The 111,893-nt window shown below is 36.8% G+C and overlaps 7 protein-coding genes across 17 annotated transcripts; 4 read left to right on the forward strand and 3 right to left on the reverse strand.

Moving 5' to 3' along the window:
• Positions 1-2,205: 2,205 nt before the first annotated feature.
• On the reverse strand, positions 2,206-10,596 carry LOC148829259 (uncharacterized). 4 transcript variants are annotated; one of them, XM_088923684.1, is made up of 6 exons: positions 9,194-9,255; positions 7,653-7,688; positions 7,076-7,233; positions 6,547-6,648; positions 3,701-3,826; positions 2,206-3,067 (listed from the first exon to the last, which is right to left on the reverse strand). In XM_088923684.1, exons 3-6 carry the CDS (start codon positions 7,229-7,231, stop codon positions 2,930-2,932), a joined length of 522 nt encoding a protein of 173 aa, XP_088779810.1. In that variant the 5' UTR covers positions 7,232-7,233; positions 7,653-7,688; positions 9,194-9,255; the 3' UTR covers positions 2,206-2,929. The 4 variants fall into 4 exon arrangements, with proteins under 4 accessions (XP_088779810.1, XP_088779811.1, XP_088779809.1 ...); XM_088923685.1 differs by lacking the exon at positions 9,194-9,255 and adding an exon at positions 8,360-8,415; XM_088923683.1 differs by lacking the exons at positions 7,653-7,688; positions 9,194-9,255 and adding an exon at positions 10,546-10,596.
• chkb (choline kinase beta) lies at positions 8,681-25,784 on the forward strand. Its single transcript, XM_088923682.1, has 11 exons — positions 8,681-9,561; positions 10,985-11,093; positions 12,895-13,008; positions 13,703-13,836; positions 15,492-15,596; positions 17,533-17,591; positions 18,664-18,751; positions 19,008-19,116; positions 21,408-21,514; positions 21,793-21,874; positions 22,407-25,784. The coding sequence occupies exons 1-11, from the start codon at positions 9,080-9,082 to the stop codon at positions 22,461-22,463; spliced, it is 1,446 nt and encodes a 481-aa protein (XP_088779808.1). The 5' UTR covers positions 8,681-9,079; the 3' UTR covers positions 22,464-25,784.
• Positions 25,785-27,981: 2,197 nt separating this feature from the next.
• LOC148829261 (kelch repeat and BTB domain-containing protein 13) lies at positions 27,982-33,887 on the forward strand. The gene is made up of 4 exons (XM_088922906.1): positions 27,982-28,233; positions 29,372-30,097; positions 31,661-31,961; positions 33,001-33,887. Exons 1-4 carry the CDS (start codon positions 27,982-27,984, stop codon positions 33,345-33,347), a joined length of 1,626 nt encoding a protein of 541 aa, XP_088779032.1. The 3' UTR covers positions 33,348-33,887.
• cpt1b (carnitine palmitoyltransferase 1B (muscle)) lies at positions 33,880-53,286 on the forward strand. 4 transcript variants are annotated; one of them, XM_088922902.1, is made up of 19 exons: positions 33,880-34,341; positions 38,485-38,645; positions 38,775-38,923; positions 41,041-41,212; positions 41,310-41,411; positions 41,888-42,025; positions 42,331-42,408; positions 42,812-42,919; positions 44,846-44,930; positions 45,289-45,484; positions 45,878-46,063; positions 46,390-46,495; positions 46,714-46,830; positions 47,211-47,375; positions 48,592-48,726; positions 49,114-49,266; positions 50,617-50,734; positions 51,678-51,766; positions 53,091-53,286. In XM_088922902.1, exons 2-19 carry the CDS (start codon positions 38,505-38,507, stop codon positions 53,172-53,174), a joined length of 2,322 nt encoding a protein of 773 aa, XP_088779028.1. In that variant the 5' UTR covers positions 33,880-34,341; positions 38,485-38,504; the 3' UTR covers positions 53,175-53,286. The 4 variants fall into 4 exon arrangements, with proteins under 4 accessions (XP_088779028.1, XP_088779030.1, XP_088779031.1 ...); XM_088922904.1 differs by having other exon boundaries at positions 38,775-38,914; XM_088922905.1 differs by having other exon boundaries at positions 34,161-34,341; positions 38,488-38,645; positions 38,775-38,914.
• Positions 53,287-54,876: 1,590 nt separating this feature from the next.
• Positions 54,877-67,967, reverse strand: sephs1 (selenophosphate synthetase 1). Of its 2 annotated transcripts, none has more exons than XM_088922907.1 (9): positions 67,660-67,967; positions 65,741-65,996; positions 64,467-64,570; positions 63,020-63,127; positions 61,033-61,187; positions 60,738-60,828; positions 59,595-59,694; positions 57,798-58,010; positions 54,877-56,704 (listed from the first exon to the last, which is right to left on the reverse strand). In XM_088922907.1, exons 2-9 carry the CDS (start codon positions 65,931-65,933, stop codon positions 56,490-56,492), a joined length of 1,179 nt encoding a protein of 392 aa, XP_088779033.1. In that variant the 5' UTR covers positions 65,934-65,996; positions 67,660-67,967; the 3' UTR covers positions 54,877-56,489. The 2 variants fall into 2 exon arrangements, with proteins under 2 accessions (XP_088779033.1, XP_088779034.1); XM_088922908.1 differs by lacking the exon at positions 67,660-67,967 and adding an exon at positions 67,451-67,546.
• A 10,869-nt stretch (positions 67,968-78,836) lies between these two features.
• bend7 (BEN domain containing 7) lies at positions 78,837-101,357 on the reverse strand. Of its 2 annotated transcripts, none has more exons than XM_088923249.1 (10): positions 101,212-101,357; positions 99,957-100,034; positions 95,992-96,312; positions 95,129-95,254; positions 92,437-92,708; positions 90,085-90,310; positions 86,497-86,619; positions 85,382-85,435; positions 83,681-83,725; positions 78,837-82,344 (listed from the first exon to the last, which is right to left on the reverse strand). In XM_088923249.1, the coding sequence occupies exons 1-10, from the start codon at positions 101,339-101,341 to the stop codon at positions 82,280-82,282; spliced, it is 1,440 nt and encodes a 479-aa protein (XP_088779375.1). In that variant the 5' UTR covers positions 101,342-101,357; the 3' UTR covers positions 78,837-82,279. The 2 variants fall into 2 exon arrangements, with proteins under 2 accessions (XP_088779375.1, XP_088779376.1); XM_088923250.1 differs by having other exon boundaries at positions 80,483-82,344; positions 85,382-85,432.
• Positions 101,358-102,201: 844 nt separating this feature from the next.
• On the forward strand, positions 102,202-111,670 carry prpf18 (PRP18 pre-mRNA processing factor 18 homolog (yeast)). Of its 3 annotated transcripts, XM_088923599.1 has the most exons (11): positions 102,203-102,322; positions 102,723-102,800; positions 104,009-104,035; positions 105,489-105,593; positions 106,653-106,766; positions 107,479-107,625; positions 108,319-108,387; positions 108,851-108,991; positions 109,583-109,654; positions 110,070-110,225; positions 110,666-111,670. In XM_088923599.1, the coding sequence occupies exons 1-11, from the start codon at positions 102,257-102,259 to the stop codon at positions 110,744-110,746; spliced, it is 1,056 nt and encodes a 351-aa protein (XP_088779725.1). In that variant the 5' UTR covers positions 102,203-102,256; the 3' UTR covers positions 110,747-111,670. The 3 variants fall into 3 exon arrangements, with proteins under 3 accessions (XP_088779726.1, XP_088779725.1, XP_088779727.1); XM_088923600.1 differs by lacking the exon at positions 104,009-104,035 and having other exon boundaries at positions 102,202-102,322; XM_088923601.1 differs by lacking the exon at positions 104,009-104,035 and having other exon boundaries at positions 105,495-105,593.
• The last annotated feature ends 223 nt before the right edge of the window (positions 111,671-111,893 follow it).

Below are 111,893 nucleotides of genomic sequence, written 5' to 3' on the forward strand. Positions count from 1 at the left end.
ACTGAGGATTCTGTCAAAGTTATACCAGATACAGCAACCATCATGTACTGTACGATTCTGTTGATATTGTATGTCTACATTTATAGGAGTGGAAAGAAAATTAAACGATTGGTCAGGCTCAACAATGAATCACAAATCAGAGGATATAAGTAACAGTCCTTTAGAGCGCATTTAAAACTGAAAACGGGAGTTGTTGGAGTCTGTAACAACTTCTATCCTTTCAAGAAGCAGCTGGGTGAGTTAATTAAGCGCGCGTTGTATTACAGTATGTAGCCATGTACGGTTTTTTTTTAGAAATCCCAGACATTTTAGAAAAAACACTACATTCTTAAGCATTCGTTATGATAGTATTCGAAGTAAAGTGTTAAAACAGTACTTGACGTGGTCATGGCAGATTAGCACTTGGCAGTATTGAAGAATTGACAAACACTTCAAAACCATGGAAATAACCGACTTCAAAAGCATGGAGGTAATACTCGAGTTTAAGTTTCTCAATATTTTGTATTTGAATACAGAAGAGTATTTACAGTTTTAATGTGGGAACATGGTCCGCAATCTTGATTTAGTGAGGCCAGCGCTATTTCTTGTAGGAATATAAACCATACTGACCTTAAATGAAAGCGTTAACAAGTGCACCCCGGTGACGAGTCTTGACTAACACTAACAAGTTTACAAAGATACATCCAAGCATCCGTTTTCAATAACCAACCACTCCTTTACAGAACACCGAAGTCCAAAGGAAGGGCAGACACATCAATGAATTCAAAAAGATGCATTTTAAATAAGCATACTAAAACTACTGCGCAGTGGCACAAAACCTGTTGTTAAGAACAAGTAAAGGTTTATTCCATGCAGAAAAGAGAAAAGAAACATATCGTTTCGGATGTGGAGGCTCCGAAAAGCTGATTCTTTTCTTCCCTTTTCTGCATGGAATAAACCTTTACTTGTTCCTTTGCAGCCTACGCAGTACCTACTTTTAAAATCTGTTGTATGCGTCGAAGCATAGAGCTGTTCTATCGCCTTTGGTGCTGAAATTGTGTAGGAATTTGAGAGCCACCTATGGAGAAATAAGGTATTACAACACTTAACTATAATCTTAATTGTGTACTACCTCAATTCAAACTCCATCCATCACCGAATGGCTTATTTCTAGTGTCACGGTGACCCAGAGCATGTCAGGACCATAAGACGCATAGGTAGGTTATTACCCCCTAGAAAAGAGAACCTGTCCATTACTGCGCACACACTGTCAGTTTAGAGACTCTTATTCACGTAATGTAACTTCTGCACAAAGCTAAGTGCTGTCACTCCTATAAAAATAACACAGCTAAAAGTATTCCATACAAAGATCTTTTACTCAAGTTCAATGTCTTCCTCATAATGTCTTCGATCTATAATCTTTAGAAATAAAAATATGCAATTATTCAAACATTATTTGAGACTTCATTGTTGTAGATCTTTGCATTAAAAATACACATAGAATAAGAAGAAATTAGCAATTCTACTTTCCAAATAAAAGAGGCGCTTGTAAGAATACAGAATGGGATAGTTTATATATACTATACAAACACAAAGATCTTGCTTCTTTAAAAGCTATTTTAGAAGCAATAAAGCAGATAATATTTACTAGGAAACAAAGCGAAAAATAATAAGCATTAATTTGTCCTTTAGTGTGACGCTAGATGAAATTTGAATAATTAGGATAAAAAGACCCATTCCTGTGAACAAAATATAATCAAATCACTGTAAGTAACTTAGTTTTTATTTTGAAGGTGGTTTTATAGACAATTTTCACCAAATCACAATAGATTTGAGATTTAAAATGTCAAATTTATCCTTTGTCAGTAGATTATAAATTCAGCAATCGATTTTCAACAGCTTTCTTTTTATAGAACACCAAGATGCATTTGAAGGTATGGTCTGATATACACTAACACAGCACTTGTAATTATTTTCAGGACTTTCATGTAACAAAATGAGGCTCAGATCACTCATTACTAAACACTTCTTCAAAGTTTGAGCTGTATCTTTTGGATATCCTAAGGAAAGGTCACATAATTTTATTAACCTATTGCAGAACAGGTGTGTTTATCTCATGTTTTCATGAGGTTGAATCATTCATAACTCATCTCATACCAGGACTGGCAAGCCAATCAGAGATATTTCTTATAAGAAGTAAAGTGTACACTGAAATGTGCTCATTCCGTTCAAAGTTCTTTATTTCTTGAAAGTATTTCACTAATCCTATCATCAGGCTTAACAAACATCTAGAACATAAATATTACAGCACAGAATGAAATGATAGAATGCAAAAATAAACGTTACAGAGTACTAAAACTCTGATGTTACACTTGAAATATATAAAAATCTCCAATACATTTCCCAACACCCAATTATAGGCACAGCATCATGTTGATTAAAAATAATATGTACTGTACTGAACTAAGGAAGTTTTAACTGCAGGGTTAGGGTGAATAGAAGTCAAGCACATTTTTGGTGAAGGTAGTGAAGATATAAAATGCAGTGGAGCAATATTATTCTATGCTTTGATTTGATTAAAAAAAAGTAGTTTTGCCTTTCAGTCATCCTGTGTAAGGAGCTTCTTGTTGATGAAGGTGAAATGTCTTAACTGTGGGTGTGCAAGCAGCTTGAAACTTTGTAACCTTCTGGTTGTCTCAGTCAGCCACTGTGATTTTAGTGGAAATCAGTTCTCTATGAATTACTAAACTTGGTACTGGCTTATGCTTGAGTCAGAAGTATATAAAGCCTGATACTGTCAAACCTATGGTTCAACAGATGTATTAATAACGACAGTAGTCAGCCACTATAACAAAAAAGTGCTAGATAGATGTATTTTCATCTATTTATTATGCTTATAAAAGCATTACAAAATGAACTGCATTAATTTATCCCTTACTAATTTTCATATTTAACACTTCTCATCGGCTAATAAAAGATCCATGTATGCTCCAACAATGAGGTCCTCCTTTTTAACTCCCAGTTCATCCATAAGCTTGTGGGCAATAGCTTCTCCTTCTTCTTCAGTTTGTCCATCATTCAGCACCACCTGTGGTTGATACATAAATCCATAATACTGGAAATACTGTTTAAGAACTAAAATCTCTGACTTGATATACAAACTTTAAGTTGCTGTTTTTATATAACTCTGCATTGATCCCCTCTAAAATGTGAAATTTAAAACAGGAATGCAATCAAACAAATTATTTTTAATCAAGATATAAGAATACATAACTACGTGCTAATTTAATATTTCCTTCACTGTCATTTTATTTGAGAGTCCGATCTTCATCTTATCAGAGATCAAAATCAGTATCACATGGTTTGTGAAGAAAAGTCCCACATCTTAGCATTTTTTAGTGATTTTTAAAATGACTAAAATGAAGTGCAATATAATGGAAAAAAAATAACTTTTTTTAACTATTTCATAGTGTGCATGATTTCAGATCAAATTAAAGAACTCTAAGGACACACAACATGGCATAGTTCTCTTAAGGAAATTATTAATTAGGTTGATGGATGCAACTTGAATAATGCATCATCTGGATTCAATACACACCACAAATACTCTGCAAGAATATCATATATACAGAACATTAAACAGCCACAACACTCAACACAGGCCTCCACTTCTCCCTAGAATCAGTGTGAACACTAAAGCTGGGACTGTTAGCGAACTTACCTCCAGCTCCATGAAGTGCCCCAGGCCTTCAACTGCATCTACATGGACTCTAGTTTGCCCCACCATATACAGATGCCGTTCTTTTTTCACGGTTCCCTTCACACCCAGAGCATCCGAAAGGACTTTCTAAAAAAAACCAACAACATTTATTTAATACTCACGCTCTCACAGTTTCTCTCTCCCTCCCACAGAGCACAACAGCATTCGATTTTCCTTTTTCTTGTGGGGTCAGTCTGATTATTATGACTCACTTTGCTGAATACAGAGAGTGCGCTTAAGTTTTCCCATCAGTGAGACTTGGAGGCATGTGAAAACACGATAAATGTCAGCAGAAGAAAGTTCTTAAAATGGCATCCAAGATAACAGGCTGTGATTTACCAGCTCTTGACATACTGTCTACTCCAGTGGTTCTCATCGCTGGTCTTGAGGGACCCCTGTGTCTTCTGGCTTTTAAGGACATGAGAACATAAGAAAGGTTACAAATGAGACAAGGCCATTTGGCCCGTCTAGACTGTTGGGTAGTAAGCAGCTGGACCTTATCCAGACCTTTCTTGAAGGTAAAAGCTTTAACCACATGGATGGATAGCTCATTCCATACTCCCTTAACCCTTTGGGGAAGAGGCCTCTTGTTCTTGGGTTTTAAAAGCACTTCCTCATAGTTTCCACTTGTGTCCTGTATTTTGTATTTCGTTGTTCATTCTGAAGAACTTCATTGGGCTGGCAATGCCTTTAGAGGGTTTTAAATATCAGGTCCTCTTGTAATTCTTTTATATTCAAGGGTAAAAATCAACAACCGAATCTAAAAAGGTTAGGTTATTTTAGCCTGTCATTGTGGGACATTTCTTTATGTCCTAGAATGGATCTGGTTTCTCTTCTCTAGACTGATTCCAGAACACCAATATCTTTTTTGTAATGTGGTAACCAAAACTGTCCATGATATTAGAAATAAAGTATAACTAGTGCATTCTACAGTTTTAACATGACACCCACTGATTTAAATTCTACGCTTTTGACAATGTAGCCTAACATTTTGTTTATCTTCATTATTGCTTCTCCATACAGTCTGAAAGCTGTAATCTTCCTTCAACATGAACACCCGAGTCTTTTTCATAAGTAGCCTCTTCTAGCGCTCTTTCAAGTTTGCTCCAGCCGAGTTCTTAATCAGAGACTTATTGTTTTTCTCTTTGATACCTTTTTTTAATTCGATCTTAGTTCTTAAAAAAGTTAAATCACATTTGTAATTGGTATAAACCTTGTATTAATTAGCGAGTTTCAAAAATATACTCCTTCAGGTATGGAAAACAGGGTTTGACTTATCCATTGTCATTCCCACATGTCTGTTCATCATAAACTGGTCACCTGTTAAAAGCTTTTTAGTCAGAAATAAGGAATCCAATTTTTAACCACAGTCTCAATGCAGAAAAAAAAATCTAACCAAGGAAGCATATCAATTACCGGCCCAGTTAGAATGAAAACTAGCAGAGGCAGACCAGGAATAAGAACTACTGTTCTACTGGACAGACCACCAGGAAGGCTGAGTGTCACACAACTGCAGCACTTAGTCATAAATGCCAATCATATATGGTTATCTGTTCTTTTAACTTTCTTGAACAAAAAAGCGCACAGAGACATGCATTTGCAGTACAGCTACAGCAAAATACGTAGTAGTGCAAATTGGAAAATTTGATTCACAGTCTTTCTTGTAGATGTACCTGCTCCAATATACTGTTTGCAAAATGCACTGATACAGCAAAACAGAATCTTGCTGCCTCTTAAGCAGAGTAGAAGAATCTTTGTTACAATATTGAATCAGTTTGTTTAGTGCTCACAATGAAAAAACAATAACAGATAAAAAAATAAATCATACAATGGTGCAATCTGTGTGTCGCTTTCTAATACGTATAGGTTGCCAGGACAGTTCTGAAATTGGCCTGCTAGATGAGTGCTACATTTAATAAACAGAACTACACTGTATGTGAGTTCTGATTCAAGTGCAATACTCTGCCTTGTTAACCCTCTCCATTGTGTCAGCTATTGTTCCAAACCCTTCCATTCTTTGCACAAACCATATGAAACACTTCTTTTCCAAATACAGTACTAGAACTATTGAAAAGGTCCACCACAGTACATACTACAGAGCACCACCACATTCACTTGTTCTTAGCATGCAGAGGGATAATGATAATATCCTTCTTAATATAATAATAAGTATAATGGAATGACCTTACTCAGACTCTACGAGAGATAGCTTCTTTGACTCTCTTCAAATCCAAATTCAAAACTTTCCTTTTTACCAAGCTCTATAACTAATTGCCTTACATCTGTAAAAACCTGTATGCTCTTGTTTATTTTTTGGTCTTTTCCTTTATTCACAACTTACAATGTCCTTGGGTTCAGAAAGGAGCTTTATAAATAAAATTCTTATTATTATTAAACAAGCAACTGGATGTTTGTTTTTAATGGTGTTTCACAATACAATTTACTTGTACGGTACATAAACTAGGAGACAGGCGATAGCAGTATAGTGAGGTGTATATGGGAGGCTGAAAACATACAGTATATAAGGATGACAAACCCGAATCTCTTTTATGAGACTATTTTCTCATCAATTTATTACCTTCTTATCAAGATGAGACAGTTGGGTGTTCCAGGGAGCAAATATATTAGTGATTCAGGCATGAAAGTAAATGAAGAGCCTCTAATATTGTCCCCTCTCTGTACTTGATGCTTACAATGTTTTTCAACAGACAAAGTAGAGTCAGTGTTCAGAGAAGCCAATTTAATCTTTTAATTTTCTTAAAACATGCATAAAGAGGAGATAAATGCATTTTTAATTCCACACTTACTTTGAGGCCATCTGGGTCGTTTGTAACAGAGATGGAATAATTTGACAGTTTTGGTCCAACCACGTCAGGCCTTTCATAGAATATTAACTGGCCAGTCCCATTCTGTTTGGGAAAACAAGATGGTTTGTTAGTCCTATACGCATTCTAACAAAGATATACAGTATGTTAGGGAAACATGACACTCCGAGTTCTTTTTACTTTTTTATTCGCTTATAGAGTTGAAGCTACTTGCACAGATAACATTGAACCTGTAGGTTGTAAAACGTGAAATGTAGCAAACTGCTCAACAGTATGAGTCGTATTGGTTTCCCAGTAAATCCAGTTTAAAGAATAATACAAACATTATTCATATGAGCTTCGTGATCTTGTTCATCATCTCAGTCTATACTTTTGAGCTTACGTACTTGTATTTTAAACCATTTTAAGAGGGGATATTTTCACCACCTCATAGTTCATCATTATCTTGTTGATTTTAGAAAAAATATTTTATAATAACCACACAAAATTCGTGAAAAACGTTGTACTGTACCATTAAGTTCCTGAGCTTTAAGCGACCTTTTGGTACACTAAAAAAAGTGTCTTGTTGCAGAATGGTGGTCCCTTCCGAATTGCTGAGCAGTTTTGCCTTTTGTATCAGCTGCTCAAGGTCGTGAACGGCGGCTTTTATTTCCACATTGGATGGCATTCCTGTACAGAATAACAATTTTAAAAATCTTACAAGGCTTGTGAACATTTGTTAACGTAAAAAACTTCATCAACCTATTCTTTGTTATGAAAGTAGGCCTGTATTTCACCGCTGCAGTAGTTCAGCACATGCATTTGTACAAAAACAAACTGTACTCCACAAAATGCCCGATTTACAAGTCCTCCTCTCCTTTTCATATTCCCCGGTTCCTCCAGGGCGTGCAGAGGGGGAAACGTGTTACCACTGTAAATAAACTTAATTAGGCTCTGAATTTAACGCTTAGTTTAGGCTGTTTTACCCGAACAGTTTTACTTTTTTAACTTGCACAACCCGTGGTGCAGGATTTTGATTTCTGCACAATTCGCGAATGCGTTCATAATTAAAAAGCAATCATGATTATTTGAAGAGAAACAAGCTTTACCTTCCACGTTTCGGCGCCTTTATTGAACATATGAGGCTGTGGAGACACACATAATCTCATTGGTTCCCGAAATCGTTGTTAAAACCAATCCCGCCCACAAAACCCCACTGGCCCACCTCTCCCTATTCTGTTCACACTACCTCTGCCAATTTAAGGAGTTAAATTAAAACAAAATAAAAATTAAAATAATTGCAAAAAAATGCTGTTAGAAAAGATATAATATTAATCGGAACCTCAGACTATTCATAGTTACAAGTGGGTCTTTAAAGCAAGTCCTGTCAACTGGTAAAAATATCGATTTTACACACTTCTGTTTTAGGGTGAAAGATTTTTTTCTGGTTCTGGTGACCTGCCAGAAAATCTTTGGAAGCCCCCCTTTTTTCCTAGGGCTGATCTTTTTTTTTCTAAAGTTTTGAAGATCATTGTTTTTTTAGCAATTTCCTGGATCACGCTGGTAAGAAGCTGCAAGATGTACCAGCGAAACAGAAACTGGTTGTAAGTGGCCTCTGTCTAAATTAGGGAGCGTTTAGTGTAATGTAAGTAAACAGGCACCGCATGAAATGCTGCTGGTCCATTCTAGTCATAAGACATGCATGCTACCCGAAGACATGTAAAGGTTCAGTACAAGCCACAGAAAGCCTTGGTCGCCTGTCCGCCATATCGCAATCGAGAAAACCGAATAATTTAACCGAATAAGTGTTTTTGACCTAAAGGATGCCTGTATAGCAAGCAGAAACTTTCAGAGCCCTGGATGTTCACTGGAATAATCAGCCATTATCTCCCGAGTATCTGAAACAGGAGACGAGCATCAGTAATCAATTAATATAATTCAACTATTTAATTTAACTAATTTTAAAAACTATGACTAATACGACACCACGTTATGGCGATGTGAAACGTAATTAAACTCAGTGTACCATAATCCTTCGCAAGGCTGCGCCGTCTGATACTGTTGGAAAGACACTCCCTGGATTTTATTAACCAATGGCTGTCTGTCTTCATTGCATGAAACTACACCAACGTGTACCGAAAGAAGGAAATTCATAATTGGCTAGAGGAAGCGTAGCCGTTTTTTTATTTGCAACATTTACAAATCGATTCAGCTGAGAGGGAATTGTCGTGTTGCAGGCGTGGGTTTAGGTACAAATTAAACGGGTAGTTAAAAAACTGATGCTGTCGGGGGTTGAAAGTGCCGTGACTAGGAGTCGCAGCTCGCAGTCACAATAAATTAAAATAGTATAATAATCAGCAGTTACCTAGAAAGCAAATTGTATAATTTAAACCAGTGATTGTATTTGACAGTAGCAAACGCATCTGAGCAACAAATCGCGAACGGTTTTTTTGATAAGCCCCTGGGCAATTTTTATATAGTGCAGTGAAACATTTCTACTACTTCATTGTATTCATATTGCTTTGGATTATAATTAATGATTTTTCTTCGACATTTTGTACAAAAACTTTCCTACGTAGTTAATCAGAACATCTACTCGTCAGCACAACACTGGAACTATCAAGGTTTAACAAGAGCGAGTAGTTCATACCGTAAGGTTTTAGGAAGAATGCAGTCAGGACATCATTTGTTTGAGAGTGCAAGCGATGGGAGTCTTTCCAACTCTGCTGCAGCTGCTTGCGGAAACAGAACTGCACTTACAGCCAAGGCCACCGATGCCTTTGAGGGCAAGACAGGAGACTCTTCACGATGTCAAACGGCACATCTAGATTATTTAAAGGCTCCGAGTCCTAAAGGAGGCAACGGAGAGGACGACTCCGAAGCGGAATCGTACAAGGATGGGCGAACAGAAGAAGTTGACAGGATGACGAAGGTCAGGGCATACGCCTGGTGCAGAGAATACCTGTCTGGATCCTGGAAACTCGTCTCCGAACATGATTTTCAAATTAGCGTTATCAGGTAAGATAAGGTCTAATTATTTTTATTCATTCTTCTTTCAGCATGCGCATAATTTACATGGGGGTTTGCATAGTTCTTCAAACATTATTTCTGTGAAGCGGGTGAAAGGCTGAGAGAATGGCGCAGTGATACAGGGCAGGTGTGGCAGCACAATGCCCTTAATACAACCACAGAACTGTGACTAGCAGCAAGGAAACGGTGGATAGAAATGTTCCCCTGACAGATGGTAGTAACATAAACTGAAGACACCTTTATACATTAGTGATGACTGCAAAGAAAAAGTTGCACCGTTGGCACAGTATCAACCCCCGAAGAAGGCTCCACAGCCGAAACGTTCTTTTCCTATCTTTTCAGCATGGAATAAACCTTTACTTGTTCAACTGGCTCAGTATTATGCCTTGGGTTAAAGAGTTGTATTACTCTTAATTTTTATATTTCTGTTTAAACCTTTAAAACCTTTCAATAAACCTCTGTAGCTCAGTAGACCACTGTCTTTTTGATTTTCTGTGCATGGTGAAAGTGTATCTCACAAGGCTTGATAAGATCCAGGTTGTACAGAGCAGTCACTAGAATGCCAGAGAACCAAGTCACCAGGAATATACAGTATATACTGTATGTATGCATGTCACCAGGATACAAATCTCTGCCCTTTACTGTGTGTATAAGCATCTTTGGGCCAAATTTTACTGTTCACATTAAAGAAAGTACAACACTTCTAATAGACTTTGCTTTTATTAAGATTCGGTGGGTATTATCCCAGGATTATTTCCTCAGCTGATGCATTCCTCCACTTGCGCTGTAGAGCAGTGGTTACCAGCTCTGGTCATGGAGGTGTACTATGTCTGCTAGTTTTTGTTCTAGCTGAGCTCTTTATCACCAGTGTCTGTTGCATTCAGTCCTGGGTTTCTGAAATACCCTACTCAGAAATAGCATTTTGTTTCCAACAGCTTCAAGATGCAAAACTCTTAGCAGCCAATTGCTTACCCTTATTGTGCATGGAAAACTGCAGGTCTGCTTATCATTTTCTGAATTGTTTTGCAGAATCTCAAAGGTCATGGGACACATCCAAAGCAACATGCTGGATTGTAACCTTTGTTCCAGTTTGGTGTGATCTGTCTGATGTGGACTGCTAATCTGAACTTTAATACTCATTGTATGACGCTTATTCCACTGTTTTCTTATTCTTAAGAAGAAGGTGGTCAACTGTGAAAAAAGCCTTATCGCAGGCTTATCACATTTCCTGTGTCAGTTATATGTAGTAGAGTGCAAGTTTAAAAAGGCATGACTTATTTGTGCTTATCTGAAAATAAAATTTGAATTTTGTAATGACAAAACTTTATTGAGTGAATACAAAATAATGTTGCCCTTTACAAATTATCTGAATCTTTAACATTCTCATCTTGTATTTGTCTCTTTTATTTAGTGGTGGGCTCAGTAACCTGCTGTACCTTTGCTCCCTGCCTGACCACGTACAAAGTGTTGGAGATGAACCACGTCAAGTGCTGCTTAGAATATATGGAGCAATTTTGCAGGTTCGTTTTTACTGCATTTTGTGTTGCCTAGATATGTTTGTCTAAATGGTAATACCTCTGTGGTAGAGTCCGAAATACACCCCATGTGATTAAAGAGTAAGCAGTGGACTACTAAAATATAGAACAGTTGTTTAAGCATCATTTCATTGATCACTTCATCTTGGAGACTTTAAGTTGTAAGTTCAAAATATTCTCTTTCAAGGTATTTATTCACATTCAGTTGATCAAAGTGTCTATGAAGGCAATATTTCTGTCAATGTCAATTACAGAAATTGAAAAATGTCGATTACAGACTTTATTTTGGGTCAAAAATGTGTAAATTGGTAAAAATGCACTAATTAGAATGGTTAAATACACTAATTAGAATTACAACAGTATTAATTTGGAACAGTGACAGTATACACAGCGTACTGTAGATGTACATTTCCTAGGTTTTTTCCAGGTGGTAATTGGGCAGCAAGGATATGCCCTGCTTCACACTTTATCCATTTTGCAGTACTGCAGGACCTGAAGAAGCTCCACAAAGTTCAGCAATAGGCTCTGGACTTGGACGTCTGAGGAAGTATGTGATTGGAAGGAAAATATTTGCCTTATATGCAAGTTGTAATTGTGAACAGTGGGTTAATTGTTTTGTATCCTGAAACCAACAAAAAATATTTGCCTGAATGTGTTTATTATAAGTTTTAAGATCTTTAGAGCCTATTTAGGATTGCAATTTATAAAAAAAGATATTTTTCCATGCAGAAGGAGCAACATTTACATGGATCATTAATTCCATGTGCAGTTAGTTATCTAATTGCTACAGCAAATACTTGTAAAAATCAAAATTACAACAGTGCTAATTCTAAATGGAACACATGCAAATATTTATAATGAAAAAGTATTACGGGTGTGTTTTGAATAACATGTTTCTGACCCAAATAGTCATAACAAGGATGAGAGGAATGTATTTTTCCCCATCTTTGTGTCCAACAGGCAGCAGGCCTAAGAATGTACCCCCAGTCTGCAAATGCAAAGTGACATTTTGAAAATTTTAACAACTTGTGTAATAGGTTGTTAGGCCACTGACAGTGAACAGAGAAGTACATCCCAATTGTGTTTCACAACGCAATGCTGTATATAAGAGTGTGGCTGCATGCTTTGTAAGTTTATGGTAACATCCATTTAGAAATTTTAGGTAATGTGGCAAGGTTAATCATAGCTGAAAATAGCCACTCTTTCAACTGTTTGTACTCTTGTGTACAAAGCTTCCCATATGTGATCTAGTAGCCAGAAATTAAAGTCTAAACATTTAAACATTCAAATTCAAAGGTCATTTTGGTATTCCTGCTATGACTGACAGAAAATTATTTTGGTTTCTAGCTTCACTTAAATTATGCCAGTGATTGTCATTCATGACCTGCCTCCATACTACATTCATGTTCTAAAGCTACCAAGCTTTTATTCCAGAACAAAGTTAAGTAAATAAGTAATAGGTTATCATGCCTAGAGCCATGTACTGAACAACACGTACTGAAGTGTTCTTTAATTATTCAAATAAATATACAGTAGCCACTTGACCTACACACAATTTTAACATAACAAGAAAGCATAAGGATAGAAAGTGACATACTGTTAAATTAAATGATCAAATGCACAGTATCCTAGTTTATAGTGCTTTTGTCTTTCAGAATAGTCTTAGTTCCATTAAAAATCTTACCAAGAAGTCCATAAAATGAAGGAACCCCCATTGTTTTGTGTGTTTTAACTTCTTTGGGTTGGGAGGAGAAATTGACACACCTGCTCTCCTTCTGCCCGTCAGGGTGTGGATTCTGTCGTACTGGAGAGCGTTATGTTCGCAATACTGGCAGAGCGAGCGCTGGGACCCCGACTCTTCGGCATCTTCCCCGAAGGACGGTTAGAGCAATACCTTCCGGTGAGTCGTAGTCCTCGAAGAGCTTCATCTGTCGTTTACTCTCAGAAGCTGTGCACTACTATAATAATAATAATTCCTTAAACTTGTATAGCGCTTTTCTGCACACTCCACTCAAAGTGCTTTATAGGTAATGGGGACTTCCCCTCCACCACCAGCAATGTGTACCCCCACCTGGATGATGCGACAGCAGCCATAGTGCGCCATAACACTCACCACACACCAGCTATCAGTGGGGAGGAGAACAGAGTAATGAAGCCAATTCAGAGATGGGGATTATTAGGAGGCCATGATTGGTAAAGGCCAAGGGGAAATTCAGCTAGGATGCCGGGGTTACACCCCTTCTCTTCAGGAAACGCCCTGTAGTGTCCATGTTAGGACCCACATAGATCACTGGGTGGGCACCCCCTAGTAGCCCCACTAACACCACTTCCAGCAGCAACCTTAGTTTTTCCCAGGAGGTCTCCTGTCCAGGTACTGGTCAGACTGGTTAGATTGGGTGGGTTGTCAGTTTTGAGCTGCAGGGTGATATGGCTGCTGGCTACCCTGTTACCCTAAAAGTACCCCCACTCTATAAAATCCCCTTTTGCATGTGGTCACTGCCACCCTTCCTAAATTGTTTGGGAACATGCAGTGCACAGCCCAGTGGAACATGTTTTGTGTGACTTTTTTAGCACTGGGTTTGCTGCCTTTCCAGAGTAATCGGCTGCTGACCGAACAATTGCGCATTCCTGATATCTCTGCGGAGATTGCAGTGAAAATGTCTCGCTTTCATGGGATGAGCATGCCTTTCAACAAGGAGCCCAAATGGCTCTTTGGGACAATTGAAAGGTAAGAGATGCAATCTCCTTATTTCGCAAATGCTTTTCAGTGTAGTTCAGTGTGCTAGCAGACACTAAAAGGTGCAGTGTCAAAAATGTTGTCATTTAACTAATTGTAAATCCTGTTTCTGTTACATCTTGAGACACTAGCTGTGTAGTATCCTTGTGTTTTCATGTTTTTGTTACATCTTAGCACTTGGTTGCTTACATTTGTAAGCTCTTTAATTGAACCACTACTTGATTAAATGTTTTTTTCCCCATTTTCAAATAAATTATTAAATGGCTGGTCTTGGTTATTATTTACATCTGAGCTTTTTCAGAGATCCTGTCATCTGGGTATATGCTTGTATTACTAGTTTGGTGGGATTTGGGAAAACAAATAATTAAAGAATTAAACCCATAAATAATTCAAACTGCTAATTACAATACAGCTTGTTACAGTATCTTTCTCCCGTTTGTCAGTACATTATTAACTGGCATGTCTGTGGAGAGATACATGAGGTCTGTAGAGGGTAGCTTGAACACAGTTGTCTAAATTGTTTTGGAAACGCTGCATATTTATTCAACTTCCATGGTTATATAAAACGGAACTGTGTATCTTGTCCAGTTTAATTTCTAATTAGATTTTATATTGTATTAATGCAATAACAATGTGCTCAAACATGATTTTCTAAGTCTGAAAGAGCATGTATAGAGCATCCTGTGGCCGGCAGAGGAATCCGACTCCGTTGGGCCCCTGAGCAAGGCCCTTAACCCCAGCTGCTCCAGGGGTACCATATAAATGGCTGACCCTGTGCTCTGACCCCAAGCTTCTCTCCCTGTCTGTGTGTGTCATGGAGAGCAAGCTGCGAAAAGACAAATTCCTAATGCAAGAAATTGTATATGGCTAATTAAAGATCTTATCTTATCTTAAAGGGAGGAAGTATATTCACATTTTCATCTTTGTGTCACCCCATTACTCTTTCAATGACAATATGAGCATCTCACGTTAATGCCTCTTTGGAGCAATTAGAAGTATCATGTAATATAAGCTTTTATTTTTTTAATTGAGTTGGTAATTGAAGTTGTATTGAAGTGCTCACTCATAAATAACAGTACTATTATTGAAAGTATTGGTCAGTGCAGCCTTGTGTGCAAATTTTTTCTCAGAAAATTACAGTTTTGTTATGTCTTCTGTAACTGTTTTAATTTAGTTCAGGTGGGTATCTGCGTCGGCATGCGTCGGCTGCAATGGAACAAATAATAGGTTTATTCCATGTTGAAAAGAGAAGAAAGAAAACGCAACATTTCAGCTGTGGAGCCTTCTTCGGGTGTAAGCTAACGTTTATACCTGAAGAAGGCTCCACAGCCAAAACGTTGGGTTTTCTTTCTTCTCTTTTCAGCAAGGAATAAACCTATTACTATTCTAATTTGCTTTGTTACTGCCTTAATGAGCACATAGTTTCACAACTTTGTTCCACTGGAGAGTGATTGTGCTGGTATTGCAATCTTAACCATCTATCCAGTTGTTCATACCTGAACTGAAGCAACCCCTTCCCAGAAAAACCCAAGAAATCCAGCCGCAGCATTTGTGTTACTCCCTGAAGTTGGGAAATGTTTTTTTTTTTAAATAACAGCTTGCCATGAAAACATTTTAACCTGTTTAATGTGCTTTGACTTTCTAAGGTACATGCAGCAGATTTTGAAACTGAAGTTCACAAGAGAGGCTCATGTGAAAAAGTTCAACAGGTTGATGAACTATAACCTGCCTGAAGAGCTGAAGAGCCTCAGGTGAGTGTGGCCGATACGGGGAGAATAGTGGGATTTCCTTAAGGCCCATGAGAAGCCACACATTATTTTTTTCGGAAGTCTGACGCATGGGGCTTCTGGCTTCTAGATTTGGAGATTTCATGTGAAAAGTAAAGCTCAGTGATTGGCATTACTCTGGGGAGGTAATTGAGGAAAATGTTTCATAGCATTTCCCTTTCATTTTCTCTTACAAGTAAGAAAATACCTGTCAACAGGCGTTTCATTTTACATTTTGTGGGGAAAAAATGCAGTATATTGTATTCCCTTAATGACTTAGTCCCCAGTATTTGCTTAAGAAATGATGACTCACTTTCATTAGATTTTCCTTAAATCCTAATATGTGCCAGAGTGAAATTAATTTAAAGGTCTTGGTTAATACATGTACATAACAGCACACCAGGTAATATCAAGCAGTCTGAGAGTTCCATTTAGCATGTTGTTTTGTTTTCAGTCTACATAGTAGCTCTATTTTACATTATTTATAATGTAAATAACACTTGTATTTACATTATAAACGTTCCGCACCTTAAAAACCAACTACCTTGCCTTCATCTTAAGGGTTGGAGAGTTTAAAAAATAAGAAGAAATTAAGAATTCTTAGATCTTCGAATACTCCTGGACAGTTTTTTGCATTGACAGATGGATAATCTGCAGTAAACAAACAAGTGAAGTGTCTTTATTAATATCTTTTTTGGTGTCTTTGCTGCTTGATAGCAAACAGTCATGCAAATCAGGGCCACAATACTTAAAGCCTCTAGAGCTTTAGTGTAAGCTCTTGACTTCACATTAAACAAGGTCATATTATTTTTTAAACTAAATTGTCTAAATAAGGTGTCAGAAGCCATGATTCTGAAAAGCTACAATTTTGCTGGTTTTAAGCGTAGCCCTGAGAAGTCAATTAGTGCTTGGAAAATGTGTTACTTATACAAATTAATGAACAATTTGATGTGTTCGTGACATTTAGAGTGTGACTAGAATCAAAAGCTGAAGGCATTGTAGCATTGGAGGACCACAATTGCAGAATTGTTGAAATTATCTGATTCTGACTGTGCATTATTTAGGTGTTTTCAACGCTTAGTAACTAAATCTTCTTGTTTTTCTGTTCATTACCTCATAGCCTAAATCATTCACACGTCACAGATATAATGTAAATGCTCTGTATTTCAGTTAAAGAAAGTTTCAACATGCTGTTCTTGAAAAATACATGAATAAACCATTCTGTTCCTTGGTGTGGTATTTGTTGATGACACAGAAACAGTGAATGCAAAGAGAAGAGGGAAAAAAAGCCATGTGAAAGAATAAAAGAATGTGCTCGGGGGATGATGGGAAGATGGGGTGTTATTCTGGAAAGGGGGGTGTTAAGAACTTCAAAGAGGCTGACAGCCCAAACATTGTGATAACTGATTGTTCCTTTTTTTGACATTTTGTTTTTGTGTGAAAGCATTTAAGCTAAATCGGAATTCTTCATGAAACAAGATGTGTTTATGAAAGAAAGGAGTTCCCAGGAGCTTGTGTGATAGGAATTATAATTACGCCATTATCTATTAAATTCGTAGGTTTTTAAGTGCAGATTGTTGCAGAAAACTGTCAGCTTTGTGATTTTGTTTTTCTATGAAGAGGAAGAATAATGACTGTTTTTAGTAAATGTGTTTTGCTGTAAATTAAAGTTCTGCTGCATCATTTGCAGTCCTGGCAGCCCTTATAGAGATGCGGCTGAAGTATCACCACTTGACTCAACAAGATCTAATTTTTTGGTGAATGTGTTTCAGAGATACAAAAATGCATAATGTATTGTGTAAAAACACTAAAATCAGATGTGAAATTTATTAAGTAATAATCTGTATTGCTGTATTGTTACTTACACTAAATTCTGCCTTTGTTAGGCTGCTGATATTTTTTTTTTGTTCTGCCACCATAGGAAACTTCTTGAATCAACACCCTCTCCAGTAGTTTTCTGTCATAATGATGTGCAAGAAGGTAAGAAAGTAAAAGGGAACAGGATGTTATCTAATTTATTTTACCTTTTTCTGTATGTCATTGTTATAGCATCCCGTAGCAGTCCTGTGTTAGTGTAGTACTTTATTTCAGCAGTAATCTGTGTGTTAGTTTTAGATGATAAACAAGCTCTGTATAAAGCTAAGCTAGATACATGTTATCGATAATTAATATTTTCTGAAACCCAGAAATGTGTATTTCCAGATAGAACCGATTTACAGTATGGTTTACAATAATGCAAAATACTTAAATATTTGAGTCCCTGTTGTTGTATACAAAAGGAGAGTAACTGGGGAAAAAATGTCAGTATACCCAGAGTTTGCCACTCATTAAAATTGTTAAATTTATAAACCCTTACATCATGGAGACTGACTAATCCTTTTATTGCTAATTGATTTATTAGAAGTATTCTTGAAAATTTGCGTACTTTGACAATACCTTTAATTTGCAATTAATTAGTAACATTTGTTTAGTGAATATAAATAGCTTGTGAATTCAGTGGGCTTCAGTTTGTACAGTTGTTCAGTTGAGTTTTGCATTGTGTATTTGTAGGATTCAATCCCTTATGTTTTGACAAACTCTCTTACACTCCCTAGAAGAAATTAAAGTATGCGGATAGCTTCACTTTCTAGGTTTAATAAATTAGAGCTCATATTTTAATGTGAGCAATTTAAAAATCAACAAAACACCTTTAAAAAGAACAGCAAAGGTGTTCAATTTTAACTGGTTTCAAGTTGATCCCTGCAATAGCAATATTGTTTCCATGTGATTTAATCATACTGTATGTAATAACTGGCTCTATTTCTCATATTACATATTTGTTTTGCACATTTCTGTACCTCATGTGATGTTGCATTATATTGAAAGTATGCTTGTCTTAGCTGTCTAATCAATTGGGATCTGGGTTTTAAGGAACAGTCCTGGGAGCCCTTATACACCACAGGCCAGACCAGTCAATCCAACACTCAATCATTCATCTGTTTTTCTCTCATTAACAGAAATGCCTTAACTACATAAGCATTTTGGTGTGATCTTTCTTTTTTTGTTGTTCTAGGCAACATTCTCATGTTGGAAGATAGAGATCCCTCTTCAAAAGACAAATTGATGCTCATAGATTTTGAATACAGCAGCTACAATTACAGGTGCTTTTAAAAGAATGCTTTTAACTTTGATTATAACATTTCACTTATAAGATGGAGATAAACTGGATCAAAAATATTTTCATGGTTCACTGTTTTTTTCTGTACTGTACTAGAAGGAAAAAAAGCTTTTGTCTTGTATAAATGTAGTATTTCATGCAGAAGCTGTTATACTGTATCTCCTACTTTGTAAGCCTAAACGTATAACATCCTTATTTTTTACCTTTTATCTACAACAAATCTGTCATTGTTTTTTTAGGGGTTTTGATATTGGAAATCATTTCTGTGAATGGGCATTTGACTACACCTATAACCAGTGGCCTTTTTTCAAGGCGAATCTAGAGAACTATCCAAACAGACAGCAGCAAGTAAGTGACTTCACTCGAATATGCAGTTATATTATGAAGAATTTTTTATTTTACTATCAATAACACACTAAAAATCTGATTAAAATCAGATCTGATTTTCCTGAATTGTGTCCTCTAGTGATTAATGTTAAGGTATGGGCTTCAAGGTTAAATTGTCAACTATTAGACAGGTGTCCAAACTGTGTAATAGACACCAGTGTCAGATCTGGAGGAGACGTTCTGGTGTATGTACAGTATATGCATCGTGGGTCTGCTAGAGGCCACTGAATGTGATGACAGTTGGTTTATTGAAAAAAAGTTTTAAATTTGACACATTGAAATCACTCACTTCCATTGGCATTGACAATTAATTTTTAAGCAGAATCTGGCCCCATTCGCTCGACTGGGGTGTCTCTGCTGAGTTATACTGGATTATAGCACAGCAACTGCCCCACAGAGACACCTTTGGAGAAGTGAGGAGATGACAGAGATGCTGGCATTCAGTCTTTCCTGTTCTATACTATGATGCTTAATGTCCTCCTTGCTGGCAGACCTTGAAGGAGGGGTTCATTGCATCCAAAGGGAATGCCTTGCCAGTTTGGATAGATTAGGAACATGGTTTTCTTTCTCTCAGGGAGGTTGTATATGTGAATAAAATTGGACCAAGGCCTTCTAGGGGAGGGGTGGTGGTATCCTTTTAAGGGTATAATTTCTGTTGCTGTAGTTGTCTTCATTATTGCTTACCAGCTACTGTCTATACCTTTTCTATTCAAGACCTTTATTTCTCTTTGACACCTGATGTTCGGCACCTATTACTGATATTTGTATTAAACAGATAGTTTGGTCACGAAGAACAACAATAGATGCCACGATACAGGAGTCTTGTTTGAAATGCCAAGATGTTTGGAAAATGGCCACTAAGTATTTCTATGTAGCTGCCTTCTCTTTTGCAGCAAGCAAAACAAAAGGCTTAGGGGTGTTGTAAAGGATTTTTCAGATTTCTACGTGGTGTGAAAAAGTAGTGAGATTTTGACATTTGTAAACTAATACTGCAGGCAAAATACATTTTTGTTTGATTTTATTCCGCTAGGAACTTCAAACCTTCCAACGTTTTTTTTTTCATGTTCAAGCCAAATACTTGCTGGAAATCTCAGAGTCTGGTATTTTGGAGGCAAATATAAATACTGTCAAGAATGTTATATTTAATGGATCATAATCAAAGGAGACAAGTGGGAAATCTCAGATATCTACAGCTTTAAGTAATTGTGTGTCAGGCTTGGGTGAGGCAGATTTATGGTATGTACTGTATATACTGTAATACCTGAGTCTTAAGAATTTACTTTCCTTAGCTAGACAAAAATATTACACCAGAAGTGACTGTCTTTGGCTCTCAAGCCTTTTTCCTTGCACAATGCGGAGGTGCTACACGTGTCACATCACTTTCACCCTGCTATCAGGGTATTACTATTAGGCCCCACCCTGCTAGCATTTTAATACCATGCTATTTCAGATGCAGTTTCAAGCCAAATTGGAGTGGTTTCTTGAGTTTAACATGGCTAGGTTGGTGACCCCTGTGTTCTCTGGGACACTGTTTTGCTTGGAATAGGGACTTCAGTGGTAACGATGAAGCAAATTTCGGGAGACTACATTCGGGGAAAAATTGTCTTTTAAAGATTCTCACCTAAAAATTTATCATTCCAAGGCAACAATTGCTGTTCTGTAAACAGTTTATCAGGCTAAATGATGACTCTGAGCTCTTACAGAAATAGATTTAGCTACAGTATCTGCCTTAGCTAAACACCTTGTTGCTTCTTCCTTGGGTACCTCTGTGTTCTCCCCCATGGCACCACTGCATCCTGTCCAGTATTAATATTTAAATGAAACTTACATCCATCGTAGAATCTTGGAGTGCTGCCGTGTTTTTCTAGAGCAAATTTTATATTGTTCAGATATAGAGGAACAGAGTTTAGATGTATCCAAGTCACGTTATAAACGCAGGACCAGTGAGAAAGTGTAGCACCATAACTGTTACATAGAGGACCTACTTCATTAGCATTATTATTATTATGAAGTAGTACTTCATAAACACATGCTGTTTTTTTATCAAGCAAATCTATTTTTAGATGTCTTAGTACAAAACTTTATTTTGGTTTTATAAAGTTCTGTTATATGCAGTGTACATTCGGTGTTAATAGATATGCTTGTATGGTGTAACTTCATTTACCTGTTTCAAGATTTAACTGTAAGGAGCTCCCTGTTTTTTGAAGGACTAATTCTGAATTGTATTACTATGTCATGATTTTGTTTTGTAGCTTCATTTTATCCGTCATTACTCGTCCGAGACCAATGGAAATGCAGGAAATTCTTCACAGGAAGACCAATCCAAAATTGAGGAGGAGATGATCATGGAAACGAACCGGTATGAACAGAATCTCTGTTCTGAAAATGTTTTAGCCCTTTCTTTAAAAATGTGCTCTCGCCAAGAGATTATTATAATAGTTCAAACACTTCATCACATCATATGTATTTGTTACATAAATTTCTCCAGACTTTGAAAACTCATGGAAAAACGCAGCATTTTTGCTGAATAACTTAACCTTTGAGCATCTGAAAAGTCAAAACCTGATTATCATCTTAATGCCTTAGGCCCAAACCTTGATGCAACCATAGGAATATTATTTTTATTTTATTTTATAGATTTGCATTGGCATCTCACTTCCTCTGGGGATTGTGGTCCATTGTACAGGCTAAATTATCCACAATAGAGTTTGGGTATATGGTAAGTACAATATGTTAGTGGAATTTTCCTTGTTTGGTAAGGTGTATAATTTGACAGGTATTTAAGTTTGTCCAGTAACCACAGGTGACTTGAGCCAGCGCCAGCAGGATTACACCCGCTGCACTAAAGCAAACAGACATCTAGGACTGATAAGAGAAGAAAATAAATTAGCTTTCTTTTCAGCATATGAACAAGAAGGTAAAAACTGGACAACTTAACCAAAACATATATCATTGTAGGGGCAGCACAGTGGTGCAGTGGTTAGCATTGCTGCTTCACAGTGCTGGGGCCCTGGGTTCAATTCTGACCTGGGGTGCTATCTGTGTGAAGTTAGTATGTTTTCCCCATGTTAGGTGGGTTTCCTCTAGGTGCTCCGGTTCCCTTCCACAGTCCAAAAGCATACTAGTACTGTAGGTTACTTGATGTCTGGTAAAATTGGTCCTGTGTGAGTTTTTTTTCAGTACATTTTTGTCTGTTTTATGTATCGGTTCAATAATCATTTCAATGTCCTAATATTTATTTTGTATTTCAGGATTATGCCCAGTGTCGATTTGATGCATACTTCAAGCAAAAAAAGGAGTTTGCTTAACCTTTTTTTTTATTCAAGCCCAATGTGAAATTAATCCACAGCCAATGGAACTTTCAGTTCTGTTGATAGAATCTCCTAAGAGCAGCTAATTCTGTTGATAATTCTTTTACTTGGTTATTATACTTGGTTATCACTCATGTGAAATCAACTTAATTAAAACAAAACACATAAATCCACTGCTAGCGTATAGGGGAAACTAAGAAATAACAAATATTATAGTAAAATAACCTTATGAAGCTTTGAACCAGTTAATACAACAAGTCATTCACAGAGAAGCCAGTACTTCTCAAAATAAGCCACACACATCTCGGAACAAGCTAAATATCCTCATCTTATGAGAAACATGTTTCTAGTTAATTTCATCCTCTGTAATAATGATCTTTCACAAAAAATACACCCTAGACAAGAGACATGCAAGCAAGGGAACATTATTTTGTATTCACTGAAAACCGAGTATGTCTGTTATTGCTACTGTAAACGCCTGAAGCAAAATCTCATGATTTATCCTTTATACTGTAGTAATGTATTCCTTCTGTCATACAAAGAAATTCTTAGTGTAGATTTCCAAATTATCTATCAAGCATTCTACTTTTTTATCTTAATATTGATGCATATCACACAATACTTATTGTAGTTACCCAAAAACACACTAGGTACTGTATCTCATTATCCTAACTTCTTTTTGTAAATTCTGTTAATTACTTCATTCCCCTAGTACTATTCTACAGTTCCAAACAGTGGGTCCAATTTTGGTTCTTTATTCTTATGGGTAATTTGGGTTTTTATATATCAAGATGTTGACTGTTTTACTTATAGTTTCCTGCCTTTACCTCATTACTTGTGCAGAAATGTGCAGTGATCAGAATGCAATGTGCAGTCATTATAGGCATGCTCTCCACTGGAACACACTAGGAATCTTCATTCTGTGAACGCAAATATTAATGGAAAGGACATTATCAATATGTAGAGTGAGTGATAATGTTAATTCACTGTGTATAGGAGCATATGAGCAATGAGATTCATAGTTGATTTCTTTTATTTCAGTAAATTCTTATTTCTAACAGTGGCAACATCATTACAGCCATAGGAAATTAAGTAGTATGTGGATGTTTCTATTGTGACTTTAAAATACCAGTAATTTGGTAAAAAAAAAAGTCTCCTTGACTTTTAATGCATTTTTGTCAATGCAGTTTCTCATTTAACTTGATAGAGAGCCAATGTTCTCGGTCGAGTTCAGCTTCTTTTGCTTCATATTAGATGATGTTTTATAGCTCTCTTGATGCACAGCGTGAGGCTCAAGACTCTGGTGTTAGTTGCATCTGTTTTGACATTTTTCAGGACCTTGACACAAAAGGTGAATTTAGGAGTTTTCAGTCTTGATGTAATCATGTTCATTTCTAGGTTTTGTTTGACAGAAATCGCCACAACAGGTGTACAGTACATAAGTAGGTAAATCCCAAACGCATAACCCGTTACAGCAGACTTTGTTATGCAGTAAATATGTCTGTCTTGGGTTTCCAAACTTTCAACAGTGCCTGTGTTCAGTCTAGTTTAACTGCCACCATTTAAAAATATTTCAGCTTTACATTACTAATGAATTTTTCATGGCTTCAGCCACTGTAGAAGACATAGGATTTTGATGCTTATCAGAAATATAATAATGCTTAGAGTCATAAGTGCTCAAAAACTAAATAATTGAGCAATAACGGTTTTGGGATCCATGGGACCTGTGAAGTTCTAGAGTATTTGTTTATCATAGGTGGTCTGTATGAGCTGCTTTCTCATTTTTGTTTTGCCAGAAGGGATGGGGGGGATGATGTTTACCTTAAAATTAGAGCTGGGACCACAACAAGCTGCAAAATTATCAACAGCATAATTACACAGTGTCCAATTCACAGAGTAATGGCTAGATAAGGCTTAGCCAATTGGTTTAACAAACGTCTCCCTGCAGCATTCAATTTTATCACAAACTAAGAACAAATACAACAGATAGTATTGAAAATCTAAAAAATCCTTCAACTCCTTTTGCTGTTGACAGATGTCACTGTGTTAGATGGGGAGTTTAGGTGGACTTAAGGAAACATAAACAGCTGTAGAGGAAGGCAGACTCCTTTTTGACTCCTCAAAAATGAAAAACTGCAAATGTAAAAGATGCATATATTTTTAGGTTGAAGTAACTTATTTTTGCTTAAGTGAATATTGTGGTTATCAACTGTATTGTTTATTAATTTCTGACCATTGGAAGCTGAGTTGTTTTGGCTCCATTGTTTGCTAAATACATTGGGCATACTGTGTTCACATCGGACCTTATTTTAGTATTTCATTAGCTACTTACCAGAAAGTAGTTGATACAAAATGACACTATATACATATTTTGTTCTTATTTGTACAAAATATGCCATTTCCCTTCTAGACAGCTACACCAACAGACTATATTCTGTAAATACAGAAGTATTTGACATCTGAGTAAATTATTCTGGACATCAATATCACTTTCCAATGCAGCTAATAAAAGTAAAGTCTGGAAAGTATAAAATGTTTATTTATCTGGGAGGCCCATTTATTAGTTTATTATTTTATTTATTATTTATGTTTACATAAACCACTGTAGTTTACAGTAAACCACTGTAGACGTACATCCTGAAATGGATAAATCGAAACTCATTGATTTGTACAAGTTTCATTTTTGACTTGTTTATATTACTGTCCTTGTGTATTGCTTTTTTTCTGACAGTCCAGAATAGTGTACAAATAGAAGACTTCTAATTGAAGTGGTTCAATTTAACATTTGCTGCTTAAAGTGTACAATTAATTTTACTATTCATGTTAAAAGGGTTAGGTGTACAGGTATGAAACAAAAGTATGATGTTAACATGACTGAAGTAAAAACCCTGTATACTGTATGTTTTGCAAGAAATTGTGACTATCATGATTAGAAAATAAATTCTCTGGAGATGGTATCTAATACTTTAGGAATCTAGTTCCAATATTTTAAAGATGCATAAATATACTTATTACAGTATATTCAATTTTTCCCACTACAGAAAAATTACATTCTCAGAATATGTTAGACTAATGAAAGTACAGTAACTTGGGGAAGTGTGTGTTTGCATATGGAAAGAAATAAATTTGAGAATTAAATATCAAAAGTTTAGTAAGTGCACATGTGAGATTTGTACTATTATACAACTCCAGAAGGTGAGACATGCTTGGTTTTATTTTACAATTCTGCTCAATTTTCACTTTTTTTTTTGCTGCTGCAGCTTCATGTGATGTAACTGAAAAACTAACTTAATAAACTTACTGTAATTGTTAATAAAATACTGAAGATGTCCTGTTTTCTCTTCACACGTTAAAGCTTTGTTTACCAGTATTAAATAAATAGTAATTTGCTTATCTGTCCATGGTTAAAGCAACCAATCCCAGTAAAACACTAACATTCTGTGTAAAGGTTTTGCATTTTTTCAAGTCAGGCAGCAATGGGCCACCGACTTAAGTGTGCTGTAGATCTGCTAGACTGTCTGTATAAAACTGCTTTTAACCCTCAGTATCACAAAGATGACGTGTTTAGACAGATCTAATAAGAAAATGGAGTTCTAGAACTATTATGGAACAAATAAGGAAATATATGTACAACTTTCTTGAGTAAAATCTGATTTGAGTGGCATGACAAGTTAATGTTAGAAGTTTAATTGAAAATCTATCATACTGGAGATTTACACTTAAGCCTAAAGTAACCAACACAGGTATTATTGCACTAATTAAGTCCCTTCTTCAGCACAGTTGGTAAAGCAGTTTCTATCTCCTCTACCTCATCTGTGTGGTGAGGCTGCTGGAGTACATGGCTTCCATGTGTTAGTGCTTCACTTACTGTGGTGGATGAAAGGGATCCTATATTTAAAGTGCTTTGAGTCAAGAAGTGCTACACTGTATGTGTAAAAATATCGTCAAGGATAACAAGCCAAGCTGGAACATGATGTTAAAAATTAATCGTTCTTACATGGGGTGTAATCATCTTAAAGACTAAGGGCTTGGATTAATAGCTATAAGTGGAATTATAATAACATTCTATTAATGATTTCAAATATAATAATGTTGAGACTATAAAGAACCTTTTAACCAATCATAACACTGGTATCAGCTTGATATTGTGAAGTAACAATGAGAAATGTGAATAAAAATATTTGGTTGTTTTTATGCTCCCCTTGAATGCTATATTGTTCTGCATTTATTCACTGATTATGTTCTGAGAACTTTAATACATGCTTATGCTTTGTTAAATTAGCATGGGAGTTAGAAAAAATGTTGAGAATTTTGCACCGGAGGAGAATGTTTTGGAAGCTGTTGCGTAACTGTAATCCCTGCTGTTACTTAAAGGAATGTTGCAGCAGATATCTTTGGAATTAATCTTTTACTGGATATCATCAAATCTGTAATGCTTGTTTTAAAACTTGATATGATGTCTGAAGGGCAGCACAGTAGCACAATTGCTGCCTCACAGCGCTGGGGCCCGGGGTTATTTATTCTGGACCTTGGGTACTATCAGTTTGGAGTTTGTATGTTCTCTGTGTTTGCGTGGGTTGCCTCTGAGAGCTCTGGTTTCCTCCCACAGTTCAAAGACATACTGGTAGGACACATGACTTCTGGGAAAATTGGCCTTGGTATGTGTGTGCGCATCTTTGTTTGTGTCTGTCAGTCCTGTGTCCAGGGTGTACCCCACCTTGAGCCCGTTGCTTGCTGAGATTGGCTCCAGCTCCACCACGACCCTGAATTGGACGAAGCCATTAGAAAATAGATGGAATGTAGTACTGTGTAAACAAAACTTCAGTACACTTGGCATGTGGCGTCATTTGCTGATGAGGAAAATATTATGAGTGAGAAACTGAAGAGCATAAAAGTATTTCCAGTTGCACTATGGTGTTCTTCATGGATAAAAAGTCTCAAGTGGAGCAGGTGTCATGTTTCAGCAGAGATAAGCAGGACTAGCAGTCTACAGAGCTCAAGAAGCTTAAAATAGAACCGCTGGCCTCAATGCTTTCGAAAAGTTTTTCTAATGACAGCCATTCTGAAGATTTCCCAGCAAGAAAAAAACAGCTTAGAAGTTTCTCAATATGTGATTCAGAAATATTTTCACATACTTAAATTTACAAAACCTTTTTGTTTTCTTTTTTGGCAGCTTTTCGGCAGACTTGTCACTGCATTGTGTAGAACTGCGGTTTTCTGAGCAGATTAGGCGTTGGTGTGCTCAGCTTTCTGTATCTGACAGTCAGAAAACTGTTCTGTTCCTGTACAAAAAAACTTGCTACATATACGTTTATCTTTAAAAAAAACTTCGTAAAAGTATTTTTTAAAGTAACGGTGCATACCTTGAGGAGTGGAATAATGTAAAGTACTGTAATACATTTCCCAAAACATATAGTTTTGTTCCAGATGTTTTTTGAATGTACTTTGCCGTTTGGTTGTGAAGATGGTGCATAAACTCATAATGTAGTTGGAGAAAGAAGAATAGTATAAAAAGATGGATACATCCAGAAATTGTGTATCTCTAGTTTTGGCATTTTTCACTGCGTGGGTGAGGTACGGATTCGAACTGATTGCATGGGTCTTCCCCATGTTCAGAAGGCTGGTGTTTAACCCTGTGGCTTCCAGATCTGGACACACAAATGGCAGAGAATTGAAATCCTGGGAGAAAAGCTCTGCTTTAAGAATCTACTCTTGTGGAAACGAGGAGTCTCTGGTTACAGTTCAGACCAGTACACATTCTTTTCAGGTAATGAACTCTTGCATGCTTACTGTTTTTTTTTTGTTCCTTCTAAAATGTAATGTAGTTCAGGTGGGTAGCTGCATTAGCATGCCTAGTCTGCAAAGGAACAAGTAATAGGTTTATTGCATGCTGAAAAGAGAAGAGAGAAAACACAACGTTGTTTTCTCTCTCTCTTTTCAGCATGGAATAAACCTATTACTTGTTCCATATCAGAATGTCTGAGAATAAGTACTGGGCATGTCTGTTTCCGAGATGGATCTATACTTCCTTTTCAGACTGAAAATGTCATAGGTTTGCTTACAGGTGCATTGCAGTGCACCTCTTCTGGCTAATAAAACCATTCAATAAAAAGTTCCATTACCTCAAGGGAATAGGTTTTTGCAGAAAAAGGGGACTATGAGGTTAGACCAAGCTGAACAGTATACTGAGCCACTCCACCTTAAAAGTGTCTACTGTGTTTTACTGTGGTTTTGTAAACACAGGAATAAAAACAACTGAATCCTACTGGATACAATGGAACCCTAAATTACTTCAGCCTGGACTAGAGGTGTACAGTAGCTCTTCCAAACTTGGTGTCAACCTCTACTGAGATTGTCAGTTACACGTGCAAGTATTTGAAATGAAAAATGTATTTTTAAAAAACATATCCTATCTTAAGCAGGTGAAAAGAGAATGTTTACTGGATTCAAAAGCTGAAGGATAATCTCTGAAAGATTTCAAATGTTTAAATAAAATCAAATGACAAAGAGACTGGTCTAGTAAGGAAGTCAGTGATTAACCATTTACCTTTTCTTACACAAGATGAAATAGTATTACTAATGGAACAAGTAAGCTGGAAAAAATTAATTCTGAAAAATCAACATATTACCAAACTTACAAAAAGCAGGATGCACTGTGCTCTATCAACAGCTTTGCTATAAAGCATATTAAGAGTGAGAGAGGATGCTGCATGTGAAACAGAGGGGAAACGTTAAAATACACCAAAGATATTTATGTAAGAGATCTTTTGTGCTAAATTGTCTTTTTGGTGATAATGAAGCACTGATGTGTCACATTATTTTAGGGCTTTTATTTCTGAAGACCTGTAAGCCTTTGGAAGTTGATAAATAAAAACAGGAAAGAAAGTTTGTTTTTTGTTTTTAAGGTTGATCTGGGAAAGCTGTCGGAGTGCAGCGAGTATTTCCGGGCCCTCTCCGAGTCTAGAATGAAGGAAACTACAGAGCACCTCATTAATCTGGAGCACATTCCCTCTGCACTCTTCCACAGCCTTCTGGAGTTCACATTCCTACAGTGTTTTGATGTGTCCGAGGAAGAACTTCTGGAGCACATTGAAATGGGCAGCTACCTTCTGGCTCAGCCTTTCTTAACCCAATGCTTGGCTACTCTTCTGAAAGTCTTAAGCCCTCAGAACTGTCAAATGTACCTGGACTTCTCCAGGGCCATCTGCTGTGAGGAGATGCTCCATACAATACACCGCTACCTGAGCATGCACCTGCTTGAACTTCCTTGCTTGACCAGAAGCCTGGAGCTAACCGCGCAAGAAACCATCATCAGGCTAAGGTCAAGCGGTACCCAGAGGCTGTGCGCCCTGAAAAAAGAAAACCTGACGGCGAGGAATTTTCCTCAACTCGAAGGAGCCCTCTATCTATACAGCTTTGACGAGAACAAAGACGATGGGAGCTGGCGCCGAGAGGCTCGACTCCCATTTGTGGCTGACAAATGGTGCTTCACTACTGCTGTGCTGCACAACTACTTGTTCCTCATAGGAGGGTACCGACAGAAGGTGAAGAGGGGGTTTGAATTTCAGATGGCATCTTTTCGCTACAATCCCTGCACGGACAGCTGGGTCTCAGTTGCACCTTTAATTAAGGTAGAGAAAAAAAAACATTTACAAAAGAATCTAACGATAATAAAAACTTAGTAAGAGTTATATAATAAAAATAATTCTAAAATGGGCTGTGTTGAAATCAATTTATAAATGGTATTTGGCTTCAGCTTGTATCAGGTATTGTATCAGGCCTGTAATAAGCTACAAAGAGGTGTTGCTTTTCCTGTTCATTTTCCTTGATCTGTATTCATAAACAAACATAAGATTACAGCCAAGAGGAAGCAATTTGGCGCATGCAGCTGGGTTGGTTGCTTGTGGTAATTAATCTGAGGATTGTATGCAGTTGTATTGTTAAAAGCAGCTCGGGTAACTTCTTCCATAATGTGACACAATAACTTGTTCCAGATTCCCACAATTCTTTGGTTAAAAATTCTTTGGTCCTCCTGTTCTCAATCTGCAATGCACTTGCCAATGTGTCTTGTAATCTCTGGTCCACCTTTCACTGTTCCCGAAGATAGTCCACACTAGGCTGGCTTTGTCAGTGTCTTAGAGCAGTGCCTCCTTGTCCTGGTCCGAAAACACTCCTCTTCTGAAACAGGGTACACGGTGGTAGTGCAGTGATCAAACTTCAGACATGAGAATGGAAAAGAACAGAGGGTACAGAGGTACATTAAAAACAGGACTACCTTTTTTTGTGTTGTAATCTGTTCAAGACTAAAACATTCAGTTGAACGGAAACCGACCATGTATTCAAAATCCTCAAAGGATTCACAAAGTTCACATTCACAGACGTCTTCAAAATCAGCAGGAAAACAAGAACCAAAGGATACAAGTGGAAAATGTGTGGAAGTGCATTTAAAATTGAGGAGGCATTTCTTTACCCAAGTGGCTGTGGGAGTGTGCAAAAAGAGACCCAGTCATGCGGTTGAAGCCGATACTTTGGCTCTCTTTGAGAAAGAGATGGATGAAATCTAAAGAATGAAGATCCTCAGATTCTGTAGTATTTCAGGACCATTGTTTTCTGATCATTGTGTTATCTTGTGTGATACGTTACAATAACCATTTGATTAGTTGCAGGGATAACATGGAGACTTTAGCTAGAGGTGGCTGTTGGAGGACCCCTACAATAGTGCTGTCTTGCTATGTTACTGTATGTCTTATTGTGCTCTTAGTATACACCATGCCTTTACATATACAAATACACAACACAGCATGGAAGCACTTTGTACTTTTTTTCTTCCACTACTGGAAAAATACTATGTGTGTAATGTTTCTGCTAATAGATATTTATTTGTCATTTTACAACCTTGGCATTGACACATTCAAACCAATTTTTCATTTATGAAAAGCATTTGATGAATTTAACTTTGAGGGAAATAAGGTGTTGATATTTTCCTTTCTCTATTACCCAAAGTTGACTTTTAAAGAACAAAAGGGGAGCTAGTGACTTCATTTTAAAGATTTACATGGGCATGAGCCCATGGAACGTCAAATGGGGTTTTGTTTTTTGTGTCCCCTTGAAAACACTGTACATCGGTGAGCTGAGCTGGCCCGGGTAAAAAACGTTAAGCTAACAAAATCCTGCTTTGTTTTGTTGTGTAACAGCACAGACGCCATTTCAGCACAGCAGTGTGTGAGGGGTATATTTTCGCAGTGGGAGGCTGGTATCTGGACACGCTGGTGGCTCCTGACTCCAGCACTGTCCTTTACACGGCTGTGGAGCGCTACGACCCCTGGACAGACACCTGGGCCTTCGTCTCATCCCTTCCACTCAATGACTTCCTCTTCACTATGTCTCTGTCTCATGATATCCCCCTCACCTCAGTCCTACATGACTGCATCTATGTCACAGGCAGCATTCAGAGAACCGGAGAGAAACTCATTCTGCAGTACAGTGTGAAACATGGTGAGGATTGCTATGCTGCAGCTGCAGACACTGTAGTCTCTTAAAAAATAGCATTGTTTATCATCCACCCACCATTTTAGTGCATTCAGGGCACAGAGGAGCCGGAGGCTATTTCAGGAATCAAAGGGCGCAAAGCAGGATACACCCTGGACAGGATGCAAGTCCATCACAGAGCACACAAACACACCAATACCAACACCAACACTCACAAAAGGGACCATTTTCCCAGAAGTCAATTAACTGGTCGTTTCGGACTGTCGAAGAAAATCCATGTTAACAAGGGGAGAATATACAAATTTCATGCACATGCAGAGAGCAATGCTAACCACTACGTCTGCCTTGTTTATAAATGTTCGTTCTTTTTTGTACCAGATAAAGATGCTGATTTATGCAAAAAAATACCCACGTCTTAAATATGTTCAACCTCAAATATGAAAATGTATCAACCTTCTTTCAAAAAATTGAAAATTAAATTTCAACCTGTTGCAAACATTCTGTTCTCTTGGTTATGACAACAAGTGATACCAGTGAGGCCAATTGTTAGCAATACCACCAGACCATAATTAAGGTCTTCTTTCATTTGTAACCTTATGGCGCAACTAGCTTGTTTAGTTCCTAGTAATACTGTAAATATTTTGAGGAGCCAGTCCTGTTATTTCTTTTAAAGAAGTCAGATTATTAGTTTTAACATCAGAGCTTGGTCATCGCAAACATTTGGGTAAAAAAGTGCCCTATGTTTCCAGTTTAAGATGTACTTCCCTGTAGTTGCAGAGTGCTTCAGACTGGTAAATTTTAACCACCAGAAAAATTAAGCATTAAAACAATATCATACAGTAATTAGTGATAAATTGGAGTAAGAAAATGCTCAAAGACTTCATTATATGTACAAGACTATTGTGAAAGACAAGGTTGATTTTGAATCTTGAGAAGTAGTTGATTACATTTCAACAACACCAGTGTCATTTAGGACATTTTGTCCAGTTCTGTGCTGCTATTTCCAATGAGGTCCAAACAACTGCTGATTTCTTTGCTTTTTCAGATTCCTGGTCAGAACTGCTCCCCACCTTGACCCGTGCCGATGCAGAAATTCCCAGTCTTTACTTCTTTGGAGCCACAGACAAGCTGCATTTGATAGGAGGGAATAACCACCAGAATGTTGTGACATCATTCTGTGTGGAATCTCGCAAGTGGGGGGAGGTCCAAGCCACAGAAAAGATAACTCTTGCTGGGCAAGGAACAATTCTCAATAATGAAGTTTACATGCCTGCAGCAGAACAGAACTCATTTGTAAGACTGAATCTCCAGTCGCTCTCCACCCACATGCTCCCTTCTCTCCCAATTTCATCTTCATATGAGGCTCTTTTTCATCTTTTTTTCCCATGGTGAGAGTTTCACATGTAATCCTCCCATTCAGTGAGGCACAGTACTTTGACCTTGAGCTTGATACTTCCACCTGTTTCTAGAAATGTGTTGGTCAAGACTGTTTTGATAACATTCATTAGGCTGTGTGAGCTTTCATTAAGCTTGTATGGCAGGATTGTGCTAGCTCAAAGCATACAGTATGTTACAACTAGCATCATGATTATACTCTTGAATTTAAAAATGCTTAACTAGTTGTGTTAAAATCATCTAATGGAAAGCAAGTATACAGGTCTGTATTTCACTATACCTGTAAAATCTGAACATTCTAGAAACCAGCATTTACAGCACTTTGGTTTACTATTATATTTTTTTTTACTTGTTACTTTTTGTTAAGTACAGTGTGCATTTTAATTCTAAGAAAAACTTCCATGAGATTTTTTTTTCGTGAGAGCTGATATGAGTCTGTGACCATTTTATTTACTTTTATTGAAGCTTACAACAACAAAGAAAGGGCTCAATCACTGCAGCACAGAGCATTAGGAGAAGCTTCTAGTTCACTATGTGTGTGTTTACTATCGGAGTAATATCGTCTGTTGGAAAGAAAATCTTTTCAAACTATAGAATATTTGTAGGATCGACCTTCTTTAACATTGCAAAAATACATTCGAGATTATTAAGATGAATGCGGCTAATATGAGCAATCTGCATTTATGCATTCAATGTCAGTACCTAGAAAATATGTTATATTTAAAGAGTACCAACTGAGGTACTGTACAGTAGAACATTTCATGGTGTCCTATTACACACACACAGCAAGTCAATCTTTACAGAGAGAGAGGGCACATAGGAAAGGACACAGCAACAGAGTGTTGGAGCATTGTAATGTGGAGGACGTTTAAGTCACACTGGTCAACAGAGACAATCAAACTCTCCGAGCTCTGTTTAGTAGTGTCTGAAGCTGTGCTCTGTTAAGCTTTCTTTCCTCTTTTTGGTTCTTTTCTTGCTCACCTGCCACAAGGTAAGTTTTTTTTTGTTCATTCTCGTTGCACTTCATTTTGTTTGTTAAGATGCTTCCACAAAAGGAAATTCTTCTTACTCTTGTTTCCTCACGTTCATTTTCATTTGAATGCAATAAAACAGCCAACAAGAAGAGACATCACATTCAGTTTCAATCCATTTCCATGCTGTTGTCTTGTTTTGTTTTATAGCCTTGCAATCTTCAGACTCAGATTATGGTTTGAGGCTGCTGAAGCCTATTTGTACAGTAGGTCTGTCATGTAACTTCAAGCACTTGATGTCTGAACAGGTTTTCAATTTAAAAAGTGAACATTTTTTGCATGTTTTTAAAGAAATAATCTGACATATGGGGTATTCAACATCAGTCAACTTTTGTCCACACAGATATAATAATAGCCATTTACCAGCCACGCTTCACAGTTTAATGTTAATTTATTCAGGTTGAAATTAAAATTGATTTTGCTGCCGAGTGAATATTATACTTTTTACAATTTTTTTTACATTTTGTTTTATGTATAAACAGCCCTTTAAGTGCCCCAAATACATTACAATGTTTATTAAGTGTATGAGTAATAAACTTATAGTAAGTGTAAGTAAAGTAATTGTATAAAGACATTGTAGAAGTGTCCGTCTGTCCTACTTACTTATACACATCCTGTATAGACATTAGCTCTCTATGTATGTGATGCACAAGGCCAGTCTACCATAGACTGCTGCATGTTTTAGCTGTTTTGGTGCTTAGTGTTGTCTCATATCCAAATCATCTGCTTCAGTACCACTTGTCTTATTTTGTCTGAGCTGTTTTAACTTATTTAAACACACGTTTTACATAATTTGCAACAGTTTGTTACATTATTATCTTTGAGCACTACAAGATGTTGCGGTGGAGCACAAGGATGATACTTCGCTGATGTTATTTTTAATTATTATGTTAAGCAATATTATGTTATGTTAAGCAATACTCTTCCGAATTATGAACTCAACAGCTTGTTAGTACCTTTGCCACAAATCAGAAAGGTCACTGCTGTCACAATTATGCTCAGACATAACTGGTTTAATTCAGATTTTTGTCTCTAGAACACAAGGATCAATAAACGTTTATACCATATTTCCTACTTCCTGCAAATCTGGGAACAAATGATGAAAAAGAAATACTAACATGAAGCATCTGGAACCTTTATGGGAATTCTTCTTTCCAATGCCCGTCCACAAATATCTGAAATCCTAAATGCCTCATTGTTAATAAAAGGCAAGCTCACATGCATTTGAGGAATGGGATATGCCACTTTGAATAATTTTAATTCCAGCTTTCTGTAGCTAAAAGTCATTTCCTGACACACAGTTCTCTATAGCTCCTGAATTCGTTGCAGTGTTTATATTTGACACATAATGTTGTCAGCAAGCAGGCTACACTCACTCTTATACCTCTCAGATCTGTAAATAGAAATGTCAACTTTGTCCCACTTGGTGGAATTCCAGTCACACGTGATGGAAAATGCCTTTCAGTCTTGACTAGGTCATTCAAACACCCCACTTAAAAACAAATGAGGGCTGTGTGACCTCACAGCAGATACATTTTAAGATATCTAAATGTTTTTTTGCCAGACTGAAGTGAAGATATATTAATTCTGAATGACAATTACATTAATTAAAAAATACAGCTAGTAATGTAATGGATATGGAGTTATCAAGACTGAAAATGACTTGTTATTGCTGTGTTTCCCCACATACTGTTCCCACCTGTGTTACTGTTCCTCTGACCATGTTTTCATGGTGCAATGCTGGAGCAAACAGCATCCACAGGGGGAGAATGTGAGTGGAGGGACTCTTGTTTCATTAGGGGAGCTTAACTGGGGGTCTCTCCCTACAGACATAGTCAGGACATTGTGTTGGATAATTTTGCCACTTATGTCCCCTGTTGATGATAATATCTGCATCCTCATATACTACACAACCTATGTAAGTCACATCATCATTACATCACTTTCAATATCCACTTTATCCAATTCAGGGTCAATTTGGTTCAGAGCCTATTCCAGGAAGCATTGGGTGCAAGGCACACACAGACACAAACACACACACACACACACACTCACACCAGTGCCAATTTTTAAGAGAGCAAATTAATCTTCCATTATGGCTTTGCACTATGGGAAGAAACTGGAGCATCTGGAAGAAAACGATGGAAACACAGGGAGAACATACAAACTCCATGCAGATAGCACCCCGGGATTTGATCCCAGGGCCTCAGCGCTGCAAGGAAGCAATCCTAACCATTCTGCCATCTCAGTTAATTGTGAAAGGTTTAGGAAGAATGCAGTAAAGTGTTTTGCTCAAGGTTACAACCACAGAGTTTCCATCTGTGATCGGAACGAAAACATTTTCAGTTAAAAATCCCCAACCACTACTCTACAGTGTTGCAGTAACGCACAGGTACAAGTCTACGTGTAACAGCCTAGTAAACAAACGAGTATATTCGGGTATTTACGAGAAAAGAAAGTTAAATTGGCATCCCAACGTTTGCGAATAATATTTTTTTAGATGAGAGTGCAGAAAAAAACTGATAGGCCATCGAGTGCAATATTTCTGTTATTTAATTTTTTTGTAACAGTTGGCCTGATCCCCAGTTTCACAGAAACTATGATGTTCCGTTACATCGCGCAGTTCAGTCTCACCCGCGATTTCGTGCCCGAAAAATATACCCACACCGAGCTTTTCCGGTAGCATTCAGTTTTCATGGTCACCATCTTTGCCTTAGTAGCAGGTTCACTGCACAATTTCAAAGGACGCAGGTGATGTATTTTTTTATTTTTAACAAATGATGTTATATTCATATAAATATTCGTTATTTTCACAACATTTAACACTAACACAACACTAAACATAAAACAGCGAACAAAAAATATTAAACGTTAACATCAACCCGCGTCTGGGAGAGTTTCTGGCTCGGTAGTTGTTCATCGACTTGGATCGGAGATCATGCGCTATACCAGTTTTTTTTTTAAAAAAAGCATTTGAACGCACGTCACAGAAGCTCTTTTCTAACTTGTCGTTAGTATTTGGTATTTTGTACAGGTCAGTACATCAGGATTAATTCTTTGTTTTTGATAGGTTTGGGATTTTGTGTGATCACGTGAACTGATTTCAGGAGGATGAACATTTTAGGAGGGTTTTTAATATTTCTGTTGATAGTCCATACTGTTGTTTTGGGCCTTACTAGGTGCTCTTTGTATTTAGCGTCTCTTGGCATGCGAACATGACCATGACGAAGTGTACATACTGGACCTTGTTATCATGTTATCACCCGTTGTTCTGCACGTCCGTGATCTGAGTGTTTCGGAGCATCTAGCTATTTGTTTTGATTTAAGTTAACTACTAGCAAACTACAACGTGCCGTTAAATTACTGTACTTTTGTTTTTCCAATCCTATTTTAGGTTCTCCTCTCAGTGGCCCTCAGCCAGCTAGATTTGAGAATTTATAGCTATATCTTGGTGGAATTTTACATAATTCACAAATCACCCACTGTTACAGTAACCGTCTTCACTTCATGAAATGGACAGAAACTTGTACATGGATAGAGGGGCGTTGTCTTGTCTGTTCATTTAGTTGCCTTCAAGCAACACCAGCAATCCTACAGCAAGGCACTTACTGCCACAAGGCCAGCAGTATTTGGGAAGCTAGTTGAATAAGAGAAGCCCTTTTCCACGGTTGTTTTAAGCATCTCTTTAATCAAGTGAAGTGCAACACTTTGGCACTCAAGAAGAGTTTATTGTCCAATATAAGAATTTTATTACGTCCTGTTGCTCCAAAACAGTTGAGTGATCTCTTGGAATGATATCCCGCGTCAGTCAGCATTTTCAAATCCTCTCACTTTTGTACCCTAGCTTTTAATTCTGTCTAATTTTATATTTTGTCTGTATACTTGCCTCTTTAATTTTGTTTTATTATACAGCACCTTGGGATGATGTACCATGAAAGAAGGATTATTAGTTATGAATGTCTTTTTTTGAGATTTTGTAACCAGGGGATAAAAAATGACTGACTATACCAGATTACTGCTAGCGTAAAGCTGGCATTTGCTGCCGACATGATCATGCTTTTACAGTGTGCACTATGTAAATAAAATGTAGTGGCCTTTTTTAGCAGGTGGCCAGATCTGTAAAATGGCGGAAGCTCATCAGGCTGTAGCCTTTCAGTTCACCGTCACTCCGGATGGCATTGACTTCCAGCTGAGCCGTGAAGTGCTGAAAAACATTTACGTGTCGGGAGTGACATCATGGAGGAAGCGCTTCATCAGGTTCAAGGTAAAGCAGCCCAAACTGCTATTTATACACAGCTTATAACTGTGGGTCGCTGACCCTTTACACAGTTTGCATTGCAGATTGGTGTTGCCCTGTCTGATATGTTGAATGTGTTCCTTGATTGTGCTGTAGAATGGCATCCTGACCGGAGTGTACCCTGCCAGCCCCTCGAGTTGGCTGATAGTGGTTATTGCTATCATGAGTACAATGTACGCAAGAATAGACCCATCTGTTGGAATGATTGATGGCATCAAGAAAACTCTGCCTGTCAGGTTAGTGAGGTCAGCACTGTAGTCTCGAACTTTTAATTCAGAAATCCAGGTCCTCGCATAATGTCTGTTTAGTCCGTAAAGCAATTTTTTTTGTTATATTCTTTTATGAATAAATCCAACAAATATAATCCTAACTCAAGTTAAATTGTTCTGTAGTTGTAGTGGTGCCTATTTTGTTCATTTATATACAGTGCCTTGCAAATGTATTCAGACCCTTCCCATGCTGTTCCAATTTTTGAAGTTACAATGCTGCTTAGACATTTTAAAAAAATAATATTTTAGTCAAAACCTGAATACTGAAGACTTCTAAAGGTAAGATAAGTTAAAATAAATGTCTGCAAAAACAAGAGAAAAAATACTAAAATATGTTGTTTGCATAAGTATTCCAATCTCCAAACTCAATATTTGGTGGAAGCACCTTTGGGAGTAATTACAACCTCAAGTCTGTTTGGCTACTAGCCTTTCACGCCAGCATGGTACACATTTTGCCTAGTCCTTTTGACAGATTTTCTCAAGTTATCAAAATGGACAGCTGTTTTGAAGTCTTCATTCAGATTCAGGACTTGACTGGGTCACACAAGGAAGGACATTCAGTTTCTTATCCTCAAGCCACTCCTGTGTGGCTTTGTTCTTGTGCTTTGAGTCATGATCCTTCTCTCTCTCATCTTAGCGTTAATCCCGCATCAGCAGGGTCCGCTTGTCGGCACGCCTGTCTCCATTTGGTGGTTTGAACCAAATCTTTGAGCTGACATTGCCATTAAATGCGACCGAGAATACTCCAACCTGCGCGTTGCTCCGCCTGCCGTCGGGGGGGGGGGGGAGGGGAGGAGAACAAAGTAATGTAGCCAATTCATAAAGGGGGATTATTAGGAGGCATGGGAAATACTGTATGGCCAGGACGCCGGGGTTACACCCCTACTCTTTTCAAGAGACACCCTGGGATTTTTAATGACCACAGAGAGTCAGGACCTCAGTTTTACGTCTCATCCGAAAGACAGCGCTTGTTTACAGTATAGTGTCCCTGTCACTATACTGGGGCATTAGGACCCACATGGACCACAGGGTGAGCGCCCCTGGCTGGCCTCACTAACACCTCTTCCAGCAGCAACCTTAGTTTTTCCCAGGAGGTCTCCCATCCAGGTACTGACCAGGCTCACACCTGCTTAGCTTCAGTCAGTTGCCAATTGTAAGTTGCAGGGTGACATGGCTGCTGGCTGAGTCATGATCCTTCTGAAAGGTGAATTTCTATTCCAGACAGGACAGGCTGAAGCAGGTTTTTCTCTGCCTGCACTTTTCTCCATCCATTCTTTCTCAGTCTTGACAAGCTTTTCAGTACCTGCTGATAACATAATGCTGCTACCACCGTGATTGATAGTTGGATGGAAATGTGCTGTGTTGGGTCTGCAGATTTAACTGGTCTTGCACTAAACCCTTTTGCCACCTGTATGCATTATTACTTCCTTTGTTACAAACACTATGAGAGATTACAGATGAGTTTGCCGCTCTGTCATACAAGCTAGTTTTTAAGTGTAATTCTGGGTATTGTTGATTATTGATACTGATGCACATTTTCTCCCGTCTCATACAGTGAGCTATTCTGTAGCTGACTTGCTTTGAACATTCCTTGGTCTTCATAGTTGGATCTTTGCTTGAAATTTACTCCCTGACAAAGGAACCTTACAAATAGAGGTGTTTCTTATTATGAAAATGAGATTATTACTTTACACAACTAATTATGTGACCCATTAAGGTTAACTTTGTGTACCTAAACAAATTTAGATTTGCACACAGTGAAGGGTTTGAATAATAATGAAATCCTTACTTTCTTCATATGAATGATCTATTTCTTTCTTTTTGTTCTTTGCTTCAAATGTGTAGAGCATGTTTTGTACATAAGAAATTTAAGAATTGTTATATCGGAGTGTGATGTCTGCAAGCTTTAAAGAAACACAATGTAAAAACTATGCAAGGGTCTCAGTAATTTTTAAAGTCACTGTATTTTATATTCTCATTTATCAAACTAGCAAAGTACTGTTTGTTTGTCAATATTTTGGTATTAATTTGGGTTTGAAAGAATTCCAGCCCTTAAACCCACACAGAGATCTTGTTTGCCATTGGTCTTGTAGGGATTATCTCACAGCCCAGACCCAGACCATTCTGAGTGCCATGCTGTTTGCGACTGGTCTATGGCTGACTCTTATCTTGATCCTTCGCTACATCCTCAAAGTGCTGCTGTCGTACCATGGCTGGATTTTTGAGCCACATGGAAGAATGAGTGTGACCACCAAAATCTGGGCGGTAAGATTTATATTCCATTTCATTACAACTCAGAAGAAAATCAAGTGAACCAGCTGCACAATTGCTTACTCCCTGCTTTTCTTTCTTGTTGGCTCAGAATCTTGTGAAGCTGTTTTCTGGACGCAGGCCATTGCTCTACAGTTTCCAGGCTTCTCTTCCTAGACTCCCGGTCCCCAGCATTGACGCCACCATTGCAAGAGTGAGTAACTGCAGTTTGCGGTTCACCTCTTTGTCCGAGTGCAAGTTAAATTCTCTTCCCAGGAAAAAGCAATGCTTTTGAAATGGAGTTTCAACTTACTGGGAATTCTGATTGACTTCTTCAAGAAATGCAAAATCAACTTCATTTTTGATGTTCTTGAAAAAATCCTCCTCTTTTTTTTCTTCTTGTATTACAGCCAACAGCCGCAACAGTAGTAATAATCCAGTATATAATGTGTTCGAAAACATAACTGGTTTTATCATTGGCAACAGCAGCAGTAAAATAGTTACCAATAATGATGATTATAAGAAGTATAAGAAAAATACTGTAAGAAGTGTCCACATTTCATGCTTATTAACAAAATGTAGAGAGTGTTTAGTAGACTTGTATATTTACCATATTCAGCGGGCAGTGGAAAGGTAATTTCTTCCAAACTTTAAACACTAATACAATCCTCTGATTTAATTGACTTGCAGTACCTTGAGTCTGTACGCCCCCTGCTGGACGATGAGCAATACAAACAGATGGAAAGTGTGGCCAATGAATTCAAAAAAGATCCAGCTCCAAAACTACAGAAGTACCTCATCTTAAAATCCTGGTGGGCAACAAATTATGTAAGTGTGTCACCTTCCCCTGTTTCTTGCATTTCCATCATGTCCTTTTGTACAACCGAGGATCCATTAAGTGTTGGCATATCTAAATGACACCTCTGTTTTTATGAATAAATTTAATTAGCTGCTTTTATGATCACAATATATAAACTCACTTAAAATTTCTTGGTACCTAAGTTGCCAGGATGATAGAAAATATGTTTAATGCGAAATATCCTGTAACTTTTAAAGATTTGAAGAAAAATATGTATTTTTGCTTTCGTATTACAGAACCAGAACTGAATATATATATATATATTTGTTGATAGGTGAGTGACTGGTGGGAGGAGTACATTTATCTTAGGAGCCGAAGTCCCATTATGGTCAACAGTAACTATTATGTCATGGTAAGAAATGAGACCAGCAGAACTGATTACAATGATAGATAATTAAAGATCAAAATATACTGCATCTTGCAAGATTGGCTATGAAAAGGCCCACTGTTCTCATTGCCTGTAAGCTGGATTCCTGTGTTCTCTCTGGGCACTTCAATATGCTCTTAAGCTTGGCCTAGAGAGAAAAGAAACTGAATTGTAGAACTTCCGTATATAAGATCATTTGCAAAAAAAAAATTGGTCAGCTCAGGAAGTAAAGAATGGAAGTAATTCAATTCCCTTATAGGAAAATTGATTCCTTCAGTTGCAGTCTTGTTAGTGTAGACTTGAATTCAAAGCACTTAAATGCACCATTATGTTCTAGTATTATGGTCTAACACTATCTTATCATATCTTAACACTGTCTTTATCCCAGGATCTTCTGTATATCACCCCCACTCACCGGCAGGCTGCACGGGCTGGAAATGCAGTGCATGCCATGTTGATGTACCGCCGCAAACTAGACCGTGGGGAGCATGCTCCTGTAAGCTCTTCCATTTATCCACGCTCAATGTTAGATTTGTTCTCTTCTGTTATTTTAGTACTTTAGTAAGTTGTTTTCCTCACTGTGCAATGACATTATCACAGCTGAATAAAATTATCCTGATTTCAGACAAGCATATACAACAGGTTAGTGAAAGCATATGTGCAATAGGCATATGTACAAGCATGGGTGGACTCAAAAGAATAATTAAAAAGATCAGGAGTGTAAAATACAGTAGTGTTTTGCCAAGCAAAGCTAGAAAGACATTAGGCACTCAGGTGACTTTACTTTTGGATGTTCTGAACTAGGGAAGTTCTATACTCAGAGTTGGCATCCTTGACCATGTAAGGTGAAAGGATTGTGATATTGATACATCTTGATGATTTCTGTTCTGTGATTTCTGAGATCAGTTAATGGTGTGTCTGCCTGCAGTGGAAATTATCACTGGGATAATGCAGCCGTTTTTAAAACATTGTTAAGATCTGCAGCCTTTCTAAATTAATCAGTTGTGTATTTCTGGCGAAAGCGTACTCACAGTCAACGCTGTGTTAGAACATTCCAAAACTTATCACCCAACGCAGCACATCTTTGCATGAATTGACAACACACCACAGAATCTGAGGTACTTTATCCAAACATTCTTCTAGTATTAAAGAAAAATATAAAACTCCAGGCAAACACATTTTTTTGCCTTTAACCTGTCTTAATTGTGTAGCACTCCAGTAAACTGACCAAGTGAAATAACTGTATAGTGAAAACTACACTGTGCAGCAATGAAATATGGTAGACGTGCAAATGAGAACACTGAACCCACTATTTTGGCAGGTTTTTTTAGTAATTGTATACCCTAGGAACGCACTGCATGTCCTCTAGTGCACACCAATGTTAATCTCCTTTATTGTGTAATGTTATTATTCCAGTGATCCCATTCACATGTATTTCATTGCCCCTCAGTGCAGTTTTCTCAAAGTAGTATCATGTAATTTCATGAAAGGTTATCAAAAAGGGGGTAGAGTAATTGGATATTTGGAGAGAAGTAGGCACAACACAACTAGTAAAGTATATACCATAGGTTAAAACAACTACAGCCAGCTTTGTTACACTACAGGGGACAACCTACCTTATTATTCCAAAACAGTAATGTTGGCCAAGAGTGTAATGAAGTTGCTTCTGCAAGTTGGTAACATTTGTTTTAACTTTTCTAAATGATGATATATAAATAAAGCATTTGTTGTCTTGAAAAACACACAATTTACACTTTATGTGTCCACTTTTGTTTACTGTAGATGTTGTTAAACAAAGTCTGTGTTAAGAAAAATACAGGTGCCTAAAAAAAACTTTTTGGTGCTTTTTGGTTTTGAAAAACAAATGTGCCTGTTTCAACAAAAATCCTTTTGTGTCATGAAAATATGTAAGTGGGATTATTTAAATATTTATTAATGTGTTCCGTGGCATCTGAATTCAATGTTTTGAAATATACCACCTGCTTATAGCTTTCTTATTTCTGTAAAAAGTAGTAGAATTTTAAAATGATTATTATCTTTCAATTATACCTTACTTCTTATACCTTACTGATTTGGAGCTTTGCATCTGAATAAAGGTAATTATAGTTAAAGTAGATTAGGGGCTGTCTAGCTAAGGGTATTGAAGGGAATTTTATGCCTGTATATAGGCCGAGTTAACCTTTCTAATTTCCTAGCAAGTGGAGTGTTTGCTGAGCTCTAAGGAAGGAAACGGAAATTGACAGAATGGAGGAGCTGCTTGATATAGAAATATCTATCTGAACCATTTATATTGCATTGTGTGCAGACTTAGTTTTTGTATTTTTTGTATTAAACTTGTAAGCAATTTATTTAACATGGGGTACACATCAAATTGATGTACCACTAAAACTGCAATTCATTTTTCTTTTATGGTTACTCCCAGCTAAGAGCATTAGACATTGTTCCAATGTGTTCCTATCAGATGGAAAGGATTTTCAACACTACCAGGATCCCAGGCGTAGATACAGGTGATGATCTGTTTTGTGAAAATCTGGTAAAAAACATTACTTAATCTTTACAGTTTCTGTTGCTTTTAAAGTGATATATGATATTTTAATGGCTGTTTTAGGATTTTAAATACAGAAAATATCTCTGACTCTAGAACTTCAATCTAGGTACTGAGAGAGGCCAATTAAATGGCTAACATTGTAAATGTGCTAAAAATGACCAAGAAAAGCCTGGCTTGCATTGACAGTGAGTGCCAGCACAGGCATTTTAATATAATACGTGTTAGAGCAATACTAGCACAAAATAACATGAGATGTGGTTTGTTAGACTTGACTTGATCTGACAGCCTCCTTTATGCTTTTTGTTCTCCTTGAAAAGATTATGTCCAGCATTTGAAAGAGAGCAAGCACATGGTGGTGTACCACAAGGGTCGTTTCTTCAAGGTGTGGCTGTATTATGGGGGCCGTCACCTACAGCCCTCCGAGCTGGAGATGCAGTTTCAGAAGATCCTGAATGACAAAACAGAGCCACAGCCCGGAGAACTGAAAGTGGCAGCTCTCACAGCTGGGGAAAGGTGAATGACGGAGGAGACCTCTGCCTTTCCAAGGCCAGAAATATAAACAGTTATTCAGAGCCAGACGTCTAGGAATCATTAAGGTTTCAGGGAGACTATTGAGAGGTTGCCTAGAAAGAAATGTTTAGTAGGGTGTCAAACTAGACTTTTTAGACACTGATTCTGCTCTGATAGTGCTTGTGGTCTATCCCACTTCTGCTTTTAATGTGCTGTAAATACTAGTGGTATTATTTGCATATACATATTTTGGAAAATATGGTTTGTAATAAATTGCCAATCTATTTTAATTATGACACGCATATAAACAAACATTTTATTAACTAGCTTGGTCCATTCTGGGCTACATGAGGATGTGACAGTTCTTCATAGTTACGGGTTGACAATTTTTCACAGAATTCCATGGGCCACAGCTCGTGTTACCTTCTTCAGTCAGGGAGTAAACAAGACTTCCCTTGATACAATTGAGAAAGCAGCCATTTTCCTAACGTTGGATGATGAAGCACATGGTTATGACCAGGAGAAACTCAGATCCCTTGACTTGTATGCCAAATCTTTGCTTCATGGAAAATGCTATGACAGGTAAGTGGAAAAGAAAGATCTTTGTTTTATCTGAAAAAGGGTGATAACCTTAAAGATAACAAAATGCTATTGCATGAGGGATTCATTTAATGAGAAATCGGTATACCAGTGCATCAGCATTTTTTCCTCTCACAAACTGTGAATTTTAAATAATCAGTTATGCAGTTGAACCTATGTAATTTGTACCTATATAAAAAGGAGATATGTACATGTAATGTATATATATATAGTAGACGTCCATGGCAAACAAAGATGTGGAGGGGTAAACTGTCAGTATTTTGCTCAAACAAACTTAACAATATCAATGATTTTTTGTTCTTTTTAAGGTGGTTTGACAAATCTTTTACCCTTATTGCTTACAAGAATGGGAAACTGGGAGCTAATGCTGAGCATTCCTGGGCCGATGCACCAATTATTGGTCACCTATGGGAGGTAAAGCATTTTACACATACTTCCACAAAGGAAAGCCATTATGCTATTTTAATTAGACAGATAAGAAGACAGGAGATAGGCAAGTAAGGATCTACCTAAAGCAGTAGAAATCAAGTGCCAGAAGTGGGAGAGCACATGATAAAGTAGTGAAATTTCAATGTCCAATGTGCCCCTTGTTGTTTGCCCTGCTCCATTATTAATCAATGCATTTGTTTCAGTATCTTTTGTCAACAGACTGTTTTCACTTGGGTTATACAGAAGAGGGTCACTGCAAAGGCGATCCAAACAAGAACCTTCCCCCTCCCAGCAAGCTGCAGTGGGATATTCCACAGGAGGTACGGTAGAACAAGCCTCTGCTGAGTAGGAAACTATGACTGTAAACTATAGTGGGCTGTGTTAAGAACGAGCACATTCTGTACATAAGAAGCAAGTGCTGTATTGAATTATTAAGTATGTCAGGAATTACTGCTTGTATGGCACCAGCATTTATACATACGATCTGTAAGGGTTACCTAAAGTTTGTGAAATATAAATACGACGTAGGCTCCTTACACCTTTACAAGATACGATAAAGCTGAAATGTGAAGCATGGAACTCAAACACACTTTGACACTGTCACTTGGAAAACTATTCTGAAACTCTTTCTATTGTTATATAATACAGCTACCCAAGACATTATGTATTATTACTTGTGTATGTTGTTTTTTATTTATAGTGCCAGGATATTATTGAGAGCTCCTATAATATTGCAAAGACGATAGCAGATGATGTTGATTTCCACGGCTGCATATTCAATGACTTTGGCAAAGGCCTGATTAAGAAATGCAGAACGAGTCCTGATGCCTTCACTCAGATTGCTCTACAGCTGGCGCATTTTAGGGTAAGGACACCTTTTTCACTGTCGCCTTTGAGTAAAACCGAGAAGGTACTGTAGATGTACTGTACAAAATAATCACAAATTAAATTCATATTCTACATTACTTTTCTTTATGTACTGTAATGATTTAAAAATATATTTTTGAGAAGACAAGATACCTGTGTATAAGATGAACCTTATAAGATAAAGATCAATTGGAAAAAACATCTTATTTCTAGCCAAGCAATAAACATGTTTTTGTTTAAAGTCATGTGGCTGCCCTGTTCAAGAAGTGAAAAAAATAACTCTGGTATTCAGTTTATTTATAAATGTACAAATACTTATTTTCTCAAAACCACATGTGAAGTGTGCTGCTTAAGACTCAATGAGTCTCAAGGATTGCAATCTCTAATGTCCATCTAGGCCACTTACTTAACAATAAAATGGACATTAATACCACTTGGCAGGGTATATTTGCATATTTAAGAATTCTTCAAAAATATAGTTTAATTTTACAGTTATAAATTATAGTCTAATTCAGTGGTCCTCAGTCCTGGTCCTGGAGAGTTTCTGTGTCTATGCCTGTAACTGATCTGTTTGTTAATTTTTATCCGCACTCAGTCCTTAGTTTCTAAAATACAGTAGGAATTATTAAAATAACCACTTCAGTACAGAACCTTATGCAATGTCTTCTCAAATTTCTAACTCACAATTTTATCCTTTATGACTAAGCATCTTTTAACATGTGATTAATTGAACAGGTGGGAATGGCACTAGACCAGACAACTTTTACAGTGTTCGTTTTTCCATTTGCTGGAATCTTAATACGTTACATTTCTGTTAGCCCACCTGAATGAGGGCAGTCCTGAAAGTCACTAATTAGCACAGTGTTCACACAAATTACATATCTTTTTAATAGCTGAAACCAAATTTAAAATAAGACCTCAAAAAGAAAATTTAAATAAATTAGCCTGTGTAGCAAAACCAAAGAACACGGGACTTACCCAGGACTAGAATTGAGAATTGCCAGTTTCATTTATAGATTCAATTACTGTTATATAAAGATTAATTAAATATTAGATGGATTTAGTATTATACAAAAGTGAAAGGGATATGTAAATGGCACTGTAAATAAAAACATTCAAGCTTTTCCATGGAGTATGTTTGATGTTGCATAAATAAATGCAAAAGAGAAATGTATCTTTGTAAATCATACTTTTGGCTGTTTCATTTCTTTCAGGACAAGGGAGAATTTTGTTTGACCTATGAAGCTTCAATGACCCGGATGTTCCGGGAAGGCCGAACAGAAACTGTACGTTCCTGCACAAATGAGTCCACAGCGTTTGTTCGTGCCATGGAGGATCCACAAAGAACTGTGAGATGTGATTTCTATGCGTTCTTAAATTGTACTACATACGACTTTTGAGTAAGAAATAGAGTACAGGGACCTGTCATTTCAAAACGAGTAGCCTTGATGTATGGATCGGTACACCGAGCACAAAATAAAAGAGAGCCTGACACGGTGTTTCGTGTTACCTTTCCCTGGAGCATCATGCAGGGCCTGAAGCAGATGGTCATGCATTATTTTGTGACTGTGCTGTAGGAAAACAGGACAATAGCTGGGTTGATTAAGCAGGTTTTATAAGACAAATCAGTTATGAATTTGAATATAAAACCCTTAAAGTGTCAGTTGCTCAGTATAATTTTCTTGCCTAGCCTGTATCTGACAGTAAAAGTTCTCTCTGTTTTGCTGTGTGAAAAGGGTGAAGAGAAGTTGGCGCTGTTTCGCAGGGCAGCAGAAAAACACCAACTCATGTATCGCCTGGCAATGACTGGGGCAGGCATTGACCGGCATCTCTTCTGTCTTTACATTGTCTCCAAATACCTTGGAATTGATTCCCCCTTTCTCAAACAGGTCAGAAACCTTTGGGAACATGTGCCTTGAAAACAAAAGCTATTGAAGAGTTTCACTTTTCTTCCAGCCCTCTCAAGAACTAAAGACTTAAGAATTCTCATGTCTCAGGTCAAATCTAAAATAGGCCCCTTGTCTCCCCAACACTTAGATTAAGTACCAGTGTGTGGCATTTTTTAAATTATCCACTTGGAAGATTAATATAGCAGTTTTCAATTTCATTTATGTATTTTCTTAATAGGAAAAATAAAACAAATATAAAAGATAAGATAAGTGTGCAAATGTGAACCTAGCTTGATGTGACATATACATTAAGTTCCTTCTCTAACAGCTACCACTTAAACAGTTGGTAGGAGCTGAATATTTACTATCTTATAATAAAACATTTACTGTGCTCGCTGATTGACCCATAAATTATTTTATTCACATAATACTCAGAAATAAAGTGTCACCAAACACAGCCTTATATTATTATTACTTGTAAAATCTCTTCATTGTGGCAAAAAAACACTATTGATACACTGCTAATAGAACCTCCTTTCTTATCTGTTGTTCTTATCTGTTGATAATGATTTTTGAAGATCATTCATTCTGTTATGGTTGGCTTCTAATACAAGGTAAAATCAAGGCCATGCTGATGTGAATCAAAATGTGAGATGCTTCCTGATGGAACCTCTGTGAAATAATGTCCTGTGATCATCAAAGATGAATACTGACATAAAATTGGAAACTCAACAACCTACATTTTACATCAGTAACTGATTTAGCATATACATAACGTTATTTCCATTTTCTAGGACATAGTGAAAAGATAGGTTTGTTGATTATTTCAGCAGGAATGTACATTGGAATTACACAATTTTGAGCTCTAGTCATGTGATATTATAAAAATGTCAGATGCATAATGTATGGTATTTGAGTTAAAATTGCCTATATTATGATTTGAGTTGATTGAGTCTCTGCATACATAGCCTTTCAAAAAGATATGATTTAAATTGACAAGACCCTGCTTGAGTAATAAAGATGACCTGGTTGATAGTGGTTATCACTGAAGCGAATCAACCTGTCTGAGAGACTGCTTTCATGGAGAACGAGATGTTCTGCTTGTGCAATCCACGGACTAGTCCTGTGAAACGAAATACCAGCTCTGAAATAGATGGGCCATGCCCTGGGTAGGCAGAGGGTCATTGGACTAGAATCCATGAATACAAACGTTTTTTTGTTTATTTTTATCCAATTACCATATATATTGTGTGCAGTGCACATACTGTTTACCAGAGCTGTATTAGTAGGCTATATACCATACATTTCTCTTGACTCTGAGTAGCTGTGCCTTGTCTTGGTTTGATATAGGTGCTCTCTGAACCTTGGCGCCTGTCCACCAGCCAGACCCCTCAGCAGCAGCAGCATTTGGTCGATATACAGAAGTACCCAAACCACATCAGTGCCGGAGGGGGATTTGGACCGGCAAGTTTTCCTGTTTTGCTTTTAGTAATGCTGACATCTAGAAGATCAGACGCTACATTTTTTTAGAAAACAAAACGTGTACTTGCTTACATGGTTTAGCTTCTAAATCTCTACCTTAATTACTGTGACTTTTCATTTTATTGTAATTGAAACTTGTCAGTGTTTTTTATTGAAGAACAGTTGCTTAAAAGATGAGTGGAGTAATAAGTCTGCCTTTTTACTGGACGTGGATGTTTGAACAGCTTCAGATTTTCCTCTCTTACCTTATCGTTTAGCAATATTGTATATATTAGTATACAATTGCCTGGCAGGATTTTTACAAGATTAAATATGTGACAAAATCCCTGTCAATATATGAATCATAGCATACTGGGAAAGCAAGTAAGAATTAACATATAGCTGCTGATATAAATATTGGTACCGCCTATCTTGGAATTAAATTAATATAACAATAGTCCCCAGCTTTTTTTAAACTGGAAACCTGCTTTGTTTTGGATATCTTCCAAAGATCACTTTCCGTGCTTTTTTTCATATTAACCATTTAAATGTTTTTATTATTTAAAATTTTTATTTTGTATACATAGCAAGTAAAAACTGCCTAGTTGTTACAACTAACAAATACCAATCCAGTGTGCTACAGAGGTAAAAACCTGCAGTATTTTGCGAAGCAAATGTAACAAAATGCCTCAGTATGTATAATGAAGCTATCAAGTGTACTGTAGTTTGAGAAACAAGATTTATGTTTAGTAAGTCAGTGAATTACCGTTATTCAGACAGAGGGTTTCAATTCTTTTTTTTGAAGCTGTAGGTAATATAACATTAGAACTAAAGGTGATGATAAACAAAAAAATACAGTAAAATGTGGTTTTGTTCGGCAGGAGAACTTACACAAGTTGACACAACAGCTATATATGAACCAGTATTCTGTATTTATTCTCTTTAGGTAGCTGATGATGGATACGGAGTCTCTTACATTTTCGTGGGGGAAAATCTCATTACTTTCCACATTTCCAGCAAGTTCTCTAGCCCAGAAACAGTATGTATGGTTCTTCTACTTTGTACACTATATTACGTTGCTCTGTGTTCGTACATTGAGGAAAACATAAGAATCTTGAATAGGATCAGGTAACGGCTTTATTCACTGCTGAAAAGTAAAGAAAGGAAATGCAATGTTTCGGCTGTGAAGCCTTCTTCAGGGGTGAGAGAATCTTGAATATGAAACTTTGACATATTGGGAAAACAGTGATATACAGTACTTAGTTTTTGGCATTTTAGAAATTTTGAAAGGATTTGTTCTGCCATACTAACTCACGCATGTTACAGTATATTGTTTCTGGACATTTTGAAAAAAGCTGTGCTGTACCCTGCCATGCCATTCTGACATGCTTCCATACCTCAAACTGGCATGGTTTGGCCTCAAATGATGCTGTTCACAAAACAGAACAGCAGCCAATAAGAAACAAAAAAAAAAACATAACGGTAGGTATTACAGGTTGCAAATAAGAAACACCTTTTAGTGTGATAAAAAACCTGAATGAAGAATTTTGTCTAGAAGCCTGTTGTTCTTGGTTTCTTGGATTCTATTCAGGGTCCTATAGTTTTCATAGGAAATCGCTGACCTCTGGTTTGTATAACATGCTACCATGGTCCAAGATATAATCTGGGGAAGCACTGATTTAGCTGTTTCCATGTAAGAATTTGTATTGCTGGTTTCTGGTATTGTAAACTTCACGTACAATTTATAGAGCATAGACAGAAATAACTACAGTATGCATCAGAATGGAATTGTTCTGGATATGTAGAAATACGATCATCTCAGAATAGTAAGTAATGAAATTCAGCAAGAAACCAGAGAACAAGAAGAAATGTAGGGATGGTTTGAAGAGCAGACCAGCAGCTAAGAGTAGAAATAAGAATAAGTAATAAGTTCCAAACACCAACACCCAGGCCTACTTAGAAATCCCAGTGGGAAGAGTGCAGGACTCAAATCAGTGGAAAAAAATATTCCTTTTTGGTTCCCCCAGAAAAACAGGAATTTGGTCCCAAAATGTATTTCTTTTGCACTTGTTGAAGAAATCTTTTGTCAAGTCGCTGAGAGACAATCACTGATCAAGATAAGGCTCAGAATGTCCTTTACAGTGATGTAACGGAGAAGTTATTTAGATTGGGGGAATTCACATTAAAAGCTACATTGAATTATAATAAAATATTTTAAATATGTTGTCAATTGTTTGCAGCTATAATATGTTTTATGTTTCTGTCACTAATGTGTTATAGATAGCCAAGCTTAACAATGCAGTGTGCTGTTATGTTACACCTACATTATCATTTATGGTTATTCTGTGTGCATTTGTTTTCAGGACTCTTATCGGTTTGGGCAGAACATTCGTCAAGCAATGCTGGACATAAAAGCTTTATTTCACCTTAAGGACAAGAAGATGTGATATTTTGAATGAGTTGTCTTTTTTTTTACTTCCAAATTGTGTTCATTTCACTGTTATAAATGGTTGGAAATCATAACATCCATTAAAATGTATTAAAGGAATCTAAATTTAAGTAATTGCTTTGAACATTTTAATTTTCATACGATTAGAATCCACAGCAAGTCTTAAATATTGCTTAATACCATTTACAAAACAACAAGCCTATTCTAGGTACAAAATAATTAAATTTTGACTTTATGTTGTATTCAGCAAGTTGCTCAAAATAAACCCAAGATTGAAATAATGAGGGTACAGACAACTTGGTAATTTAATCAGCCGTTTTAGTTACAGATCATTTTCAAATAGTTTTTCTCAATTAAATGGGGTGGATTTATAGTGCCTTCAAAAAGATTTTCATTATGAACTCTAATAGTAATCATTTCTTATTAAAAAACATTACTGAAGTGCATTTCCTTGGTATTTTGTTTAAGTCTGTTTAGCTTTGCCATCTTATAGTGTTGAACCTATTTTGAGGTTTCAAAAGTTTTGGGAAAGTTGTTGGTCTGGTGATTGTTGTTGGGTAAGAAGGCACTCGTAGTTAATATCCTGTAAACTTGTTGCTCCTTGACTTAAGTGTTTTGAGTCTAGTTTAAAAGTCAAAATAAAAAAACAAAACTACTATTGAACTTCCTGTTGAAGGAGTGCATGCGCTTGTGAAGCTGAAATTAAAAAAAAAACTCGGTCATAACCATAGCACAGAACCAAACCACATAATCGGCAATAAACCAAAATCAGCAATTTGGAATGTACACAAGAAAGAAACCACTGGTATAGTTACAAATCAACCAAGGCCAGATAAGACAAGAGAAACCAATCAAAGCTGTCAAGGAAAACCCCAGAATGGTGCTGATAGCAGACTGAGTTAGCAGAACTAAAAACACTACCCACCAGAGGCCGTTTCGGGTAAACGCTGAGAGCTGACAGACAAGTATACCAATGTTTATGGTTAACAAAACACCTGAGGTGGTGGCACAGTAAGTGTTTTTTGCTCACAAATAAATGCTCGACAGACTTCAGAAGCCTCTATAGAGACACTGTGGTGAAATATATGCTTCTGGTACTTTTCAAATGGCGGGGTAGTGGAAGTGTGATGTTATGAGCAGGAATCCCCTTAAATACCAGTTCAAGAAAACAATGTGGCTTTTGCACCATGGCCAGATTTTTCTCCTGACCCACGTCCCAGCCAAACATCCATAGCACCAACTTGCAACCATCGGAATGAGAAAACTGCAACTGGCCAACTTTTGCCAGTTAGTTGCAGTTGCAGGAAGATCCTCCTAATTTTAAAACAAATCCAAAACCTACAGGTATCTCCTTTGCAAGTTCCAGTTTTGTACATTTGGGAGCATTTACTTGCTATTGATGTGTGAAGTACACACATCTGACAATGCACACAGTGAGTGACAGTATTACTTGTTAATACAAATTGAGCAGTTCATGAGCTGTATCTAGAGAAGTGAAATGAGAAATTCTTGGGCTTCTTAACGTACTGAAATAATGAATAAGAGTTGATGTTTTTGAAGTGCTCTCTCTAAGACTAGATTTTATATCAGTGTATTTAAACTGTTATCTTTTGCACACTTAAAAACTTTATCTTTCATTATGCCACACCTACTTGCATTTTGTGGACAGTTTTTGGGAAGAAAAATATCCAAGCAGTGGATAGGTTAACAGTAAGCTGCCTTTATTGAAGAGGCACAAAAAAGAGCTGTGTGAATGTGTTAACGCCCCAAATACAGAATTCATTCCAGAAATTGCCATGATACACCCCTCCCCCCAATTAAAAATTACCTGAATTTATAACATGAATAGAGAATAACCTGGACTAAAAAAAACTACCTTCTTTCATGGATAGCAATCTTACACACGCCAAGGCAAAAGTGAAATGAAAACGGTAGTTGGTTCTGCTGTACAGCAACGTCAAGACAAAAGGTCAAGACATTGTTATGCATTCTACAAACACAGCACCACGTTTCTGACACGGAACATCCCACATTTATATCATATGGTCACAGTTGGTGTTTTTCTATGCATAGATTACCGATTTGTATTGAGTACAATGATTAATACCATAAGCAATATAAAAAGCATTCCTATAATGTATGACTCGGTTTGATCTAGTTTTGAAAAAAATTGGCATTACAACCTGTTTTTTTAAAAACTCAAAGACCCACTAACAAAGAATTACATATGACCAATTGAAAACTTCTTCCATATGCTTTTATAAAAGACATCTCTCATACAAGAGCAATAAAAAATACCTATTGGGACAGTTGGCAAATTGTACATAGATCACAAAAGCGTGCACATTAGTTTGCAGAATAAAAAGGAGAGGAAAGCTAGGAAACATACCAAACATTAATTGAAGCCTTTATGAAACTGGACAAAAATAAGGGGACGTTTATATAGAACTATACAAAATATAAAATGTGATAAACACTACTGACCACAGAACATTACTGATTATATTTTCAAATTATTTGTGAACTTAACATTTCTCAAACAGTAAAAGTGTACAATACAGTAACAACTTATTTGTCTGCATTGTAGCAAGCAGACCAATAAGCAGCTTTCCTTGCAGAAACATATGGTAATACACAAATATATTTTGTAATTGCTGAGTTATGCTACCTTAGGAAGAATGGATATTTTTGTCTCCTTCAATTGAATGTATTCACCATGCAATATCAGTACTTTCCAAAATGTCTTACTTTAAAAAATAAAATCATGGCAGTAATGCTTTTGAACCATTGGAGAAAACAGCAATGAACCAAAGGCAGAAAAAAAAGAAAAAAACATGCAATCTTTAAAGTAAGTTTACATCTCCATGTCTTTATCATATACATAATTCTTTTATTCAATTTTTCAAGGCATACACTATTCCTATGTTTTAATTGTACACATAGTGGACAGACAAACATAAACGCTATCACGCTACTTGTTGGTAATGTGTGCTTGGTGAAAGCACCTTTAAAAATAGCCTATACGGCAATGGACAATAAGTATCTAAAGATTCAAAATGAATCAACAGTATTGGATAATAATATTCTCAACTTAGAAGCTGCCTTAAGATTAGGTGCATCTTCAGTTAATGTAACAGAAAAAAAATAAACAAAAAAGGCAATGGATCTCTTTTTTCTTCTTCAGTTGTATCCACACATGAACTGCCCTAAAACCAACTTCTGGGCAGGCAAGATACAAAGTAACATGATAGTTTTTATACAATAGGATGGTTCTAGAAATCGCTCCAAAAATACATCTATTCCCTTCCCTAAATTAAGAGGTGGCACCGGGAGTTGGGTTGACGTTCTGTGTTGCAACCTGCGGAGCTACTTCAATGATTCGTGGCTTGTCAATTATTCTGGCTGTGCGGTTTCCTTTTTCTACAATCCCAATGATCCATGCCTGGTGGCCCTCACCGTACTTTGGAGATTTGATCTCCGCACAGAAACGCGCTGCCTGCTCACGGGGCAAACAAATCAGAAGGCCTCCTTTAAAAAAGAAGAATAAAAAAAAATCACAAAGCAAATATTTACTTACATGCTCTTCTTTTTCGTTTTATGATGAACAAAGTCCAACGTCGCTTCAGAACCTAATTGGCTGGTCTAGGACATTTGTCCCATATTACTTTATTCACATTTCCTTTCACTTTTACCTTCTTATCAAACGGCTTGCCAAGCTTCACGAAAGGTTTCTTCTTTTTATTCAGAAATTGTATGTGGCTGTTTTGTTAGTAGCAAGTAGAATTTAAAAGTTACACTGTTAATGGAAAGCTAAACATTTTAAGTGCTATGACTATGAAAATCACAACATTTATAACCCTCTTGTAGTACTTTGCACAAGCTGTACAAATCTCAACTAAAATAAAAAAATAAAACACAAGAATATTTGAAGGTACTGGACACCCCCCAACCCTTTATGACTCCTGAAAATGACTCCTGATTTCAGTACTTGCTCTTACTTTCTACATGTATCTTTAGGACTAATTGTAAAATAATGTCCCAGATTAATCTTTTGAGTTGACACTGTGAATACCATCATGGTTTATTCTTTTAGAAATAGATGCCCCATTTTAATCTGTTCCAACACTGAAGAGATTTAGTTTTTAACCTGTGCATATCATGCCTTTAACTTCAAGATTTAAACATCACTTTTTTAAACTAATTTGAGAAGTGCAATGTCCTTGTTGGAACTAATCTGTACACAACATGCTAAACAATGTCCGAAGACAGCATTATATACAGCATATACAGTATTGTATATTAACTTTCTTGGATTAAAACTCTATATTTTGTTTTTACCATGTACCATAACATCTTATTGTACAGTGTCCCCTATCTTTTGTCATCTGTAATTGTGACAAGTAAACTAAACAAGAACCCAGTTCTCTGATGTACACCAGAAAGAGCAGCAGGGCAAATTGACAGGGCAAATTATTGTTCCATACCACTAATTAAAACCACTAACTTAAGACATATCTGAATAGAAGTACACCCTTTCTGTGGAACTTACATACACTGCTACTACTGCGAGGTCACAGAACTCAAGTAGTATGAACATAATGTTGAGTTCTTCTTTTCTCACCTGATGTTTCAGGACAGGTACCATGCATTAGACCAAACATGTTGCCACATGCTTTGCTCACAGCAGCCATTTTCGCTAATACGGGGAGGTTGTGGATAACAAATGACACTTCATTCCTCTGCTGTCGGGCCAGGTTCTGAGCATGCCCCAAGATCCCGAAGCCTGTAATGTCTGTTGCTGCATGGGCATTGAAAGTGTGCATTAGCCCGGCAGCTACACAGAAAAGAAAAAAAATAATTAGTTTTCTGCACAAAAAATGGCTGGGATTCTTTAAAATAAGACATTTTAAATACATTATTGGCATATTTCTATATTCTGTATCCCTGCAGGCTAACTGGCAAAAGTTATTACCAAAATAGACATACAGACATACATTTACATGCAGCTATTGTTGAACAAAATCTATCTAAGTAATATGATTAGAGCACATTGTCATAACTGATAAATGCACATGACCATGTTACAAGTTTGCAGTACAGAAGTTGTATTAATTGTATTAAGAAGTTGTAAGGTAATGTATTCTTCAACAGCTAGTACATCTGTATAGTTGGATTGTTTAAAAACATTGAAAATATTAGCAATATTAAGGTATGATCTAATATGCTAGATAGCAGCAGTGAGTTGCTCGTGCTAAGCTGCCAACAGCTTTTGGAGGCATGTATATCGACATGTTCTGAAGCCTGCCTCTTTTACAGTACACACACCACAGTTTTTAAAACAAACTATGAAAGGAAACAACATGCTTAAGCACATAAAACTGATTTTAATTTGTGGAGAACAAAGCAATGAAGGTACTGGTGTGAAAGTACTTGAGAGAACAAATCTGCTAGATATACTAGTACAGCATTTTTTACTCTAGAAAGTCAAATTAAATTAGTATTAGCTTTATTCAAATCTCATTTGGAATTGGCAACATGTTTTAGTATCATTAAGTACATCTGACAGTTAATAGATTTCTATAGCAGCAAATCCAGTATGGTTTAAGAGAGAATGACACAGGCAGACATGCCCCTCTGACACTCCACTTTACTCCAGAGAGCCTCCAGAGCTTTTCAGAGTTACTGCACTAGAGAAACAGCTACAAAAATATTAATACTAAGGAATAATTAATGTGATAGCAAAAAAATATTTAAAGTATGTAAACAAACCTCCAAAACAAGTACAGCTTCAGACTTTCATGATTTCATGATTACAGTCCGTGTTTTTTTTTCCTCTCAGTCCTGCTACCTTTGTTGTACTCTGCTATACAGACTAAAGTGGCAAATGTCACTAAAACCAGATGCTTCACATGCAGATCACAGCATGCATCTTGTTTGGGCTTAAGCTTTAAAATGAAACAGCTGTTTTGTTTTACCTACTTTCATAGAATGATAGACTGTTCAATTACTAAATATCACAGTATATTATATGTAAAGAAAAAACAATAGACTGATGTAACATAACTTATCATTACGCCAATGCCAGACCAATTTGTTTTTTAACATTATATACTTTATTTCCTCATTAAAGGTTGTTTTGCTTAGAAATGAAAGCCCTCTCACCGATTTTGCATTTTAAAGAATGGGGTCACTCTATATTTCCATCTGTACACTATACAGATTATTATTGAACTTACAACAGAGTTCAGGGTTCAAAAAGTTAAAGAAAATTTCAAAACGAAATCTGTTGCATTAATTCTACTTTTAAGAATAATCATATAGTAATGACAGATTTTGAAGGATGTAATACAACATTTTTGGCATGAACAGAAAAGACTTTCTGGAACAAGTGGCTGCACATTGAGCAACTCTACCCTACCTGTTCTGTTCAGTCTTGCCATATTCATCATAGCCTCCTGGTATGCCAGCTCAACATCTTCCTGCGTCACTACCAGCTTGATTTTGTTCCATTTTTCTGGCTGTCAAAACAAAATGAAAATCGGTCATACTGCAAAAGGTTGTCAGTTTTACAGCAGACAATGTTGCATTTTTAAACTGTTGTAAATTGCTTCCCATCAAAACCAAAATAACGTAAATCTAGCTCTAGCTTTATATATGTAAGGAGTACAGCATGGTCTCGTCATTCGTGAGGGTTCAGTGCGGAGAACCACTGCAAATATCCATATTTGCATATAACCAAGTCCAGTCCTATATCGTTGCATAATGTTTTACAGAATATAGTAAGGTTAAAAGACATTAGTAACCTTCCCTTATATGACAAGTAAAGTACTAATGATGTGGCATTAAGTTAATTAAAACAACTACAATAATCACAAACATGTACTCACAGATGTGTAACGTATAATCACAAACGTATACTAATTTGTTAAAATAAACAACATGAATCCCTGCTCTACATCCAAAAGATGCTATTTCTGTGCTCTGTGATTAGCATACCGCAATGCAATGAAAAGGGCAATAAAACTGTCAGTGAGCCTGTAAAGTCATCACCAGCCTGTCATTCCCCCTGCTGCATATACAGAACCACGAGTGTTTGTTACAATACAAAAACAAGACCACTCTGTGATGCGGGTGCTGGGTAATGGGTACTTGGGAAGGGGGCAGGGACAGGTTTATACTAGTTAGATTCATCTTGGCTAATTTGAAAGTTGTGCTTAACAACCTCAGGCTTGGTGTCATTCTGCTTCCATCCACAACCCCGTCAACTAGAGTGAATTACGAATAAGCAAATTTGTGAATGTTAAATTTGCAAATGCTGAGACTCTGCTGTATATAGAATCGATTTCGTAGGAAAATATAATTTAGGTATAAGAATAGAGTATTGTGTTGCTATTCCGGTACATTATAATTTAATAATAATGAGTCATTACATTATGAACAGCAAGGTATGACTGTGCAAATTTGAGTTTCCTAAGTAGCCTTGAATGAGTACTAAATTGAAAACGTCTATTTTAAGTACTATAAGAATTGTTTTACCTACAAAAATGTATATGTAACTTACAATGTCCAGCCACTGGTGCACTGCCACAGCTACTTGTGTTCCTAGTGGTTTTGTTAGCACCAGTACATCTCCAGGCACAGCATTGTCTGGCCTGCAGCAAGCAAAGAAATTAGATAATTTTGTGCATGGTACAGTCATGATGAGTTTGCATTAAGCATAAGGAATACCGTTACGTTCATAACGCTCTTATATCAGTAAATTCCTTATGGGTAAATAAATACATGATTATTAACATAAACATCAAAAACAGGGAAAATGAAGGAATGACTAAACAGAGTAAAATTGCTAAACTTACATAATGAACTCATTGGGCTGGCATACAGTTGTTGCCACTCCACCAAGTACAATCCAGGGATTAAGCACTGTTTGGCCTCCGGTTACTGATGTTCCTGCCTCTTCTGCTGCATCCTTAAAGCCCTGGATGATCAGAGGCATCACCTTATCTCTCTCCTAAACATTTCAACACATAAAAACCATCAGACAAGGAATGCATTCACCAAACACATATATACCCAAAGGAAGAAAGTCAGAAATTATCAAATGAATAGCAGAAGCATAGTAGAAGATTTAAAACTCACAGAGCTCTATAACAATTTTTAGACTTTACAGCTAAAATATATATATTGACTAACTGGCTATTGCAACAGATTACCAGAATTCTACAAAAGTAAATTTCATAGTTCTTACAGCATCTGGTGTGAGGATTAATGTTTTGTGAGGGACTTTCTGCATATAGATATATCATGTTGTATTTCTAGTGTTATGTTCATGTTGCCCCTTAGCAAGATATGGAAAGCCTTTCTTTTCTAAAACCATGACTTAAAATGCCATTATATTGATAATGCCAATATTCTTCTACTTTAGTTCGAACCGGATTTTTTAAAGGAAATGTTACATTTGTAATTCTCCATTTGTGAGTAGAGATCCCATTCATAATGTCAAATTACAGTTGAAATGTAGTTGAAATATCCAAGTTAAGGTTCTGTTAATAACAACAATAAAGTTTCACCAGACCCAAAGGAATTGTTGATTTTAACATAGTCCTTGTATTACTTCTTCTGTTGCGTTATAATTATTTGTACATTAACTTCCTTGAGTGTCCGTTTTTACTTTTGGCCTGGCCTATAAAAGATTCTCCTTGCCAAGCTCTGTGCAAAGAACCAAAATCATTTGGTAGCAAAAACATGACTGCGGTGAGAGCTATTAACAATACATGGCATGACATTTTGGTGTTGTGTAAAAGAAGTAGAAATTGCCCACATATTGTGGAAATGCATCCTTTGATCGAAAAATAACTCAAAAAAGCTTTCACTGTTGTCCAATATTTACAGGCAATAGGACATGGAAGTCCCTTTCTACATTTATCCTTAATGTACCAGTATTGAATAATGTGATGTTCTTACATTGTCAAATAAATGTTTTATAAAACAATATAGTGTTTATATATAGAGTATATATTGTTTTGTTAGATACATAGAATTAAGAATTTTATATATTTTTTCAAGGACAGTGAGTTAGGAAGTCATAAAATAATGAATCAGCAAAAATGACTCAAGAGTTCCATGAAAAAAAACATTTTAGCAGTTCTTTTTTATGCAATGGAAACCTTTTCAGAGTGTGCACCTTGAATATGTCTGAGATTCAATTCTTTTACACGTGGCTCTTTAGGAAACAAACTCTGCCCAGTGCCCACATCGATTCTGCAGTCTAATCTATTTTGACTTTACTTAGCAGTCCAGCAAAGAAGGCCGGAGTTCACACACTTTCTGGAGGTGGGACTTTCATGTCAGGCTATACAGGTTATTTATAACAATACTCTTGGTGCATTGCATTATGCTGCCATTCGGTGACCTATATTTTACCCATACAGCAATGCCAATGTCAAGAAGAAATCTCTTTCAGAACAGTAATACTTATTCAGAAAAGGCAAGGATCACTTGTGCCTTCTACCTCAATATTAGATCTGTGCTAACCCACAGGCTGAACGTATCGCTGGACCTTAACCTAGTCAAGCACATGTTGGAGAGAACTGGTCAGGCGTATTTGCCTGAATGCACTATATACTTCTTGCACTTAAAGCAGAGATGTAACCTTAAACTTGAACCAATACATTCATTCCTGAAGTGTTTACACAGGTGTATTACTGATCTTAGTGTTTGCTAACAAACACTGTGTGTACACATAGCCCTACCTTTGCTAGTATACCCTAAAAAGAATGTACATTTCTCTATACTTAAGAATGAACAGTTTGTAAACTTCCAGTATTTCACTTTTTTTCTTACCTTATCTGAAAGTTTATTACTGATTCCAAGAAGCATCAACATATTGTCACACTCTGTGACCCCCATGGCATAAAGGTCACTTAGTACATTGGCACATGCAATGCGACCCTGGAAGAAAAGCAAACATAAAAGTACTTACTACTACAAGTCAATGTGCTATATAATGGTAAATAGTGGTAAAATTTATAAATAGATAACAATTCAATGTTTTCTTTCCCCATCACCTGCTGACTTGCATTGTAAACTGCACTTTTAAGGATTCACGATTAATAATCTGTTAGCCTTGAAGACTAGAATAATACATAAAACATCTGTCCAGCAGTATCACTGGGTGACAAGGTGCCACTGGGTAACTGAGAGTGCAAACAAGAGATGCTTTAATGTACGTAAAACATCTAAAAAATGCAACCTGAAATACAAAGTATGTGTGAAAACAACATGATATAATAACAACCATGAAAAATGACTCTCCTCCTGAGATCTGAATACTGTTTATTACATGGACCCCAGGATACAAACAATCACAGTTATGAGAAATGTGAAATGCCTCAAGCAGAGATACACTAACAAGGATTTAAAATACTACTACAGAGCAGGGCTATTCTGTATCAATTGGTTTTTGGTCTTTGCAAAAAAAAAAACAACAACATATGAATGTAAATGAATACAATCTTTCATTCTTGACAAAACACATTCTGAAAAGAAGCAGTAACAGTTGTGAAAAAAATCAAACAGGTTCATTTTTTGGAGAATTAAAGTGCTGAAGGTAATACAGCCATGGTTTTGGAATATATTTTGACGGAGCAGTAGCCTAAGGATTATGTGCATGTTGCTGTTATATTCATTCTCATGAAAAGAAAGGCACTGTACAAAAAATACTGAATGACTAAAGGCATATTTCTTGAAGTCCTTTGTAAACTTCATACTGATTATGAAAAATCCTAAAACTATCAGAAATATATCAAATAAAACCAAAGGATCTTCAGTCACTTGGTCAATGTGCTTCTTTATAAAAAAAAACTACAGACAAGTTACAAAGCCCATCTGCAGTGTTTTGACAAACAGTGAATACAAACATCACAGAAAATAACAAGACAATGCAGTAAGATAATTAGTATTAAAGTGCAGACTGGTGTTACAATTCTACAGGGATCAAAATCATCTTAGCTGTGCACCAGCTTATATATTCTTTTAATATGAAAATTATTCTGTATTCTTGTTTATTTCTAATAATATATTTGTGGTGAATAATGCTGAGCTCAATAATAACCACACCTGAAATTCAAGTATGTCTCAGTTTGTCTATCAATTGAATGTTGAATAAATTACACACGAGTGCTATTCAAATTGTATAAATAGGATATTTCTTCTCATAACTACATATTTGTACTCAGAGTAAACTCACAATCAACATATTGTTAATACTGGGTAAAATAATAATAATTACCATCATATAGGGATCATCTACAATAGGATAAATGTAGTCTGTTGTCTGAACCAATGAAAGGCCACCATGTCTTAAAGGAATAACACACGTATCCATTCCAATGCCTGAAAAAAAAGGATAGAAAATAAAATTAATGAACATGTTCATGTGGAGAACAACTTTTATCCTTGATATATACTGTTCATTTCAGTCTTTTATTTTAATTACATATTTAAAATCACCATTTATTTTACTGGTCGACAGCTATTAATGAGAGACATCTGAATCGTACAGTACAATGAGTCCTGGATAGTCTCAAGGTCACACCAGAAACAATTTCATCTAAAAAAGGCAACTAAACAGCCCAAACTGATTTGAATATCGTGAGTGTAATGAAGACCACAAATTACAACATCATAAGTAAATATGAAGGGTTTTTAGTCCTGGAACCACATTTTACATGCCAAAGAATTTTAATGTTGCACTCCCCGAAGTCACATTTATTTTTTAAAACACAAGAACAATAGAGCCCCATTTCTGGCAGCAGAAAATCTTGATTTTATCAAATTTTTAAAAATATTTGAAGTCTCATCATTATACAAGTATATACTTCTTTGCTAATGCTAATAGGTCTGCAAAACAGCTACTTTAACATTTGTTTTTGTCTACTGGGTACTAGGCAGCCTAGATTATTATTACAACTATAATCTGGACATGACAGGAGTATTCCGACCATTTTGGGGAGCATATGCTTACTCTGACACCTCCTCATGTCTTTACATGGCTGATGTCAGGAAGCCTTTTTCAGACATCGCATTCTGCTCCTAACCTAAACCACGATACTGCACTGTCGAATGTGTTTATAGCACCTGCCGATCAGCACATTCCAGTGCTTGCCCAGATGCCTCACTCACACCACACGGCACTGACTGATTATCTTTCAGATGGCTCTGGATTTTGACAGTAACGCCACCCATCCTCATTGAATCTTCAACAGCCAGAATCCATTCTTGCTGTCCAGGAATAGACCACAGCAATTCATGCAGGCACTCATTCACTAACAAGAGGTTATACTGCAGGGCCTGTAGTGTCACTAGTGAGAGTGCACACAGCCGTTATTTCTGAACACTACCTCCTGTAAGTTCAAGATTCAAGATTCAAGATAAAACAAGTGTATTGGAATGCTTATTCGTTCAGTTTGAGAAGTTTCCTTGTAAACCTTTATAGTTTGCAACATCTAGTTATGTCTGAGAGAAAAGTCCTATTTAATCTTCTTAGTAAACAGAAGGACCTACCAAGCCTGGGCATGACTGCCCCAAGAAACTGCTCATCTTCCTGGAAGTGGTTTTCTTGTAGAGATTCCAATAATTTCTGTAAGACATCCTGCGGGACCTTGCACCCTGTACCCTTCAGTTCTGTAAAACGAGTTAGTCGAAAACTCTTGTCCAGTTCATAGCTCTCGGGGTTAAAGGACTCCCGAACAGACATGGCTGGAGAACGCTAGAGCTCTTTCACCAATCGAGAAGGCTGCTGTTCTCCACTGCTGGCAATCTGAGTAAGAAAAAAGAAACCTAAACTGTGAAGCATATAGCACAGGTTGATTAATCACATTTACTCATCTCTACACGTCACAAAAAACAAGAAAGGCATTCAAAATACACACTGCCTTTGTAGGACTTTTTTAAATGACTATTTTTAACCCCACTCTCAGAAATTTGGTGGCAACCACAATATTAACGAAGAGAAGGCACTCCACATTTCTGTTCTATAAGTTATCGGAGGTGAAGAAAATGCACTTTTCTGTCCTAAAGCTCCGTTTACGTGAGCTATTATTAATACAATAAATACGATGGACAACAATGGTTCTAAGAGATACAAGCAGCGACTGTGGAACCATGAAATCTGCTATAGCAGTCGTTCTTAATTTGGGGGGTGTTAAGACATGTATGATTTTTTTAGAATGTAAATCATTAAAAACACAAATTACTTAAGGATGCAAGAACATATTTTGAGAACCAAAGGGATGCAAGCTGAGGTAAAGGTTAAGAACCAGTGTGCTCTACGAACGGGCTCAGAAGTAGTACTACTCACTAAAATTAGACCTGTTCAGTTCTTGACCAACTTTCAGTGTCTCAAGAGTCATCTGTGAACTTTTACCAACTGATACCACACTGCTTTATGGCATTCCTCCTTTATTGTTATCAGCGATTCCTACATACTGTACATGTTACTAACTAATTAATGGACACTGTTTCCTCTTTGAAATGAGAATTAGCTTGATGATACGGTAGGCATTTCGAGTGATGCACTGTAAAAAACTGGGGCAAATGTGTCAAGTGCTTTGCTATACGTAATCTCAAGTAGCTAAAACGCTACGTATCAAGGATCGGGCCTTTGCCATGAACTACTCGTGCAACGTTTTGTCTTAAGGTTTTGGTTGTGTTATTAAAGTCTTTTCAATAAACGTTACACCTGCGATGTACAGGAGGGAAAGTCGGTCTCTTTGCCTCCCGTCACTCAACAACCAGTAGGGTTACCTTAAAATTTTCTATGCAGCTGCTGCCTTTAATGCACTGGGGCCTTAGTTAGGCTTCTTGTTTCATTTGAGTTCTCATAAAACTAAACAAGAAACAAGCACTACGAAGGGATCGTCTGCAAGTACACTGCCAAAACATTAGATCCGCGCATTCTATTGTAGCTTGATCCAAATGCATACAATATGCAGCACGTTTACAACAAAGGCACTGTTATTTTAAAGGGGAAAATGTCGGAAGATAAAATATTAACCCCTTCGTTATTTTCCCGGTTACAGCCTGTTCTTACAGCGCCTAGCTAATGAAACGTGCACATAAGCGACTCCCTCTATTATTTCTGACTTGCAATGCCACATAACAGTGTTTACATAAATATTAGATGGTATGTGATTAATGATATCTCTTTTTTCCCCTTTTTAAAGAAACCGGGTAAGATCGCTCATAAAAATGTCGGCGGTTGAAAAAATTAACCCTTGATCATCCCGACACGAGGAAAGCGACAAGACACTCTCCCGGTTAAAGAAACCACTTGATTGCTTCAATCCTGCAAAGCACCCGCATTTTCAGCCGCGCAAGTAGTATTTAAAGCTGTACCCTCTTCATTTTTTTCAAAAGAAAGACTGTTACATTAACATTTCATTTCCCCTTTAATTCAGCATTCTTGGTTTCTGTCTCCTTACCGGTTTCGCTTTAGCGGAGCCTCCCGATACAAGAGGGGGGACTGGCCCAAAATGCACTAGGACCACAGGGGCGCCCTTAAACAACGCCTGAAGAGAAAGACACCAATGATGTTCTTCGTTTTACAAAATAGTTGCAGAAAACCAAGTTTTAGGGAAACTTGTATCGAAGTCCGGGAACATTATCTTTAACGTTTGCCACGCTTTGCATTTCTTTGGGTTCGAAATCGACGAAAATAAGAGAAAAAACAGACCACCGACAAGGGTCCTTTAAATCACTGACTGGCGCGTTTACCTCCCCTTTAAAGGGTATTTTAAAGCCAGGCAATAAGAAAGTCAACAATGGAATGTGCCTTTAAATTTGAATTTTTAGATTCTCTGCAAACCCTTTTGCAATCTTGCAAGTATCAGTACCAAAGTAAGAGAATTAACATGTTTTGAGAGCGAGTTTGTTTACACTGTTTATGTACCATAATTATAATGAAATATTCACATTTCTTTCAACAATGTTTCATTATTCGCTGTAAGAAACTTAGATGAGAGAAAATGTTTTCATAGCACAAGAAAATGTTCTAGTAAGTAATAATACTATTCCAAATAAAACCAACAATGTCCTTACAATATTTTTGGGAAACAAACCTCACACCTTCCATGAACTAGGTTTGAAATATGCTTATTAGGAAACCCTTTTCCCCCCTATTTGTTAGTTTTAAGTTTTTATATACTAATTACTTGCTTGCAATGTTACAAATTATTTTAAAAGCATTGTAGCCTCAGTGTATTCATTGAAATGTATAGCAACTATGCAGCCTTTACTTCTCAACCAATCAAAATTGTTCACAGATAATTGTACAAGCCACATAACTTTTCTTGGTATTCCCTCAATTGAGGGAGTGTTCTATTGTATAACTTTAAAAAAAGATGTAATCATTTTGTTCTATACTGATTAATATTTGAATACTATTACTTAATCTATATTATCTATTAATTCCCCCCCCTCTACCACTGAGACTAAAGTATAGTTAGACTGAAGTATAATCCAATGTTTTATTGCACATCATAAAACAGTGCATTTCTCTTTTGGAGAGGCACTTGTATGAACTGAATTAAAAAAAGAAAACAGATTGCAAGCAAAGGTTAAATTATCATATGGAGGTGTACACAGTTTCTGTGATATGTTTAATTCTGGTATAAATGTTAAAGACAGAATATAGACTTCCTTTTAAAGACTTCAGAAAAGAATCTTATAATACTGCATATAATAAAATGTATATAACATATAATGCATATAACTACAATAAAAGCAGCACAAAATAAAAGCAAAACAAAGCTCAGGAACTCTTGGACTTATTACTTCTTGCTTTACCATCAATCTCTGTATCCGGAAGTTTCATAAATGTGTCAGAGATTAGTTAATTCATGCAAATAGATAAGAAAACAAATCTCTTGTTGATCTCTGAAGTATTCCTCCCTTTCCAGTTCTGTTTCCAGAGAATTAATGTATTTGCTATTCACTTTCTTGTAATATTTGGGATTCCCAGATTTGGGAACGAGTTTATCCATTTTACTCAGAAAGGCATTTAAAATACTCAATATGTTAGTAGCAAAATGTTATACCTAAGATATTGTAGAGAGAAGGGATCGGCGAGGATGCAGACAGGAATTCAGGCTCTTTTTAGAACAGAAACTGCTCTTTTTTGCCGGCACGCTTGACCTCCAGGACTTCCCTCCCACACTGGCGACAGCTTTGGGCTGAGGCTCTTGCAGCATTGTGGGTTGTAGACCCAGACAAGGTCCCCGGGTCTGAAGGGGGTCCCTCTGCAGCACAGATCGTAGTACCACTTCTGCCGTACCCCCACCTGGGTCAGACAGCTTTGGGTGAAGCTGTGTACTCGCAGCATCCACTGCTGCAGGTCCCACTCGTAATCCAGCCCAGCTGGCTGCACCAGCTCTCCTCCAGGCAGTGAACCGAATGCCAGATCCACCAGGGAACGCAGCTCCTGGCCCAGCATGAGCGAGTCCAGGGTGCACCCGGTGGACTCCTGCACAGCGCTCCGGTATGCCCAGAGGGCAAGGAGTAAGTGGTGATCCCAGTCCCCCTGGTGTCTCTTGACCAGGGTGGCCAGTTGAGTGGACAGCGTCCGATTAAAATGCTCCACCAGTCCGACGCTCTTGGGATGCAGCGGGGTGGTCCGCGTTTTCTTAATCCCCAGGCACTGGCACACCCCTGCGAACACCTGGGACTCGAAGTTATGCCCCTGATCGCTATGGAGCTCCTCCGGCACCCCCAGCCTGGCAAACATTCTGTCTAATAGGGCGTCGGCTATGGTGGACGCGCTCTGATCCGGGAGGGCGTAAGCCTTGGGCCACTTCATAAAATAGTCCACCAGAACGTAGTGATTGCCCGCCTCAGTGCGTGGAAATGGGCCCAGTATGTCCACCCTCACTCGCTCTATGGGCCCACTCACCTCATTCTCGCTGCTGGTTGCACTTGGGATGGCCTTTCTGAGCCACGCAGACCGCACACGTCCGGCAGAAACATTCCATGTCTTGGTGGCAGAGACCCCAATAGAAGTGGAGTCGTCGTAGGGTTTTTGTGGTGCTGAAGTGCCCCACGCCCGGCTGGCCGTGCACCGCCTGGAGAACTGACCCACTGAGTAACTGCGGCACCACCAGCTGCCTCCTGACCTCGCCGCTGGAGGGTACCCGCCACCCCCGGCGCAGCACCCCATCCCGAACCTCCAAGGCCTCCCACAGAGCACAGAGAGCCTTCACGGACTTGGGGTTAGGGGTGAGCTCCTCCCATGTGGGCTGGGTCTCCGCTACCTTCCAGCGGAGCACTGGCCTAATGCCGGGGTTCAACCCCTGCTGCTGCTCCAGGTCTGCAAGGTCCACACTGAATGGTCCACTCAGGGACGTGGCTGTGGCTGCGGAGGGCACTCGCTTCTGCCCTGCTGTGGGAGGCGTCCTCACGCTGCTCTAGCCAGGCACAGTAACAGCAGTCCGTTACCTCACGGGGCCTCCGAGAGAGAGCGTCGGTGTTTCGGTGAACTGCATTCACAGTGCACGACCGTGAAGTCGTACTCCTGCAGGACCTCAATCCACCTAATCATTTGGCCCTCCGGCTCCTTTAAATTGAGCAGCCAATTGAGGGACGCATGGTCTGTCCGTAGTTTGAAACAGGTCCCAAAAAGGTAGGGCCTGAAGTGGTGGACCACCGCGATCACAGCCGGCAACTCCCTCTGGGTGACACAATAATTTTTCTCCTCCCTGCTGAGTGCTCCGGCTGAAGTATGCAACGACCTGTTCCCCGTCCGTACTCTCCACTGCCCCCACCCCCACGTTACTAGCATCGGTATCTAGCACATAGGGCAGCGACGGGTCCGGGAAGGCCAGGACGGGAGCCCCAACCAGTGCCTCCCACAGCCCCTGGAAGGCTGACTCACACTCTGCGTCCCACATGAACTGGTGCTTCTTCTCCGTGAGGCAGTGCATCGGACTGGCGAGGCTGGTGAAGTCCCAGACGAACTTCCGGTAGTAAGACGCCAACCCCAGGAAAGCTCCTCCACAGTGCGGGCCGTCAGCCAGACATGCACCGCAGCGACCTTCCCCGGATCCGTGGCTACCCCTTGCTACCACATGCCCCAGGAAGGTAACCTCCTGCCTCAGGAGCTCGCATTTTCTGGGGTTGAGCTTCAAGCCTGCCTGATACAGGACAACACCAACCGGAAGTTCGCCAGAGCCTGCTCGAAATCCTGGGCATGACTTTGAATTGCCAGAGCCCCTGGACGATGGAGTAACCCATCTTTGGGCGAGCCTCAGGAGTGAGAGGAACCTGCCAGTAGCCACTGCGGTGGTCGAGTGAGCTGAACCAGGTCAACCAGGAGATGTAGTCCAGGGCATCATTCATCCACGGAAGCCGATAGGAGTCATTCCGGGTGACCCCGTTCAGCTTTTTGTAGTCAACACAAAAACCTCCATGAGCCGTCCTTTTCCGGACCAAAACAACTGGAGCGGACCATGGGCTCGTGAAGGGCTCGATCATGCCTGCCGCGGACATCTCTCGAACCTTCTGCTCTGTGGCCGCCCGCTTGACGTGGGCCATCCGCTGGAGCAGAATGCGAATGGGCTGTGCATCCCTGGTGTCGATTTTGTGCTGTGTGAGAGCCGTGTGGGTGCAGTCCCCATTCCTCACCACAAACAGAACCTTGTTCTCGGCAAGGAGAGACCACAGCCACCTCTGCTGGTCTTGGGTGAGGCCCTCGCTGCTACGCCGAAACGCCTCCCCCACAGCATGCCTGGTCTCTGCCCCGCACTTGGCTCTCGCATTCCCCCCAGCGGCCGCCCCGCGCGGCTTGGGAGCACTCCGGACACCCCCCGACCCGCCCCCCCTAAGAGATGGATCCATTCCCCCTGCCCCTCACCTGGGCGCTCTTCGGCTGCAACGCCAGGGGAGGTTGCCACAATATCTTCAGTTTGACAGCTGCCTCCATCAATGCTTTTACCATTCACTCACATGATCTGCTTTGTGACTCTACACATACTGGTGAGGTACATTTAGTAAGAACTGGAATGGGGCAGCAGGGTGGTGTAGTGGTTAGCATTGCTACCTTGAAGCGCTGGGGCCCTGGTTTTAATTCCTGGGGTGTTATGTGTGTGGAGTTTGTATGCTGTGTGCCCCGTAATGGACTGGCATCCTGTCCAGGGTGTATCCTGCCTTGAGTCCATGGGATAGCCTCTTCTGTCACCCTGTAGGATAAAGCCTAAAGGTTAGAAAGTAGATGGATGGGTTTGTAACTGGTTACATAACAGCACTCCTGCCTCCAAGCTCTGAGTGTCTATGTTGACATCTCTAAATTGTTCTTGTGGCCTGAAATGGACTGGTGTCTCATCTGGGGTGGCAGTGTATGTGCTCTGGACCTACATGTACTGTTGATGGCCCTTCCTTTGAGTAAGCAACCTTTCTGATAAAAGTTGGATTCATAATTTGAAACCCCTGATTACATTTCCCTCTTTTCTTAAAATTTTTTCATTTGACTTTCATCTTTGTACTTCACATGGAAGAAGACAATGTGCAGGAATGTGAGGCCAGTAAAATTTTATTTCATTCAGGGGGAATACAGTCATCTCCTAGGCAGACTAACAGGTGGGGAATCAGTTGCACTTATTCATGCTTCTCACATTAAGGACATTGATGAAAGAAAGGGTCTATACAGTATTTTGAATTACAAACAATTACATACCACAGGAACAGCAGCTATGGTAAATGAGCTCTACAAATAAACCAATTTGAAACATATTTTTTTTATTGACTATGTTTTCATATAAAAATGCCAAATGTCATTTCTTATACCAAACAGAAGAAGGGAAAAGTAAATCTGATGAGTCTGAGTACAATTTTGAAAATGCTACAATAAGTCGCAAATAAATAGCAAAACCTTTAGCAATGAAAAGTAAAATGGAAATGATGCATACAGTTTTAATTTATTAGTTTGAAACATCTATATAAATAACATAATATTCAATCACAAAATTAAATATAAATGAATTCTCAGTAAGCATTTTTTTAGCTTTTTGAAGCCTTGTAGTATAAGAGTGCATGTCATAACATTTCAACAATTCTTTTGAACAAATTTAGTTAAAAAATGTAATTTATATATCAAATGTATTTATAAACATTGTATGTATTTTAGTTATTTTCTAAAAAAAGCCTACATATTTATAATCCACTGTGTCAATTAAAACTGAAAATATTACAAAAGTACATAATTGTAATGACAGAACTTGATCTCACTTAAATTGCTTGGGGACATATAAAGGTGTCACAGGCCTCTCAAATACATGTCAAAGTGTTTGTTTTATTTAAATCAATTATTTAGGTACTGCTCCCCTGTTTTTTTTTTTAATTTCACACTGTACATGTCGCTCTACTATATGTTGTTCTGAACTTACATCATTGATGAACTGAGTTACTCGACCAAAATCCAGCGAACAAACGTGGTTCATACATTATTTAGATACTTTATTGTCCACAACCGACGTAGTTTGTCTTTAGCTTCTCCCATAAGAAGTACATCAAACATTAGACACATTCAAAGCAAGGTGTCACATAAAGTCACATAAAATCAAATACGGGTGCATTTAATCATAAAAACAGTACATAATAATGCTGTAATATAAGGAATAAGAAGTTGGGGGGTACTTTTAATTACATAAATTAAGCAGTTTTGTTAAACAGGGACACAAGCATTATTATAAATTATTGCTTGATTTTGGCATTCTAAACCATTCACCTATTTTTTTCCAGAAATGAAAAAATATTCTGAAGAGCAAATTATAACATTATCTTCTTGTAGATAATGCTATTACTTTTGACTCAGGATATGAATTGTTATGCCCCAACATTAAAGATGAGTTCTTATTTCTATTTTCTACATCATTGATCCAACCAATGGACGAAGGTTTGATTACCCATGTGTTAAATCCATGAACAGTGTGTGGAAAAAATCCATCCTGAAGCACTGAATGCCTTTGGTGGTTTTGATGAGTTAGTGACAGTATTTATAGTTTGTATAGGTTATAGTGGGTTATCGTGCATTAAATGTATATAGCTGTGTCTGAACCATACTGAAGGTTGGGAATGTATTGTAATTAAATTATTCCATATGGATATTAATTCTCTGCTCTAAGTCAATTCACAACATGTTGCATTATTTTGGAATGTAACCTGGACATATAACAGGATCCTCAGTAATATATTTAATTAGCTACAAGTGAAAAACACACTTAATCTAATTTATGGTCCTAACCCAACTCCATTAATTCTTACCAGAAATGCCTGGTCTGGAAAGTATAAATTCTAGAAATCAAACAAATATATCAAATGCTTTTTTCTCTAATGTTTTTTCTTCTGTACTACATCCTTTGAATTGGTCAATAAGACTGTATAATACCTTCTTAGAGACGATATAATATAATGTTGTCACCACATTCATAACTCTTTATGACCATTCTTCCGAAAGACATATCAAGTGCATATGCTTTCATAATAACCCTAATCCTAACCCCCATCCCACCCCCAGCTCCAGTTCTAACCCTACCCATAGCTCTGAACCTAAAACATGGTAATATATAGTTTGCCAAATGTTACAAACACATGTGTAGCAGTTATATCTTTTGGACATAACTTAATAATTAACTTTAGGCAAGCTACTGTACATAAAGCCTGAAGCTTCGGGAAGCCCTCCCAATATTTCTTTAAACAATGAATTAATGCCAAACACTGCAGAAACACACAAAAGAAACATCTGTGTCAGTAAGGGGTTCATGGAGAAATGTGTTGTTAAGGTGTCTCTATAAGTGGTAAGAGTGATGTAAAAGTGTAATAAAAAATAGAACGAGGGAACGCAAATATACTTCCCAAAGCACTAAACTTTTGAAAATCCTTTTGTTCTGATTGACGCAAACTGTATTTTTGTTTGGCTCATGTGAGAGAACAGCAGTATGGACAGACCCAGCAGGAGAACTGAATGAGCAGGCAATCTGGCACCATCAGATCCTGAGGAACCAATACCCAAAAAAAGTGAATAAAAAATACAAACATGCTGCATATGGGAACAGGAAAATCTTAGACTGCCAGTCAAATGTTCAAAGGTTTCTGTTCCATAAAGATGAGGATGTCAAAGACACATGTAAACCTTTAACATTTCCTTCTCTACAGAGCTTTCTTTCAGCACATCTGACATAGAACTGTTTGCTAAAATTATTACCCATTTGTCCTGTATGCTGTGTAAATTAATTTAAAACAACCTCAATGAATAAGAGAGTTAAGAAACAAAATGTGGCAAGGCAGGAACAGCTGCTGCAGATGTTGTGTATGTTCATTTTTGCATTGCAGTAAACTACTTGAGCTGCCAAAGTTTTATTTCATGATGTTCGATAACTTTGCCAGCTCATGTGCTATCACCAACATTGCAAAGCTTTTTTTTAATTGTGTTCTTTGAATTAGTCAAATAAAGCTAACAGTAGAAAAAGTGTAGAAAGAGTGTATTCGTTTACATTTAACTATACCAAGTATTTTCATTCTTTTACTGCTAAAATGACAGTTTCATCCTATAACTTAACTTCTTCAAATGACATGCAACCCAAGGTGAAGTTGAGATGTGTGAAATATCCAGACGAGAGATTTGTCTGACAGCATTTGTGCTACTAGAATACATGTAATATTTGAAAATAAAATGTATATCACCTCTTGCCATACAGAGAAGCTTCTTTCTTGACATATACTACAGTGTATAGAATGTATAAGATAATATTTGTAATATAATATTTCTAACAATGCTGAAACCATATTGAGGTTATAACATTTATCAAAAGACTGGAACTACTATATAGATGATCATTGTGCTCAATAAAAAATACAATGTCCCAGTGCCATTAACAATGAAAAATACGTATAATTCAACAAGTCACCAGTGAAACTGATCAATTACTCAGGCAATGTTACATTTATTATTTTCTTGTAATGTTTTTACATGGAATTGTTCTGTTGGAAAGAAGAAGCTTTTTGGATTTGACTTCTTCTGACTTGTGGCTAAAAGGCTTCACATCTCAGCATGGTAATAACTGTAAACACGCAGCTAGACTAAACCAATCCAGAAATCAAAAACAAGCACAACATGCCCACATTAATGCTGAAAGAGCTTGACAGGTGAGTGAATAACAAGAATGCTTTGGCAGACTAATCTTCGTGATGGAGACTTGATGGAAAGAAATAAAAGAGCAATTGACTGCTAAAACGGTGTGAAATGATGCCCTCTTCATATATACAGTAAATATGATTTTTCAGAAGAAGGTATCATTTGTGTTTGTTGTCAGAAAGTCTTTAATACACATTCATGCAATATTGATCATTCTCTTTCAATTGTTCTCAACTAAGTCAAACTATTCACATGGCCATGGGTTTTTGCTAAAAGTTTGTATTCAGACATCTTGTAAAACATTAACATTTTACCTAGAATAAATGGTTTAAATGGGCATTTAATAGTGGATGTGCTCAAACATCTCTTCAGACAATTCCTACTCTTATTGAAACAGGAACTTTCCTACATTTGCATTCCTAGCTGCCTTCTTTAAATCTCATGTGATTTGTCTACATCTTGTTGCCATCTTTTATTACAACTTGTAAAATACCTAAACAGTCATACATCTACCAAACGTAATGTCCTATTGTGCTTGGTAGTAGGTTGCGGACATTGGGCTAGATGAGACTAATGGCCTCCTCTCATTTGTAATCTTTCTTATGACATTACCTATTAAAATTACTATATAAACATTTAAAGCATATATGTTCAACTGTACCCAAGCAAAAATACATCAGAACTTACCTAACCAAATTAGTTTAATGAAAACAAAAGTTTTTCTTTTTTCTCAAGATTTCTTTGATGAAATGAAAGATGAAAGATGAAAGATTTCTTTACAGAATCCTTACTGTCTTATCAAGAGTGTTTATATTCGTTCTTACTGTATGTATGGACCCATGAATTAGTACTACATTATTCAGCCAGTTTCTGCACAACATCAGAAGCATGAAGTCTCTCAATAACAGTTTGAGCTCTTCTGGCATACAATATCACACCAATATTTTAGGTAAAAGTATTTTTAAAAATATTTACAAAATAACCTAATAATAATTCACTTTATAATTTGAGTTGCAAAAGCATACATATGCAAATATATACAATGATTTGCATATGTACCTCTTTAAAATAGAAGGCTAAAATAAATATAAAATGAATAAAATAAAATTGCAATGCTGTCTATATACCTAGATATACAGTATCTTGCACCTCTAGTGTCACACAGCATTGAGGATATCATTGACTGACTTTTACATTTTTAGAATATATGGAGTTTAAAACAAGATTAGGAGGAGGTGAAACTCATGTGCCTACATGTGCAGTAAATATCAAGTTTCTTGCTCACTTGCTTGTGTATTTAGTTTTCATATCCCTTCATCCATCTGGTTCATCCTTCAGTAAACAGGACGGGAAGTTCTGACAGTCCTTATAGATGGGTTGTCGTCCCTCTCAGCCAGGTGAATTACCCCACTCATAGCCTCGCTATGTGAATTATTATGCATATACGGTACAGTATGCTCACACCTGAAAAAGGCTCCACGGCTGAAATGTTGTGTTTTCTTTCTTCTTTTTTTTCAGCATGGAATAAACCTATTACTTGTTCCTTTGCAGCCTACGCATGCTGACGCAGCTACCCACCTGAACTACAACAGTACAGTATATGATATATAGTGTATGACAATAGTTTGAGAATCTTAAGAGTTTGACCAAACTACTGAAATTGATCTTATTGACACATTATCCAGCCATTTTCTAACTGCTTCATCCAATGCAGAGTCACACAGCAGCCAGAGCCTATCCCGGCAAGCAACGGGTGCAAGGCAGGGTACACCCTGGATGGGACACCACACACACAGACAAACACACTCTCGCACCAGGGCCAATAGTCCCAGAAGCCTATTAACTTACCAGTATGTTTTAGGACTGTGGGATGAAACCAGAGCACCCGGAGGAAACCCACACAAACACGGAGAAAACACGCAAACTCCACAGACAGCACTCCAGGTACAGAATTGAACCCAGGGCCCCAGCATTGTGAGGCAACAATGCTAACCACTGTACCGTCGTACCACACATTAATACAGTAGGTCATTGACATAAAAATAAATACACAGGAAATATTTGAGTGAGGTAAAATATGTTATTTGAATGTGAAAAGGCACAAAGTATTGGGAAGCTTAGTACAATACAGCTGTATGGCCTATTTAAGCACAAATACAATAATTGGCTGCTAAACATTATCCACTGTTGTACCTCCTGTTAACTCTACAGTTCTGGCTGTCTGTGATCTTGATCACATTATTTGTGCAGTATGTATTATACGTGGTTGAACCACCATTTTGGGCACGTCTCAGAGTTCCTAAACCACACAATGGCAACAAGTGTCAAACATGCTTCACCAAAAGTGTTCCCAACTCACACGGGAGACACGCACTCTGGAGAACCCCACCGTGACTCTATTGTGAGATCAATATATTAAGACCCAGTTAAATACTGTATATTAACCAATACTGAATTTTTAGGAATTGGCTGCAGATAAATAGCTTGATATGCCTTTAATGTTTTTAACAGCTCAGTACCTAAAATATAAAAAACGTAGAAAGAAAAAATAGTCATGTAAAAGTTAACAGAAAAGTTATATATTGTACCCATTTCTGATATTAAATCTATGTTCCTCCAAACTCTACTACAATATAGATATAATAATTCTGTTATTTTCCACTATCATTTTCTGTACATTTTCTTAAATAAGAAAAAATAAGTAAAATAAGGCTCAAATTCACTTACAAAATAAAAGGAAGAACGTGGCTTTAGCAGGAGAAAATCCTAAAATACAGTATAACATTATAAGCACAATCTTAGTACAGTATGTGATTAAAATTCTTTAAAATATATTCTATCCTTTTACTTGTACTTGTACTGAAGTATACACGGTATATACTTATATATATGTGTGTGTATAAAAGGTACTTTTATATATATATACTGTACATAACATATGGCACATTCATTTCACACACCTAAGTTAGAATTTTATGCTTATAGAGTATACCTGATTACAATAGATACTGTACATGCCTATTGTCTTCAACACCCCTGTATCTAAGAGGGCTCAAATTATTTGTAGGCAGTACTGTTACATTTTATATTCAGACAGAATGGAATAAAATCACAAACAGCTTCCTTTTTATGACACATACTTATGATACACAGCTTGAGTGCTGAAAACGTACATCTGTTGAACAAATGTAAACTGTATTTTATTTTTCCTCACATTATAATATTAAAACAAAAAATAAAAAGTTTCTCCCCCCCAACAGCAGTTAAACCTTGTAATCGGTCAAAGTCTTTTTAAAGCGTTTCACATTTCCACAAATTTGTGTGACACCAGTATTCACCATCATCCATGTCATGATGTTGAACTGATCTCCAAACAGTAATTTGTTTTTCATTACATTACAATAAGCATCAATGTTTTACACAACCAATGATTCATCTGTCAATCGGTTGTGGTCATCACAATCTCCGACCTACAGTATACACCCTTCTTATACAAGAGGGTTTTTCAATAAATAGGGTAACAAGGTGCTCACATTTATTTCATTTACTCATACTGTATATATAGCTAGAGATGTAACTAATAATAATAGGAGCATGTTCCACATTACTTTTCCTCAGAACTGTTTGGGCTTCCCATCCTTGATACCAAAGCCTAAATTCTGGTCTGGTTCAGCAGAAGGCTATGTCCCTCCAGTCAAGATTTGAGCACTTTGCCATCATTTGCAAATTATGTGCTGGACAGCCGGCTTCTTCACGGGATGATGGTGAATGGTGGAGATGAATGGGCAGGGAAATCCCTCAACCATCACACCTGTAACACTGTACATAGTAATGGGAGAATTGTTCGTGTGGCCACCTTTTCCATGGCAACGTTGAAACAACAGTAAAGAGAGCCCCATCTTAGTAAACCAGTGAACATGTGTGAACTGCTTCAGTATACAGTATATTGGTTGTACATTTTGCAGTGTACCAGTACCTACAGGCAGTATTGTGCACAGAGCAGTACTTAAATCGCAGCAAACATTCTCAATTGTGTAGGAGATCTTTGGCCATCCAGGTCACTGCTCATTATGAGCTCATTATGAGCAGCTCTCTTGCCATTATTGGAGACACTGCATGGCACTGACATCTCTTTGCATGATTTAGCATGAGGTTGGTATGTCTTCATAGGTGGGCACAGAAGTACAACCGTGTCACACTCTTTCTTGCTAAAGTTCAATCACACAGTGCATTTCAGTTTTAAACTACTACTGCACAATGCATGCCATTTTTATCCCGATACTTGGAGGTACTGTACAGTACTAAGACTCGTGACTCATGTAGTCTCATAACCAAGCACATAAAGGTGGTAGAGTGCTTCTCCTATTCAAAACTCATTTTTGGCTGCTAGAGGTCTTTTTACTTTATTTACTGAAACACCTTCTATTCTGTATATACTGTTTATGGCGTTCATCAGGTCAAGCCATCCCATACAGAACTAAGAACAAAGCAATACAGTCCACAAATATGATGCACTCCAGATCCAAACCAGTTGTAGAAGAATGTTCATTCCAAAATGTGTTGGTGTTTTCACTTTTGACTTTCAGCATGACCAGTTATATCTGGAATGTCTGTTATAACCAGCATGAGCATTTCTGAATCTGAAGCTATGAAGTAAAAACAATCTGGAAGAAAAAAGGCCATGAAGGATAATGTAAAAGTAATTAGATAGACTCTGTACAATTCCAAGCACTGTGAAAATGTATTGGAAGAGAATATGTACAGAACTGTAGCCGCATTTAAAAAACGACATATTATTAGGATGCATTATATGTTTAGGAGTGAAGTATTACAGTAAATAAGGGATGTTTTTATGAAATATGAAGAAAGGTTCTTTGATAAAAATATAATTAACAAATGAAAACAGATAAGTCATTTGAGGTGTCATTTTAAGATACAAATACATGTACTAATCTCTCTGATTTTGTTTTGTCTAGCACAAACTTCAGCTTGGCTAAAGTGCTCAAATTGAAAATGCAGTTCAAATAACAGAACTAAGATAATAAAGAGAGCTTTTAACAGTAGTTATCGCTCAGGTGTTTCCCTTTGAAAGTAATTCTAATGTGGTCATGTTTTACAAATTCCGATTTGAAGACACTTGACCGTACATCTCTTTTATCACGGTTTATTTTCAGTTATTTGAAGTTTGTAGCCATCCATTACTAAATTTAATTTCTCTGAGGGTAGTTATTGCCATGCATGATTGGGCTGGAAGGAATGCACAGACTTGTGTATTACAAATATAAAAGTAATCACCATTTTTTTTTTATGACCTTAATAGGTAACATTTATACATTTAATAGCAAAAGACCCAAAGCAGAGCCCTGGGAAATACCAGACTGTACAGCACCTAGTTTGAAGTTGAAGTCAGTTGGTGTAATTAGATATATGACCATGTAATACACACAAAGTACACCATTCTGAGCTTTTCCCAGAAAGACCAAAGTGGCACTACAGACGTTTTAGCACAATGACATGATCAACAGTGGCAAAGGCTGACATGATATTTAAAACAAAACAAGTGCTTTAGGACCTGGTTATAACATGGGAAGTCCAAAGAGATCATGAGTATTTTCTTAATTCAGCTCCACCTCAAAACCATAGATCCACAGTTATTGACTAAGCAAAAGATCACTGAGTTGCAAAAACACAACCCCACATAGCCTTGTAATTTTGCAGATATAACAAGAGAGCAAAATAGACTTTCAAAGTTGGCTACTTTGGTAATAATTTTACTACAACCACAAAACTAATTTGTCTCACAAAAGAGAACTAGAAGCTTTCTAAACAATGGTATTAAAGGTGTCTCACTGGATAAAGTTAGTAGACCCACTATGACTTATCGCCATTGCAAGGCTATTGTTATTTGGTAGCAAAGTTTAAGTTTAAGCTGTGACGTCCTTTTTTATATCACGCTCAGAGTCTTCGGTGCTCTTCTCAACAACACAACCTAAAAATACACAAAATGTTTAATGAATAAGACATACATTATTTTAATTTTCCTACCACAGTATAATAAGAAATTATTTTGCATACTGTCAAAAAATCCTATTTTTCTAAAGTTCATCCTATATAATTCAGGAGAAATTTACAATCATAAATTTATATCTTCTTGCAAGCAAATGCATAAACAGCAGTCACAACTAGATTGGTGATATGTACAGTACAATAATTAATTTTGGAAGGTAATGAGGATGCCGTTGAATAAATTAGGGCTGTTGCTATGAATGTGCCTTCAAGTGCCTTGTTCTCACTAGCCTGACTGTGTGCTTTGAAGCACCAAGCAAGTACCAACTATTGGTGACTTAATACAATTTTCTTCTGCACTAACAATTCCCATATTGCAGAAAAGCATCTACTAATGCAAGCCATATCCACACAGAGCAATAAAGTGCAACAGCCCCTAACACTGAATTACACTCACATTTTCAAATAAATAATGTTGTATGAGCTGACAGGCTGACCTTTTAAATGAATGAATGAGCCTTTTAAACATGTTAGCTGTGGCCAAGCATAACATGGAATGAAAGTAACGGTTACAAAATAATATGTTTCAAAGATGTTTCAAAAATGACATGGTTCTAAGGTTGCAATGTTTCAGAACCAATTGTTCCTGTAGCTTGTCAAACTCCCTTTGCAGAAAAAAGGGCTAAAAAATAATAGATTTGTCAGCACACATACGTAAAATAATTGTAACGATTTAGCCTAGTGAGTGCATATGATATGTCTATATTTATAAATCAAAAATATCTTTCAAATGTGTTTCAATGCATTTTTCATACGCTTTTATACTGCAATTTATATATGTTATGTGGTATTTTCAGGTCAAGCTTTTTTTACAGATTTAGTTTGCATGGCTTGTTTGGTCTGGTTAGAACACATCTTGAGTGTTGTCAATCACTTGAATTGAAAATATACTGTATATATTTCATTTGTTCCTTTTTAAGAAATGTATTCCTGAATGTATTTATTTGAATATTCTAAGCGAGGGGAAAAATAACAGTAAAACAATATGCAAACTTGGCTCTGATTAAATTAAATATTTTAACCACGCACCAGACAATTGAAAAATACAAACCCAGTACCCTTTTGTGCTTTTTATTAAGAATGGATAAAGGAAGTGCTAGATTTGTAATTTGCAGTTGGCAGGTGACTCAACATTTTGATTTGACCTCGACTTTAGGTTTTGTATTTCACGCAAAGTCATCTTCACAGATACACATTTTCTCCCCTTATTAGATTTAACATTAATTCAATAATAAATACTGGTAGATTAAGTATAATACCTTTCACAAAACTGTCATCTTTTTCTTTAGAACACTCATGATCCTCTGTTGATAGAAAAAAAGAAAACAAATTAATTAAAGTGAATGAATATACTGTATCACAGAAATAATACAAAGCCAAACAAACCTATATTTAGCTACTCAGTGCTATAATTTTAACACTGACTATAGTTTAGTGTTCACACATACATGTGTGTTTGTATTTGGACAAAGCCTAATACGGACCTTCTTCATTATGAATGGATTCTGGAAGCTCTGTACCTGAAACACAAACAATTGCAGGAGGCTGCAGTGTACGCACACTGATTAATTGATTCACTTCTCAGCATTGCGGTGTCTGCTGGCAAAACACCCAGCAACTGCATGTGTAATTAAGCTGGCTTCATGAATTATATTTTCTGTTCTGGTGTTGACTCCTTTTTAATCTTCTGCTATTGAAAACACTTAATTACAAAAAGGTGAGGAACATTTTGAAAAAAAATGGTCTAAGAAAGCCTGAAAGATGCTTTTTAGTTTGGTTTGGTTTTAATGATAATCCTATATGCTCTGGGGAATTCTGACAGTTTCTGGGCTTTGGTATCATGTGGCTAAAGGCTATAAGAGTGTTCATCTCTACTTGTGTACTCCTCAGAAGTGAGGCAAAACAGGTGATATACAAGAACGTGTCCCAAATCTTGGAATCTATACTGTATGTTAGCAGCCATTACTGAAGAAAAATATGAGTTGCTATACTACATGTTTAAAACAGAGTTTGGAGTTCTCCCCAAGCAATCTCTCAGAAGAGCAGTGCAGCCTTATTTATTATTCCTATAGCATTCTAACATTAATAATCAATTTCATAGATATGGTTTTATAATTGCTACATTTTGCAAGAATGTAATGAAGCTTTGATAGAGTGAATCCAGCTTTGTTTAAGAAAAAAGTAGTGTTGTATTTGAAGAAAAAATGCAAACCTTCTCTCCCACTATATCACAGATGCATGTAATCATCAAAAATCATCCCCCCTTACCCTCTCCTGAAAGCACAGCTTTGATAAAAATCCTGGCGTGATCCACAGTCTGTTTGTATATTTGACATTATGGGGTCTCACATAATTTCATCTAAAGGTGTTATATTAAAGACATTAAATACAAAATATGTTTGGTGCACTAAACACAAAATCTGTTAGAATACAATGTCAGATTTCAAAAACTGGAAATGACCAACAAGTTCAATAGCAGCGCAGTCAGACATCCATAATAAAAGGAGAGCAGTCTCTGGAAAGGAGCAGCTGACATTTGCAAGCACAACAGTCACTGGACATCAGCCATCACTAGTCCTAAGCAAGTCCAAAACATATATGCGTGCCTAGAAATTATTTTGATTTAAATTGTGTGACATACAGGGTCAAGGTGGCAGAATAGGGAAGATATAAATGTTAAATTTTAGCCTTTATGCTAGATCCTACAAGAAGAAGAAAAAGAACGAAATTTGGGGCCAGATTAACATTCACATACTCATCAGCTGAAAATACCTTGATGCCAACTTTCCACTAGGAAGATGCAGGAATTTTCCAGAAAAACGAAAGCCATCATCAAGCGACATCATATTTGGAATTTGCTTCTGGTAAACAAGTGGGGGTTTCTATTTGATCTGAGTCTTAAACTGGCTAACATAATTTAGTCTCAGTAATGAAAAATGCAAAAGAAATAAACGAACTACCTGTCGTGCTTTGGGAACTCCTGTTCACAACTTCGTCACAGTCGACAATTTCTGCTGAGCAAATATGATGGAAGCAGAATGAGGTCATGAAAACCCAGAAAACAGATACTTCTGAATCAACATAAACTCAAGTCATATAACACAGGGATTGACAAAGGCAGTCCATGAGCGATAGATTCCAGGAGGTGTTACAAATTATTTTCAATTGCGTCATTAAAATCCAAGGTGCACTGAAAGCCAGGGGACCCTGGAGGAGTGGAGTTGCCTGTCCCTGGTATAGCATCTAAAAATGCTGTTTTGTTCTACAGCAGGGTGTTATATGATGAAATTGGCCTTTTCAGCTACATAGTAGCAGGTATATCAATGTAACGTGACTCCAAATTTAGTTGACAGTGCCTATGAATCTCCAAATGAACCATGAACCTTAGGAACAGGCAAGTGAATTGATGTAAACATTTTGTGACTCATAAACAGTAGAGTCTTTGCGTAATAGAGAATGAAATTGTCGTTTTTTTCTGTGTGGAACTATTTTTTTTCTGTGTGCAGGACATTGAAAGATTGAAAGCTTTTTTGATTGTTTGCATTTTCCTGTTATTTTATGTGATGTTTCTTTCCTTTTACAGCTATATTAACATTCTATAATTCTCAACTATTCTTCAATTGGCCTCTTAACTGTTCTATTATCTGAAAAGACTGGCCAAAGCAATGAGGAAATTAAATATGCCAAGTGTCTAAGGGACATACAAACCAATTTTATGAAACAGTATTTACAGTACTTCTCTTTTTCTCTTACACCCAATGTACTGTAAGTAAATAGCTTTTATTATTTTGTGAAACTGTTACTTAGCAAATTATATTAAACAAAAACAGAACAATAAATTATGTCGTTTTCATATAAAAGATGAGGTAAACAACAAGAAATAAACTAATAGGAAAATAAAGGCATTTGTAATTTGTACATCATTACTGTTTGTAACTGGGTTCCACTACTGCTCAGAGCTTAAAAATTCATCCATTGGAATAATATACTGTAGTATACTGTGGGTCAAAACAGCTTTTTTCTCATGGCAAATCAAGATATTATACTGTACATCGGCTGTATGTATTAGACTTACCACCATTTCCTCTCTTTAACCGTCTCCTGGCCAGTTTAATCTGGTCCTGAAGAATTTGTACCCAATCTCTTGGTCCCGGGAGTTTCTCAATTCTGTTTGCAGTGCAATACTTCTCTGTGAAGACTGTTTTACATTTTATAGATCAGTACAAATGCACTTCAATCAAGGCAAAACAAAAAACATATTTTGTTAATGGCCTATGAAAATCTTACTAGTCTGCTTAAAGAAGAAAAACTAATTCAGACAACAGAACTAAACAGGACCAAAGATGATTCTGGCGGAAATCTAAAAATAAATAAGAATGAATTATTTCCCTAATGAAAGTAGAAATTAGGGGAAGTTCATTAAAGACTGAGAAGGGGAGCCCTCTTTTTATACAAAGGGTTATGGAGTCTGCAACAAGCTACAGTACTGTAGCTGTGGTGCTGAAGGTGACCTCTTTGATTCTTTCAAAAAATGGCTGGATAAGACACTTCTTCATTATCATTTAGCTACTGGTAATCACACAAACTAAAAAGACCAAGTAATCTCCTCTTCTTTGCAACCTTACTTATGTTGCTAAAATGAATAGTGCAAATAAAGGTTAATTCCACGCTGAAAAATAGGAAAAACACAAGGTATCGGCTGTTGAACCTTTTTTAGCCTTCATAACATTTCTTATGTTGTTAAAATGAATAATGCAAATATGGGTTAATAGAGGTTAATTCCACGCTGAAAATTAGAAAGGAGAAACAATGTTTCATCTGTTGAGCCTTTTTCACAGCTAAAAAAGGCTCAATAGCCCATGCGTTGTCTTTCTCCCATTTTTTCAGTGCAGAATTAACTTTTACATGGTCCTCTACTGCCAAAGCAACCTGATGCAGGTGCCCAATCAAAAATGTTTTTTTTTCTATCAAAATAAACTTTCTTTCAAAGAAAACATCTCACAATCGTACACATTCTCACCAATGATCAAACTAACATGAAATAAAAACTTTCTCAATTAGGTGATCGTCCATTATCAATCAGTGCAAGTGGATGACGGGGTCGGATTTGCACAATGAACGAGTCCCTCCAAGCCCTACCACTTGCTTTTGTGAATGTCATTTCCCTGTCCCGGCTCTGAAACTCTGGAGCAGGAGCTCAGGGAACAGGGATTTCCACTGTACAATATACAGGGCCCAAAGTCCCTTCCAGCACTCCCTCGCCCCAATCAAAAATGAATAGTGTACTCAAGAACAGTTCCACATATTTACATGTAGTTTATCTGTTGTAGAATTGTGGGGGTTAGAATTGTGTAGTAGGTACTGCAAGTAAGGGTACAGTAGGTAGGAGTCCTTCAATTGGAAGCAGAGGCTTCCAACAGCCATCAACCTCTCCTATCTGAGAAGAGAGCAGAGCCTCTGAGAAGCCAGGCTTCAGTGGAAGAAGGGAGAGTGGAAGTGAATGATAAACAGGCCCATGGTCTTTGAGGTTTTTGGGGGATTTTTTTTTACTTCTGGAAAGAGTTTTGGGAGCTGGTAAACAGCTAAACTGCCCAGTTATTTATAGAGTGATTGATGGAAGACATTTGGCACAAATAACAGCTAGAGATTGGTCTGTATTTGTCTTTCCTTACTATAAATAAAAAAGAACAATATTTACCTGATGGCCATATTTATATGTATGTTCCAGCCTAATTAAAGATCCCTGATACCTGGCTCCGGGTGTACCAAAATATACATAAATAACTGGGTAGTTTTAATGATCTAATTGAAAGACCCAGCTTTTTGATATTGTACTGTGTACAGGTATATGTGATGCATTTCACCAATTAGTTAACATGTTCCTTGAAGTGCAAATTACACTATTAATAGGAAGGCAAAATGAGAAAAAACACAGAGTCAGCCACAGATGACAATTGTTTTTGAGTTACTTATCGGACACTAGTTTTAGATTGGAATTTCTGCATGTTTCTGTAAAATAGTGCCATCCACCAATAGAATAGTTATGATACTTGTCTCATACTAGTATATCAATGGACATAATACAGTATGTGGGATAAACTTAAATTAATACTGTATATGGGCAGTTAAAACATATGTGTAAACCCACAAATGAAGTGTCTGTATCACTGAAAGATATGAATTCATTATTATTCACTTATTTCACATTATTCAAAGTAATTCACACAAACTTCAATTACCTAGTTGTTTAAAAAATACAATGTTTTGGATTTAATGTATGCAGGTGGTACTGCTGGTACAGCAGTTGTGTCTCCACCTGGGACTGTGAACCCGTAGTTCCAATCAGGAGTCCAGAGCCCTTCCCACCTCTCCTCACTGCCAACACAGTGATCCTGCTTTATAATGAAACAACACAATGTTACAGAAATTGTTTTTAATTTCATACTCTAAGTGTTTTTTGGCACCTTTTGCTTGATTTGCAGCTTGTAAATCATGTAGAGAATTATTGTAGAGAATTAATTTGTATTTTAGAATCAGTTTACAGAGATGTGTTGCCTATTCTTCAGCACATACAGTACACCTGTGATTTCTGCAGTCGCCTTTGGTTTCCTCTTTGTAACAGCGGCCTTCTGATCAATCTACAACATCTCAATGGGAAGGAGAAGTGGCCCATAAATAGCAGAACAACTACAGTAGGAATGGCAAGAAAACACTTTGTAGGATATGCTACTACCAATATGTTTGAATGAAGAGATAAGATTAATTAAATAACCTTATGGTAAAAAATAGAGGTTGTGTGCTGGTATGGTACAGTATTTGTTTTCTTCATTTGTCTTGGCAGTGCTACCTCTGTACTGTACATGGATCAACACTGCAAATTTCTGCCCTGCACTTTATTCAGTGTCAGACTGCTTGTTTGACAGGAGGTTTTTTCTAGTGAGATAATATTCCTTAACTTCTATAAAATACTTTCTGCAAAAAGGATAGTAGCTATGGAATAACCATCTCAGTTCCAAATTTGAATCCCTGGAAAGATGCTACTAACCACGTTTTGAAGGAAGCAAAGATTAATAAAAAATACTAATGCAAGGGTCTTCAAATACCATTGTCAAAAAATGAAATTTGATTTTGCGATCTAGGTAATGCAATATTTTTTTCTCATAAAGCAAGATAAAGAAAGTCTCTATTTTACATCCTTCAGTTACACAACTAGAATTTATACAAATCACTTTTATTTTTTTACCTTAATACATTTGTTGGCGACAACATATTCACTAATGTACAACAACCTGTTTAAAGGTCAAACTGGATGAAATTCCATATTCAGCATATTGCACTATGTGAGATGCTTCTGTAGGTTTAACCGAATTTTCACAGAGGTTTCAGAAATTAGTCTGTGTTTTAAACAGAATATGTTACAAAAACAACTATTCATTCTACAATATACTGCAAAATAGTTTTGGTAAAGGAATAGAGTATATTGCAATCCAGTTAAAACATCTTTTGTTTTTTTTGTAGTGCTTTCCAGCATAAAATACTACTTTTTCACATGGAGCGGCTTTGTTTTTTATACAGTATATCATTCTTCCATTGATTTCCCGGTCTTGTCTACAAGAAACAGCACTGCGTCTACTAGACAGTCAGCTCTGAAAAAACAACCCACCTTTAATAGCTCCCACAATATTCTGATCCAGCCCTTTTCTGTTGTCATTCAGGCCCCTCTTCCTCTTGCCATTGGGGAGAGAGTTGGCTAGCGTTGTGTCGTCGAAGAACGCACACACCAGCTTCCTGAACAGCAAGCTTCCGGAACGGGTGTAATTTACAAGGATGGAATCCAGCTGGGATTTTGGTATGTAGACATCATAGTCCTCAGCCAGCTGGACTTCAGGCTACATACACAGCAAGGGAGAGAGAAAGGAAAATTAATTAATCTTAACAGCATTTGCCTTGAGCATTTTACTCCTGTTTTTCATTTTACTACATCATTAGGAATTCAGGGGCTGGCTAAACTAACCTATTTTGTTTTTCATTTATAGTCTTGTCCCTTATGGCTGTGTACATTTCTAAAGAAATTTGCGTTGCCATCTATCCCACAATTAGAGTCCATAATACAGGAGGTAAATGGATACAAATGCAAATGAAGTGCCAAAATATTCAGGGCTGAGAATAAGAGGCACTTCTTGACACAAAAGGCTCAGAGTCTGTGAAACTACCAAGCCACATTGTGAAAGCCAGTTTTCTACGGTCCATTAAAAAACTTCTTGGATTAGAGGTTCTTGGATTAAAAAGCATGAAGATTGTCCTTATTCGACATTTGAAAACATTTGATTTTTGCATTGTAAAAACAGGAGCATCAATTTATTTTAAAGCAGTAGATAGAAACTGGCCCATCTCCAGATGCTCTCTGCATTATTCATCAGCATTTGATAAATTACATGAACATTGCAAATGTTGCACAATCAAAACAGAGAAACACAAAAAAGGGAACATCAATAAGGCACTTTTAAAAGACAAAAGAGCAAAATATGCTTGAGATGCTGAAACAGATAATACTACTACATTAAATTCTAAAGTAGTTTCCAAACAAATAACATGTAAAGTAGAAAAAGATGCTGAAAAAAGGCACACAAGTCAGCAAAAGTTACAGTCTCAAGCTTGAAAGCAGTTATAATTATGCTTGATTATCTGAATAATATCTTGGATTTGCTTTCTATGAGTAACTATGAGTAAATGACCAATAGGCAAAAAGGTGTAAACCACAGTTACCTTTTACAAAAATGTAGACATCACATTTTGATGCCAAGAGACAACATATTTTAGTTTTTACACAAAGGCTCTCAAGGCCCTGTGCTATATTATACACACTTTTCTAGTGAGTATAAACACAGCCACCCACTGTGGGCTGAATCACCAAACCTACTGTGCCCTTTTAAAGATAATAAAGCTATTTTGAATCACTAAATTTCCAACATACACAGGAAAACATACTGTAGCTCCTAAAATAAATAAAGGACTGTAAACAATCCTAAATGTGCTAAAAACAATCCAAAAGGCAGCAAAAAAGTGCCCAGTACGGGTATTTGATGAGGAAATTATTGTTCTGCATGATTCACTGCTGCATAACTGAACGAGTCTGAGAAAGATAGCGACAACATAGTTTACATCAAAATTTTGAAATAGGTGCATTTTGCACCCATCCTGTTCACAGACAACACCCACACTACAAATAGCAGAAACTATTTTGGAATGACAGACACAGTTCCCACTGGCAACAGTTCAAGCTTGGATGAGACCTGTGACAAGGGCTCTTAATACTCAGTGATTTGTGGATATCAAAATCAGCTTCAGCTCATCCAGTTACGGTGGTACTAAAAAATTATGTGCACTGCCTTTGAGCTCTTAACTACAGCAAAGCCCCATCTGAATTAGGCAATAAGTCGTATCCTGCCCCGTTTTGGTTTTAATTTACTAGATGAAACACAATACAGTTTATATATGTAACTGGTCAGTATTTCTAATAAGCTATTTACAACACTGTCTTTTCCAAAAGGTTTTCAAGAATGTACAAATCCAGAGACACAGTCATGTGATTCCGAAGGTTTTACATTAGTTCAAACTGTGGCTTTTCCGCTTCTTATGCATTAAAGGCTAGAGAACACAAGGTGAAAAGCAGACATTCATCTGACTTTAATTAAGAAACTCCACATAAGACATAAGACAGGCTTCCATTAAGAATGAATTTTGAAATGGTGAAAATTGGTATACTATGTCATATTGAATTGATGTGTAATTGTGTGCCATTTCAAAGAGAAAAAAGGTTGCTGAGGTTTTTTTTTTAAAAAATCGAAAAATAATGTGCATAAATAATTTAGTAATAAAGCAAACTTTACAAAAAAAGCCTGGCTTACTTCTATAGTCTGATCAAAACAATCGGGAGTTCGTACCCTTGGCGCAGTTTCATAGTTTAAATGACTACTGTGGCATTTTTATAAAGGTAACGTTTCTTATGACATACTTCTGAGGAAGGCATTTCTCTGACAATCCCATATTGAGGAACATGGTTTTCAATGCCTGCTGCTGAAGCAGGTGAGGGAAGACTGGATCTCTCCCTTCTCTCTCTTCGCCCGCTGGTCTCTGGAGTGCTGCTGGGCTGGACATTCATTTTCCTGCTGTGCCCAGCCTGCGGTGTGATTTTGTGGGCAGGCCTCCTTTTCCGAGTCCTCTTTCGGGGTGTAGAAGATCGCACAACACTAACGCTGCTTGGAGCCCGCTGCTTCTCCTGAGCTCCTGAAAGAATTCCATTTAAAGTGATGTGGTTATTATGGAAATTCACTGGATTTTTACCCAGGGAAATATTTATAGGAGAACTCAATGTGGTGGCATGGCTGTATAACCAGTGTAAACATAACTCTCAGATTACAGTCATAAAAGCATAAAGAAAGTCTAATGGGTTTTCCCCAATCATCACGGTTGGATAAAATTCAGCTGCCAAAATGAGACAAGGACCCTGACTAAATCAAAACTTGCTGATTTTTAGTTTTGATTACAGGGGGCCTGTCTGTTACTCAGTGGAAATCTGCCGTCCAGCAACAGGCTTGAAATGAAAAAGTGCCAAGAGGTCTGAAGTTTTGATTTAGTGTGTTTATGTGTTGACTTCCTTGGAACGGGAATCGAAAATTGCTGTTCACCAACAGCTTCCGTCCAACTAGAGAGAGTCTGAGCAATTGTGCAAAAATGGGCAAAAATTGCAGTGTTCAGATGTGCAAAGCTGGAAGAGAATTACCCAAGAAGACCCATGGATGTAATTTCTGCCAAAGGTGTCTCTACCAAATATTGACTCAAATGAGGTGAATATTTATGCAATCAGTTATTTTCTGTTTTACATTCATAATTAATTTAGGAGAAGCTATGTAATTTTGTTTTCACATTGACATTACAAGTGTTTTGTGATTAATGGAAAAAAATCCCAATTAAATTATTTCATATTGTAATACAACAACATGCAAAAAGGTCTGAGGGGTGTGAATACTTTTGTACTGTACTTCTGTCTACCTTAAAGTAGCCATGTTTCCTAAGAAAATAAAGTCTCTGTTGGTTATTAATTACGTATTATATATTTATAGTGTTATTAAATACATTATTTATTACATATTCTAATGATAATTTATATTTATGTAATTGTGCTAAACATTGGTTTCTTCTTTGCTTATTTAAGATAAAAATGTAATTCTACACACACATGATGAGTGTGTCAATATTAACATGCCCATTTCTTTTTTTGGGTGGAAATACTAAATGTGATTTGGAGTGATTCTAATTCTAGTTATGAATACAGGATTACATGCTTATATTCTTCACATGTATGAGAAAATGAAAATATATTGTTCACATTTAAAATAATTCCTATACTGTACATTAGAGACGCCACATAATGCTCCAAACACACCATGCACTAAGCTGCTAGCCTCTTGCCATTATTTATATAGATATCTTTAATTCTTCAAAATTGTTCAAGATACACCAGGTGTTATTTAGTGATAACAGTGTAATTGAATGAATAGATTTACCCTACTACAAGTTCCAGACATAGAACATAATCTCCAAATGTTAAGTTTAAGGTGGTCAGTAATGTGTGGTACAAGATCAACCAAAATCAAAAGTGTTAAAAACAGTCATGGTTTTTAGACTTAATGTCCACTGTATCTTTGATATGACATTTATAGAACTAAACTACCAATAAATTGTTTCCTGTAGGATCTTAAACTATCAAGGAAAACACTGACTACATTTACATTTAAGCTTTTGACCTAACAAAGATGGTAGAATGAATGCTCAGAACGAAAAAACGAATTTTATGCAGTGAAATTTGGCATATCACAGACTTTTTAAGTTTAATTACTGATATATATGCCAAAGTTTGACCAATTTACCAAATAAATCTATTGATTTGTAGTGGGACCTTTAATTATATGAATATAATTATTGCAAAAGAAAAAAGAAGAGATAACAGTACACAATGTCACCATGTTGGGGAAACATGTACAGCATAGAGAATTTGTAAAAATATAAATGTAATTTCATATGATGTCTTTATGTTCTTTCTTCATGATGGAGCACTAGAGCGTGTAAAGAACTGAATGATTTTTGGAGTAGTTGAAATATTGATAATTAGCATCCCAAAGCTATGGAATCTGACTTTCTAGAATCTGCTAACAGTTGACATTTACATGCTATTGATTGTTTGTGACCTAATTTTATGAAGGCTGTTGCACATATCCACCACAGCTGAGTTCAGAGTCGTGAACTAAATTCCTGTCCAAAAACCCCATAGCAGAAAGGTGTTTTTTTTTGTGTGATGACAGGAGGTTTGTGCGAAGCAGGCAAGGCATTCCACAGTTTGCAGGCTTTATTTGCTTGCAATCCTCTTGTAGTCACCTTGAGAGAAACCTAAAGGCTTTAATGGAAAGAATCAGCCAAGATGTGACAGTATAAAGAAGCAGAAATAATAAAAAAATGTTCTTAAATCATAAGAGTTTACTATTTGACATAAAGGGCACATTTCTTTTTGTAGTATGCTACTACATAATACTACATACAGTATATATTTTATATATATACAATATATATTTCCACTTATTCATTTTCTTTAAAAAATTATAGCATATATGTATACAAGCCAAGTATAAAGGAGATATACTTGTGCTGACCTTTTTGGGTCTGCATTAACTTCCTCATGGCTCTGAGCTCCTGAAGTATAGCCTGCAGCGTTGTCTTACAGTTACACATACAACAGCCAGGTCCAGTAGTGCTAGTTGCCGCAGAAGGAATCTCTCCTGGGGAGAAAAGAAACAATATAAGCACAGAGGGTGGTGTAGAAAGGTAGTAGACATCATGCTACATGACCAAAAGAACTGAGACATCAAGCGATATATATATTCATGTTTTCAAACTACAGTATAGATTGAGTACCTCATTGATTATGTACCTAAAAATTCCAGAACATGGGATCTTTTGGTAAAACTATGACATTTTGATATTTTAAGCAACTGACATATCTGAGAAAATATGGTGCTGCCACCCCAAATTCTGCCGTGTTATACCTTAGAAATTGCAGTAACTTTTCTTAGTAATTAAATATTACCATAAAATAAAAAGTGATTCTCTGCTGACATGGCAATATGAGTAAGAAAACAAAATGCAACTGATGCTTCACCCAGTTAAAAACCTTTTCGGAACATTTTTTAACTTAAATGTATTTGAACGTTTTTCACACCATTTTAACAGCATCAATCTCCCACAGTGGCTTCACAAGAGAATACTAAAATGGAAGGAAATGAAGGGCTGTTTTGGAACTGATCAATGAAAGGGGATGACAGAGGCAAAACACTTCTCTGGGAATTCAATTTAAAAACAAGAGGTGAAACAATCCTTTCAAGATGACTTACAGACAGTGCAGGTAATGTAAAAAGTAAAGAAGACATGTCCTGTGAGATCAGTTACTTTTACTGCAAAAACAATATCAAAAAAGAACGTTAGGAGGGACTTTTTAATGGCAAAGAAAGAAACGTACCATTTGTTTTGAGTGTGTTCTTTGTCTTGTTCATCATTTTTAAGGTTTTTGATCGAGTGCCATATTGCCCAGAGACCTGAGGAGCAACTACAGGGTCTTGGTTCCATGTGCTGTGCTGGGGAACCTCCTGGCTCACAGAGGTAGTTGGAGCAACAGCAGGGGCAGGCTGGGCCCACCTCACATCGACATCCTGGGGCTCCTGCTTCAGGTTCTCCCCCTCCTTCCCCACTCTCTGATACACTCGGCCGGCCTTGTCATTTAACAGCCTCATCATACCAGTGATCTGTTTCTTAATCTCCGTGCCTTCGTCACCTAGCCAAGCTAAAGACAATTTGGATGTTAAAGACACTAATAAATCTCTTGTAATCATTAGCAAGACCCTATTCCTACAGGTGAATGATCTATATAAAGATGTGCACTATGGAAGTCACTGGCATAACATTTGCACAACAAAATGTTGACACAGGACCCATATGATGTGTCTTGCACTTTGTGGACACCTGAAGATAAGATGTGTCTTAGGGAAATAACACCATATTAACAGAACAGAGACTGACGAATTGTGGGAAGTGCGTAATGGTGCCCATAGTATTTAACTGCTGCCTCTTTCCCGAACATGGGTTATGTATCCCTCCGACACCAACAACAAAAACAGTGTTAGATATTGTAAGTGTGGAGTGTGAAGGCTTGCACCACTTGGGGAGAAAGTATTCACATTTTTATAAAACTATAAAATGTTATAATGGTAAATTATACTACAGAACAGGTGAATGCACATGTGTCTTTTAATTTTTTCATACATATATCAACATATATCCATCCACTTTCTAACTGTGTTATTCAGGTCAGGGTGGCCATGGAGCTGGAGTCTATCCAAGCAAACAGTGGGTGCAAGGCAGGATACACCCTGGATGGGACGCCAGTCCATCACAGGGCACAGAGACACAATCATGCACACACTCACACCAGGGCCTGTTTTCCCAGAAGCTAATTAATCTACCAGTACATCTTTGGACTGTGGGAGGAAATCATAGCACCCCAATAACACTCGGTTTCCCCACGCAAACCCACGCAGGGAGATCATACAAATTCCACGCAGACAGCACCCCAGGAATTAAATCCAGAGCCTCAGTGCTGCGAGACAGCAATATTAACCACTATGCCACCTTGCTGCCCTATGTTCAGATATATTTACTCCACATTCATTGGTAATACAACATTAATAAGAAACTGGTAATGCTGTTTGTGTCCAGTAGTGTCTGAAACATACTTAGTTTTTGATAAAATAAAACAATACTGCAAAACTCCATCTAAAACGTGCCACAAAGCATACTTCTCATACAATATACTGTACATACTTTATATTTCAAGAAAAAGAAGAAATATTTGTGGCAGAAATTAAATTGCCTCAGAAGAAACCTGTCTCACAGAGCTCTGAAATACCACAATCTGCTGTGTCTTCCAGGCAAAACAGATGGAAATGACTAAAAATGAAAGGTTCATAAGATAAAGCCTGTATGGTATTTTATATTAATTTCCCTCTTTTCATCATTTTTTCCCTTTTCCCTCCCTTTGCTCTATCTGTATAACATGCAGACTAATTTCTTTCTCTGTCAAATCTAGTAAAGTTTGCTTTTCCCCACAAAGTTCTGGAAATTGCTGCTGTTTGGGCTCTGGATCATTCATCTTCCTCTCTCCCTTGATAAAACACTTGTTTTGAATGGCAGCTTTTTATGAGCTAGAGATCAGCGTGTAACACCTGCTTTCCATCAGTGCTACTAGCAATGCCAATTTAGATGTGGTTTATTTCTAAGAAGCTTCTATGAACACCATATGCATATCATTCTCCTCATGAGTGCTCTCCTTCCAAGTTATTTGGATATGCAACGCATGCTAATGAACCCACTGTCATAACTTTAAGGAGTGTTTATTAAGTGTTCTTTATTGTTTATCTGGTATACTCTTATACTTTTATTGTGGTATATCGGTATGGTGTTATGTGCGCTTCTAAACTTTGGCTAACATGCTACATATTGCAAGAACTGTTATGTATTTCCTTTATGACTGCAGTAATGAGGATTGAATGGAGGTTTTTAGTGCCGTTTCATATTTTAGCCACCTTAAAATATATTAAATGTGCTCAGCACAAATTAAGCTAAATGAAAAGTGTATTAGAGGCAATGTTTAGAATATAATTATATTAAATAGATAAGCCATACTGTTTGTGATTATACTATTATTTGAAAAAATAACTAGATAGTTCATACATTGAACTATCAATTATTGAACATCAGTTATTTATTGGAAAGAACCTTATTCATAGTGACTGAAATAGGTCACAGAGATCGCCTGAGATCTTGATAGTCCAAAGATGCTTTGGATGACTCAAGTCCACCAAACAGAACCAACTACCAATTCGTGCGACCCTTTTGGGAATACCTTTGGTTAATAGCATAACCCTGATTTAATGCAACAGTGTCTGCACTATAGGACTTAATCTTAATCTGTGAATTGAATTAGCAACCCACTCCAACTACACCTATTTTCAAGACATTGACTAGTTGCAGTTTGATAAACAATCACACCTTAATAGACTGTTACACCTGTTAAGGTGTGACCCTTCATCAGATAGCTTAATGGCCCTCATCTTAATGCAACCATTAATTCTTCAGTCCACTTTAATGCACCTGAAATGTACCCTAATTCTTAAGGTGGCAGCTTTCCTCCCATTTCTCTCATTTGTGTAATATTCAACTTGACCTCTGTCATTTGTTATCCTGTTATTATCATTAACTAGTATAACTACTTCTGTTATTATCATTATTAACTATTAAGCAATTTAATCCAAGGCAATGCAGACGCAAAGCAATTACAGAAGTAGGAAAACATAGTGTATTGGCTACACAATTTCTACATGACAATGAGCAGGACAAAGGCATTGCTGTATGAGAGCTGGTTAGTTACAGTGTTGGAGACTAACTACAAAAAAACACTAGCTAGATGGGCTAAATGGACTCCTCTGGTTTGCAAAGTTTCTTAGATTCTTCTTGTACTGTATATTCAGTGAATACCACTCAATCACTACTAGGACCAGAATGGTTACCCTATATGCTGTTCCATGTGAGCTGAAAGTTGATCTCAAAGTTGAGTTTGGTGAGTTGTAAATTTAGGAATTTAAAAACTTCTCAGGACATAAGCAGCAAAAAGAAAAAAAAATACAGGCATGTTACTTATAATATACCTTTTGGAATCCTCACAGCAACCAAATAAACCATAAACCATGAATAGAAGAACACGATTGAAATAATTGAACATTTCTGGCATGTCCATAAATCTGTGAAATAATAGGATACGGCATTCATATTGTAACATTTTTGAAAGCGGTTTTCAATTTTTTCTGTCTCCAAAATTTAAATTTCAGTCATGCTAGAATCCACATCCCAGCACTCTGCTTCTATGGTACTAGTGTATGGCTGTTTGACTTTTTCTGCAATATACTGTTCTGTCTGTGCTATGCTATGCAGATACAGTACAATTGTCAAATGGAAAAAAATGGACTGTATTTTATAATACACATGACCAAACAAAGAAAAAACAATCTATCTTAAAGTCACTGTGATAATGTCATGTGACTTGAAATAAATGGGACTGTCTGCTAGTAACCATGCTGCAAGACAAAATAAGACAAATCCTGACAAACACATTGAGCTAAAATTACTCATCAGAGAAAAATAAGGAACAAGTAATAGGTTTATTCCATGCTGAAAAAAAGAAGAAAGAGAACACAACGTTTCGGCCGTGGAGCCTTCTTCAGGTGAAAATAATATTACTAACAATAATAGAGAAAAATAATATTACTTATACAGCATAAACTATATATATCTTTGGCAAGAGCTGAATGTATCTTCAAGATCAATGTCATCATAATCCTTGCCTGTTTATTCAATAAGAAATAAACAATGTACCTTCAGCCATTTTTGTATCATTTATTTCCCCGTTTGCATCAAGGGTGTTACTGCTTGCAAAGTATTCTGCTTCGTAATCTGGAAAGACAAAGATTACCCACCAAGGTTCAGATGATACAGCAAAACACATCAGAATGTTTTAAACAAATCATATCATCATTTTGTTAAAGAACCAGAGGAGATAATTAAAACTGATTTATCTAATTTTAACTTTCATAATTGTTTTCAAGATTTAATTAATAGTTCAAGGTTTCCCTCCTTTCCATCCATCTCTATGAAACATACTCTCTAAGAGCCATGGTTTTAAGAGGATAACTATCACTATTAAGCTATTATGCTTTAAATGAGAGCTTCACACAAGACATCACCAACATATTTATATGTATGATGTTTGAAGCAATTACTTCATAAAGTCAGTATCGTTGAAAGAACAAATTTGCCAAATTTGAAAACATTCTTTAAAATGAACCTTGAAACGACTGGTCTTGGAAAATCTCTCATATTACTAATGTATAGTATCAAAGTATCAAATAGTATCAAATATCAGAAAAACGTAAACAATATTCTGTATAATGGGTCCTAGGAAATATCTCGCTGTCTGTCTTTACACTGTAGTGAATAGTGCACGACTATTTAGCGGAATTAAGACTATTGTAGGCAGGACTGGACCTGCCTGTTTAGTTTCCTGCAGACTGCACGCTGTTAGGTTCTACCACCTGTAGGTGGAATATAAAATAGTCTAGTTCTCAGGCTCAAACTTAGCATCAAATCAAACCAAACTAAACTACTACAGATCACGTTAAGCCAATATTGATATTGCTGATATTATTTCATTCTCAAGCACAACAGAATTGTTTAACGTAAATTTTCATAATGAATATACACTTGAACAAATGCACTTTTTATACATTTGTAATGTAATGACAGAAAAAACAAGTTCAGTGATATCCGTCGGTTTGTCAGTGTGCCTTTCAGAATACCTACTCCTCATGAAAACAACCACATATATAACGCATTCTTCGAGCATTAGTTTATTCTTGCGTTGTGTATACCCCATGTGACAAATATATTAAATAATGTCTATGTATAATGTGTTTCTACTGATGGACAATAATCTCCTTTCAACTAAACAAAACGTTGCAGGTGCATTCCGTGTTCTTTCACGGGGGATTGTTTCATTTTAACCTTTTTGTTTATACAATACCCAAAGGAGCGACTGCAGACGGATCGTGACAAGATAAATTCCCTGCCTTACCTTCTTCGTTAATCAGTTTGAAGCTTTGGGATTTTCTGCTCCTTTTCCTTTCAGAAAACTCCATTATTGGTGTCTGTGCGATAAAGACCAGGGAATGAAATCTAAAGCAGAACTCCAGCGTGTAGTACATCAGAATAAACAGCAGGACCGGGGTCCGTCTCTGTAATCAGCAAAAACTCCTGCTCATTACAGTATTTCAGTTCCAACTGCTTAGCCTCGCGTTTAAACGCCCTTAATGGTTTTGAAAATTAACCGTGTTAATTACAGCTCTTGAATAAAACATTTTGTACTAATAATCGATTTATCTTCATTTATTATTTAAGAGTGAATCCGTTTGTATTACAAATAGATGAATCGGTGTACTTATATTTTCCATATTCCTTTGCGCCACCTGATGGAATTGTTTTGTAGGCTAGATGTTCATCACCTGGTTACCCACACACAGAATGAATGGTTTGAGGCTAAGGCTAGGTGACTTTTTACTGAGGAAATTTAGTAAAGTATCTCAGCCCTTCTCGGTGTCCTTGTTATACGGTCTGTTCACCTTTGTTTAAACTAGTCAAATGGTTAGGAAAGCACAATACTATTATATATATTCATCACAATTTTTTATTTCAAGTCTGTTACACGAAAAATTAATAGTAGTAATAGTAATAATACATTTTGAATAATTTAAGAATAGCAGAGATCGATGACTCATAGCACCTTATTACGGTACAAAATGTCAAATAATGTTTCGAACCAGTGCCAGTACCACAATTTATGCATATTTAATCATTAGGTAAAAGCGTATGGGTCATGTGATTGTGCGGACAAGCATTGTTCTCATTAACGATGAGAGAGATCTGCATAAGGCAGGTACCAACACCAATGACCTGCCGAGCGTTTTTATTCCAGAGGTTCCGGCTTCTGGCAGCATCTGTGCATCTTGACACCGCCCCTTGACCTTTCACCGTATAAAAGCCGACGGAAGTGTTGGAGAATTGCTTCCTGTTTTGTTTTTTTAAACCACACCGAAGGAGTTTGTGTTAAATGCTATCAAATCATGGATATTTTAAAAGCTGAAATAGCGAGGAAAAGGAAGCTGCTCGAAGAAAAGGAGCTTGTTGGTGTGAGTTATCGGTGTCCAATGGAAAATATTCAATTTTATGATGGTTTAAATGCCTTTTTTTCCCGTCTATCACTCGGTGTTACCCGCAACGATAACCTGCTTTATACTTATGGATATGTGTGTGTTTACAACACGCTGTTTAGTATACCAATATCACAGTAAAGGACTAAGTAACATTAAGAGACCCTTTCCATGGGATTTACTGTTATAACCGAAGTTGTCGACAGCATTTTAATAAGTCTGTAGTATTTAAACACGAAGTTTATTTTTTGCTCGTTTCTGTCCAATTCTAAATGTTAAATCGCTGCATGGACGTTAAATGGACTGCTACCTTTCATGAGATGTTAAACTAAATACTTAAATTATGTTGAGTGCCATAACGTCAACGCTTGTATTGCAGGAGTCAAAGAAATTCTTCAAACGCAGCGAGCTTGCCCGAAAAGAAGAAGAATCCTATTATGAAAGATGTGGTTATAAGGTACTGTGCTGATATATTTATAGATCTGTGTTCAGAAAGCCTTAAACAGGTGTTTCCCTGTGTGAATTTTAGGCGTTAGATCGGGCCAGAACAGTTACACATGCTGTGAGTGAGCACAGTTCATTGGAAACTTAGGCACTAGGCTGTTAGTCGAAAACTGGTTTCATTTAAACCGCTGTGAATGAGTAGAAAACCAAAGTGCAACTCCTCCTCTCTACCTTTGAGTCAAGAACAGCACAGCTAAATGGTAGCAGGACTTGTATATATTTGTACAGTGACAGTTATCTTATGCAAGGAAATTATAGCTTTATGAATAATATTTTGTTCACATTCTGAAATTTCATGGAAAAAATAAGATAAAATACAGTATATGACAAACCATACAAGTTTAATCATTTATTCCTTGGGGAAATATTCCTTAAAATCAATGGACTTCATTATTTGCCAAATACAAAAAATACATGCACTCAAAAAATAGCCAAAACTAACAAGGATAGGAGGTCTAGTGTACAGCTGTACAGTCTTTAGATTAGGGAGAAATGTGTTTATAGGGACAATCTCGGGAAGATTGATTCAGTCCGGGTCATATACTTTGTGGGGTAAATTGTCAAGGTTTTGAAAAACTGCCTGTCTTTCGTCTTTGCACTTCATGAGATCTCAGGTGTGGATGGATGGTCACTGACCTAGAGTCTCTAAATACATTGGGCTGAAGTTGTATGACACCTGATGCTTTTAGTGAATCACCCTTAGGTTCCAACACACCGGTTTCTGATTATCTGATTTTAGATCTCTTTTAAAGTACAGACTTGTTTCTCTTTTCTTTTGGACATCAATGATGTCTACATACATTTGCTTCTCTTTAACTTGTCTTGAACTGTACAATCACAGTGTTTACCCAGAATATCAATTTAATGTAAGATGATCAAATCTGTACCTTATTTTCAAATTCCAACAGTTATCCAGTAGTTATGCATGGTGTGTCTGTTTGCAAACCAGAGCTTTTTTTGGCCTATCAGCTCTTGTTACAGCTTTTCTTTCTGATTCCAATCATGTGTTTATCTGTGTATTAGAATATTTTGCACATATGAATACAATGCTTTCTATAAAGGTTCTCTGGCTTTCTTAGTGATTTTTTTTGGCTTGTTCTTCGGACCCTGTCTTTATAACATCTAATGCTGCTTTTCCATCCTGTCTGCATTGCACTGTAGGTTGTTAATGAGAAGCCAGCAGGAAAGGTATGGGAATAAAGAGGGCAAAGATTTGTCCCGGCGGTAGAGCAAAATTGGGCATGCTGAAACACTGATTTTTTTTTTGTTGCATTTTCTTTTACTTACAGCATGAACTAGAAAATTGTGAAGTTGTTTTGAGCAGAAGAAAATAAGTCTTGGCTGCACCAGTTTTAAACACAAAACTTCATAGGGTGGAACTAATTCCAGTTATTCTGGACATTTTAATATTCACACTTTAATATATTTTAAACTCACCCTTTTGTTTTAGATATGGATAACAAATATTAGTGACCTTTTATAAAAAAAAAAACATGGAAAGGCTGAATCTTAGCTCCAAGTAAAAAGTTCCCCCTTTTAATAGTCTGTTGCTTTTTAGCAGATATTGCGGTGCTTCTGACAGTCTTCTGAGAGATCCCTTAAATTGCCTGTTATCTTTTTTTTACAATTACCTCTTTTTGTACTGCTAGCTGTAATTGGGGAGAAGTGCATGTGCTTCTGAAAGCATGATTAAATTGAATTATTTAAAAAAATACACTTATGTATTTTTTAAAATAATGGAGTACTAGTGAACAAGCATTGAAAACACTTTCTTTGTTTTCTGCATCTGTTCAGGAAGAATAAAGAAATTGAGCAGAGTGTCTTGTAGCATGGTGGTTCCCTTTTTTCAAGGCAGCTGGAGTTGTTTGCTTAACTGTCCTTTTTAACATCTTTTTAAAGTATTAATTTGTCCCATTAATAATTACTTTATTTGCAGAGTATAGGCAAGTGTCACTGTGAGAAGCAGGGATAGTAACATTGTGTGAGCAAGAATCTAAAGAGTTAAAAAAAAACCTGTAAAGTGTCACCTTACTTATTGGTGTTACAGTATATGTTTAGTTTATATTTGTCATGAATGATTACCTTAAAATCACGTTGGTTTATTATATAGCTGTTGAGAGGTGTTGCATGCAATTTAATTGTATGTTTAAGACAAGTTCTGTGTTCCAGAACAACCCAGTGCTATACTCTGGATCATCTAACTGAGGATCAGTGTTTTCCCTAATTGACCCAGTTTTTTCCCTGTGTTTAGAATCTTGATAGATTCCCATGCAAGTATTGTCTCAAATTCATTTCAGTGTTGAAATACCCTTCACGAAGATGGCGTTGTTCAGTGCGTTTTTTTAAATATTAAAGCACCTTTGTTCTCTATTTTTTTTTCTGAAGTAGTGAGGTGTTATATATATATATATTAAGTGTTTATAAGAAGCATCAATATAAAATGTTGATGCTCATTAATGTTGTAAGCAGATGACATGTTAGTATCTATTTTGTATGCATTATCAATGTCAGTGGCCCTTTAGAAAGGAAAGTTATTTAATTAAATATATTACAAAATAAAAAGTAATAAATTGTTCATATAATTTTTACATTTACAGTATCATGTTTAGCATGGGATCGTCAATTTGGTTTTAATTTAAAGTTACAGCGTAAAGAAGATGAGCCTGAACCATCGACCTCCTCCAATCCTGTATTGGAACTCGAACTAACTGAAGAGAAGCTGCCCATGACGCTTTCACGACAGGAGGTAAGCCTCATGCAGCAGTGCAGAAGATGCCGTACCCTTCTCAAGGCAAAATGTGTTGTACAGAACATGCTTGTGTTCAGGTGTCGGTGCATGTGCTTAGCTTTTTTCTGAACTAATTTGGTGAAAGGTGTTCCAAGATGGACTGTTTCTCCTCTGCAAAGGCCACAAATACCCAGAATCCTGTCATGGATATCATTCTAGTCCACCCACTTTCTCTTCCACTTTGGAAAGTCCATGGAGACTTACAGATTGGAGTCTGTGAAAAATCTAAGAGCTTTCGGTGATTACTTTGAAATAGGCCTTTCATTGGGTTTTTTTTTATCTCCCGAAGAGGTGTTCATGAACTCAAGACACTGTTTTTAGGAATAAACATTTGCTTTCTGTCAGACAATAAAGGATATTTTTAGCAATTAATGATTGTTGCTTTGACTGGAAAAGTTCAATTAAAATGATATATATGTCCGTCAGTGGCCCCAACCCTGATCCCAGAGGAACACTATCTTCTGGTATTTGTTCTAGCTAATATGTAAAAGGTCAAATGGGATTTGTAATTGGCATCTATCCTAAACCGGTTTCTTACAGAACTGCTTTCGTTTGGGTGTACTGACTGAAATTTACTTTTTACTTATTGTGGAAGTAAAAATCTAAACAAGCAAGCAGCTCAGTTATTAATTATTAGTACTGCAGATTTAGAGCTTAGCTGAAATGAAAATCAGCACCAGGATTGGGAACCACTGCTCTATATTTGCATCTGTCTTTTTTAGATATAATTACGTAGTATTTCCTCCATTCATTAAGGTCATCTTGTTAAGCAATTGCATAGTTCAAAGTAAACCAAAGGATCTACATAATTTTTAAAATCTAGGGACATTCGGATTAGGTACACAAGCATTGGTATTGGTGGGATGGTTATTATGAATTTTATTTTTTACTTTTTACACTCATATTTTTAACCTGCAGTGTAAAAAGAATAAAGTGTCTTGTAGACATTCAAAAGTAATTTAAAAATCAGTTTATTAAAGTGAGAATCAGTCACCAAGCTTACACTTTTTTTTATAGGTGATCAGACGTCTGCGAGAAAGAGGCGAGCCCATCCGATTGTTTGGCGAGTCCGATTACGATGCCTTCCAAAGGCTAAGAAAAATCGAGATTTTAGCCCCTGAAGTCAACAAGGTACATCTTTCTTCTGAAGAATGTTACCAAATCTTCCCATTTCTGAATGAATAAAATCTGCATCCTGTGATTTTATTTTGCTTTATTTTATATGATCAGGTGTTCCTCTCATTGTTTGGTTTCTCATTTCACACTCATTTGTGTCTGTCAAAACTTTACTAAAACTACAAAAGGTGAAGCTTGCTTCTGAAGTAAAGAAGAATGTTTATGGTTAGAACCTTTCTTGAACAAGCCATTTATAGTATGATCAGCTTACACTGTTATTTATAACATTTATTTAAATCTCGGTACATGGATCAAAAGGTTAGTGTTTTATAATATAAATTGCTCCATGTCTAAAATATAGATGTTAATTTTTAATGGAATACCATTACATTTTTTCACCTATTTATAATAGTCACCCTAGGTATGTAGTTTCATTCAATAGTGAAATACTTTCACAAGAGAACATCATAAATATGCTTTCTTTAAAAATGGTAGCTTGAATGAATAAGCCTATTTGTAGATCTTAGATCTTTGCTCATCATGAATTAATTGGGTTCCAGAATTGTCAGCATAAATTAGATTTGATTTCATTTTAATTAACTATTATTATTATTATTATTATTATTACTACCCTTTAGTTTTTGTGACATTTTTATTAACAGGGTGTAATTCTGCTCTCTGATTTATCATATAGTCAGTGTTAATACTTTTTTGGTTTTATTCATAGGGTTTGAGAAATGATCTGAAGGCAGCTCTGGATAAAATAGACCAGCAGTATCTCAATGAAATCGTAGGTGGTCAAGAACCAGGAGAGGAAGACACTCAAAATGACCTGAAAGTCCATGAAGAAAATACCACCATTGAAGAACTGGAGGTGATGTCATACTATTAACAGACATTGAGGAATGGCAGTGGTAACTTTGTTTTGAGAGAACTGTTTGTGTTGGACTTGTATGTAGTCTCGCCAACAGCTGCTTTGTTTAAAATGATGGTTCTCGGATACATTTTGAGTGTTAAAGGAAAACAATTTACCTCAGTGAAGTGTGCAGATAAGATATCTTCCACTTCATGCCTGTATCTTGTATTGCATTTGAATTTGTTATATAGTAAATATCTAAAGGCATTACAGATGCAACTTCATACTTTATATTTATTCAATTGCAACTTTAATACTTTTTTCCATGTCATACATAATCCTGTAAAAGTATTATCCAAATTTACCTTACAATTTGTTAAATTATATTAGCATGCCTTTCAACACAAGGTGGTGCCGTTTTACTTCTTGAAATAGAATCAGTAGAACATGGATGTTCTTTTTATTGCTGCAGTAATGTGCATTTCTACAATAATGTAGTGAACACTCCAATATAAGTTTTCTCTTGAATGTTCTGAATTCTTTTGGGTTGTTTACAACATTTAAGTTGAGTGATTTTCTCTGGTTTGTAACCTTCTTTATATCCTTAAGTTTTTTGGTAATTAGCAATGTGAGCTGTGACAATACATTTTTGCTCACATTCCACATTTTTACAGAGGGAAATCTCTTCTCACTATGAAATGTTACTTTCAGGCTTTAGGAGAATCTCTTGGACAAGGTGATGATGATAGAGACATGGACATTATAACTAAGGTTCTAAAGGTAAGACACGGGTTACTGAATGAGTGAAAATATATTTTAATACATCTCTATAAGTGAAGCTAAACATAGCTTCATATAGCTCAATATAGCTGCAAAAAGATTGTCTTTTACATCTAGTTTTCAAATTTTTTTCCTTTTTTTTATTGAACGAATTGATAAATGTATTATGGCAAATTGGCTTTTTAAAGACTATTTCATTTTGTGACATCTCCAGAATACCGAGTGGTTAAATATTTCCTGTTAATCAGACAGTACATTTTAATTTTGCAAAGTTCTGAATTTGATTGCAGTAGACATGAATGAGTCATGGTCAGAATTTCTACCAAATATTCATGTTAATAGAAAAATAAAGACCGTTGTTTTTAAACATTTTTAAAACAAGAAGAATGTAGACTCGGATAGCTTGTTGACTTTTTTGGAATGCGTTTTAACCACTAAGATGTGTGTTCTTACTTTTTTCCAGTTTCTGCTTGGCGTGTGGGCAAAAGACCTGAATGGTCGAGAGGATTATGTGAAGAGGAGTGTACAGGGGAAGCTGGCCAGCGCCACCCAGAAACAGACCGAGTCTTATCTCAAGCCGCTTTTCAGGAAACTGCGTAAGAGAGTAAGAGCTGAAATTTGTCTCTGTAAAAATTTGCATAGCTCTTCACTTTTTGATTTACTGTTGTTCTTTATCAGTTCAACATTGCATGAGAAGCTTGCATATTAGTCTTTTAGAAATATATTTGAGGTTTAGTGAATGTTTTGTTAACTTTTTTTAGTGGTGATTCAAATCCTAAAAGTATAATTGTAACCAGTGTGGCTTAAATGCTGATATTCGTTCAAGTTTTTATGTTTTAGTTTAACATGGGCTTTTATTAATCCAATGAGCTACATATCACTTGCCAAATTATTTTACCTGATGAAAAATGTAGAAATCTGTTTTGCTTTTCAACAGAAACAGATGTTTTTTTTTTAATCGCCATTGTACAGTTAACCTCCACAAGCCAGTTGCTGTCATTTTCTGGTGTTCATAAGTGTACTTATATCAGATTAAATGTTTGGTGATCAAGGTTATCTTCTGATCTGCTATTTTAAATACTCTAAAAACTTGACCTTTGTAGACCATCAGTTGGTTCACTTGAAATGTGTGCAATCTAGTATTACCTTTTCTAGGTGGGATTAGATGACAATTTGATTTTGTGCTTTGTTTCAGAATCTCCCAGCAGACATCAAAGAATCAATCACCGATATCATCAAGTTCATGTTGCAAAGAGAATATGTTAAGGTATTTAAATCTTTTGAATCATGTGTTGCTGTTGCTGTTTTTATAAGTTTGATCTGGATGTACTGTTCTTTCGGGTAATTAAAAGTTTTAGAATTGTAGCCAGCAGTAAGATAGCATCCATCAGTAGAACAAACCTGCTATTTTCTAGGCTTAGCACTTTGAAAAAAATTGAAAACATTAACTTTTACAAGACTTGTTAACTTTCCAAAACTGGAGATTTAAAACTGAGAAAGTTTTGCTTCCCAGGGATTGCATTAATCTTCCAGTTTTATTTAGATCTTTTCAAGCTTACAAACAAGAACTTGGCAATGAAGGGCATAAAGCTCAACCGTGTTTCCACTGAAAGGAGAACACAAAATATTGACTGGATTTAAAAAGCAAGTATAATCAGACTGTTACATTGCTGGCTTCACAGGCGAATGATGCCTATCTTCAGATGGCTATTGGAAATGCCCCATGGCCCATTGGTGTGACTATGGTCGGCATCCATGCACGTACCGGTCGAGAAAAAATCTTCTCCAAACATGTGGCTCATGTCCTTAACGATGAAACTCAGAGAAAGTATATTCAGGTAAAAGAATTTAAAACACTTTTCTTTTGTGTCTCTGTTTCATTGATGAAGAAATCAGTGATTCTTTATAGGGCAGGCTCACTATTTGCATTAAACAAGATTTTGTTTTCGATTTCCCTATATTTCTTTTTTGAACTCCTTCAAAAGTAGGTATGATACAAACTGGTACATGCTCTTATTTATCAAAGACTGCATAACTCCAATGTATACCAATTATCATAAAAATGTGAAAAAACTAATAGCATTAGTTGTTTTTAATGCCACTAAGTGGACAAAATCGTGTGCTTCCTTAGAAAATAATGATACAAAAAGGAGAATTTTTCACAGTGAAGTGTGGATTCCTGTATGCACAGCGATGACATTTGTTGTTTTTGTCTGTGCATTGATTTTCCTCTAGAGGTCTGGTTTTATAAAGCTCTTGTCCTTTCTCTTCTGCCTAGGGACTGAAAAGATTGATGACAATTTGCCAAAAGCATTTCCCAACAGACCCTTCTAAGTGTGTGGAGTACAATGCCTTATGACCTACTCTTCTATACCATTGATTTCCTATATGAAACTGAAGACATGGACTTCTAACAACAAATGTGATCTTGTTCATGTTTTATGTTAATGTAAATATTTTTCTTCCTGGGGAGTGTTCCATTACTATTTTATTTTCATTTATTCAGTTTAATGTTGGAGACTTTTGTGTACTTTTAATTTGGACTAATTATGACACCACTTATCAAACCACAACCCAGTTTAAATTTTTATTCAGCAGTCTTTTTCTGATTGGTTCACATTTTAAAGTGAACAGCTCTTGCCAGGGTGTGTAAGTTTTATTATGCAGTTCTAGGCTTATGATATTTTTATAGCTGTATTTAACACTTTGGCCAACATTAGTTAAAATATAAGTAAATGTAAACTTTCATTTTAAGCGTTCTCATTCTTGTAATGTTATTTCTGCCATAAAGCCGTTCATTTAACCTACAGTAAAATGTCTTTGATCATGTAAGTGTGCCTTAGATGTGTTTTATAGTTGTGGCAAAATTTGAGATAGTTATTTTCATGTCAAGATCAGTATAAAAATGTCATCTTGCAGTGGGTGGTCATGGCTGTCAGCTCAGATTTATTTTAAGAAGCTATGAAAGTGGTGAGTGGGTGGTGGAGGAGGAATTTCATTGAAATACTCATCATCGGTTGTGCTTATTAAATCACTACTGACAGCATGAAGACAAAATGGGGTCATCGTTCAGTAGAGGTTTATTGCTTTAGAGATTTAAAAACACATTCTGAAATCAGAATTTTGATTTTACTGAAACAAAGTTTGTTTAGATTCAGTTACACCAGCTAAAACGCAGACACAATGACGCTCAAAGGACTTGAGATAATCTTCCATTAATCTTTAATAACTGCTTGAAAAAAAACATGGAATTAAACTGTTGTCCATAAATTGATCAAATCAATTAAGTGTTCACTGTTTAATTTCTCGCAGGAAAATGACCCATTTATACATATCATACACATTTGTATTGAATTTTTATTTTTCATATGGGGGGGGGGAGGACATTAGATCTACAGGTGTTCTGCTTTTTTATTTTGGAGAACTGAATTTTTTAAATGAAAGTATCACGACAGATATAGAGGTGGCTGCTTCTCTCCTTTACAGTGATACTAAATCCATAGTCA

Source organism: Atractosteus spatula, chromosome 8 (genome assembly GCF_055471065.1).
Source record: "Atractosteus spatula isolate fAtrSpa1 chromosome 8, fAtrSpa1.hap1, whole genome shotgun sequence".
In the NCBI taxonomy this organism is placed as follows: domain Eukaryota; kingdom Metazoa; phylum Chordata; class Actinopteri; order Semionotiformes; family Lepisosteidae; genus Atractosteus; species Atractosteus spatula.

Excerpts from the sequence above, each read along its gene's own strand:
- chkb (XM_088923682.1), top strand. The coding sequence starts at position 9,080 with ATGATTTTTCTTCGACATTTTGTACAAAAACTTTCCTACGTAGTTAAT. Across the intron at positions 11,094-12,894 it reads TATATGGAGCAATTTTGCAG|GGTGTGGATTCTGTCGTACT; the intron begins GTTCGTTTTTAC and ends TCTGCCCGTCAG. Across the intron at positions 13,837-15,491 it reads CTCTTTGGGACAATTGAAAG|GTACATGCAGCAGATTTTGA; the intron begins GTAAGAGATGCA and ends TGACTTTCTAAG.
- LOC148829259 (XM_088923683.1), bottom strand. Across the intron at positions 6,649-7,075 it reads TAAAGCTCAGGAACTTAATG|AATGGGACTGGCCAGTTAAT; the intron begins GTACAGTACAAC and ends TTTCCCAAACAG. Across the intron at positions 3,068-3,700 it reads GGCACTTCATGGAGCTGGAG|GTGGTGCTGAATGATGGACA; the intron begins GTAAGTTCGCTA and ends TATCAACCACAG.
- LOC148829261 (XM_088922906.1), top strand. The coding sequence starts at position 27,982 with ATGGATACATCCAGAAATTGTGTATCTCTAGTTTTGGCATTTTTCACT. Across the intron at positions 30,098-31,660 it reads CAGTTGCACCTTTAATTAAG|CACAGACGCCATTTCAGCAC; the intron begins GTAGAGAAAAAA and ends GTTGTGTAACAG. Across the intron at positions 31,962-33,000 it reads GCAGTACAGTGTGAAACATG|ATTCCTGGTCAGAACTGCTC; the intron begins GTGAGGATTGCT and ends TTGCTTTTTCAG.
- cpt1b (XM_088922902.1), top strand. The coding sequence starts at position 38,505 with ATGGCGGAAGCTCATCAGGCTGTAGCCTTTCAGTTCACCGTCACTCCG. Across the intron at positions 45,485-45,877 it reads GCTCTCACAGCTGGGGAAAG|AATTCCATGGGCCACAGCTC; the intron begins GTGAATGACGGA and ends AATTTTTCACAG. Across the intron at positions 49,267-50,616 it reads ATTCCCCCTTTCTCAAACAG|GTGCTCTCTGAACCTTGGCG; the intron begins GTCAGAAACCTT and ends GGTTTGATATAG.
- sephs1 (XM_088922907.1), bottom strand. The coding sequence starts at position 65,933 with ATGTCTGTTCGGGAGTCCTTTAACCCCGAGAGCTATGAACTGGACAAG. Across the intron at positions 64,571-65,740 it reads GGCAGTCATGCCCAGGCTTG|GCATTGGAATGGATACGTGT; the intron begins GTAGGTCCTTCT and ends CTTTTTTTTCAG. Across the intron at positions 60,829-61,032 it reads CAGCCCAATGAGTTCATTAT|GCCAGACAATGCTGTGCCTG; the intron begins GTAAGTTTAGCA and ends TGCTTGCTGCAG.
- bend7 (XM_088923249.1), bottom strand. The coding sequence starts at position 101,341 with ATGTACTACACGCTGGAGTTCTGCTTTAGATTTCATTCCCTGGTCTTT. Across the intron at positions 96,313-99,956 it reads TGATACAAAAATGGCTGAAG|CTTGGCTAGGTGACGAAGGC; the intron begins GTACATTGTTTA and ends AATTGTCTTTAG. Across the intron at positions 90,311-92,436 it reads GAGAAATGCCTTCCTCAGAA|CCTGAAGTCCAGCTGGCTGA; the intron begins GTATGTCATAAG and ends CTGTGTATGTAG.
- prpf18 (XM_088923599.1), top strand. The coding sequence starts at position 102,257 with ATGGATATTTTAAAAGCTGAAATAGCGAGGAAAAGGAAGCTGCTCGAA. Across the intron at positions 106,767-107,478 it reads TAGCCCCTGAAGTCAACAAG|GGTTTGAGAAATGATCTGAA; the intron begins GTACATCTTTCT and ends TTTTATTCATAG. Across the intron at positions 107,626-108,318 it reads CCACCATTGAAGAACTGGAG|GCTTTAGGAGAATCTCTTGG; the intron begins GTGATGTCATAC and ends TGTTACTTTCAG.